The sequence below is a fragment of the Puma concolor genome, chromosome E1 (assembly GCF_028749965.1).
Source record: "Puma concolor isolate L17-30 chromosome E1, mPumCon1.1.hap2, whole genome shotgun sequence".
NCBI lineage: Eukaryota > Metazoa > Chordata > Mammalia > Carnivora > Felidae > Puma > Puma concolor.
Window position 1 is genome coordinate 57,275,774 of NC_141680.1, and position 141,104 is coordinate 57,416,877.

A 141,104-nucleotide genomic window follows, 5' to 3' on the forward strand; every position below is an offset into this window, starting at 1 on the left:
CTGCCATGGACTGCGTGTCTGTGTCCTCCCCCAAATTCATATGTCGAAGCCCTAATCAGGGGTAATGCCAAGGACCCACTCACTGAGAAGTCTTTCCAAGTGTCTAGAATAACAGTGGAGGAGATTTTGGGGGTCCTTACCTGCATTCCACAGATCAGAGAGTGCTGAGATGAAAAGCTGAGCCTAGGGTGTCTGACCCCGCCTCCACACCCATGTCCGCCCCCACCCCCACCACTCTGCCCCAGCTTCACCCCATGTGGAATTTGATGTCCTACACCCAGCCACCACCCATGGAGATGCTCTTCTCACCCCTTTTGGGTTCTGCCACCCCAGCCTGGGCTGACCCTCAGTGGGGAGGGCTTCCTCAGCCGGCTTAGACCCTGACACCCATGCCGAGTTGCCTCTCACTTGGATGCCCTCCGCACTTGCCTGGACTCCCAGCCCCCACAATACCATCTGATTTTGAACAACACATTAAAACTATCTCTGGACTCTGTGCCCTAAAAGACGAAGACTTCTGCACCTCACACATGGCCCACCGTCCTCTTCCCAGTGCTGATTTTCTCAGAATGGTGTTCTTTGCATCTATGACACTTATACTCTCTTCTGTAATCGTTCCCACCATTGCTTAGGGGTTTTACGCTTAGGGTAAAACTCTCATTGCTGACCACAGCTTCTCTTTTTTCACTATTTAACTTCACCCTTTGTTGGCAGACTTTGATCATGATGTATATTTTCTATTTTGAAAGGGCCTATGGGTGCTGTATTTCATAAGGTCTTGCATTCACGAGACAGTTGTCAGAGCATTCCGGAATATTCTGTCATTTGCTCAGAACATATAGATTCTCCTTCACTGTGTGTTGGGATGCAGTGTTGTTATGAAGCAAGAGTATTTCTGTCACACACCATGTGATCCTTCTGGTACGACCTTCTGATGTGATCATCGTTTCTGATACCAGCCCAGATGATTCTGTTTTATCCACAAGGTTCGGTAACTTCATACCATTCTGGGTGTGGATCATCTGTATCAGTTCCTTTCCTCGGTCCCCGGGTGGGCTTTCAATGACAGCCTGAAAGATCTCTTTGTTTCCACATAGTTTTTAATTCAATTCAATTATGTTTACTTTTGGCTTCTCTTTTCTCCTCCAAGTGAATAGTCGATGTACATTTGTGGCATCACCTCTCTGTCTCCTGTACCTATGTCTGCCTCTCCACACGTTATACTGTGTTCACGTAAATGTCGCTTCAGGAAATATCCACAAGGCACCACGTCTGTGTGTTTTCAGGTACGATTGTCTTTGGGTTTTGTGGTTCTTTCCCTGATTCTTTCTTTCCAGCAACATTGGCTCCTTCTCTTCCGCGCCTTCTCTTTCCCGGGGTCAGCCTGCTGACTCTCCATCGCCCTATCTTGTACTTCACTCTCTTTACTTTTCTAGAATCCTCCTGTTGTCTATCACTTCCTTGAGACTGAGTAGAACTATTTATGTGCCGATTTTTCTATGTTTCTTTGGACATATCCTTTCATGAAGTCTGTTCTTTAGTTTGCTTTGTCTTTATATTCTTTTTTTCACTTATAAGCTTTTTTTTAAATTAAAACATTTTTTAATGTTTATTTTTGAGAGAGAGAGAGGTACAGAGTGCAAACGGGGAGGGGCAGAGAGAGAGGGAGACACAGAATCTGAAGCAGGCTCCAGGCTCCAAGCTGTCAGCACAGAGCCTGATGTGGGACTTGAGCTCACGAACCACGAGATTATGACTTGAGTCGGAGTCGGCCACTTAACCAACTGAGCCACTCAGGCACCCCTCACTTATAAGCTTTTGAAGGTGCTTTTCCCCTTTTGAATAAAAGTTGGTATTTGCCAAAGTCTAGTGTGGGGAGGGAGGTGGCTGGGAGAGTCTTCAAGCTGGAGCAGGTGATGGCCTGGAACCTCCCCCTTGTGCTGAGGGCAGGTGTCCTGTTGGTTCTCAGCTCACCCAGCATCACCTACCCAGTGGCTGTCTGCTTGGCTGCCTAGAACCACTCCTTCTCCCCTGTCTCATTCACCCCCACCCCCCACATCATTCTCCACTGCCTGGGGGCCCAGGTCATGTGCAATCAATATGCCAAGTCTGCCAATCAGAGCGTAAAGATAAAAAATTGACAACACCCAATGTTGGGGGTGGGGGATGGCCGTTTATTGTCACATTCAGACAAGGGTAGAAATGTTCCCAGCCTCTTTGGTAATATCCACCAAAATTGGGAAAATGTACAAACCACTAACACAGCTATTTTTTATAGGAATGGCCCTGTAGGTATATTCATAAATGTGCATCAAGCCACATATGCAAGGAGATTTGCTACACAATTGCATGTAGTTGCAAAGTATCCAAAAAAACTGAAATGCCTGTCATGAGTGAAACAAGTTTTTTCTTTAATTTATTTGATTTTTATTTTTTGAGAGACAGAGAGAGACAGACAGAGCATGAGTGGGGAGGGGCAGAGAGAGAGACGGAGACACAGAAGCCAAAGCAGGCTCTGAGCCATCAGCACAGAGCCCAACGCGGGGCTCGAACTCATAAACTGTGATATCATGACCTAAGCCACAGTCGGATGCTTAATCGACTGAGCCACCCAGGTGCCCCTGAAGCAATTAAATAAATCATGGTATGTAGCTGTCATGGAATACTATGGAGCCATTGCAAACAAAAATCTATAGATACTGATACGGAATGATTTTCAAAATACATTCAGTGAAAATAAGCAAGATGTAGAGCAATGTGTGTGATTTTTCTTTGAAGGAGGGAAAGAATATATGCACAAATACATGCTTTAGATGCATAGGATTTCTCCAAAGGACGTGGACACACACACACACACACACACACGTTACAGTCCTTGCCTTCGGTAGGGAAGTAAGGTAGAAGTCAGAACACACAGTTTTATTCTACATTTTGTATACTTTTAAAATTTCTCTTATATGGATCCTGAGAAACTTAACAAAAGACCATGGGGAAGGGGAAAGGGAAAAAAAAAGAGAAGGAGGGAAGCAAACCATAAGAGGCTCTTAAAAACTGAGAATGCACTGAGGGTTGATGGGGAGTGGGAGAGAGGGGAAAGTGGGTGATGGGCATTGAGGAGGGCACTTGTTGGGATGAGCACTGGGTGTTGTATGGAAACCAATTTGACAATAAATTTCATATTAAAAAAATAAAATAAAATAAAATTTCTCTTTCTAAAAATCCACAATATAAAAGTTGGCCTATCTGCCTACTTTTCCACTAGCTCCCTCTTGCTGAGGAGATGCCAGTGGTCCATGAGGGAAGAATACTTCCCTGGGTCAATGGTCACTTGGACCCACGGTCATCTCCAACTCTCCTAATCCCACACCAGGCTGTGTCTGCATTGACTTGCCTGAGTTCCTCCGTGTGTATTTAGAAGCCAGAGCTGGTTCATTGAATTAAGAAGATGCAGATCACGACCCGCTGCATGAGGAGGCACAACCACCCACGTGGGTGGGCAGGTAGGTAGCTCCCTCCATAGCCACACTCCCAGTTTAGGGACATGAACCACCCAGGGATAGGGACATTTTAATGAAAGGCGCAGTTTCAGGGCGCCTGGGTGGCTCGGTCGGTTAAGCATCCGACTTCGGCTCAGGTCATGATCTCACATCCGTGAGTTCGAGCCCCGCATCGGACTCTGTGCTGACAGCTCAGAGCCTGGAGCCTGTTTCAGATTCTGTGTCTCCCTCTCTCTCTGGCCCTCCCCTGTTAATGCTCTGTCTCTGTCTGTCTCAAAAATAAATAAACGTTAAAAAAAAAAAAAGAAAAAAAAAAAGAAAGGCGCATTTTCAATACACCCACACGATGGAAGCAGAGTCACAACATTTATTGTTTACAGATCCAGGGGAGAGCCTGAGGAAGGGCAGTCCCCCATCCTGGACCACGAACAAGCAGGAGACTGAGAGCAGGAGACTGAGAGCCCCTGTGACTTACAAGGGGGTCGGGGAAGAGGTCACTGATTTTTCACAGAATGAAATCCAAGTGGTTAATTTAAAAGGTGCCCCAGAAAAAGCAAAGAAGGAACTTATGGAAGAATTCTAAGCTTGGGTCCTTCTCTGAATTTCCAGATTTCACGTGTGAACAGGGTTGCCATTCTGTAAAACGCCTGGGAGCAACTCAGAAACACAACAGGTCATTTTTCTCAAAAATTGTTTTACTCCCCCCATATGGTCATGGAGAATGTGTGCATTTTCTGATTGATGGACACAAGGTTTTTCTTCAGCTTTGATCCAGCGGTTTGAACAACGATGGTGCAGCTACTCAGATGAGCATCTGGACACCAGGACCTCACGTAGGTCTCCCACTCTGGGCTGTAGTGACACTGCATGGTCACTTGCAGAGGAAAGGAGAAGGAAGGAAATAATGAAGAAAAGAAAAAAATTAATGAAGTAGAAAGGAAATATAAAATAGAGAAGATCTGGGGCACGTGGGTGTATCAGTTGGTTAAGACTCTGACTTCAGTTCAGGTCATGATCTCACAGTTTGTGAGTTCAAGCCACATGTTGGGCTCTGTGCTGACAGCTCAGAGCCTGGAGCCTGCTTGGAATTCTGTTTCCCTCTCTCACTGACCCTCCCCTGCTCGTGCTCTGTCTCTCTATCTCTCTCAAAAATAAATAAACATTAAAAAAATAGAGAAGACCAAAAAAGCCAACATTGTTTTGTAAAAAAACCCAAAACCCTCGCAAGACGTTGGTGATAAAAGGAGAGGTCTGAATAATTGATGCCAGGCCTAAAAAGGTATATCACACAATACCCTGCACATTTTAAAAAGAAAGATAAAAATGGGATGTGATAGTAAAAAGATATCTAAACAAGTTTATGCCAATAAACTTGTTTCTAGCAAAATAAACAAATTTCTAGCAAAGGTAATGTGATATACTAAAATAGGCGCAGATAGAAATAGAAAACCTGAATCGTCTTACTATTCAAATGAACCAAATCCATTACTTTTTTTAAGTTTTTACTTATTGATTGATTTTTGAGATAGAGGGAGAACACAAACAGGGGAGGGCCAGAGAGAGAGAGAGAGAGGGAGACCCAGGATCTGAAGCAGGCTCCAGGCTCTGAGCTGTCAGCACAGAACCCAATGCAGGGCTCGAACTCACCAACTATGAGAACATGACCTGAGCCGAAGTCGGATGCTTAACTGACTGAGCCACACGGGCGTCCTGAGACTAGCATGCTCTTAATAGCAAAACGTGACAAGGGCAGTGCAAAAAAAAAAAAAGAAAAAAAAAAAAGAAATATAGGCAAAAATCACTCATGAACATAAATACCAAAGTCTGCAACAAAAAATCAAAAAGCTGAAACTAGGGATATATATGCAAGATAGTACATCATTGTCAAGTTAGCTATGACCCCAGAATACAAAATTGTTTGAACATGAGGAAATCAGTAAGTATAATATGCCACATTGACAAACTAAAGGAGAAAAGACATATGATCATCTCATAGACACAGGCAAAAATATTTGATAGATGTAAGCAGCACTTTGACCATGGAGACCATTCTGGACCTCAGGAATCCTCACAGCACCCCGACTGTGCTGGGCTCCTTCCCTCTGATACTCGATATGGAACAGGGGATGGGAACAGCCGCTATGAAGTCCTGGCCCCAAATTCCAGAAAGAGCAGGACACAAGGTACCAGAGGTCCAGGAAGGCATTGGAAGGAATTGGGGTCTTGGTCCCATGGAAGGAGGTCCCTTTAGCCTATGGGCTGAAACTGGGACCATCACCTTGATCTCTGTGGGCAATAGACTCAGACAATGAGCTGTGCAGAGAAACACGTGCCCAGACAAGCTCGATTCTGTCCTGGAGGAGAAGCCGGGAGCCATGAGAGCATCTAAGAGATGGAGAATCTTGGCTTTCTAGCACCCCATTCTCCCTGCACACCCGACAGACCCCACTCAGGCTGGGATGTGCTGACAGTGGAGGTGACCAGGAAAAGAGGAGTTGCCTTCCCTGAACAAGCCTGTCCTGGCTGAGTCTGTCCTTCTCTGCTCCCTCTGGGGAGACCAGGTGGAGACATGCGGAGTTTTGGGAGCTCACTCTTTCTTCCAATCCCTTCCAGACTCCTGGTGTTCCCTATCCATGCTCACACATGCACACACATGCTCACACAGGCACATGCATACGTGTGGTCTCAGGTGAGTTTCGAGACTCTTCTCCATCCGATCATCAGCAGAGAAACAGTTTTGACTCTTCTCGGGGTGAGTCCCAGGGGGCCAAAGCACAGGAGGGGTAGTGCCTACCTGGTTCGACAATCACTGAAAATTTGTACCCTATATCAGTGCCGGTCCACTCAATCCCACACCAGTAGGTGTCTTCATCGTCCCGCTGGAGGTTCTCCAAGGTCATGGTGAATGTGTGTCGGCTGTGATTGTCCTGGATCGACACTCTGCCCCTCTTCACCAGTTGTTCTGACCCGGTGGTTTTAACAAGGATTTTGCAGGAATCCCGGTCATTCCCACGACACAACCATTTTTTGTGAGATTCCCATCCTGGGCAATACACACAGGATGTGGTCAGTGTGCCCCCAAATGTGCCTCTCTCCGCTTCCTCCTGGCAGGTGCGGAAGTGGCCTAGAAAACAGAAAACCAACATGCACCTTGTCCTTCGTTGGCCCAGAGCTGACCTGGGCACTGCTGGAGCTTCTGGTCCTGCCCTGAAGACCAGCCAGGAGCCTCTGCTCTCTGTCTAATTGCCACATCCTGCTTGTCCCTTCATCCCCTGCAGGATTTGTTTTGCTGTCAATCCCCCTTGTGAATCCCCCCTGAGGCTCCTAACTGCCCAATACAGGGGCCTCCGCTCACTTGCTATCTTACTGACCACCGACCCCTCCTCGCCCTCAAGCAGCACCTCTTCCTGGCAGCTCAGAGCACACACTGCAGCCACAGGTGTATTTCTGAATCCCAGAGCTGGTGAGACAGTGTGGCCCCCTCCCCATCCATGCCCCCGACACTCTAACCCCCATACACCTATAAACCCTCAGCCCCTGAATCGACACATGACATGGAACTAAACACACACACTCACACACATGACAAATGCTCACTCCGTCCCACAGGTGATTGATTGATTTTTTTACCTACACACTTTGCTCTTTTGTTTCTTCATACCTTTGTACAAGCTCTTCCCTCTGCCTACAATGTGCCTTCTTCTCTGCTTGAAGAAATCAACCCTTATCTTCTCCTTCAAGCCTTGGCTCAAATGGAGTCTCTACTATGGTTTCTCCAGTTCTGCAGCCAACTCAGTCCCTCCCGGTGCCACCAGAGCACTTTGTCCCTGTCTTGGTAGTTGAGCTAATAACCTTGGATGCAGCCTGGTCTTTGGATCATCCAGAGCAGAGACCCAGGCAGGCTGATGTGTGGGGACGAGCAACTCTCCAGAGAGCCTGTCACCCTGGTTTTGCTGCCTGCCTTCCTCCCTGTTGTCTGAGCTCTTCAGAAGAGTGCTTCCTGGCTTGAGCGACAAACGAAGACCAGTTGTGCTTTTAAATGATGCAGATGCCTGAACCCCACCTTGACTGAGTGGCTCTCTGCTGGAGGTTGGGCACCTGTGCTTCTTCAGAGTTCCTCAGAACTTCATGTATTTATGTGTGTGTGCATATATATATGTGCATGTATGCATCTATCTATCATCCGTCTATGGATGAGTGAAAGTCTCTGCCGTTTCCCCAGGACAGACCCTGTCTGTGTCCTGCCCTGGCCCTGCAGGGGTTTGATCCTGAAGCCCCCATGCCACTCACCGTGGATGACGAGAAGGAGCAGAGCTGGCACATGTCCTGCCTGCCTGGCTTGTCTCCCTGGTGCTCAGCAAATGTCAGCTGCCCTCCGAGGACTTGAACTGAACTCAGAGGCAAAGTGCCTCTATTTTAAATTTTTTCCTTTTTTAGTTTCTCTCATCTACTTCCCTTAAAATTTTCCTTCCATTACTTCCTAATTTTATTAATTAGAAGAAAATCAGTGCCTTCTTTGGGAGCATGTGGCTGACGTCATCATGTGTCTTCCGTGATTTGCGGAAGCAAAGCATCCCACTGTCCAGGGTGCTATTGCAATTGTGTGTGAGGACCTGGGGAGCCAGCTGCCAGCAAACCAGGTGACCCAGTGCAGCAGGGAAGGGACACCAGAACCTCAGAGTCGGGTCCAAGGAGGAGATGGGCACACGTTGGGTTTGCACGTGGGGAAGAATCAGTGCTCAAGGCTCACACCCAGCCTCGCTGGCCATACAGCCCCATCCTGAACCTCCTTCCGGGCAGCCCACCTCAGTGCACCCCAGACCACCCTCTCCCTCCCTTGGTCCTTGTCCAGCCCAGATCCTGACCTGCTGCCCCTCCCTCTCAGAGTCCCCTGGAGGTCCTGAGTCCCTCTGAGGCAAAGGTGCCATGGGAAGATTATAAGGAAGGAGAAGTCGCCCATTCCCATCAGCCTCATTGTGCCCTAGATGCTTCCTTGGTCACCCTTGGCAGATTTCCCCTGACTGTGGGCTGTTGGTCACTTTCCAGCCCCAAACTTCTTACTAATGATTCCTATGTGACTTTCACACAAGTGTCTCCTCTTCCTTCAGGTGTCCCCTCCTCTGACTGTCCCCTGCTCCCTTTCCCTCTCCTCTCTGAATCAGTTCTTTTGTCTCCTGTTTTTCTTTTACGCTTTCCAACTTTGTGAGTTTGGTTCTACCTTTTGGGAGGTTTTTTTTTTTAATGTAATTTTGTGCTTTTATTCTCTCTTGTAATCTTTGATGAAATATTCAGTTTAAGAATTATACTTTTATTTCAAAAGCTCCTTTTTTTTGTTCTCTGCTTGGTGATGTTTTCAAAAACTCTCCTCACTCTGTGGTCATGCTTTGGTTTGGTCTGGTCTGCTCTGGTCCTTCTCTTTCATATTACACACCTGCCTCAATGTCTGATCATTGTTTGTTATCTCACTGTAATTGATAAGGAGCCAAAACATAGCTGGTTGGGGTTCTGAGTATGTGGGGACAAAACTCCATGTGAAATAGGTGTGTCGTATGGTGCCAATTTCTTTCAACCGTCTATCCCTTCTTGATATACAGGCTATGTCTTCACATGAGCAGGTAGAGGCATCTTCTACATTCCAGAGTAAAGAGTTTTGAAGGTGACTTCCAGCATCCTCTCTAACTGCCTTGGTTTCCCCAAATATTTCATGAAGTTAAAAAGCCTTCTGGGGGATGGGACTGTTTGTGTCTGGATCGCAGTGCTGGTTGCGGTGTCTGGATTTGTGTCTGGATCGCAGTGCTGGTTGCATGGGTGTGTTTTCTTTGTGCAAATGTGTTGATCTTTGCACTTCTGATGTGTGCACTTTCCATGTGTATTTTATACTCCAATAAAAAAGTTTTATGTTTTATCATGGAAATCTTTCCAAACCATCACACCTCTGCTTACTTATTCTTGAAATAGTTGTCTTAATGTTCCATTGTGTGGCTGTGGCACAGTGAACTACTCCTGTATTATCGGCCTTTGACCCTGTTTCCAGCATTTTACTCTTGAAAATCTATGCAGTAACCTTCCAGCTCAGGTAAAATGAAGTCAACAACACTCCATAGACCTCGTGTCCTGACTACAGCTAAGAACCCAGGCAGAATATCTGCAGCGACTGAGTATTCTGCAAAATGAGCCCTAGTTAAGAGATTGAGGAAGGAATCCAGACCAAGTATAAGACCAATCCAGCTGTGAGTTTTTCTGATTATTTTCTGATTATATTTCCTTTTATATCCTCCTACCTGAGCGGGAACCCTGCAGCCCACATCCCGAAAGTACACTCTCAGCAGGACCTTAAGAGCTCCAGAGGAACAGAAAAACGAAGCACTAATGGAAGGGGGCGGGAGGAATCCCATGTTTTCTTGGTGTTCGTGTTTTCTTTCCCTCCTACCAAGTCCCCAGCAAGCAAACCTCAGGACAGAAGCTGCAATTCCACCTGCAGCCGCTGGGGGCCGACAGCTGGAACTCTGAAGGGGGAAGGTCTTTGCTGCCCAGAAGAGCTTGGGCCCCAAGAAGGGGGAGAGAGAGAGGAATACCGGTGCATCTTCTCTCTCTTTGTTCTTCTGCTGCTTGGCCCTAGATGCAAACCCAATCACAAGAAGTACACAGCAGACTGGGGAGAGTAAAGCTTCAGCTCTCCAAGCTTCCTAGCCAAAGGACGAGGAAAGGAGGAGGTGGCGGTTCTGAAAGCTGGGAGGGAATGGGGGAGGATGGAGAAGAGAAACCAGCTGAAGAAAGGGACGCTTGATCTCCCGGGATCGCGCCCCAGTGGGCTCCTGATCAGACCCTGGGGAGAATACTGGAGTTTGAGACTTGGTGAAGGCCATCGCCAGTCACAGACTGGCCACTAGATGGAGCACATGGGGGCATCTGGGAGCTCCTGCAAGGCTCCAGAAAGCTGAACCAGCGCACGCAGGAACCACAGTCCACAGAAGCCACATCAGCACTTGAAGTCCTAACCTCACCAGCTGGACTGCCTGCCATTAAAGAAACGGAAGTCAGAGTGAAAGACCTGTCCCGCGAGGTGATAGCATTGCTTTGCGTGTCTGTGGTGGTGGTTCCGTGAAATGATCCGTGTGTTAAACACATAGAACCGAACAGCACCACAAAGTTGTACCGTATGTAAGATTCGAGAAGTAGCAAAAAGAACAAGAAAAACGTTTGAATCTTTTCACTCTAAGCGTATGTGGTTTATTTTATCCCAATTACACCTCAGTCGACCTTGAGAAAGGAAGGGAGGGAGGGAAAATTTGAGGAGAGGCCAATGTTCCCACTCACCACCCCTGCATAAATTCAGGGCTCACTGGGGTCCCAATCCCAGAAGAAGGCTCAGCTTCACACATGGACACAAACAGAAGTATAGGAACTTAAGGCAGGCCCCCAGGTAGGCCACCTTGATGTGAAGATTATTCGGAGGTAAAGGCACTCAAGACCCTGTGGGCTCCAGAGAAACTTTTGCCCCTCACTAACGACATAAAGAATCTCAATTGGAGGATCTTTGCAGAATAAGGGTTATTACGAAGGACAAGTGTTATCTGAGTAACGCAGCTGCATGGCAGGGCCAACATCTGTGCACCAAACACTTACTTTCTGGTTTCATCTTCCTGTGAATTGTGTTTCTTCCCTTAGAAATCTCAGACTCCTACCCCCTTCGCCTTCATTCACCATGACATTTTTACCTCTTTTTGCCTGACTGCCATGTCTGTGTGGACTCCCTGCACGTATGCTATTAGATGCGATTTTCTCTTGTTAATCTGTCTCATGTCAATTTGATTCTTAGTCCAACCAGAAGGACCTTGAAGGGGACAGGAATTCTTTTTTTTTTATTTTCATTTTTTTATGTTTATTTTTGAGAGAGAGAGAGAGACAGAGGTGAGTGGGAGAGGGGCAGAGAGAGACGGAGACACAGAATCCGAAGCAGGTTCCGGGCTCTGAGCTATCAGCAGAGAGCCTGACACAGGGCTCGAACCCACAAACTGTGAGATCATGACGTGAGCCAAAGTCGGGTGCCCAACTGACTGAGTCACCCAGGGGCCCCAGGGACAGGAATTCTTGTTCTGCATCCCCCCCACCCCCACCCTGGGCTGGCCAGCCACACCCTCTCCTACTCCTCTGGCAAAGCCCTGGGCTGCTCCAGAGCCCCCCAACCCCCACCAAGCCCCCAAACCCTGCAAGGCAATCTGAGGGTGGCAGGTGGCAGGGAGAAGACCCCATCCTCTTTGTCTATGGAAGACTAGTGTGGTGGGGGCAGGTGGAGAGGAAGCCCCAGGCCCACGGGCCACATGTTGGGACAGATTGACTTTAGGAGTGCAGATGACAAGAAATGGCATTTGGAGCACATCTGAGCCGCTAACAGGGTGGACAGCTATACAAAGGGGGCAATAACCAATGGAGGTGGGGAGCGGGGCTGGGAGATGGGGTACAGGAAGTAGGTGTGCACGGACTGGAGGTGGTGCTAGGGAGGGGAGGGGCAGAGCTCTCCCCAGAGAGAAGGTCCTCAGGGTCACCCTCCAGGGGGTGCCGAGTTGAGCAGCCAGAGCAAGGAGAGGGGACACCACATCACTTCACCCATAAGCTCCCAACGGACAGCACTACTTTGCAATTGATGAATGAAATTAGGAAGTAACTGAAGAAAAATTATTAAGAAAAGTAGATGAGAGAAACGAAAACGAATATTTTAGAGAAATAGAAGGCAGTTTGACTCTGAGCTCTGTTCCAGTCCCCAGAGGGCAGCTGGCATTTGCTGAGCACCAGGGAGACAACCAAGCAGGACATGTGGCTGCTCCCGGTTCTGTTCCTTCTTGTCATCCAGGGTGAGTGAGGCGGGGCTCTAGGATCGAGCACCTGCAGGGTGGAGGAGGGCAACACAGACAGGGTCTGCATGGGAGGAAGTGGCAGAACCTTTCATTCATCCAGACACTTATTCATTTAAAAAAATTTTTTAATGTTTTGTTACCTGACAGGTACTAAGTTAGGTGTTGGGGAAGGAAATAAAAATAAATAGCACAAATGGTGTCCGTTTTCTAGGGCACAGTTTGTCAACTTGTGGTAGATAGATCCTAAGACAGATGATGGATGGGTGGACGGATGGATGGATGGATGGATGGACAGATGAATAGATGATAGATAGTTGCATACACGCACACATATATGCACACACACATAAATGCATGAATTCCTGAGGAACTCTGAAGAAGCCAGATGCTCAGGCTCCAGCAGAAAGCCACTCAGTTAAGGTGGAGATCAGGCATCTGGATCATTTAAGCCTGTACATTTGGTCTTGAACTATAGCTTGAGCCAGGATCCTTTTTTCCGAAGACCTCAGACAACAGAGAGGAAGGCAAGCAGCAAAAACAGGGTGACAGGCTCTTTGGAGAGTTGCTCATCCCCACACACCAGCCTGCCTGGGTCTCTGCTCTGGATGATCTAAAGACAGATCATCATCTAGTGTCCTTAGCATGATACCTGAGACAGGGACTAAGTGGTCTGGTGGCGCCAGCAGCGACCAAGTTGGCTACAGAAAGGGAGAAACTGTTTGAGCTGAGCCTTGAAGGATGAATATAAGAGTTTGATTCCTTCAAGCAAAGAAGAAAGCACATTCCTGGTAGAGGGAAGAGCTTGTACAAAGGTATGAAGACACAGAAGAACAAGGTGTATACATAAAAAACAACAACAACAACAACAACAACAAAACAAGCAATCACCTGTGAGAGAGAGAGAGAGAGAGAGAGAGAGAGAGAGTGTGTGTGTGTGTATTTAGTTCCATGCCAGTTCCGTGTAATTCAGAGGCTGAGGGTTTGTTGGGGGGCGCAGGTAGAGTATCAGGGACATAGATGGGGAGGGGGTCACGCTGTCTCACCAGCTCTGGGATTCAGAAATACACCTGTGGCTGCAGCGTGCGCTCTGTGCTGCTGGGAGAGGTGCTGCTTGAGGTCGGGCAGGGGACAGTGGTCAGTAGGATGGTGAGTGTGCAGACAGCCCTGTATTGGTTAGGAGAGTTAGGAGCCTCAAGGGGGATTCACAAGAGGGGTGACAGAAAAGAAATCCTGCAGGGGATGAAGGGACAGACGGGATGTGCCAATTAGACAGAGGGCAGAGGCTCCTGGCTGGTCTTCAGGGCAGGGCCAGAAGCCCAAGCGGCACCCCGGTCAGCCCTGGGCTCAAGGAAGGATAAGATGCATGTTGGGTTTCTGTTTTCTAGGCCACTTCTGCACCTGTGAGGGAAAAAAGGTGAGAGGCACATTGGGGGGCACACTGACTGTGCGCTGTGCATACGGTCCGGGATGGGAATCCTACAAGAAGTGGTTGTGTCGCGGGAATGACTGGGATTCCTGCAACATCCTTGTGAAAACCACTGGGTCAGAGCAACTAGTGAAGAAGGGCCAAGTGTCCATCCAGGACAATCACAGCCGACGCACATTCACCATGACCTTGGAGGATCTCCAGCAGGACGACGCAGACACTTACTGGTGTGGGATCGAGCAATTTGGCACTGACGTGGGGATCGAATTTTCCGTGATTGTCAATCCAGGTAAGAACCACCCATCCTGTGCTCTGGGGTCCTGGGACCCACCCCCAGAGGAGTCAGGACTGTTTCTCTGCCTTCCCCGATGGAGGGAGAGGAGTCTCGAAACTTGCCTGAGACTACACGTGTGCACGTGTTTGTGTGGGTAGGGGACACCAAGATTCTGGGAAAGACTGGAAGAAAGTGCGAGCCCCCACAACTCCACATGTCTCCATCTGGTCTCCCCAGAGGGAGCAGAGAAGGGCAGACTCAGCCAGGACAGGCTTGTCCAGGGAAGGCAGCTCCTCTTTTCCCGGTCACGTTCACGTCAGCACATCCCAGCCTGCATGGGGTGATGTCAGGCATACAGGGAGGGGTGGGGTGCTAGAAAGCCATGATCCTGATGGTCTCAGCTACAGAACAAGTGACCTTCTCCATGCCCCTTCCCTGCTCCTCTCTCTCCTCTGGCAACATCAGCACAAGGGAGCAGGTGAGGAACCGTGAGCCCATATTTAGGAGAATGAAAAGCAGGTTCCACTATGGTGCAGACACCTTCTCTTCTGCCTCTATCCTTGGAGAGACCCTGGGCTCCCCTGCAGCTGCCCCAGAAGCACTAGGCCCTCCCTGGAGACAAGCCTGGAAAGAGAGTCAGGCCGTAGCCCCCGCCCCACAGCTCTGCCTCTGGACCCCTAAGTCTTATCTCCAACACACAGACACACAGACACTAGGGAGGTTTACATTTGCTACCGATTGCTCCATTTCTAAAGCAGAGAAAAGTCTCTTCAAACTTAGAATATGCAAATATGGTGTACAAATATGTGCAGTGGGGACGGATGCTGGTCTTAGAATGTTCTAGAAATTAAGTGAAAAGAAATTAACACCACAAAGGTGGTGGATGTGTGCAAGAGTGGAGGAGGAGTTGGTGCCAGAGAATTGGAGTCTGGACCCTTGACCCAGACGACCTTCCCCAGGCAGGCCTGGAGAAGTAAGAAAGCAAGCCCTGGGGAGGCAGGAAGGACCGCAGGGGGAAGCAGGGGCTGTGGGCACTTGGCAGTCCCAGGAGACAGGGGACCCTGGGCCTGCCAGCTCGTGGGTCACATCGCTTCAGGGCAGCTGGCACAGAGCCTGCTTCAGGCCAGGCTGAGACTCAGAAAGGAGCCTGCCTGGCTCATTTAAGGCTCCAGGGATTGGGAACATGGTTCTGACATGCTCAGCTGTGCCCAGCAGGACACTGAGATGAAACTGAATGGGAATTGCCCACATAAGCAGCAACCCCAATATCTCACATGGTGGTAAACTGGTGATTCTCTGCAAATCAGTAATCGTTTGTTTGGAATAATGCCAAAAAGATGCAAGAGAAAACCAACGTGGCTGAGCAGTGGCACTAAGACAGAAAGGTTCTGCACCCCTGGGGGTGGGGTGTGGAGACCATGGGAGCCACCTGTGACACTCACAACCATGCTCTGCTCTGTGTGTTTAGCCCCTGATCCAACAGACTCTCCCAAGCCTGTAGCGAGAACAAGGCTGCCGAGTTGGACTTCCTCTCGTCCATTTCCCCAGGGCATCAACAGCAGCCAGCCCATGGATTTGAATAGCCCGCTAACCAGGTGAGCAGAGCTGGACCCACAGACCTTTCCCACTGTTGCCTTGGGACAGCTCTCCTCGGGACACTCTCACAGGGACCCCCATTGGCCCCCCTGATGTTTCCTCTGCTGGGGAGAAACAGCGAGGTCTGCGCTGGGCCCCCTCTTTGTTCCTCTGAGTCCTTAAAGAGCTCCCCCTCCCCACAAGAAACCAAGGCAAAGTTGTTCAGCTGGGCTGCAGGAGAGAAGCTTCTGGTCTCCTTCTGACCTGCCTCCCAACCCCCAAGCAGCCAAAACAGGCACAGGTGTTTTCAGCCTCAAGTTGCCAGAAGGGAAGGGCTCTGGATTAGCTCCCTGTGGCTTCTGGAGCAAATCACCACCACCCTGGTGGCTGAAGGCAAAACGATGTTATGATCTTAAAGTTCTGGAGACAAGGTCTGGGATGAGGCTCACTGGGCTAAACTCAAGGTGCTGGCAGGGCTGGCTCCTCCTGGAGGCTCTGAGGGAGAAGGGCTTCCTTGTCTTTTCCAGCTTCTGGAGGATGCTGCACCCCTGGCTCATGTCCCTCCATCTGCACAGCCAGCAGGGGTGGTCAAGTCTTTCTCACCCTCATTACTCTGACACTGGCTCTCCTGTGTGCTTTCATTTATAAAGACACTGGCGATTCTATAGGATCCACCCAGATATCCCAGGATCACCTCCCCATCTCAAGGTCAGCTGCTGGCAAACTTAAATCCATCTGTATCATTAATTCCCCCATGCCATGTAACATAACACATTCACAGGTCTGGGGATTAGGACATCTTTGAGGGGGGTCGTTATTCTGCCCACAGACAGTCAAGCAGGTACCTGTTCCATGGATCCAGCCCTCCCTTCCCCAACTGCTAGGGAAATGCTGGGAAGGAATGGGAAGCTGACATTTCTGCTTTCTCACATTCCCAACTTGGTCAGTCGACAGGCTGGGCCATCAATCTGAAACCCACCCCCTCCACAGGCATCCAAAGAACAATCAATTAACTCTTTCTTCAAAGGGCAAACACCCTGCCCCAGTTTCACCCCATCCGAGTTCAGGGTGAAGGTGCGTTTCCTCCCAGAAGCCCCCTTCACCGCCTCCCTTCTGGTACAGTCTCTCTTCCTTCCCTTCTCAAGGATCCTACTCCTTGGAGCTGCCCTGCTGGACAGTGTGTTCAGTCATGTGTGCAGCCAGGCACTTGGTTCATGCTTCACGATCGGCCTCTGTCCTGCTCGTGACTATTTAAAGACCAGTTGTTCTGTGGAGTCAGGAGGGGAGGATGCGGAACTTTTAGGGGACTGAGGGGCCCAGGAGGAAGCCTGCAGGTGGAGAGATGGGGCGGCAGCTCCACAGGAAGTGGGGCTTGGGAAAAGAACGCAGTGGGTTCAAGGATAATCTAGGAAGTACAAAGCATCGTGTCTTCTCTCTCAAGAGAACCCCCTGTGAAATGAACATGACAAATCTTGCTCAAGGCAAGTGGAAGGAGAAAACAAGGCCGGCCTGCAGGGGGTCCTGGCACTGCTTGTAGGGGAGGGGATGAGGCAGAGGTTGAGGGGGTCAGATTCTGGATACTGATGGGGACTCCTAGGGGGACATATATGAGCAAGGGCCCAATGGTCCACTAGACCACGTGTCCACTGTCCAGGGTATATGCGATAGTGCACCTGCTATGTGCTACCAGATGGGGTTCAGAGCCAGGAGAGACCCCTCCCAGGGGAAGCTAGAACGTAAATTGCCAGATTACCAGGAAGAGGTATCTTCCTCTGCTTCAAAGAGGTGATATGAGGTCTGAGCTGGAAGTACAGGCAGAATTTATACAAGGTGGGACAGACGTAGATTCAAATAGGCAAAGGCAAATCTTTGGTCCTGGCTAGCCTGCTGCTGAGGTGGAGGGGATTTGGGGGAGGCAGCCGACAAGCAGGATGAAATCAGGGTGCAGAGGTGCTGGAGCCCAGGCTAAGGCTGCTGGGAGGCCCCTGAATGCTTCGCCTTGGGCAGCATGGCCGTGCCCTCAGAGGGGCTTTTGGGCAGGGACCAAGGCTGGCCTGTCCTCCAGGTCTGGGGGCGGGAGTGAGGGTGGACAGGAAGGGCCTGGAGCGGCCCCTGAAGAGGGACTCCACTCCTGTCAGCACGATCCCTGCTCAGGGCCCTGCTACACAACCTTCACTTTGCGCTTTTGACCTTTGTGAAGTTGCCCCTGCTTGGGTCCTGCTGTGACTGTGACGTGGGGAGTCTGGGGGACTCCAGGGGAAGATACGTCCGTCTGAGCAGGAGAAACACAGCCCTCTCCCCCACCATGGACACCCCCGCACCCTCTGAGCTCTGGTCAGGGAAAGGGCAATGATTACATTTCCGAGACAGATGGGGGTCCCTGTTAGGTGAGGACTCCCCACGTCCTGCCATCAGGAATAAACTCTGGCTCCCTCTCTGCTCTGCACAGATCGGGGACCATTGCCTCCACTGTGGAAGCAGAGAAAAGAAAGGGTGTACTCTCATTCCACCATCGGTCCTCAGCCGCACCTGTAATCTCTCCTGTGTGGATCCTCCTGGTAGCTCCTTTCCTTGCCACCCTCGAGTTGCTCTGCCAAGGATAAATGACCCTTTCATCATTCAGGACTCTGGCCAACAATGGGTTTCCAATTCCAGTAAGCATAAAACCTGGGTTAAACCAAAAAGTTCCAGAGTGTGTCCACAGGGACAAAGACCCCCTGATGGGCCAGCTGCACAGAGTTCCGCCAATTCCACCTTCTGCTGCATCAGCGCCTCCAAGAAAGAATTCCTTGAATGTAAAAGATGGAAAGCAGGGTTGGACCATCACCCGACCCACATCTGACCTGTTTGCCCTTTACATTTCCTATGAAATCTGTGGCTTTCTTTGCTCTTTTGAGATTATTTGGGGGGACAGCATTTCAATGTTTTATATGTGAGAGGACGACCCTTCCATTCTAGAGGGCGGGAAATGACTCTAAATCTAATGCTAGAATCCGAATGTGTCCGGGAAACGGGCAGTTGTGTGTGTAAATTTGTCCATAGTGGTTGAAGTTACTCTTTCCCCCTTTGTAAATAGTAAGTGTTTTGCGGCAGGGTTTTGTAACCATGTAAATATCCGCCTGTCCCTGCATCTACATCGGTGGCTCTAAGCACAGGGGACTCATGCAGTCATCACCAGAACAGTTCATTTCTGTCCCTCCAGTTGTCTCTTGGCCTCACTGGTCCTTAGGTGCAGGGGTTCCAGGGACCATTTGGACTCTTCCATCGAGATGGAACGGATCTGTCCCCTCCTCACCCATGACACTGTCCATCCCCCAGACAGCTCAGACCCACCATCACCCACTCCTGGATTTGGCCTGACCTTTGGCCTTTATGTCCCGCCCCCATGAACACTCTCACCCCCACGCCCAGCTGAGCAACACAGCCCAGGATGCCCAGCCCTTCCTTTTTAACTTCCTCTACTCAGTCATCAAAAACTAATAACACAAGCCTTTTTCTTTTTTAATTTTCAAAGTTACACATGTTTCCTCTCAATAATGATTTGGGTTTTGGGTTTTTTGTTTTTTTTTTTTCTCTTCCACTTACATTCTTCCTGGGCTCTGTCTGCTCTTTTTTTGTGTCCTTATTTTATTTTATTTTATTTTGTTTTATTTTATTTTATTTATTTATTTTTTTTATAAATTTTTTTTTCAACGTTTTATTTTATTTTTGGGACAGAGAGAGACAGAGCATGAACGGGGGAGGGGCAGAGAGAGAGGGAGACACAGAATCTGAAACAGGCTCCAGGCTCCGAGCCATCAGCCCAGAGAGCCCGACGCGGGGCTCGAACTCACGGACCGCGAGATCGTGACCTGGCTGAAGTCGGACGCTTAACCGACTGCGCCACCCAGGCGCCCCATTTTATTTTATTTTTAATCCCACAAATGCAAGGTCGGTTTTTTATTAACTTTTTATTTTTTTAATATGAAATTTATTGTCAAATTGGTTTCCATACAATACCTAGTGCTCAGATATTTTATTTTGAACGATTTTGGGGACCTCTATCTCTTTTCTGAGCTCCTTCTTTAGAGAGGTCATGTTGTCCATAATTTCTCCGAGACTGAGCTGAACTGGCCAGCTGGACTCTTCCTCTGTGTCCTGGGGCCCTGGCGCTCACAAAGCAAGTTCTCCAGCTGCATTTTGTTGGCACTGTGTCCCTCTCCTTGAGTCCATCAGTTAGGAAAGGTGCTGGTTCATTTTCTAGTAGAAGCTTCCTTTGAATGTGGTCGGGGCACTGCAGAGAGGGTGTGGGTGGGCAGCGGGCGTTCTGCAGAGGTGGGTGGCTTCTTGTGGGGAACACCTCCCACCAGTGCTGACAGCTCCAGCCCACATGGTTCTGGTTCGCGCCTCTGAAAAGGGCAAGACCTCCAGGCCCAGCAGCCCGTGCACGTTACCGCATGAGGAGTCCGGCCCCAGGTTTCCGCCGCAGGGCTGAGTCTCCCAGGGGCCTCCCCCCAGCCCTCTGTGCATCCGGCAGAGGCAGCATGTTCCTTGAACCATCCTGTCTGGGGCTGGGACATTAAGTTCTCTCTGCTTAGATCTCCCGTGGGGCACAAAACAGCGATATTTCTGTCATGTCATAGATTCTGTGGTCAAGAATTCGGACGGAGTGCAGCAGGGATGGCCTGTCTCTGCTCTAAAAAGTCTGGGCCTCAGCTGGGAAGACATAATGGCGGTGGTGGGGGAGGGATCTAAATGGCTGGGTGCTGCTGTCATCTGGAAGCTTCTTTTCTGCGTGTCTGGAACATGCGCCAAGACTGAGTTCAATCTCGATATTTGACCTGAGATCCTACAGGAGGCCTCTCCATGTGGAGCTGGGTTCTGAGAAGGAGAGTCTCCAGAGCAAGTGTTTCAAGAGACGGAGGACAGAGTTACAGGGTTCCTTTGGGCCTGGCCTCAGAAGTCACACAAGGTCACTGTCACCATACTCTATCCATGCATTGTGACAAATATTGGTTCTTGGAAGGGAAAAAATGCTACTCTTTAATATACAAAACATAGATGATCAATTGACAGATGGATCGATTGATCGATATATAGAACATAGGCATATATAGGCATATATCTTTGGTATTAAAATTTCATACCCATGGTGGGGATTCTAGTAAAAGAATGTCTAAACAGGCTCCTTAGGAAGATACTTATAGGGAAAAGTTGGGAATCTGCTCTAGGCTACTGACCTCACAGCCCCAGCCCACCCAGACTCAAGGGGAGGGGACACACCCCCAACTCTCAATAACAGGAGTGTCAAGAAATTTACAGTCCCAGTTTAGAGCTGCCACCTGGAAGAATCTTTTTTTTTTAATGTTTATTTATTATTTTTGAGGGACAGAGAGACACCATGAGCAGGGGAGGGGAGGAGCAGAGAGAGAGAGGGAGACACAGAATCTGAAGCAGGCTCCAGGCTCTAAGCTGTCAGCACAGAGCCTGACACGGGGCTTGAACTCACAAACCATGAGATCATGACCTGAGCCAAAGTCGGATGCTTAACCAACTGAGCCCCCCAGGAGTCCCAATTGCTTTTGGAAGACTCTTAACATAGTGCCTTCACATCACATTAAAGAATGAGGAGCCCAGAAGGGCTGAGGCCCCAGACCCCCAGTCATAATGCCAGGGAGCAGACTTGGACCTGCCCCAAGGAAGTCCACACAGCAATCCTGCGAGTCCATCTGTGCACTGGACAGGTCAGTTCCCAAGCCTGCTGGGGGCACCATGTGGCCCCAGTGTAAGTACTAGGCAGACACAACAATGCTCTGCACTTTCTCTGCTTTACTCACTGGTCACAGACCGCATCTGAGACTTGCATGAACTTACAAATAAGTTTTGCTTGGATCACAATATTTATTTAAGTGGAGGTTGTTGCCTATATGTACACATGAGCCATTTCACTCCTGGCTTCTCTTTTAAAAGCAGAAATGCCGGAAAACAGTGGGTCCATGATGCTACATGCTCCACAGGGTCATCAGAGTGTTTAAGACCTTCCAGGGGCTCCAAGGGTTCCAGGACACCACTAAAGCACACAGATTAGGAAGGAAAAAATAAAACTGTGCCTTTGTACAGGCAACATGATTGTGTAGAAAATCCTAAGGAATCTATCAAAAAAATTTTACCAAACTGCTAGAACTGGTAAATTAATTTAACAAGTCACAGGAATAAAGATCGATACACACGCACATACACACATATACATGCATACACACACACACACATACACACATACACTTACACACATGCACACGGAGACACATGCATACACATGGGCACTGACACATGCAGAGACACACACATGCATGCACACACATACACACATACATACACTCACACATACACACATACACTAACACATATACATACATACATAAACACATACACATAAACACACACATATACACACCTACACACACACTATCTTACTTGTAAACTAGCAATGCTAGCAATGAGCATGTAGAAAATGAAACGAAAAGCACCGTGTTGTTCACGAGTGCTCAAAAAGAAGACAAAATACCCAGGTATAAATCTAACACAACACATGCAACATCCAGATACTTAAATTTACAAAACACTGGTGATAGAAGCCAAGGAATATTTAACTAAATTGCAAGAGGTACCATGTTTATGGACTGGAAGACTCAACATAGTAAAGATGTCAATGTTCCCAGTATTGATCTATAAGTTTAATACGATTCCGATCAAAATACCAGGAAGATTGTTTTGGTAGATACACGCAAACTTACTTGAAAATTTATCTGGAAAGGCAAAGAAACGAGAATGCTTGAAATAATTTTGAAATAGAATAAAGTGCATCATAAGCTTCTTTCTTGCCCGTCATTGTGTTTCCTATACCGCCCCATCTGTGTTTTATTAGTAAGGTCTGGATGTGCCTCCTTGGTTGAATTTCTCCTTCAGCCAAGTCCTGGGCCAGTCCCAGCTCTCCTTGAGGTGTCACAAATGGCCCTGCCCTTGTGGGAGCCACACCAGGGTTCAGGTTCTGAGTGTGGTGGCCCTGCCTGCAAACTCAGTGCTCCGGAGTTTGGAGTGTTTTCTGGAAACTGGCATCACTAGCCCAGGGAAAGCTTGGGCTTGGTGGAGATGAGAGGGCTGCTCCACACACAAGGAGTTGAGTGAAGATGTTGACACGTGCTTATAACAGACTGTGCGCCTCGCTGCAAACTTCAGGGAGGGAGCCGCTGACAAGCATTCAAACCCAACAGAGCCTTCTCCGGGTGTGGGGGTGGGGGGATGTGTTAGCACCTGGGATACATAGACGGTTATATACAAGGAGGCTTATGTCATAAGTGATCATTGTATCATGAAAAAATTGATGAGCTTGGAAATAAGTCTTATAAGTAGAGCAATGACTTGGATATAGAAATATTTCTCTGAATCTTGGCTGACTTTTATGAACTGGTCTGGAGTAAAATATATGCATCTTTGCGTGTCTCGTTTCATAGGATTGCGGTAAGAATTGGGTTAGATTATGTGGAAAACCATGTAATGCAGTGATTAGCCCAATTAGTATTATTTCTCTGCTCCCCTCCCCTTTACTGGACATAAAACAATATTCCTGATTTTCAGAATGTGGTCATCAGGACTAAAGTAGCCGATTTCTTTAGGGCTCGGTACGTGCTCACCTGTGGGAAGCATCTTACCATCAACTCCTCCTCTTCTTCGGCTGGGTGAGGTTTTTCCAAGCTCACCCCCTCCTCTCTTTGTTTGTGTCCTCATCTCTTCCCTTCCCCATCACCAGCCTTGCTCCACACCATTGTCACCCAGACCTGCCCAGCCCCGCTCACCTGGGACAGAGAGCAGCAGCAGAGCCGATGGCAGCCATATGGCCCCGTCCCTCTGGTGTCTCTCCTGCTGCAGCTGGAACCCCTCACCCAGGGGCCGCTCACCCTGTCCCCCCTCTTCTGCAATTCTTGGCACTTCTCTGCTTCCTTCTTCAGCCTCTTGGTTCTGTTCTCAGGGCTGGTCAGAAAATGGGGGAAGCGAGAGGCTCAGAGCATCATGTGGCCAGTCGATTACTTGCTAAAGTTCATCCTCAGAAACATTTGAATGCACCGTTCTGCTTTCTGTTCCTGTGAAGATCATGCCCTTACTATGACTGCACCCGCAGCAGCCGACACACCCTCCTGTCACACAGTAGGGTGGTCCCAGCTGACTTCCATCTAGATTTTCCCACCCTGTCCTCCTATCTAGGAATAGCAAATGTCTTGTGGCTGGCATGTTTGAGAAATTGCATGGAGGCATGTGAAGCTGCTGAGAAGCATATGGAGGTCAGAGAACTGGAAGGCTGCTTAGTCTGCAAATGTTCAGTGCATCGATGGTGACAGGCACTCAGTTAAGAACAGTGGGCAGAACAGTGGGCAGGTGGAGGCATGGTTAGATTCTGGACATTGATATTTTGAAGAAAGAGCAGCAGGATAGCTTAAAACTTTTTTGATGTTTATTTATGTTTTGAGAGAGAGAGAGAGAGAGAGAGAGGGACAGGGTGAGAGCAGGGGAGGGGCAGACAGAGAAGGAGACACAGACCCGAAGCAGGCTCCGGGCTTCCAGCTGTCAGCACACAGAGCAACGCGGGGCTCGAAATCAGGCAACATGAGATCATGACCTGAGCCAAAGTCAGATGCCCAACCAACTGAGCCATCCAGGTACCACAGAGCAGCAGGATATCTTAACAGATTAGATATGAGCAAGAGAGGAATCAGGGGCCACTCCTAAGTTCAAGGCTGAGCACCTGGGGGTTTGGGAATGCAATGAACCAAAATGGGCAAAGCTGGGCTTGCAGGAAGAACAGATTCTGGTTTGGAATTGTTAGTCTGGTTTGGAATCTGTAAGTCACCTGCCATGGACTGCGTGTCTGTGTCCTCCCCCAAATTCATATGTCAAAGCCCTAATCAGGGGTAATGCCAAGGACCCACCCATTGAGAAGTCTTTCCAAGTGTCTAGAATAACAGTGGAGGAGATTTTGGGGGTCCTTACCTGCATTCCACAGATCAGAGAGTGCTGAGATGAAAAGCTGAGCCTAGCATGTTGTCTGACCCCGTCTCCACACCCATGTCCGCCCCCACCCCCACCACTCTGCCCCAGCTTCACCCCATGTGGAATTGATGTCCTACACCCAGCCACCACCCATGGAGATGCTCTTCTCACCCCTTTTGGGTTCTGCCACCCCAGCCTGGGCTGACCCTCGGTGGGGAGGGCTTCCTCAGCCGGCTTAGACCCTGACACCCATGCCGAGATGCCTCTCACTTGGATGCCCTCCGCACTTGCCTGGACTCCCAGCCCCCACAATACCATCTGATTTTGAACAACACATTAAAACTATCTCTGGACTCTGTGCCCTAAAAGATGAAGACTTCTGCACCTCACACATGGCCCACCGTCCTCTTCCCAGTGCTGATTTTCTCAGAATGGTGTTCTTTGCATCTATGACACTTATACTCTCTTCTGTAATCGTTCCCACCATTGCTTAGGGGTTTTATGCTTAGGGTAAAACATTCATTGCTGACCACAGCTTCTCTTTTTTCACTATTTAACTTCACCCTTTGTTGGCAGACTTTGATCATGATGTATATTTTCTATTTTGAAAGGGCCTATGGGTGCTGTATTTCATAAGGTCTTGCATTCACGAGACAGTTGTCAGAGCATTCCGGAATATTCTGTCATTTGCTCAGAACATATAGATTCTCCTTCACTGTGTGTTGGGATGCAGTGTTGTTATGAAGCAAGAGTATTTCTGTCACACACCATGTGATCCTTCTGGTACGACCTTCTGATGTGATCATCGTTTCTGATACCAGCCCAGATGATTCTGTTTATTTTATTTTATTATTTTTTATTTTTTTTAATGTTTATTTTTGAAGGAGAGAGAGACAGAGTGTGAGTGGGGGAGGGGCAGAGAGAGAGGGAGACACAGAATCGGAAGCAGGCTCCGGGCTCTGAGCTGTCAGCACAGAGCCGGACGTGGGGCTTGAACCCACGAACTGTGAGATCATGACCTGAGCCGAAGTCGGACGCTCAACCGACTGAGCCACCCAGGCACCCCAGATGATTCTGTTTATCCACAAGGTTTGGTAACTTCATACCATTCTGGGTGTGGATCATCTGTATCAGTTCCTTTCCTGGGTCCCCGGTTGGGCTTTCAATGACAGCCTGAAAGATCTCTTTGTTTCCACATAGTTTTTAATTCAATTCAATTATGTTTACTTTTGGCTTCTCTTTTCTCCTCCAAGGGAATAGTCAATGTACATTTGTGGCATCACCTCTCTGTCTCCTGTACCAATGTCTGCCTCTCCACATGTTATACTATGTTCACGTAAATGTCACTTCAGGAAATGTCTACAAGGTACCACGTCTGTGCATTTTCAGGCACGTTTATCATTGGGTTTTGTGGTTGTTTCATTCTTTCTTTTGGGCAATATTGTCTTTCTTTTCTGCTCCTTTTCATTTTTTTAATGTTTATTTACTCTGATTGAGAGGGAGAGAGAGAATCCCAAGCCTGCCTGGCACAGAGCCTGATGTGGGACTCGATCCCACAAACCGCAAGATTGTGACCTGAGGCAAAATCAAGAGCTGGATGCCTAACCAATTGAACCACCCAAGCACCCCATTGTCTCTTTCTCTTCTGCTCCTTATCTTTCCTGAGATCTGCTCTCTCACTTTCCATCACCCTATCTTGCACTCCACTCTCTTTATGTTCTAGATTCATCCTGTTGTCTATCATTTCCTTTAGACTAAATACAGCTACTTATAGGTACTGATTTTCCTATGCTTCTTGGGACATTTCCTCTCATGAAGTCTACTTTTTATTTGCTTTGTGCAAAAAAATGTTTGTTTTATTGTTTTTCACCTATCAGCTTTTGAAAGTGTTATTCCCCTTTTGAATTAAAGTTGGTGTTTGCCTAAGTCTAGTGTGGGGAGGGAGGTGGCTGGGAGGGTCTGCAAGCTAGAGCAGATGGTGGCCTGGAACCTTCCACTCGTGCTGAAGGCAGGGTCCTGTTGGTTCTCAGCTCACCCAGCATCACTTACCCAGTGGCTGTCTGCTTGGCTGCCTAGAACCACTCCTTCTCCCCTGTCTCATTCACCCCCACCCCCCACATCATTCTCCACTGCCTGGGGGCCCAGGTCATGTGTAATCAATATGCCATATCTGCCAATCAGAGTGTAAAGATAAAAAATTGACAACACCCAATGTTGGGGATGGGGGCTGGCCATTTATTAACAAATTCAGACAAGGGTAGAAATATTTACAACTTCTTTGGTTATATCCATCAAATTTGGAAAAATGCACAGACCTGTGGCAGAGCTATATTTTCATAGGAATGTACTCTGTAGGTATATCCATAAATGTGTATCAATCCACATATGCAAGGAGTTTCATTGTACAATTGCATGTAGTTGCAAAAACCCAAACAACTGAAATGTCCATCATGAGAGAAAAAAAATTCAACAAGTCATGATATGTAGATATCATGGAATACTGTGAAGCCATTACAAACAAAAATCTACACATACTAGTATGGAATGATTTTTAAAATACACCCAGTGAAGAAGACAAGGTGTAGAACAAGATGTGCAATTTTTCTATGAGGGAGGGAAAGAATATATGCTGATAAATATGTTTTAGATGCATAGGATTTCTCCAAACCACACACATGCACTGCCTATAGTCTTTACCTTTGGGTAGGGGACTAGGGTAGAAGTCAGAACACACTTTTTTTTTATTCTTCATTTTTGTACTTTAAAAACATTTCTCTTCCTAAATATTCACAAATAAATATAAAAGTTGGCGTATCTGCCCAGTGTTTCACTAGCTCCCTCCTGCTGAGGAGATGCCACATGGTGCACAAAGGAAGAGTTCTCCTCTGGGTCAATGGCCACGTTAACTTTGACCCATAGTCATGATCCCAGGGTTGTGGGATTGAGCCCTGAGTCAGACTCCATGCTGGGCATGGAGCCTCCTTAAGATTCTCTCTCTTTGTCCCTCTGCCCTCTTCTTCCTCCTCCTCTTTCTCCTCCTCCTCCTCCTTCTTCTTCTTCTTTTCCTTCTTCTCCTTCTCTTTCTTCTCCTTCTTCTCCTTCTCCTCCTCCTCCTCCTTCTCCCCCTCTTTCTTCTTCTTCTTCTTCTTCTTCTTCTTCTTCTTCTTCTTCTTCTTCTTCTCTTTCTCCTCCTTCTTCTTCCCCTCCCCTCCTCCTCTTCCTCCTCTTCCTCCTCCTTCTTCTTCTTCTTCTTCTTCTTCTTCTTCTTCTTCTTCTTCTTCTTCTCTCTCTGTCTTTCTTGCCTCTTTCTCTTAAAAAAACAAAACAATATGCAGATCACGACAAGCTGGATGAGGAGTCACAGCCACCCACATGGGTGGGCAGGTAGGTAGCTCCCTCAACAGCCACACTCCCACTTTGGGGACACGAATCACCCAGGACATTTTAATGAAAGGCCCAGTTTCAATACACCCACACAATGGAAGCAGAGTCACAAAATGCATTGTTTACAGATCCAAGGGAGAGGCATTCAGTGAGCCTGGGGAAAGGCAGTCCCACATCCCGACCACAGAGAGCAGGGGACTGACAGTGGGGTGATGGCCCCTGTGACTTACAAGGGGATTGAGGAAGAGGTCACTGATTTCCCACAGAATCAACTCCAAGTGGTTAATTTAAAGGATTCCCCAGGAAAAGTAAAACAGGAACTTATGGAGGAATTCTAAGTTTGGGTCCTGATCTAAATTTCCAGATTTTGGGTGTGAACAGGGTTGCCATTCTGTAAGATGCCTGGGAGCAACTCAGAAAAACAACAGCTCATTTTTCTCACAAGTTGTTTTACTCCCCCCTTATGGCCATGGAGAATGTGCCCTTTCTCTGATTGATGGACACAAGGTGCTTCTTCAGCTCTGATCCAGCAGTCTGAACAAAGATGGTGCAGCTACTCAAATCAGCATCTGGACACCAGGACTTCACGTAGGTCTCCCACCCTGGGCCATAGTGACATTGCATGGTCACTTGCAGACGAAAGTAGAAGGAAGGAAATAATGAAGAAAAGAAAAATATTAATGAAATAGAAAGGAAATATAAAATAGAGACCAAAAAGCCAACAGTTGTTTTCTTAAAGAAACAAAACCCTTAGCAAGATATTAGTGATAAAAGGAGAGGTCTGAATAATTGACACCAGGAATGAAAACAGGTATTTCACACAATATCCTGTGCATATTAAAAACAAGGTAAGATAATAAGGAATAGGATAATAAAGGAAATCTAAACAAGTTTATGGCAATAAGTTTGAAAATTTAGATGGAATAAACAAATTTCTAGCAAAAATAATGTGATATACTAAAATAGGTACAAAAAGCAATAGAAAATCTGAATCACCTTACAACTATTTAAATGAATCAAATCCATTGTTATTAAAGACCACTCACAGGGAGCACCCTCCAGCTCAGTGGGTACAGCATGTGACCCTTGGTCTCTGGTATGTAAATTCAAGCCCTATGTTGGGTGTAGAGCTTACTTAAAACCAACCACCACAACAAAAACATACCTTTCCTAAAGAAGCCTCCAGACCCATACAGCTTCAATGGAGCTATCCCTTAAACATTTAAGGAAGAAAGAATGCCTATCTTACGTGAAAAATTCCAGACCATATGGACACCTGGGTGGCTCAGTTGGTTGAGCGTCCGACTTCAGCTCAGGTCATGATCTCGCGGTCCGTGAGTTTGAGCCCCACATCAGGCTCACTTCTGTCAGCCTGTCAGTCTGTCAATGCAGAGCCCACTTCAGATCCTCCGTCCCCCTCTCTCTGCCCTTTTCCCGCTTGCACTCTCTCAAAAATAAATAATTTTTTTAAAATTCCAGAACATAGAAAAAGAGGATGAAATACCAAATCCATTTATGAGACTAGCATACTCTTCATGGCAAAACTTAACAAGGACAGTGCAAAAAAGAAATATAGGCAAAAATCACTCATGAACATAAATACCAAAGTCTGCAACAAAAAAAGTCAGCAAGCTGAATCCAGGGATATATAAGCCAGGAACACATCATGACCAAGTTGGGTTTATCCCAAGAATGCAAAATTGTTTAAACGTGAGGAAATCAGTAAGTATAATATGCCACATTGACAGACTAAAGGAGAAAATCATATGATCATCTCGTAGATATGGACAAAAGTATTTGATAGATTTAAGCAGCACTTTGACAATGGAGACCATTCTGGACCTCAGGAATCCTCACAGCACCCCGACTGTGCTGGGCTCCTTCCCTCTGATACTCGATATGGAACAGGGGGTGGGAACAGCTGCTATGAAGTCCTGGCCCCAAATTCCAGAAAGAGCAGGACACAAGGTACCAGAGGTCCAGGAAGGCATTGGAAGGAATTGGGGTCTTGGTCCCATGGAAGGAGGTCCCTTTGGCCTATGGGCTGAAACTGGGACCATCACCTTGATCTCTGTGGGCAATAGACTCAGACAATGAGCTATGCAGAGAAACACGTGCCCAGACAAGCTTGATCCCATCCTGGAGGAGAAGCCAGGAGCCATGAGAGCATCTAAGAGACGGAGAATCTTGGCTTTCTAGCACCCCACTCTCTCTCCACGCCCAACAGACCCCACTCAGGTTGGGATGTGCTGACGGTGGAGGCGACCGGGAAAAGAGGAGTTGCCTTCCCTGAACAAGCCTGTCCTGGCCGAGTCTATCCTTCTTTGCTCCCTCTGGGGAGAGCAGATGGAGACATGTGGAGCTGTGGGTGCTCACTCTTTCTTCCAGTCCTTTCCAGAATCTTGGTGCCCCCCATCCACGCTTGCACGTGCCATTCTGTAAAACACTCATATGTGCACACACACGCTCAAACAAGCACATGTATATGTGTAGTCTCAGGCAAGTTTCCAGACTCCTCTCCATCCATCAGGGAAGGCAGAGAAACAGTGCTGTCTCCTCTGGGGGTGGGTCCCAGGGGCCCAGAACACAGAAGCGGTAGTGCCTATCTGTGTCAAAAATCACAGCAAATTCCAACCCCAGGTCAGTGCCAAATCGCTCAATCCCACACTAGTAGATGTCTGAGTCGTCCCACTGGAGATTCTCCAAGGTCATGGTGAATGTGCGTTGGCTGTGATTATCCTGGACGGACGCTCAGCCCTTCTTCACCAGTTGCTCTGACCCAGTGGGTTTAACAAGGATTTTGCAGGAACTCCAGTCATTCCCGCGACACCACCACTTCCTGTAGGATTCCCATCCCGGATCATATGTATAGTGTGCAGTCAGTGTGCCCCCCAGTGTGCCTCTCACCATTCTTTCCAGGCAGGTGGAGAAGTGGCCTAGAAAACAGAAACCCAACATGCAGCTCGTCCTTCCTTGAGCCCAGAGCTGACCCCCATGCTGCTGGGGCTTTTGGCCCTTCCCTGAAGACCAGCCAGGAGCCCCTGCCCTCTGTCTAATCTCCACATCCCCCCTGTCCCTTCAAATCCCGCAGAAGCTTTTGTTGTCACCTCTCTCATGAAGTTCTCCTTGGGTCTTCTAATGCCCAATACAGGGGCCCTCTGCTCACTCCATCCTACTGACCACCGTCCCCTACCTGCCCTCAAGCAGAACCTCTTCCTAGCAGCACAGAGCTCACGCAGCAGCCACAGGTGTGTTTCTGAATCCCAGAGCTGGTGAGACAGCATGGTCCCCTCCCCATCCCAGCTCCTGACATTCTAACTCCCACACACCTACAAACCCTCAGCCTCTGAATTAACACATGGCACAGAACTAAACACACACACACACACACACACACACACACACACACACTCACTCGCACAGGTGATTGCTTGTTTTTGTTGTTGTTGTTATTTTCTTTCTTTCTTTTTTTTTTTTTTTTTTTACCTATACACCTTGTTCTTCTGTGTCTTCATACCTTTGTACAAGCTCTTCCCTCTACCAGAATGTGCTTTCTTCTCTCCTTGGTGGAATCAAACCCTGATATCTGTCCCTCAAGGCTCGGCTCCAACATTGTGTTTTCTGGGGGATTCTCCGGTTCTACAGCCAACTCGGTCACCCCCGAGCCACCAGAGCACTTTGTCCCTGACTCAGTTACTGAGCTTCCAACACTGGATGAAGGTCAGGTCTGTGGCTCATCCAGAGCAAAGACTCAGGCAGCCTGATGGGGGCGGGGCGGGGGAGAGGGGGTGGTGAGCAACTCAGCAGAGAGCCTGTCACACCCTGGTTTTGCTGCCTGCCTTCCTCCCTGTTGTCTGAGCTCTTGAGAAGAGAGGATCCTGGCTCAAGCTTCAAATCAAGACCATTTGTGCAGGCTTGAAAATGATGCTGATACCTGAACCCCAGCTGAACTGAGTGGGTCTCAGCTGGGGGTTAAGCTCCTTAAAAAATCCCTCAGGAATTCATGCATTTATGTATGTGTGTATATATGTGTGCATGTGTGCATTTATCCATCAACTATCTATTCATCCATCCAACCATCCATCCATCCATCTGTCCGTCCACCCACTTGTCCATCTACCATCTATTTACCGATCTATCTGCTGGGGGTGACAAACAATGCCTGAAAACAGACACTGCTTGTGCAATTTATTTTTGTTTTCTTTCCCCGACACATAACTTAGTACCTGCCAGGTAACATAACTTAAAAAAAAATTCTTTTTTGACTGAAACAGTGTCCTGATGAATGAAAGACCCTGGCATTTCCCTCGGGACGGACCTAGTCTGAGTTTCACCCAGGTCCTACAGGTAGTCTGTCCAGAAGCCCCTGCCCATGCACTCATTTTGGAGGGCGGGGAGGAACAGAGCCGGGAGCAGCCACATGTCCTGCCCGCCTGGCTTGTCTCCTGATACTCAGCTGATTGCAGCCGCCCTCCGGGGACTTGAGCTGAGCTCGAAGTCAAACTGCCTTCTATTGTAAATCATTCTTTTTTAGTTTCTCTCATCTACTTCCGTTAATTTATTTTTTCTTCACTGACTTCCTAATTTTATTAATTAGAAGAAAATCAGTGCCTTCTTTGGGAGCATGTGGCTGACGTCATCATGTGTCTTCCGTGATTTGCGGAAGCAAAGCATCCCACTGTCCAGGGTGCTATTGCAATTGTGCATGAGGACCTGGGGAGCCAGCTGCCAGCAAACCAGGTGACCCAGTGCAGCAGGGAAGGGACACCAGAACCTCAGGGCCGGGTCCAAGGGAGGGATGGGCACACGTTGGGTTTGCATGTGGGGAAGAATCAGTGCACAGGGCTCACACCCAGCCTCGCTGGCCATACAGCCCCATCCTGAACCTCCTTCCGGGCAGCCCACCTCAGTGCACCCCAGACCACCCTCCCCCTCCCTTGGTCCTGGTCCAGCCCAGATCCTGACCTGCTGCCACTCTCTCTCAGGGTCCCCCTGAGGTCCTGAGTCCTTCTGAGGCAGAGGTACTATGGGGAGATTATACTTTCCTTTCAGCCCTATTGTGTCCTAGACATTTCCTCCATCACTCTTGGGTGTATTTCCCCTGGGTGTGGGCTGTGGGCCACATCCCAGCCCCAAGCTGCTTATGCTAATGATTCCTACGTGATGTTCCCACAGGTGTCCCCTCCTCTGACTGTCCCCTGCTCCCTTTCCCTCTCCTCTCTGAATCAATTCTTTTGTCTCCTGTTTTTCTTTTATGTTTTCCGTGTTTGTGAGTTTGATTCTACTTCTTGGGAGTGTTTGGTTTGCTTTTGTGTATTTACTTTATCTTCCAATCTTTGCATGAAATATTTAGTTTAGAAATTTTATTCCCTGCTTGTGGATGTGTTCAAAACTCTCATTTGTGGTCATGTTTTGGTTTGGTCTGGTCTAGTTTGGTCCTTCCCTTTCATATTACACACCTGCCTCAAATGTCTGATCATTGTTTGTTATCTGATTGTAAGTGAGATTGAGCCAAAACGTAGCTGATTGGGGTTCTTAGTATGTGGGTGCAAAACAGCATGTGAAACAGGTGTGTGGTATTGTGCCAAGGTCTTTGAGCCTTCCAACCCTTCTTGATATACAGGCTATGCTTTCACATGAGAGGCTGAGGGATCTTCTAAATCCAGAATGAAGATCTCTAGCTGCCTTAGTTTCCCCAAATATTGTATGCAGTTAAAGAGCATCCTGGGGGATGGGACTGTTTGTTTCTGGATTGGGGTACTGGTTGCATGGGTGTGTTTTATTTGTGCAAGTGTATTGATCTTTGCACTTCTGTTGTGTGCACTCTCTCTGTGGATTTTATACTCCAATAAAAAGCTTTTAAATTTTGCTGCGGAAATATTTCCAAGCCATTACATCTGTACTTATGTAATCCTTAAATAGTTGCTTTAATGTTCCATTGTGATTGTAACATAATTACCTAGTCATGTAGGGATGGTGGCTGAGCTCATTTCCAGCTTTTTGCTCTTGAACATCTATGCTGAAGGCTTCCAGCTCAGGGAAGATGACGTCAACACACTCCACAGACCTCTCCCTAGACTACAGTAAAAGCCCAGACAGAATATGTAGAGCCACTATCTGAGTATTCTGCAGAATGAACCGTAACAGGAATTGGGGAAGGAAACCAGACCAAGTATAGGACCAATCCAGCAGTGAGTTTTCTGATTATATTTCCCACTATATCCTCCTGCCTGAGCGGGAACCTTGCAGCCCACATCCTGAAAGTGCATGCTCAGCAGGGACCCTAAGAGCCCAGGATGAGCAGAAAAAGGAAACCCTAAGGGAAGAGGGGGTCAAATTGCCAGAGTTTTCTTGGTGTTCGTGTTTTCTTTCCCTCCCACGATGTCCCCAGCAAGCAAGCCTCAGGACAGAAGCTGCAATTCCACCTGCAGCCGCTGGGGGCCGACAGCTGGAACTCTGAAGGGGGAAGGTCTTTGCTGCCCAGAAGAGCTTGGGCCCCAAGAGGGGGGAGAGAGAGAGGAATACCAGTGCATCTTCTCTCTCTTTGTTCTTCTACTGCTTGGCCCTGGATGCAAACCCAATCACAGGAAGTACACAGCAGACTGGAGAGAGAAAAACCTCAGCTCTCTAAGTTTCCTAGCCAAAGGACCAGGAAAGGAGGAGGTGGCGGTTCTGAAAGCTGGGAGGGAATGGTGGGGGGGGATGGAGAAGAGAAAACAGCTGAAGAAAGGGACGTTTGATCTCCCAGGATCGCGCCCCAGTGTGGGCTCCTGATCAGACCCTGGGGAGAATACTGGAGTTTGAGACTTGGTGAAGGCCATCGCCAGTCACAGACTGGCCACTAGATGGCGCACATGGGGCATCTGGGAGCGCCTGCAAGGCTCCAGAAAGCACCTGCAAGGCTCCAGAAAGCTGAACCAGCGCACGCAGGAACCACAGTCTACAGAAGCCACATCACCACTTGAAGTCCTAACCTCACCAGCTGGACTGCCTGCCATTAAAGAAACGGAAGTCAGAGTGAAAGACCTGTCCCGCGAGGTGATAGCATTGCTTTGCATGTCTGTGGTGGTGGTTCCGTGAAATGATCCGTGTGTTAAACACATAGAACCGAACAGCACCACAAAGTTGTACCGTATGTAAGATTTGAGAAGTAGCAAAAACAGCAAGAAAAACGTTTGAAACTCTTCACTTTAAGCGTATGTGGTTTATTTTATCTTAATTACACCTCAGTCGACCTTGAGAAAGGAAGGGAGGGAGGGAAAAGTTTGAGGAGAGGCCAATGTTCCCGCTCACCACCCCCGCATAAATTCAGGGCTCACTGGGGCCCCAGTCCCAGGAGAAGGCTCAGCCCTGCCCTCACACGTGAACACAAACAGAGCTACACAGGCTGAAGGCAGGCCGCCCCAAGATGGGCCACTTTGAGCATGAAGATTGTTCGCAGGTAATGACAGTCAAGACCCGGCTGTCTGCAGAAAAACTCTGCCCCTCCCTTTACTATATAGAAGAACCTCAATTGAGAGTCTTTGCAGAATAAGAGTTATTACCAGGAATAAATCTTATCTGAGTACCCCAACTACATAACAGGGCAAGCATTTGTGTAGCAAACACTAACTGGTTTTCATTTTCCCATGAAATCCTTTCTTTCCCTTTGAAGTCCCAGACTCCTGCCCCTTCTCCTTAATTCAGGATGACACTTACACCCCATTATGCCCGATTGCCCTGTCTGTGTGGGTTCCCCACACAAATACTATTCAGCTGGATTTTCTCCTGTTAATCTGTTTCATGTCAATTCGATTCTTGGTCCAACCAGAAGAACCTTGAAGGGGCCAGGAACACTTCCTCCCCAAGAACGGGATGGGATATTCTTGCTCCTGGACAGCTGGCGTAGTCGGCAGGACTAGCTGGACACCGCTCACCCCAGACCCTGCCACAGCTGAGACGTCCCTGGGACATCTGACAGAGAGCTGGCAGAAGGTAAGATTTCTCATCATGTCAGCCTCCTGGAATCGCCATCTATAGAGGCTGAGAAAACGAGAGTGAAAAGTCTTTTTTCTGTCTCCATTCAGATGAACAGGAGAAAATATTCATGGACATAGTTCCTTGGGCTTAGTGGCTTTGTGGTTCAACCAGTTCAATTTGGCTGAGTGTCCTTTCATTACTGATCCATTTCATCCCAGAAATGCTCTTTGTTTTCCTCTGTCTATATGATTTCTGATGTTTGTCATCTGTTGCTAAGGGACATCTTGGAAGCCAGAGCTGCAAAACTGGTGGACACAAGTCGAGCACTTAAAAGCTGTTTGAGCTCTTGTCACCTGAAGAGGATTCCCATGATAGGATGAGCTGGTCGTGGAATGGGGTAGACTGACACTAGGTCACCCACCAGCCTCAAGAAACCTCCATGCGAGCAGGTACACTGTAAACAACACACAGTCCCCAACCCCATGACACATCCCTCTTAGGTGTTATTGTGGCTCCAGGAGGCCCAAGGCTTAGATAAAGCTCTTAGATTTTCCCTTTTGCTTTGTTCTATGCCCTAAGAGTTTGGCTTTATGGCCCGTGAGAATTTTCTCTTTGGTCTTTAAAAAACATTTTTTGGGGGGTGGTTGCCTGGTTGGCTCAGTCGGTTGAGCATCCGACTTCAGCTCAGGTCATGATCTCGCACTTCACAAGTTCAAGCCCCGCGTTGGGCTCTGTGCTGACAGCTCAGAGCCTAGAGCCTACTTAGGATTCTCTCTATCTCTCTCTCTCTCTCTCTCTCTGCCCCTCCCCCACTCGTACTTTGTCTCTCTCTCAAAAATAAATAAAACATTAAAAAAATTTTTTTAAGTTCATTTACTTAGTTTTGACAGATAGCATGAGCAGGAGAGAAGGAGAGAGAAAGAGAGAGAGAGAGAGAGAGAGAGAGAGAGAATCCCAAGCAGGCTCCACACTGATAGTGCAGAGCCCGATGCAGGGCTTGAATTCATAAAACCACAAGATCGTGACCTGAGCCGAAACTGAGAGTCAGACGCTTAGCCAACTGAGATACCCAGGCACCCTTCTCTTTGGTCTTCACCATCCAGAGGGAGCACTTACTGGAGTACACCTGGTGACCAGTCAAATAGGCTGGGTGTCTGAATCTCTTTCTCTGTATCAGGCTGTGCCAGTCCTCAGGGGTCAATGTCATGAGAGGTTTCAGCCCATGAGAACCTTTATGTCCCAACCCACATTGCTTGTCAATGTTGGAAAGCCCCAATCCAGAAGCACCGATGTGATGTCACTCATTAGTGGGTCTGTGACCGGAGGCATCTCACGTTTTTGTGGGAGACTGGAGACACCATTTCCACTATCCCATCTTACCTCCTGTGCACTGAAGGCCTTGGCTTTCTTAGTTCAACGTCAGGAGTAAACTTTTGGATCATGGAGACTGCATCACCTCTGCCTTCTTTGGTCACCTCTTGTGACCTGAGTTAAGTCGCAAAAAGTCTTACTGATTTGAGTTGCTAGTAATAGATACTACACATTAATGGCCGGATGATGGAGGTTCCTTTAGGATGCGCTCTATTTTGAAAAAAAATATATAATTTATAAAGAACTTTCAATTGTCCTATTATTATCATGGCTAGCTTTAAGGACTCCCTTGACAAGACGGAAGAAGTTCTACTTTAAGACAAAATAAATGTCCACATACAGTGTAAATTCCCTTTGTTTCTTCCTTTGCTTGTTTTAAGTTCATTGAATTGTTTGCTGTCACTACAGTTATTTTTTTTTAATTCTGTACATTATTCAGTGCTCATAAGTGGACTCTAAATGCCCTTCACGTATTTCGCCCAGTCCCGCACCCACCTCCCCTCTGGGAACCATCCAATTGTTCTTTGTAGTTAAGAGTCTTTGTGATTTTCTGGTTTGTCTCTTTTTGTTGTTGTTGTTGTTGTTGTTGTTGTTCATTGGTTTCGTTTCATTTTCTTAAACTCTGGCCTCATGTGCCTGTCGTAACCTCCCTTTCCCTACTGGATTTATAGAGATCACTCTGGCCTGATCTCTAGGTCCAACGTATCCAGGATGCTCCTATAAATGCTAAAAGCCAGAACGTGAATTTAACAAAAGCACCCGAGACTGGTAATAAGATTCGCTTTGCTCCCACCTTCCAGGGCTCTGTAACAAGACTCTGTCAGACTAAGGAATTTTTTTTTTTTTACATTTATTTATTTTTGAGAGGCAGAGAGAGACAGCGTGAGCAGGGGAGGGTCAGAGAGAGAGAGGGAGACACAGAATCAGAAGCAGACCCCAGGCTCCGAGCTCACCACAGAGCCTGACGCGGGGCTCAAACCCACGAACTGTGAGATCATGACCTGAGCCGAAGTCGGACGCTTAACCAACTGAGCCACCCAGGTGCCCTCAGACTAAGGAATTCTTATACAATATGTTTGCAGGTGTATCCTAGACATGCCACAAAAAATTCATATCCCCTGGACAGCAGCAGAGCTTTTAAATTATAAAGCCCCTTACCTCTACTCTCAGAAGCTCCCACATAACTTAGAGAGGATTTACAAAGTTATTTGACTATATTTATAACCTTCCCTTCACAGAGGAAACAAATGACCAAATTTCTCCTAAGCCCTCCTACAAATGGTCAGTTGAAGGCCAATATTGAGGGGCTTATAGAAGCCCCACTTACATTTTGTATCTAGAATAAAAGGCTTTTGTTAAAATGCTTTTGACGGACTTAACAAAGGCATAGAACTATTGGTTTCCATTTTAGCTAAAATTCTCCCTCATATAGAGAAGCAAATTTAGTTAAAAAGAAGGGGCAGTTGCTTGATATTCAGGCTGTAATCCAGGTCTTGAGGAATTAGGAACAATGGTTCTTATTTTGCAAATCTCTACAAAACCAGAACTACAACTCCAGGGACAAATAAAAGCCTACTTAGCTCCATCTATCTCCAAACCTTGCCTGTTCCTTTCAGAATGCTTGTGAATATTATAAAATATCAAGATGTTGGAGGGAAAATTTTCTGTTATTTTTTTTAATTTTTTTAACGTTTATTTATTTTTGAGACAGAGACAGAGCATGAATGGGGGAGGGTCAGAGAGAGAGGAAGACACAGAATCTGAAACAGGCTCCAGGCTCTGAGCGGTCAGCACAGAGCCCAACGCGGGGCTCGAACTCACGGACCGCGAGATCGTGACCTGGCTGAAGTCGGACGCTTAACCGACTGAGCCACCCAGGCGCCCCAATGTTATTTTTTTTTAAAGGTAAATTTTAAACAGCAATTACCCTGAAATTCTAGAAAAAAATTTATATTCTTTTTAAAATATTTATTTTTGGGAAAGTGCGTGCAGAGGACAGGCAGAGAGATGGGGACAGAGGATCGGAAGCAGGCTCTGCACTGATAGTCTGACGGCAGACAGCCCCATGCCGGGCTCGAACTCACAAACCAGGAGATCATGACCTGAGCTGAAGTTGGACACTCAGCTGACTGAGCCACCCAGGTGTCCCCCAAATTTTTATATTCTTCCTATCTCCCATGAAAGTATAAATCTTACCATGTCTTTGAAATGTAAACACAGCCCACAATCTCCTGAGAATGAAGAACAAGAAAAAATAAAGAGGGAAAGTGGCCCTTTTAAAATACAAACCGTTGGCAGGACTCATGTGCCCAGACTCCAGCCCCTCTGATGACAGGCAGAGAGGCTCCAAGGAGCCTCCCCGGAGAAAAGTGAGACCCTTGCTCTGTGCTTTTGTGATATAAATTCTCTACCCCCATTTTCACTAAGATCTAAGGGCCATTTTTTGACACGTGAACTTTAGGGGAAAGTTTTTCACTAAAACAAAACAAAAAAATAGAGGGAAGTATTTAAAAATTGGGCCTGTCATGTCTTCTCCACAAGGATTAGTAGAAACAAAATTAAGATTTTGTTTGCATCTTGTCTATGTAGTGTGTGTGTGTGTGTGTCCATGTGTGTTGTAAATGTGAGATATTTTCTCTACCTCTGGGCGGTACTGTTAAAATTAATTTGCAGAAGAACTCTATTTAGTTAGTTTGAAGGCAAGCACTCGTAAGGATTGGGCATTCTAAAACTCAGAAAGGTAAAAACTCGCCCAAACGTGTTTCAAATTCACATGATCTGGGAACATATTTGGTAGTAAAGCTAATTTAAGGTTGATTTACTTAAAATAGATATGTCTGTAGATTTCTTAGTTTTAAATATAAAACTTCTATTCTGCTTGTATTTACTAAAAGTCAAGTGAGGTTGTGGTATGGCTATTGCAAACTTGATCAGGAGAAAAAGAAACCTTAGAATAATCGGTGTTTTGCCATATGCCTCATGAAGCTTAGGTGCAGTCTGAGCATAATTGTTAAAAACAAGTTAAATTATATAGCCGTAAATATGGTAAAATAAAGAACATCAGTTTATCCACTTTTGTCTTATTATAGCAAAATTAAAGATGTATTTCAGCCTGTTAGTAAATAGATTTCATGTTTTATGAAAAGATGAAAAAAATCACTTGTTTCTAAAAATTATAAAATATATTCATAAATTTGCCCATCTAAAGGATTCTTGTGTAACCAAGTTACAGTTGCTTACTACTTAGTTTTCACTAGAAATTAAGAATTCTAATAAATTCTAATAAAGAATAAAGAATTCTAATAAATGTGGGATGCCTGGGTGGCTCAGTCTGTTAAGCATTCGACTCTTGATTTCAACTCAGGTCGTGATCTCCCAGTTTTGTGACTTTGAGCCCCGCATCAGTCTCTCTCTCTCTCTCTCTCTCTCTGCCCCCTCTACTTGTGCTGTCTCTGTCTCTCTTACAGTAAAAATAAAAATCTTAAAAAAAAGAATTCTAATAAATGTAATTAAGACTACTGGACATAATAGAGGAAACAACTCTGTATATGAAGGAAGTAAGATATGTGTTTTTGGTAAGAAAAAGTATGAAGAATGAAAAGACACATTTGTTGAGGGAAAAGAAAATAATTTTGTCTACAGAGAGACCAGCTATTTCAAGAGGAAACATTTAGGGCAAAATCTGAATGCAAAAAAAAGGAAGTTCTAGAAGGTTAACGAAGACAGAATCTTTGGAAAGAACTTTTATATGCAGCCAATACTGGCTAAGATTATGATAAATTTAAAGAAGTAAATGAGTTTTAACACAAAAAGCACACGGGTGAAAAGTTTTTGTTTCCTCTTTTTAAAAGTACAGAGTTTTCTTCAGCTATTAGAACCTCTTCCTAAGAAATTGCAAGCAAAACTTTTCTTCATATTTTAAATTATCTGCCTAAAAATCCATGATTCTGCTTACCAAAATAATCCCTATGTTTATCAGTTTTCAATTACATAAGAAAACTGAGTCTTAATATTCAAGGTGTTAAATTTTGCTCAAAACTATGTAACCTTCTATATTTGCCTTGAATATTTTTTTTTCAATGTTTATTTATTTTTGGGACAGAGAGAGACAGAGCATGAACGGGGGAGGGACAGAGAGAGAGGGAGACACAGAATCGGAAACAGGCTCCAGGCTCTGAGCTATCAGCCCAGAGCCTGACGCGGGGCTCGAACTCACGGACCGCGAGATCGTGACCTGGCTGAAGTCGGACGCTTAACCGACTGCGCCACCCAGGCGCCCCTGCCTTGAATATTTTTAAAAATATTTTTTAAGTTCATTTTTACTTCTTTTGAGAGAGAAAGAGAGAGACCAAGCAGCTTAGGAGCAGAGAAAGAGGGAGACAGAATCCAAGCAGGCTCCCCACTGTCAGCGCAGAGCTTGACAACGTGGGGCTTGAACTCGTGAACCATGACATCATGACCTGAGCCAAAGTCGGACACTTAACTGACTGAGCCACCCAGGCACCCATAGCAAAGCAGGTTTTAAGGAGTCAAATGCAATTTTTGTTGTACTTATGGAAATAGGCCAAGTTTTATGGGAAATGACTTATTTTGCAAACAAGTTAGTGTTAATTTCATTATCTTTGGTCAAAGAAGTGATTATAGTGAGAAAATATGTTTCAATAACACATCTTCGTACATTTTAGATTTTATTACTATTCATTATATAATGGATTAGGTCCTGATTTCTTCTAGTGTCTTCCACCACCAGCTACAACGTTCCAAATCGACATTCTGAGGTTTCTTCCACCTTTCTGACTTGGAATCCTTTGAGAACTAAAACTGCCCTTCTCCTGAGGTTCTGCTAAATGTAAACCACTTACCTAAACCTAGAGAAATCCACAAGAACTCATAACCTACACAATCTTTGTGCCTATCACTCAGCAGGCCAAGCAGAGATCACCAGAGACATTTGAACTACAAACCCAGGGGACCTGTCTGACTGCACAGCCTGCCCTCACTCTATCTGAGATGCTTCGAGTCCAACATCTAGAAGTCTGCTCCACTGGCTGCCCTCACAACTCGGAAACTGGCTGAACGTTTGATCCAATCATGAACCATTGGGTTCCTCTTGTTTCCATAGAAAAGCCTCTTGTTTCTTACCTGATTACTTGGACCACAGGCCTAACATTGTGAATCCACCCGCATCACTGCCTTCTGGAATGAGTTTGCCTAAACTGACCTATCATCCAGATGAATAGACCAGTTCAGTTGGAAGAAACACGTACCAGCTGAACTGTTAATGTGTGCAACTGCAGAGAAGCTTACATTTAAATTTGATCTGAGTAACCCATCTCTCTGGCAGGACTGACATTTGTGCACCAAACATTTACTGGTTCCTTCCCTTTGAAATCTCAGTCCCCTACCCCCTTCTGCTTAATTCGGGATGACATTTGTATCTCTTTTGCCTGACTGCCACGTCTGTGTGGACTCCCTGCACGTATGCTATTAGATTTGATTTTCTCTTGTTAATCTGTCTCATGTCAATTTGAGTCTTAGTCCAGCCAGAAGGACCTTGAAGAGCACAGGGATTCTTGCTCCCCTTCCCTCCTGGGGCTGGGCCACCACGCCCTCTCCTACTCCTCTGGCAAAGCCCTGGACTGCTCCACCTCCAAGCCCCCCACCCCTGCAAGGCCTTCTGAGGGTGGCAGGTGGCAGGGAGAAGACCCCATGGCCTTTGTCTACGGAAGACTAGAGTGGTGGAGGCAGGTGGAGAGGGATCCCTGGGCTCAGGGACCATGTGTTGGGACAGACTGACTTTAGGGGTAAAGATGACAAGAAATGGCATTTGGAGCACATCTGAGCTGCTAACAGGGTGGACAGCTGTACAAAGGGGCCAATACCACTGAAGTGGAGAACTAGGCTGGGAGATGGGGGGGAGGGCAGGAAGTAGGTGTGCACAGAATGGATGTGGTGCTACAGAGTGGCAGGGGCAGGGACCCTCCCTGGAGAGAAGGTCTTCAGAGTCAGACTCCAGGGGATGCCGAGTTGAGGGGCTAGAGCAAGGGAGGGGACACCTCATCAGGTCAGCTATACGCTCCCAACCGACGGCACTGCTCTTTAACTACTTAACAAAATAAGGAAGTAACTGAAGAAAAAATTGAGGGGAAGTAGATGAGAGAAACTATAAAAGAATAATTTAGAAGAAGAGAAGGTAGGTTGCATCTGTGCTCAGTTCAAGTTTCTGGAAGGCAGCTGGCATTTGCTGAGCACCAGGGAGACAAGCCAGGCAAGCAGGACATGTGGCTGCTCCCGGTTCTGTTCCTTCTCGTCGTCCAAGGTGAGTGGGGCAGAGGCTTCAGGACCAAGTACCTGGAGGACCTGGGTGAGACTTAGACAGGGGCTTTCCTGGAGAAAATGGCAGGGCCTTTCATTCATCAAGATACTTTTTCATTGAAAAGATAAAAAAATTTTTTTGAAATCTAACTTCTTTTTTTTTAATGTTTATTTATTTTTGAGAAAGAGACAGAGAGAGACAGGGCATGAGCAGGGGAGGAAAAGAGAGAGAGGGAGACACAGAATCCAAAGCAGGCTCCAGGCTCTGAGCTGTCAGCACAAAGCCCCACATGGGGCTCTAACCCACGAACTGCGAGATCATGACCTGAGTCGAAGTCGGATGCTTAACTGACTGAGCCACCCAGGTGCCCCTAAAAAATTTGTTTTAAGTTTTGTTATCTGAGAGGTACTAAGTTAGGTGTTGGGGAATGAAAAGAAAAATAAATAACGTAAATGGTGTCTGTTTCTAGGGCACTGTTTGTCAACCCTGGCAGATAGTTTGATAGATGTTAGACGGATGGATGGATGGAAGGAAGGAAGGCAGGAAGGAAGCATGGATGGATGGACGCATGGATGGATAGATGACAGATACATACATGCACTCATATATGCACATATACATAAATAATTGCTGAGGAACTTTTAAGGAGCACAGATGATCAGGTTCCAGCTGAGACCCACTCAGTAAAGGTGGGATTCAGACATCAGGATCATTTAAAAGCCTAAACAACTGGTTTTAACCTGTAGCTCGAGCTGGGAACCTCTCTCCTGAAGAACTCAGACTACAGCGAGGAAGACAGGCAGCAAAACCAGGGTGTGACAGGCTCTCTGGAGAGTTCTTCAACCCCACACATCAGCCTGCCTGAGTCCCTGCTCTGGATGATCCAAAGACAAGACTGTTGGCCAGTGTCATTAGCTCAACAAGCAAGACACTCTGAGTGTGTCACCTGGGAGGGAAGATCAGAGATGAGAAGGTGACTGTTTGTGGGCTGGATGTCAAATCCTTGGATGCAGCTGGTGCTTGATGCTCAGAGAAGACAGTAGCTAGTGCAGGACCATTTGGCTGTCCCAGCTCTGTTCCTTCTCATCCTCCAGAACCACAGGGCTTGGGGTAGGATGCAGAGAGTGACTCTTCTAGGCAGGAGGTTATCATGAGAAATAAAATGACCCCATTTACTCATCCACTGATGTTATAGAAACATGGAAGTACAAGGTATGTAGGTAAAAAAAAACAAGCAATCACCTGTGCGAGTGAGTGAGTGTGTTTGGTGTGTGTGTGTGTGTGTGTGTGTGTGTGTGTGTGTGTGTGTTTAGTTCATGTCAGTTTGGAGGCTGAGGGTTTATAGGTGTGTGGGGGTTAGAGTGTCAGGGGCATGGATGGGGAGGGGGCCACGCTGTCTCACCAGCTCTGGGATTCAGAAATACACCTGTGGCTGCAGTGTGCGCTCTGTGCTACCTGGAAGAGGTGCTGCTTGAGGGAGGGCAGGGGACGGTGGTCAGTAGGATGGCAAGTGAGTGGAAGCCACTATATTGGGCAGTTAGGAGACCCAAGGAGGATGCCCAAGAGGGGTGACAGCAAAAGAAATTCTGCGGGAGATGAATGGACAGGAGGGATGTGGTGATTAGACAGAGGGCAGAGGTTCCTGGCTGGTATTCAGGGCAGGGCCAGAAGCTGCAGCAGCGCCTGGGTCAACTCTGGGCCAAGGGAGGACAAGGTGCATGTTGGTTTCTGTTTTCCAGGCCACTTCTGCACCTGCTTGGAGAGAATGGTGAGAGGCAGAGAGGGGGGCACTCTGACCACATCCTGTGAGTATAGCCCAGGATGGGAATCCTACAAGAAGTGGTGGTGTCGCGGGAAGAATTGGAATTCCTGCAAAATCCTTGTTAAGACCACTGGGTCAGAGAAACTGGTGAAGAAGGGCAGAGCGTCCATCCAGGAAAATCAGAGCCGACGCATATTCACCGTGACCTTGGAGGATCTCCGTCGGGAAGACGCAGACACCTACTGGTGTGGGATTGAGCGAACCGGCAATGACCTGGGGTACAAATTTTCTATTGTTGTCGACCCAGGTAAGTACTACCCCTCCTGTGCTCTGGGGCCCTGGGACCCACCCCCAGAGGAGTCAGGACTGTTCCTCTGACTTTCCAGGTAGATGGAGAGGAGTCTCAAAACTCTCCTGAGGCTATATGTGTGTGTGTGCTTATGCGAGCATGTGTGTGCATATGCAAGGGTATACGGGGGGCGCCAAGAGTCTGAGAAAGACTGGAAGAAAGAGTGAGCCCCCACAACTCCACATGTCTCCACCTGCTCTCCCCAGAGGGAGCAGAGAAGGACAGACTTGAACAGGACGGGCTTGTCCAGGGAAGACAGCTCCTCTTTTCCTGGTCACATCCCATCCTGCGTGGGGCATTATCAGGCATACAGAGAGGAGTGGGGAGCCAGAAAGCCATGATCCTGAAGGTATTACCTACAGGACAAGAGACCCTCCCCCTGTGCCCTCTTTCTCCCCCTCCCCCTTCTGGCAACGTCAGCACAAAGGAGTAAGCACGGGACTGTGCACCCAGTTCTGGGAGAAGGGAAGGTAGGTTCCACCATGGTGCGGGCACCCTCTCTTCTGGCTGCTTCTATCCTTGGAGGGGACCCTGGGCTCCCCTGCAGCTGCCCCAGAAGCACTATGGCCTCCCTGGAGACAGGCCTGGAAGGAGAGTCAGGCTATAGCCCCCACCCCACTGCTCCACCTCTGGACCCCTGCATCTTGTCTCCAACACACAGACATACAGGCACTAGGTAGGTAATGCATCTGCTACTCAACACTCCATTTCTAGAGAGACAAAAGTCTCTTAAAACTTAGCATATGCACATATGGTATGCGAATGTGTGGAGTGTGGAGGTATGCTTGTGTAGAATGTTCCAGAAATTAACTGAAAAAGACAAAAGTAGGGAGATGTGTGCATGAGTGGAGGAGGAGTTGGTGCCAGAGAATTGGAGTCTGGACCCTTGACCCAGATGACCTTCCCCGGGCAGGCCTGGAGAAATAAGAAAGCAAGCCCTGGGGAGGCAGGAAGGACCGCAGGGGGGAAGCAGGGGCTGCGGGCACTCGGCAGTCCCAGGAGACAGGGGACCCTGGGCCTGCCAGCTCGTGGGTCACATCGCTTCAGGGCAGCTGGCACAGAGCCTGCTTCAGGCCAGGCTGAGACTCAGAAAGGAGCCTGCCTGGCTCATTTAAGGCTCCAGGGATTGGGAACATGGTTCTGACATGCTCAGCTGTGCCCAGCAGGACACTGAGATGAAACTGAATGGGAATTGCCCACATAAGCAGCAACCTCAATATCTCACATGGTGGTAAACTGGTGATTCTCTGCAAATCAGTAATCGTTTGTTTGGAATAATGCCAAAAAGATGCAAGAGAAAACCAACGTGGCTGAGCAGTGGCACTAAGACAGAAAGGTTCTGCACCCCTGGGGGTGGGGTGTGGAGACCATGGGAGCCACCTGTGACACTCACAACCATGCTCTGCTCTGTGTGTTTAGCCCCTGATCCAACAGACTCTCCCAAGCCTGTAGCGAGAACAAGGCTGCCGAGTTGGACTTCCTCTCGTCCATTTCCCCAGGGCATCAACAGCAGCCAGCCCATGGATTTGAATAGCCCGCTAACCAGGTGAGCAGAGCTGGACCCACAGACCTTTCCCACTGTTGCCTTGGGACAGCTCTCCTCGGGACACTCTCACAGGGACCCCCATTGGCCCCCCTGATGTTTCCTCTGCTGGGGAGAAACAGCGAGGTCTGCGCTGGGCCCCCTCTTTGTTCCTCTGAGTCCTTAAAGAGCTCCCCCTCCCCACAAGAAACCTAGGCAAAGTTGTTCAGCTGGGCTGTAGGAGAGAAGCTTCTGGTCTCCTTCTGACCTGCCTCCCAACCCCCAAGCAGCCAAAACAGGCACAGGTGTTTTCAGCCTCAAGTTGCCAGAAGGGAAGGGCTCTGGATTAGCTCCCTGTGGCTTCTGGAGCAAATCACCACCACCCTGGTGGCTGAAGGCAAAACGATGTTATGATCTTAAAGTTCTGGAGACAAGATCTGGGATGAGGCTCACTGGGCTAAACTCAAGGTGCTGGCAGGGCTGGCTCCTCCTGGAGGCTCTAAGGGAGAAGTGCTTCCTTGTCTTTTCCAGCTTCTGGAGGATGCTGCACCCCTGGCTCATGTCCCTCCATCTGCACAGCCAGCAGGGGTGGTCAAGTCTTTCTCACCCTCATTACTCTGACACTGGCTCTCCTGTGTGCTTTCATTTATAAAGACACTGGCGATTCTATAGGATCCACCCAGATATCCCAGGATCACCTCCCCATCTCAAGGTCAGCTGCTGGCAAACTTAAATCCATCTGTATCATTAATTCCCCCATGCCATGTAACATAACACATTCACAGGTCTGGGGATTAGGACATCTTTGAGGGGGGTCGTTATTCTGCCCACAGACAGTCAAGCAGGTACCTGTTCCATGGATCCAGCCCTCCCTTCCCCAACTGCTAGGGAAATGCTGGGAAGGAATGGGAAGCTGACATTTCTGCTTTCTCACATTCCCAACTTGGTCAGTCAACAGGCTGGGCCATCAATCTGAAACCCACCCCTTCCACAGGCATCCAAAGAACAATCAATTAACTCTTTCTTCAAAGGGCAAACACCCTGCCCCAGTTTCACCCCATCCGAGTTCAGGGTGAAGGTGCGTTTCCTCCCAGAAGCCCCCTTCACCACCTCCCTTCTGGTACAGTCTCTCTTCCTTCCCTTCTCAAGGATCCTACTCCTTGGAGCTGCCCTGCTGGACAGTGTGTTCAGTCATGTGTGCAGCCAGGCACTTGGTTCATGCTTCACGATCGGCCTCTGTCCTGCTCGTGACTATTTAAAGACCAGTTGTTCTGTGGAGTCAGAAGGGGAGGATGCGGAACTTTTAGGGGACTGAGGGGCCCAGGAGGAAGCCTGCAGGTGGAGAGATGGGGCGGCAGCTCCACAGGAAGTGGGGCATGGGAAAAGAGCACAGTGGGTTCAAGGATAATTTAAGAAGTACAAAACATCGTGTCTTCTCTCTCAAGAGAACCCCCTGTGAAATGAACATGACAAATCTTGCTCAAGGCAAGTGGAAGGAGAAAACAAGGCCGGCCTGCAGGGGGTCCTGGCACTGCTTGTAGGGGAGGGGATGAGGCAGAGGTTGAGGGGGTCAGATTCTGGATACTGATGGGCACTACCAGGGGGACATATGTGAGCAAGGGCCCAATGGTGCATAGACCATGTGTCCATGTACAGGGTGCATGTGATAGTGCACCTGCTATGCTCTACCACGTGGGGGTCAGAGTGGGGAGAGATCCCTCCCAGGAGAAGCCAGAAGGTTAACAGTTAGGTTATATGGGTGGGGTATAGGTGAAAGTGGAGAGGTAGGGCCTAGGGCAGCTCCTGAAGAAGAGAGGTTCACTCCTGTCACCATATTCTCTGCTCAGGGCCCTGCTACACAATCTTCACTTTGTGCTCTCTTTTTTTAAAAAAATTTTTAATGTTTATTTTTGAGAGAGAGAGAGAGAGAGGCAGAGCATGAATGGGGAGGGGCAAAAAGAGAGGGAGACACAGAACCCGAAGCAAACTCCAGGCTCTGAGCTGTCAGCACGGACCCCGATACAGGGCTCAAACCCACAGACTGCGAGATCATGACCTGAGCCGAAGTCGGATAATTAACCAACTGAGCCACCAAGGTGCCCCTTCACTTTGTGCTCTTGAACTTGGTGAAGGTTCCCCTGCTTGGAGACCTGCTGTTACTATGATGTGGTTGAGCAGGAGTCAGGGGGACTCAGGGGGAGATAAGTCACCCTGTGCAGGAGAACCACAGCTTCCGCCCCATGGACATCCCTACACCCTCTGGCATCTGATCAGGGAAGGGACAGTGATTGCAGTTCCAAGAGAGATGAGGGTTCCTGTTAGGTGAGGACTCCTCTTGTCCTTAGGAATAAACTCTATTTCCCTCACTGCCCTGCACAGATCAGCGACCCTGGCCATCAATGGAGCAGCAGAGAATCTTCCTGTGTGGATCCTCCTGGTACCTCCTTTCCTTGCCACCCTTGAGTGGCTCTGCCAAGGATAAATAACTATTACATCGTTCAGGACTCTGGCCAATGATGGGTTTTCCAATTCCAGACCAACAAGTAAGCATAAAACCTCAATTAAACCAAAAGCTTGAGATTGTGTCCACGTGGACAAATACCCCTGATGGTCCGCCAATTCCACCTTCTGCTGCATCAGTACCTCCCAGATAAAGAATTGCCTGAGCATAAAAGATTGAAGGTAGGGTTGGACCATCACCCAACCCACATCTCAACTGTTTGCACTATATATTTCCTATTAAAATCTATGGCTTGCTGAGCTCTTTTGAGATTTTTTTTGTTGTTGGGAAACGATTTCAATGTTTTATATGTGAGAGGATGACCCTTTCATTCTAGGCAGTGTGAATTTAGATTACTCTAAATCCAATGTAGATTTAGATTGTTTCCAGCAACAGGGAGGTGGGAGATTAGAAAGTGAGAGGGCTGGATAAGCCCTTTTATCCCCTCAAAGAGGTCCCAACGTGGTTCCTTGTATGCAGATGCAAAATTTCACTGATGGCCAAGAGAGGTAAAGAAAAGTATAGGGATCTATGTCAGGAAATTATTTTCTGTAATTTTAAAAAGTGTATTGTGGTATATGTATACCTCAAACTTTACAGAGTCTTCACATGCTAAGTGTACAGTCTAATCAGCTTTTTTTAAAGCATGGAATACCTGGGTTACTGTCATCTCAAACAAGATCTTAATAGGGGTAGGGATGTATGACTATAAATTTGACAAAACTCATTGAAGTTTCTCTTTTTCCCTCTGTAAGTAATAAGTGTTTTGTGGGGAAGGGCTTTGTAACCATGTAAATACTCACCTGTCCCTTTATCTACATCAGTGTCCTCTGGGCCCAGGGGACTCGCCCAATGGTCACAAGAAACAGTTCATTTCTATCCCTTCATTTGTGCCTTGGCCCCACTGGTCTTTAGGTGCATGGGATCCAGGGGCCATTTGGACTTTTCCATATAGAGGGGACAGTCTAAGAGGCTCAGATCTGTCCCCATCACAGCTGTGATGCTGTCCATCCTCCAGGCACCTCAGACTCACCATCACCCACTCCCAGGTTTGGCCTGACCTTTGGCCTTTCCACCTCCCTACCCGCCCCTGTCACTTACCCCTCCCCCAAGCTGAGTAATGGCAAACCCAGAATGTGCAGTTCTTTGTGTTTAACTTTGTCTACCTCACTCATCAAAAACAACATAAGCCATTTTCTTTGATAATTTTCAAAGGTATACATGTTTCCTCTCAATAGGGGTGCAGGGGTTTTTGGGTTTTCTCTTTTCTACTTACATTCTTCCTGGGCTCTGTCTACTCTTTTTTTGTGTATCCATATTTAATACTGGACCATTTTTATTGTAACTATAAGTCCATGTTGCCCCCAAATTAATATGTTGAAGTCTTAATCAGGGAAGATATCAAGGACCCACCAGTTGAGAAGTCTTTCCAAGTGTCTAGAGTAATGGCAGAGGAGATTTTAGAGGCTACTTACCTGGATTCCTACAGATCAGAGAGTGCTAAGATGAAATGTTTAGACTAGCTAGCATGGTGTCTGTGCCCATTCTTTATAAGGTAGTCTCATATGGAATAGGAACCATATGTAAAGTGGGTACCCCAAAACATAACTGTTTACTAGACAGAAGCAACCTTGCACATCCTGGGGGGTATAGAAACTACACCAGACTTGGGATCAAAGGCTTTGTTTCCAGTTCTGGCTCAGGTGCCACTGGTTCTGTGGCACCGGGCAAGTGTCTTCTGTCTGGCCTCAGTTTCCCCATGGGTAAAGTGAGGTGGTTAATGACCCATATGGTTTCTTGAGCCCCATTTGTCTAGAATCAGGGAGATACTCAGAGGACTTGTGTGTCTGCCTCACATGCAATGTTTGTCAATGAAAGTTTTGAAACAATGTAAATCACCAGTTCCTCATCAAATTTCAATTTAGTCCTTTATATGCTTATACTAATATACGCTAAAATGGCTTTTATTTTGCTCCAAGGGTTTACACTCCATTACTACCATTATGTGTTTTGATGTTCAAATTGTCCCAGATTTGGCCACTGGGAGCCCCTTTGAGCAGCTTCCTGTCCTTTTGATGTGTCTCTCTAGCCTTTGAGCTCTCGCTCTTATCTGGCATAATAAGATACCCAAGGTTCAACTTGCAGGTTTGGTGTCCCAGACCTGGAATCAGCCACTTCTCAAAGAACTCTACTTCCTTTTAGTGGAGAATTATTTTCAAGAAGCCAAAGGCCCAGGAGCTGGGTGCTCTCTAGTTATTAGGGTGTCCCTTTTCCTAGGTCCTCTCCAGATACACCTACATATACAGATAAATGATGGAGACATACTCCCTGTTGTATTCACATCTATGGGCTTTCAGGGACAGCCTGAAACTATCAGTTCCCTGCAATGCTCCCAATTCCCAGTCAGAAGCACAGGGCTCATTCTAGTTTTCTGGTTTTCTCTATTTGTGACTCTCCTTTTACACTGTGAGAAACTTGACTTCTGGAAGCTTCCGTATATTCACTTATGGGTCAATACCACTACGTGTAACCAATCTCCCTTGGAAGGTGCATCAACACCCATGCCCAGCTCTTAGGCATTTCCTCTTGTGAAGTATGCTTTTTATTTGATTTGAACTTCTTTTCTTTTCTTTTCACCCATAAGCTTTTGAAGGTGCTACTCCCTCTACAAATAAAAGTTGATATTTGCCAAAGTCTAGTGTAAGGAGGGACGCTGTTGGGAAGGTCTGCAAGCTGGAGCAGGTGGCAGCCTGGAACCTCTCTCTGTCGATGAGGGCAGGTGTCCTGTTGGTTCTCAGCTCACCCACCATCACCAACCTGGTAGCTCTCTGCTTGGCAGCCTTTTGCCACTCCTTCTCCCCTCTCATCCACTCCCATCTGCTACAGCATTCTCCACTGCCTGGGGGCCCAGGTCATGTGCATCAATATGCCAAGTCTGCCACTCAGAGCATAAAGATAAAGAATTGACCACATCCAATGGTGGGGATGTGGGGTGGTTGTTTATTAACACATTGAAAGAAGGGTAGAAATTTATAACCTTTTTGGTAATATGCACCAAATTGGAAAATGCACTGACCAGTAACACAGCTATTTTTTTAAATTGGAATGTACTTTACAAGTATATCTATAAATGTGTATCAAGTCATACATGCAAGGAGAGTCATTACAGAATTGGATGTAGTTGCAAAAAAAAAAAAAAAAAAAAAAAACCAAAACAACGGAAATGTCCAACACAAGCAAAAACAAGTCATGATACATAAATATCATGGAATACTATGAAGCCATTAAAAACAAAAATCTATAGATATTGTTATAGAATGATTTTTAAAATACATTAAGTGAGAGAACAATATATGCTATTTTTTGGTGACAAAAGGAAAGATATACACACATATATATACTTTGGATGCATAGAGTTTTTTCAGTGGACACACACACATGCTCTTTATCTCTTACACACTCAGAGACACACACACACACATGCTGGTTACAGTCCTTACCTTTGGGTAGGGTTGTACTATAGAAGACAGAACATACTTTTCTACCTCACATTTTGTGTATTTTTAAAATTTCTCTTTCTAAAAATCCACATTAAATATAAAAATTGGCATATAGCCCAATTTTTCACTAGCTCCCTCTTGCTGAGGAGATGCCAGCGGTGCATGAGGGAAGAGTACTTCCGGGTCAATGGTCACTTGGACCCACGGTCATCTCCAACTCTCCTAATCCCACACCAGGCTGTGTCTGCATTGACTTGCCTGAGTTCCTCCGTGTGTATTTAGAAGCCAGAGCTGGTTCATTGAATTAAGAAGATGCAGATCACGACCCACTGCATGAGGAGGCACAACCACCCACGTGGGTGGGCAGGTAGGTAGCTCCCTCCATAGCCACACTCCCACTTTAGGGATATGAACCACCCAGGGACAGGGACATTTTAATGAAAGGCGCAGTTTCAATACACCCACACGATGGAAGCAGAGTCACAACATTTATTGTTTACAGATCCAGAGGAGAGCCTGAGGAAGGGCAGTCCCCATCCTGGACCACGAACAAGCAGGAGACTGAGAGCAGGAGACTGAGAGCCCCTGTGACTTACAAGGTGGTCGGGGAAGAGGTCACTGATTTTTCACAGAATGAAATCCAAGTGGTTAATTTAAAAGGTGCCCCAGAAAAAGCAAAGAAGGAACTTATGGAAGAATTCTAAGCTTGGGTCCTTATCTAAATTTCCAGATTTCAGGAGTGAACAGGGATGTCATTTTGTAAAACGCCTGGGAGCAACTCAGAAAAACACCAGCTCATTTTTTTCAAAAGTTGTTTTACTTCCCCCATATGAGCATGGAGAATGTGCACTTTTTCTGATTGATGGACACATGGTTCTTCTTCAACTCTGATCCAGTGGTTTGAACAACGATGTTGCAGCTACTCAAATCAGCATCTTGACACCAGGACCTCACGTAGGTCTCCCACTCTGGGCCATAGTGACATTCCATGGTCACTTGCAGAGGAAAGGAGAAGGAAGGAAATATATGAAGAAAAGAAAAACATTAATTTGAAGTAGGAAGGAAATATAAAACAGAGAAGACCAAAAAGCCAACAATTGCTTTTTTTTACAAAAACAAAACCTAGAAAGATATTCATGATAAAAGGAGAGATCTGAATAATTGATACCAGGGATGAAAAAGGTATTCACACAATATCCTGTGCATATATAAGAAGGTAAGATAATTAGGGAATAGGATAATAAAAGGATATCTAACCAAGTTTAAGCCAATAAATTTGAAACTCAGGGTGAAATAAAAAATCTCTAGCAAAAATTATGTAATGTGCTAAAATAGGAACAAAGAGAAATGGAAACCGGAATCATCTTACAACTATTTAAATGAATCATATTCATTATTAAAAAACTCTCCAACAGGCACCTGGCTCACTCAGTCCTTAGAAAATGCTACTCTTGATCTCAGCATTGGGAATTCAAGCCTCCTGTTGGGTGTAGAGCTTACATACAAAAAAGTAAAACACCTCTCCAAAGGGAAACTCCAGACACATAGAGCTTCAATGGAGATTTCCACTAAACATTTAAGGAAGAAATAATGTCTATCTTACACAAAAAATTCCAGGACATAGGAAAAGAGGATGCAATCCCAAATCCATTTATGAATCTAGCATAATCTTGATTTCAAAACCTGACAAGGACAGTGCAATAAGAAATATTATAGGCAAATCCACTCATGAACATAAATGCAACCAAAAATCAGCAAGCTGAATCCAGGGATATATAAGCAAGATAATACATCCTCACCAAGTTGGGTTTATCCCAAGAATGCAAAATTGTGTGAACATGAGAATATTAAGAAGTATAATATGCCACATTAACAGACTAAAGGAGACAAATCATATGATCATCTCATAGATACGGACAAAAAGTATTTGATAGATTTAAACAGCGCTTTGACTATGGAGACCATTCTGGACCTCAGAAATCAACTACACCACCACAACTATGCTGGGGCCCTTTCCCTCTGACACTGGATATGGAGCAGAGGGTGGGAATAGCTACTATGAAGTCCCAGCCCCAAACTCCAGAAAGAGCAGGAACACAGGGCACCAGAAGCCCAGGAAAGCATTGGCAGGAATTGGAGTCTCTGGGTCCCATGGAAGGAGGTCCCTTCGGCCTATGGGCTGAAACTGGGACCATCACCTTGATCTCTGTGGGCAATAGACTCAGACACTGAGCTGTGCAGAGAAACACATGCCCAGAAAGGCTTGATCCAGTCCTGGAGGAGGTGTTGGGAGCCGTGAGAGCATCTAAGGGGTCATTCGGGTTCTAGGAGAACTCAGGACTCAACCACCCTGTGTGACAGTTCACTCTGAGTGACACTGAAGTCACTGGAGAGGAACCTCAGGGCCCAGGACAGAGCAGGCTCTAAAGACACACAGCCACACTTACACATACTCTTACCTGGGTCAATGGTCACTTTGACTTTGACCCCAAGGTCAGTTCCAGATTTCTCAATCCCACACCAATAGGTGTCTGCATCGTTCCACCTGAGCTCCTCCATGGTCACGGTGAACGTGTGCATTTTCTGATTGTCCTGGATGGACACTTGGTTACCCTTTGCTTTCTCCCCTGATCCATTGGTTTTCACAAGGATATGGCAGTTCTCCCAATTAGCTCCTCGACACCACCACTTCTTGTAGGTCTCCCACCCGGGTTCATAGCGACACTGCACGGTCAGCGAGCCCCGCACGGGGCCACTCACTGCATTTGACACTGCCATGAGGGGATATGAGCCTGAAAAACACAAGTCCACGTGCCTGTCACCACCACACCCCATTGCCTGAGGAAGAGCCACAGCCTCCTGTATCACAAATGATTCCAATAAACCCAAGTACCTGATGAGTTGAATAACAGTCAAAGAAGTAGTAGACCTTCCACAAGACAGATCTTTGTCCTTCAAAACTCCAGTGTGTCAAATCCACCACAGAAATCACCTAAGAGCACAACTACAGATCTCCAAGAATCAAAAACACCCATACTGAGCAATGGCAACATCCTATAACCCACTCCTCCCCCTCCCCGTGGCCAATGTCATCTGGAGAGCAAATGACCCAAGGAAAGGCAAGACCCCAGTACACTTTGGCCCACTGCCCTCATGCAGGATGTTGGCTCTGTGGTTTCAGATATTTTCATTTTTCGAGAGTAGCCAGGAATCTGGATTTTGTGTGGACCTCTCTATGTTCAAACACTGGTGGTCACTTAAAGTCCTCCCATAAGTGAAGTCATCTGATTTTTGTCTTTCTCTGACTAATTTCACTTAGCATAATACCCTCTAGTTCCATCCACATAGTTGCAAATGGCAAGATTTCATTCTTTTTGATTGCCAAGTAATACTCCATTGTGTGTGTGCGTGTGTGTGTGTGTGTGTGTGTGTGTGTGTGTGTGTGTATGAAGGGAAACAAAAATAATATAAAAACAGGGAGGGAAACAAAACAGAAGAGACTCACAAATAGGAAGAACAAACTGTGGATTACTGAGGGGTTGTGAGAGGGGGGATGGGCTAAATGGGTAAGGGGCACTAAGGAATCTACTCCTGAAACATCATTGCACTATATGCTAACTAATTTGGATGTAAATTTTAAAAAATAAAAAATAAAATTTAAAAAAACACTGGTGGTCAGCACATAAATAGAGCAAAGGAATTTCTGTGTCTTTAAGTATTAAGAAATTATCTTCAAAACTATGTGACAAATTCACTATTGGGGCAAATTCTTTGATTCCTGGAAATTGTTTTCCCAAGAATATTGAATATTCAAGTTCTTTCATGGTTCTTGAGTTGGTTCTATTCTTTTGGTTTGTTTTTCCAAGAAAGTTACCTATTTCATGGAGTATGTATTAGCATAAAGTCCTGTAATTACAAGTTACTTTTCATGGGGCACCTGGGTGGCTCAGTTCGTTGAGTGTCTGAGTCTTCATTTCAGCCCAGGTTATGATCTCACAGTCATGGGACTGAGTCCTGCATCAGGCTTTGCACTAACAGTGCAGAGCCTGCTTGGGATTCTCATTCTCCTTCCCTCTCCCCTGCCCCTGATCATGCTCTCTTTCTCAAAATAAATAAATATTAAAAAAAAGAAACAAAGTCTTTCATAATCAAAATGTTCATATCTTGGGGCACCTGGGTGTCTCAGTCAGGCTTTTGGTTTTTGCTCAGGTCATGATAAAACAGTTCCTGATATAGAGCCCTACGTTGGGCTCTGTGCTGACAGAGCAGAGTCTGCTTGAGATTCTCTCCCACTCTCTGCCCCCCCCCCCTTTCTGTCTATCTGTCTCTCTCTGTCAAAATAAAGAAACTTTAAAAAATAATTCAAACGTTCATATCTATTATAATCACACATTCTGACTACATGGCACTGCTTGATTTTTGTTGATTACACATGCTGCAAAATATCTTCCTTTCCGTTTCTCCTTCCCTCCTCTTTGTCTTTTGCACATTAACCAAGTTTGAGATTAGTTTGTAAATATTACTGTTTTTATTTCCTAAGTTGTTAATTTCTCATATATATAATTTGTTCCTCTTACTTCCTCAACATTACCATTGTGCTCTTTTTCCAGTTTGCTAAGTTAAGGACAGTGATAATTTTGTTTTTTTCTAAAATGAGAAAATACTGTTTAAGGCTAAGGATTTATTTTTGTCCAATTTAAAAAGTGAAGTATATGGGGCGCCTGGGTGGCTTAGTCGGTTGAGCGGCCGACTTCGGCTCAGGTCATGATCTCGCGGTCCGTGAGTTCGAGCCCCGCGTCGGGCTCTGTGCTGACAGCTTGGAGCTTGGAGCCTGTTTCAGATTCTGTGTCTCCCTCTCTCTCTGACCCTCCCCTGTTCATGCTCTGTCTCTCTCTGTCTCAAAAATAAATAAACGTTAAAAAAAATTTTTTTTAAATAAAAAATAAAATAAATAAAAATAAAAAGTGAAGTATAATGCACATAGCATAAATTATAAAGTGGTTTTCAGATATTCATGAAGTTATGCAACATCACCTCTAATTCCAGAACATTTTTGTCACCTCAGAAAGAAATCCTACACCCAATCTCTCCTCACTTCCCTCTTGCCTGAAGCTTTTGAAATCACTAATCTACATTCTGTCTATAACTTTCTCCCTTCTGGATATTTCATATGAACGGAATCTTACAATTAATGGCCTTTTTTTCTAGCTTCATTCATTTAACATAATAATTGTTCAGGTTTATCCACCAAGTAGGTATGTGGGCACTTCAGTCCTTGGTAGGGATTGGCCACATTTAGTTTCTCATTCATCAGTTGACGATATATGGGTTGTTTTCACCTTTTGGCCAAGTGAATAATATTGCTGTGAGCAGTTATGTCTTCGTCTTTGCACTGACTCATGAGAAGGGAAGCTGATACTGTGCTCACAGCCAGAAGCTCCAGGATGGGTTTGTTCAAGAGCCCATAAGAAGCTGCTACGATTCTGAAAAGTCTCTGAGAAACTCCCACCAATGATCTCAGTCTCCACCAACAGAGTGAGGGATCCCAAGAGCTTGACAAGAAGTCACTCTGAATCTCTCACCCACCCATGGGCCCTTCAGCTGCCTCCAGAGTGTAAGGCTGCTTTCCCACCCTCCAAATCTCTGGCAAGTACTTCCATTGACAAACTCCAACCCACAGAAGGAAGGCGATTGGGGGAGACAGGATTCCAGGATTTTGCTTAGTGAAGCGGAAGAAGGCTTAGATGGGTTGGTAGTGATGTCAATGTGACAACAGATGAGCTAGGCTTGCTTGCCCCTTGATCAATTCTGTCTCTATGTTGTCAAAGACTAATGTTTGTGTTGCTCCAGAATTCATATGTTGAAGTCCTAACCTCCCCTGTGATGTTGTTTAAAGATGATGCCTTTCTTTCTCTCTGTCTCTGTCTCTGTCTCTCTCTCTTTCTCTCCTTGCTTATGCACAAAAAGGAGGTCACCATGAGAATGTGGTGCCTGAAAACCAGAAGGAGAGCTTTTATCACAAACTGAATCAGCCCACACCTTGGTCTTTGACTCCCCAGCCTTCAGAATGTGAGAAAATAAATTTCTATAGTTTAAGCCACTCAGTCTGTGGTATGTTGCTATTATGACTAATACATATTTGTAACCCTTTTATCCCCACATGAACTTCCACATTAAGAACATAATAATATGCAAGTTTTCCCAAAATTGTCTGCCTGGAGATCTCCCTATCAGAGTTTTTCTCTTCCACACATATGATGACAAAGTCAATGGATGAATAAATGAGGTTATTTTATTGCCCCTGATAACCTCCTTCCAAGAAGAAACACTATCTGCATCCAGCCCCAAACCCTGTGGTTCTTTCCAATGACAGGGAGCAGAGCTGGAGCAGCCAAATGGTCCGATAGTAGTTCCTATCCCTTCTGAGCATCAAGCACTAGCTACCTCCAAGGATGTAACATCCAGTCCACAAATAAACTCCTTCTAATCCTTGGTCTTCCTTCCCCAGTGACACCACTCAAAGTGTCTCAGTTGTTGTGCTGGAAGACAGGTCTTTGGATCATCCAGAGCAGAGACTCAGGCTGACTGATACGTGGGGATGAGCAACTCTCCAGAGATCCTGTAACACCCAGGTTTTGCTGGCATCTTGCTACCTATACTCTAGCTCTTCAGAAGAGAGGTTCCCTGCTTGAGGGACAAATCAAGACCAATTGTGCATACTTTCAAATGATCCAGATGTCTGAACCCCACCTTGACTGAGTGGGTCTCAGCTGGAGGTTGGACTCCTTAAATATTCCTCAGGAATTCATGCATTTAACTACCATCTATCCATCGTCCATCCATCCATGCATCCATCCATCCATTCATGTATCTGTCATCTGTCTATTGATTTATCTGCCTGGAACAACAAACAGTGCCCTAGAAAACAGGCATAGTTTGTGTTATTTATTTTTATTTTCCTTCCCCAACACCTAACTTAGTACCTGTCTGGTAACAAAGCTTTTAAAATACTTTTTAAATGAATGAGTGTCTGGATCAATGAAAGGCTCTGTGATTTCCATGTGGGACAGATGCTGTCATCGTTCTGCCCCGATCCTTAAGGTGCTCAGTCTTGAAGGCCCCACGCTACTCACCTTGGACGATGGGAAGGAACAGAACCAGGAACAGCCACATGTCCTGCCTGCCTGGGTTGTCTCTCTGATGCTCAGCTAATGCCAGTTGCCCTCTGGGGACTTGAACTGAACTCAGAGGCAAAGTGCTTGCTTTTCTCTAAATCATTTTTTTTTAGTTTCTCTCACCTACTTCCCTTATTTTTTTTTCTTCACTGACTTCCTAATTTCATTCATTAGAAGAAAAGTAGTGCCGTCCTTTGGGAGCCTATGGCTGATGTTATCATGTGTCTTCAATGATTTGGGGAAGCAAAGCATCCCACTGGCCAGGGTGCTACTTGCAATTGTGTGTGGGGAGCCAGCTGCCAGCAAACCAGGTGACCCAGTGCAGCAGGACAGGGACACAGAACCTCAGAGTCGGGTCCAAGGGAGGGATGGGCACATGTTGGGTTTGCACCTGAGGAAGAATCAGTGCTCAGGGCTCACACCCAGCCTCGCTGGACATACAGCCCCATCCCGGACCCCCTTCCAGGCAGCCCATGTCAGTGCATACCAGACCACCTCTCCTACCCTGGGCCCTGGTGCAGCCCAGATCCTGAACCACTGCCCCTCCATCTCAGGCTTCTTGATGAGGTCTTGAGTCCTTCTGAGGCAGAGGTGCCATGGGGCGATTATAAGGAAGGAGAAGTCGCCTTTTCCCGTCAGTCTCATTGTACCCTAGATGCTTCCTCTGTCAACCCTTGGCAGATTTCCCCTGGGTGTGGGCTGTTGGCCACTTCCCAGCTCCAAACTGCTTATGTTAATGATTCCTAAGTGACTTTCACACAGGTGTCCACTTTCCCTTCAGGTGTCCCCTCCTGACGGTCCCCTGTTCCCTTTCCCTCTCCTCTCTGAATCAATTCTTTTGTCTCCTTTTTCCATCTATGTTTACCATGTTCGTGAGTTTGGTTGTACTTTTTGAGGGTGGGGTTGTTGTGTTTTGTGCTTTTATTTGCTCTTCTAATCTTTAGATGAAATATTTAGTTTGGGAATCACATTATTTTGAAATCATTACTTATTTTGGGAGAGAGATAGATGCTTAACTAACTGAGCCATGCATAGGCCCAAGGAATTATATTATTATTTCAAAAGCTCCTAGTCTGTTCTCTCTTTGCAGATGTTTTAGAAAACTCTCCTCATTTGTGGTCATGTTTTGGTTTGGCTGGTCTTGTTTGGCCCTTCTTTTTCATATCACATGTTTGACTCAAATGTCTGATCATTGTTGGTTATCTGATTGTAACTGAGGTTGAGCCAAAACATAGCCTACTGGGGCTCTGAGCATGTGGGTGCAAAACACCATGTGAAATAGTTGTGTCGTATTGTGCCTAATTATTTACCCTTCCTTCCCTTCTTGACCTACAGGCTATGCTTTCCCATAAGCCGCCGAGGAGTATTCTAAATACCACAGTGAAGAGGCTTAAAGGTGGCCTCCAGCATCCTCTTTAGTTCCCTTGGTTTCCACATGTATTTTATTAAGTTAAAGAGCCTCCTGGGAGCTGGAAATGTTTCTCTCTTGATTTAGGAACTGGTTCCATGGAGTGTTTATTTCTGCAGATGTATTGAACTGTGCACTTCTGATGTGTGTGCTTCCTATGTGTATTTTATACTCCAATAAAAAGGTTTTAAATTTTATCATGGAAATCCTTTCCAAGCCATCACATATGTGCTTATCAACCCTTTAAATAGCAGCCTTAATGTTTCATTGTGTGACGGTAGCATAATTAACTATTCCTGTATGGATGACGGTTGACCCTGTTTCTAGCTTTTTACTCTTGCAAACCTATGCTGCAGGCTTCTAGTTCAGGTAAGATGAAGTCAACACACTCCAAAGACCTCCCCCCGCTGCCCTGACTACAGCTGAGAACTCAGGCAGAATACATGGACCTGCTATCTGAGTATTTTGCAAACTGAACCCTAGTAAGAGATTGGGGAAGGAAACTGGACCAATCCAGCTGTGTGTTTTCTGGTTATGGTTCCTTCTATAGCCTCCCGCCTGGGTGTGAACCCTGCAGCCCACATCCTGAAAGTGCACTCTCAGCAGGGATCTTAAGTGCTCCAGAAGAGGGGGAAAGGGAAGCCCTAATGGGAGATGGGGTCAGATGCCCAGAGTGTTCTTGGTGTTTGTGTTTTCTTTCCCTCCCACCAGGTCCCCAGCAAGCCACAGGACAGAAGCTGCAACTCCATCTGAAGCCGCTGGGGGCCAACAGTTGGAACTCTGAAGGAGAAGAGTCCTCCCAGCCCAGAAGAGCTAGGGTCCCAAACCTGGGGTTAGAAATACCAGTGCATCTTCTCCCTCTTTGTTCTCCTTCTGCTTGCACCTAAAAGCAAACCCAATGACAGGAAATACAAAGCAGATTGGGGAGAAAAAAGCGTCCACTCTCCAAGCTTCCCAACAAAAGGACCAGGAAGGGAAGGGGTGGAGGCTCTGAAAGCTGGGCGGGGAATTGGGGGATGGAGAAGAGGAAGCAGCTGAAAAAAGGGATCCTAGGCCTACCAGGCTCGCGCCCCAGCTGTGTGCGGCTCCTGATCAGACGCTGCAGAAATACTCCACGTTGAGAACTTGGTAAAGACCTCCACTGGAGGGCGCCCAAGTGGCACATCTGAGGAGCACCTGCCAGGCTCCAGAGAGCTCCACCAGAGGACACGGAACCGCAGTCCACAGAAGCCACATCACCACTTGAGGCCCTAGCCTCACCAGCTGGACTGCCTGCCAAGAATGAAACCAAAGTCAGAGTTAAAGACCTTTCCAGCGAGGTGATTACCATTGTTTTGCAGTTCGTGGTGGTTAGTTCCGTGAAATGATGCATGCGTTAAACACATAGAACCAAACACCATCACAAAGTTGTACTGTATGTAAGCTTTGAGAAGTAGTAAAAACAACAAGAAAAACGTTTGAAACAGTGCACTTTGTGTATATGTGGTTTATTTATCCCAATTACACCTCAATGAAACTTGAGAAGAAAGGGAGGGAAGGAAAAGTTTGAGGGGAGGCCAATATTCCTGCCCACTATCCCTTCATAGTTCTCAGTTGTAGGCAGAAGCCCCAGGGTTTATTGGGACCCCACCCCAGAAGGAGCGGCTATCACATGCCAACACAAACAGAGGCAAAAGGGCTGTGGGCAGGCTGTCCCAAGATGGGCCACTTTGGCAAGAAGATTATTTTGAGCTAAAGGCAGTCAAGACCCTGTGGGCTCCAGAGAAACCTTTGACCCTCCCTTAATTACATACAAGAATCTCAATTGGAGGGTCTTTACAGATAAGGGTTATTACGAGGGATAAATGTTATCTGAGTAACCCAACTGCATGGCGGGGCAAACATTTGTTTACACACATTTACTGGTTTTCATCTTCCTGTGAGTTGCTTTTTTTCCCCTTTGAGTTCCCAGACCACTACCCCCTTTTCCTTAATTCAAATTGACATTTATACCCTTTATGTCTGACTGCCATGTCAGTGTGAGTTCTCCACATACATACTATTAAATTTTAATTTCTCCTATTAATCTATCTCATATGAATTTGATTCTTAGCCCAGCTAGAAGGACCTTGAAGGACCCAGGAACTCTTTCTCCCTGAGAAGGGGATGGGACATTCTTGCTCCCCAAGAGTTGGTGTAGTCGGCAGGACTAGCTGGACACCGCTCACTGAGACTCTGCCACAGCTGAGATGCCCCCAGGACATATGACATATAGCCAGCAGAAGGTAAGATTTCTTACCATGCCAGGCTCTTGGAATGGCTATTTGCTGAGGCCAAGGAAATAGCATGATGAGAGTCCCTATCTCTCTCAATTTTGATGAGCAGGAGACAATATTCGTGGACCTAGTTCCTTGGGCTTAGTGGCTTTGTGGTTCAACCAGTTCAATTTGGCTGAGTGTCCTTTCATTACTGATCCATTTCATCCCAGAAGTGCTCTTTGTTTTCCTCTGTCTATATGATTTCTGATGTTTGTCATCTGTTGCTAAGGGACATCTTGGAAGCCAGAGCTTCAAAATTGGTGGACACAAGTCGAGCACTTAAAAGCTGTTTGAGCTCTTGTCACCTGAAGAGGATTCCCATGATAGGATGAGCTGGTCATGGAATGGGGTAGACTGACACTAGGTCACCCACCAGCCTCAAGAAACCTCCATGCGAGCAGGTACACTGTAAACAACACACAGTCCCCAACCCCATGACACATCCCTCCTAGGTGTTATTGTGGCTCCCAAAGAACCAAGGCTTTGATAAAGCTGTTAGATTTATTCTTTTGTTTAGTTTTATTTTCTCAGAGTTTGGCTTTATGACCAGTGAGAGTTTTTCCTTTTGGTCTCCACCATCTGGAGGGTGGACTTACTGGGGTACAACTTGGTGGTGAAATAGACTGGGAATCCAAGTCTCTTTCACTCTGTCATGTTGTGCCAGCTCTCAGGAGTGTTTGTCCTGAGAGGTTCCAGACATTGGAAACCTTTGTATCTCAACCCTCATTGCTTGTCAGTGTTGGAAAGTATGATTCCAGAAGTACTGATATGATGTCACTCATTAGTGGGTCTGTGACCGGAGGTGTCTCACATTTCTGTGGGAGACTGGAGACATCATTTCCACAATACCACCTTACCACCTGTGCACTTGCTTTCTTAGTCCAATGTCAGGAGTAAACGTTTGGATCATGGAAGCTGCATCACCTCTGCCCTCTCTGGTCACCTCTTGTGACATGAGTTAAGTCACAAAAAGTCTTACTGGTTTGAGTTGCTAGTGATATGCTACCCATCAACGGCCAGAGGATGGATCCTTTAAATATTTTTAAATAGATATATTTCATAAAAAGCTCTCAATTATCTTATTAGCATAATGGCTAGGCTTAAGGATTCCCTTTGCAAAATGGAAGAAGGTCGAATTTAAGACAAAAATAAGTTTCCACGTCCAGTGTAAATCTCCCTTTGTTTCTTCCTTCTTTACGTTTCATTGACTTTTTCACTGGCATTGTAGTTGTTTTGTAGTTGCATACGTTACTCAGTGTTCATCACATAAATGGACTCTTAAACTTCTTCCCCTGTTTCAACGAATCCCCACCAACCTCCGTCCGGGGAACCATCCCTTTGTTCTCTACAGGTGTGAGCCTATTTTCTGGTTTGTCTCCCTTTTTTTGCTGTAGTTGTTCATTTATTTTGTTTTGTCTTCTTAAACTCTGGCCACATATGCCTAGTTTAACATCCCTTTGCCGACAAGATTTACAGAGATCACTCTGGCTTGATCCTAGGTCCAATGTATCCAGGATGCGCCTATAAATGCTAAAAGCAGGAACGTGAATTTAGCAAAAGCACCTGACACTGGTAATAAGATTCGCTTTGCTCCCACCTTCCAGGGCTCTGTAACCAGGCTCTGCCAGACTAAGGAATTCTTATACAATGTGTTTGCAGGTGTATCCTAGACCTCTCACCACCACAAAAAATTCATGTCCCCTGGACAGCAGCAGAGTTTTTAAATTATAAAGACCTTACTTCTAGTTTCAGAAGCTCTTGCCATATTTAGAGATTTACAAAGATTATTTGACTACATATGCAACCTTCCCTTCACAGAGGAAACAAAAGACCAAAATTTCTTCTAAGCCCTCCTACAAATGACCAGTTGAAGGCCAATATTTAGGGGCTTATAGAAGCCAAACTTACATTTTGTATCTAGAAAAAAGGGTTTTTGTTAAAATGTTTTATATAGACTTTACAAAGGCATTAAACTATTGGTTTCCATTTTAGTTAAAAGTCTCTCTTATGTAAAGAAGCAATTTTTGTTTAAAAGATGGGGCAATAGTTGATATTCAGGCTATAATCCAGGTCTTCAGGAATTAGGAACAACGGTTCTTATTTTGCAAACCTCTACAAAACCAGAACCACAACTCCAGAGACCAGTAGAAGCCCACTTAGCTCTATTGATCTCCAAACCTTGCCTGTTCCTCTTAAAATGTTTGTGAATATTAGAAAAGTTCAGGACATTGGAAGAAAATATTTTTGTTCTTTAAAAAAAAAGGTGAGGGGCGCCTGGGTGGCGCAGTCGGTTAAGCGTCCGACTTCAGCCAGGTCACGATCTCGCGGTCCGTGAGTTCGAGCCCCGCGTCAGGCTCTGGGCTGATGGCTCAGAGCCTGGAGCCTGTTTCCGATTCTGTGTCTCCCTCTCTCTCTGCTCCTCCCCCGTTCATGCTCTGTCTCTCTCTGTCCCAAAAATAAATAAAAAAAACGTTGAAAAAAAAATTAAAAAAAAAAAAATAAATAAAATAAAATAAAATAAAATAAAATAAAAAAAAAGGTGAATTTTAAATGGCAATTACCCTGAAAACCTTAGAAAAAAAATTTTTTTATACTCTTTCCATGTCCCTTAAAACTAAATCTTACCACGTCTTTGAAATGTAAACACAGCCCACGATCTCCTGAGAATGAAGAACAAGAAAAAATAAAGAGGGAAAGAGGCCTTTTAAAAATACAAACCATTGGCAGAACTCATGTGCCCAAACTCCAGCCCTCTGAGGACAGGCAGAGAAGATCCAAGGATTCCTCCCTGGAGAAAAGTGAAACGCTTCCTCTGTGCTTTTGTGATATAAATTCTCTACCCCCCATCTTCACTAAGACCTAAGGGCCTTTTTACAACATGTAAACCCTAGGGGAAAGCTTTTTGTTAAAACAAATAAATAAACACAACAATAGAGGGAAGTATTTAAAAATCGGGCCTGTCATGTCCTCTCCACAAATAGTAGTACAAACAAAATTAAGATTTTGTTTGTGTCTTGTCTGTGTATTGTGTGTGTGTGTGTGTGTGTCCATGTATGTTGTACATGTGAGATATTTTCCCTATCTCTGGGCAGTACTGCTAAAACTAATTTGCAAAAGAGCTCTATTGAGTTAGTTTGAAGGCAAGTACTCGTAAGGACTGGGCATTCTAAAACTCAAAAAGGTAAAAACTCACCCAAACGTGTTTCAAGTTCACACGACCTGGGAACATATTCAGTAGTAAAGCGAATTTAAGGTTGCTGGTTTACTTACAAGGGGTATGGCTGAAGAGTTGCCAGCTTTAAATAGAAAACTTTTATTCTGCTTGCATTTACTAAAAACCAAATAAGGTCACAGTATCACTGTTGCACTTGACTAGGAGAAAAAGAAACCTTAGAATAATTGTTAATTTTACCTAATGCCTCATGAAGTTTTGGGGGTAGTCTGAGTATAATTAAGACAAGTTAAAAACAAGTAAATTAAACTGATGTAACTACGATAAAATAATAAGCAGAGATTTATCTGGTTTTGTCTTATTATAGAGACACTAAAGATACATTTGGGCCTGTTAATAAACAGATTTCATGCTTGTATTATGATGGTATTATGAAAAAAGCACATGTTTCTAAAAATTCCAAAATATATTCATTAATTTGCAAATATAAAGAATTCTGGTGTAACAGAGATCAAAGTTGCTTACTTCTTAGTTTTTACTGAAAATTAGGGTTTCTAGCATTAAGAATTCTAATAAATGTAATTAAGACTACTGGAAATAACAAGGGAAACTCCACATATGAAGAAAATAACACATTTGGTTTTGGTAAAAGAAAATATGAAGAATAAAAAGACATATTTGTTGAGGGAACAGAAATTAATTCTGTCCTAAAGTGAAACCACTTATTTCAAGAGGAAACATTTAAGACAAAAATTGAAGGTAAAAAAGAAAGTTCTGACAGTTTATGAAGAAAGAATATTTGGAAAGAAATGTTATGTGTGGCCAATCTGGCTAAGATTATGATAAATTCAAAGAAATAAATGAGTTTTAACATCAAAAGTGCACTGGTGCAAGTTTTTGTTCCCTCTCTATAAAAAGTACAGAGTTGGCTTGAACTAATGGTCTGCTCTCCATAAGAAATTGTAAGCAGGGGCGCCTGGGTGGTGCAGTCGGTTAAGCGTCCGACTTCGGCCAGGTCATGATCTCGCGGTCCGTGAGTTCGAGCCCCGCGTCAGGCTCTGGGCTGATGGCTCAGAGCCTGGAGCCTGTTTCCGATTCTGTGTCTCCCTCTCTCTCTGCCCCTCCCCCGTTCATGTTCTGTCTCTCTCTGTCCCAAAAAAAAAAATAAATAAATAAACGTTGAAAAAAAAATTAAAAAAAAAAAAAGAAAGAAATTGTAAGCAAACCTTTATCTTTTTAAATTATCTGCCTGAAACCCATGATTCTGGCGACCAAAATAATTTCCTGTATTTATCACATCTTGGATACCTAAGAAAACCGAGTGAGTCTGAATATCTAAGGAGTTACATTTTGCTCTCACAGCTACGTAACCTTCTATATTTGCCTTGAATATCTCCTACTGCCACGTTAGTTGAAAGGATAATTAAATATTGTTTCTTAATAATTTGTTATCCTATTCAAACATTCAAACCTTTTCAAATTTCTTGACATTTGAACATTTCAGAGATTTTTGTGAGCAATTAAACTAATGAGGCTACTTGGTACACTTACTTACATGGGAAGCATTGCCAAATAAGTGATATGAAACCCTCTTAGATTATGTTTATATAGATATGTTATTAAAATACATGTTCTAAAAGTTATATGAAACTCCTACAAATCTGAGGTCCTGGTATGATATTATCTGGAAGTGTTGTGTGTCACAGATCCAGATTTCCGTGTAGGCTGCAGTGACAGGAGCTCCAAGCAGATCTCGAAGAATGCACATTTTTAAGTCTTTCCTTATTTACAGACAGTTGTATGTGTATTAGATGCCTCATTACACTAGCAAATGTGCTTCATTTTCAAGGAGATTCAGGGAAAAACTGCGAGTACAGGTTTCTAATACCTCAAGACCCTAAATCTGAACGAAGTAAAAATTTCCAGAACGAGTGGAAAAACTGGATTCAAGCAGAACCAAAATTAATAGCATGACTCTGAACGACTGAGAAAGATAATTACACTCTTTATGACTTTTTGAAGTATTGCTACTTTCCACAAAATGTTTTAATTGGGCAGATTTAGGGAAACGTTGTCTCTTCAGCTGACTGACTACAACATTTTGATAAAATATACCTTTGTGAACAAATTCGAGTATTTATCTTTTCTCCTTACCTGAACGCTCGAGAATCAGAAACTCTCAGGGAATATTTTCTTTTTTTATGGAAACTGTTTATTTGCTTCAGTTCAATAAGAATTTGTTCTACCTATGACAGGACACAATGGGAAACACTGCGTATATTACCACGCTGGGACTGGAAGGTCATATTTGGGAATGACGTGCTCAGATGTGACCTTACCACGCTGGGACTGGAAGGTCATATTTCGGAATGACGTGCTCAGATGTGACCTGACAGCCTTAAAGAACTCAGGTTGATTTCATGGAGCCAATAAAGCCCCTTGGAGATACCAGACTGATAGCTTGCTTACAGAGTTCCCAGCAGCCTTACCAGGTGAGTAAAGAAGGTCACTTCCTCACAGGTACAGGAACCCCGGGATGTTTGGGGGGCCTTGAGAAGAGAGGAATTCACCCAAATCTATACGTATTACAGGCAAAGTCTGATGGCAAGTAATTGGTTTGGCTCCTGGCCTCAAGAGGCTGTTAAACTTCATCTGGAGACTTTTTATGAAAACTTCTAGCAAAGCAGGTTGAAAGAGTCAACTGCAATTCTTGTACTTATGGAAATAGGCCAAGTTTTATGGAAAATGACTTATTTTGCAAACAAATTAGTATTAATTTCATTATCTTTGGTCAAAGAAGTGATTATAGAGAGAAAATATGTTTCAATAACACATCTTTGTACATTTTAGATTTTATTACTATTCATTATATAACGGATTAGGTCCTGATTTCTTCTAGTGTCTTCCACCACCAGCTACAACGTTCCAAATAGACATTCTGAGGTTTCTCCCACCTTTCTGACTTGGAATCCTTTGAGAACTAAAATTGCCCTTCTCCTGAGGTTCTGCTAAATGTAAACCACTTACCTAAACCTAGAGAAATCCACAAGAACTCATAACCTACACAATCTTTGTGCCTATCGCTCAGCAAGTCAAGCAGAGATCACCAGAGACATTTGAACTACAAACCCAGGGGACCTGTCTTGACTGCACAGCCTGCCTTCACTCTATCTGAGATGCTTCGAGTCCAACATCTAGAAGTCTGCTCCACTGGCTGCCCTCACAACTCGGAAACTAGCTTAACATTTGATCCAGTCATGAACCATTGGGTTCCTCTTGTTTCCATAGAAAAGCCTCTTGTTTCTTACCTGATTACTTGGACCACAGACCTAACGTTGTGAAACCACCCGCATCACTGCCTTCTGGAATGAGTTTGCCTAAACTGACCTATCATCCAGATGAATAGACCAGTTCAGTTGGAAGAAACACGTACCAGCTGAACTGTTAATGTGTGCAACTGCAGAGAAGCTTACATTTAAATTTGATCTGAGTAACCCATCTCTCTGGCAGGACTGACATTTGTGCACCAAACATTTACTGGTTCCTTCCCTTTGAAATCTCAGTCCCCTACCCCCTTCTGCTTAATTCGGGATGACATTTGTATCTCTTTTGCCTGACTGCCATGTCTGTGTGGACGCCTTGCACGTATGCTATTAGATTTGATTTTCTCTTGTTAATCTGTCTCATGTCAGTTTGAGTCTTAGTCCAGCCAGAAGGACCTTGAAGGGGACAGGGATTCTTGCTCCCCTTCCCTCCTGGGGCTGGCCCGCCACGCCCTCTCCTACTCCTCTGGCAAAGCCCTGGACTGCTCCACCTCCAAGCCCCCCACCCCTGCAAGGCCTTCTGAGGGTGGCAGGTGGCAGGGAGAAGACCCCATGGCCTTTGTCTACGGAAGACTAGAGTGGTGGAGGCAGGTGGAGAGGGAGCCTTGGGCCCAGGGACCAGGTGTTGGGACAGATTGACTTTAGGGATGAAGATGACAAGAAATGGCATTTGGAGCACATCTGAGCTGCTAACAAGGTGGACAGCTGTACAAGGCTCCAACAGCCATTAAAGTGGAGAACTACGCTGGAAGATGGGTAGGGGGCAGGAAGTAGGTGCGCACAGACTGGAGGTGGTGCTAGAGTGGGGGGTGGGGGGAACAAGCAGGGACCCTCCCCGGAAAGCAGATCATCAGAGTCAGACTCTAGGGGATGCTGAGTTGAGGGGCCAGAGCAAGGAGTGGGGCCACCTCACCACGTCAGCCATAAGCTCCGAACCATTGCCGCTGCTTTGCACCAAATTAATGAAATTAGGAAGTAACTGAAGAAAAAATTGAGGGGAAGTAGATGAGAGAAACTATAAAAGAACAATTTAGAAGAAAGAGAAGGTAGGTTGCCTCTATTCTCAGTTCAGTCCCTGGAGGGCAGCTGGCATTTGCTGAGCACCAGGGAGATAAGCCAAGCAGGCAGGATATGTGGCTGCTCCCAGTTCTGTTCCTTCTCGTCATCCAAGGTGAGTGAGGTGGGGGTTTCAGGATGGCACACCTGCAGGTCTGGGGCAGGACATGGATGGGTCTGTCCTGGGGGAAATGGCGGGGACTTCATTCAGCCAGATGCTTATTTATTTATTTATTTATTTATTTAAAAACATTTGTTTTAAGTACTGTTACCTGATAAGTACTAAGTTAGGTGTTGGACAAGGAAATAGAATAAATAATACAAACAGTGTCTGTGTCTAGGACAGTTTGTCAACCCTGGCAGAGAGAAGGATAGACAGATGATGGATGGATGGATGGTGGATGCATGGATAAATAGAGGGCACGGAGAGGCATACACGCACACATATATACACTCATACATAAATGCATGAATTCCTGAGGAAGTTTTAAAGAGCGCAGATACTCAGTCTCCAGCTAAGACCCATTCAGCCAAGGTGGGGTTCAGACATCTGGATCATTTAAAAGCCTGCACAACTAGTCTTAACTTGTAGCTTGAGCAGGGAACCTCTCTTCTGAAGAGCTCAGACAACAGGGAGGAAGGCAGGCAGCAAAACCAGGGTGACAGGCTCTCTGGAGAGTTGCTCGTCCCCACACATCAGCCTGCCTGGGTCTCTGCTCTGGATTATCCAAAGACCAGATGCAATCCAATGTCCTAGACAAAACACCCGAGATGGGGGCAAAGTGCCCTGGAGGCACCAGAGTGACCAAGTTGTTGCAGAACCGGGGAAACCAGAGAAGAGACACTGTTGGAGCTGAGCCTTGAGGGATGAATTAAGGGTTTTTTCCCTCAAATGGAGAATAAAGCATATTCCTGGTAGAGGGAACAACATGTACAAAGGTATGAAAACACAGAAGAGCACGATATGTAGGTAAAAATACAAGCAATCACGTGTCCGAGAGTGAGTGTGTTTGGTGTGTGTGTGTGTGTGTGTGTGTGTGTGTGTGTGTGTGTTTAGTTCACGTAAGTTTGGAGGCTGAGGGTTTGTAGGTGTGTGGGGTTAGATTGTCAGGGGCTGGGATGAGGAGGGGACCACGCTGTCTCACCAGTCTGGGATTCAGAAATATACCTGTGGCTGCAGTGTGCCCTCTGTGCTGCCAGGAAAAGGTGCTGCTTGAGGGCAGGCAGGGGAGGGTGGTCAGTAGGATGGAGTGAGCAGATGCCCCTGTTTTGGGCAGTTAGAAGACCCAAGGAGGGTTCACAAGATGGGTGACAGCAAAAGAAATCCTGTGGGGGATGAAGGGACAGGTGGGATGTGGCGATTAGACAGAGGGCAGAGGTTCCTGGTTGGTCTCAGTGCAGGGTCAGAAGCCCAAGTGGCACCCGGGTCATCCCTGGGCTCAAGGATGTTGGGTTTCTGTTTTCTAGGCCACTTCTCCACCTGCCAGGAGAGTATGGTGAGAGGCACAGCAATTGGCACATTGACCGTGTCCTGTGAGTACAGTCCAGGATGGGAATTCTACAAGAAATGGTTGTGTCGCGGGAAGAACTGGAGTTCCTGCAAAATCCTTGTTAAAACCACCGGGTCAGAGCAACTGGTGAAGAAGGGCCGAGTGTCCATCCAGGACAATCACAGCCGACACATGTTCACTGTGACCTTGGAGGATCTCTGGTATGACGACGAAGACACCTACTGGTGTGGGATTGAGCAGACCGGCACTGACATAGGATTCAAATTTTCCGTGATTGTCGACCCAGGTAGGCACTACCCTCCTGTGTTCTGGGCCCCTGGGACCCACCCCCAGAGGAGTCAGGACTGTTTCTCTGTCTTCCCCCGATGGATGGAGAGAAGTCTGGAATCTTGCCTGAGGCCACACATGTGCATGTGCTTGTGTGAGCGTGTATGTGCATGTGAGATCATGGATGGGGGCACTAAGATTCTGGAAAGGACTGGAATAAAGAGTGAGCCCCCACAATGCCGCATGAGTCCATCTGGTCTCCCCAGAGGGTTAGAGAAGGACACACTTGGCCAGGACAGGCTTGTCCAGGGGAGGCAGCTCCTTTTTTCCCGGTCACATTCACCCTCAGCACATCCCAGCCTGTGTGGGGTGATGTCAGGCCTGCATGGAGGAGTGGGGTGCCATAAGGACATGATGGTGATGGTCTCAGCTATAGGTCAAGACACCCTCTCCCTGCCTCCTCCTTCTTCTTCCTCCCCTCTACCCCTGGCAACATCAGCACAAAGGAGCAGGTGAGGGACTATGAACTCATTTTTAGGAGAAGGAAAGACAGACTCCACTGTGGCGCAGGCACCTTCTCTTCTGGCTGCCTCTATCCTTGGAGGGGACCCTGGGCTCCCCTGAAGCTTCCCCAGAAGCACTAAGTCCTCCTAAGAGAAGAGCCTGGAAAGAGAGTCAGGCTATAGCCCCCACCCAACAGCTCCATGTCTGGACCCCTGCGTCGTGTCTCCAACACACAGACACACAGACACTAGGTAGGTAATGCACCTGTTACTCAACACTCCATTTCTAGAGCAGAGAAAAGTCTCTTCAAACTTAGAATATGCAAATGTGTGCAAATGTGTGCAGTGGGAAGGATGCTGGTCTTAGAATGTTCTAGAAATTCACTGAAAAGGACATCAAATGTGGTAGATGTGTGCAAGAGTAGAGGAGGAGTTGGTGCAAGAGAATTGGAGTCTGGACCCTTAACCCAGATGACCTTCCCTTGGCAGACCTGGAGAAGTAAGAAAGCAAGCCCCAGGTAGGCAGAAAGGGCCCCAAGGGGAAGCAGAAGCTGCGGGCACTTGGCAGCCCCAGCATACAGGGAACCCTGGACTTGCCAGCTCGTGGGTCACATCGCTTCAGGGCAGGTGGCACAGAGCCTGCTTCAGGCAAGCCTGAACACAGAAACGAGCTGGCCTGGCTGATTTAAGGCCTCAGGGATTGGGAACACGGTTCTGACATACTGAGCTGTGTCTAATAGGACACGGAGATGAAACTGAATGTGAATTCCTACATAACCAGTAACCCTAAATCCCTCACAAGGTAGTAAACTGGTATTTATCCGCAAATAAGAAATCGTATGTTTTGAATAAGAAAGCAAAAAGATGCCAGAGAAAGCTAACATGGCTGAGCAGTGGCACTAAGACAGAAAGGTTCTGCACCCCTGGGGGTGGGGTGTGGAGACCATGGGAGCCACCTGTGACACTCACAACCATGCTCTGCTCTCTGTGTTTAGCTCCTGATCCAACAGACTCTCCCAAGCCTGTAGCAAGAACACCAGCCGGTCCAGCTTCCTCTCCTCCTTTTACCCAGGGCATCAACAGCAGCCAGCCTATTGTTCTGATCAACCCCCACAGCAGGTGAGCACAGCTGAACCCACAGACTTTCCCACTGCTGCCCTGGGACAGCTCTCCCCTGGGGCACTCTGACAGGGGCCCCCATTGGCCCTTCTGATGTTTCCTCTGCTGGGGAGAAACAGGTCTGCACTGGGCCCCCTCTTTGTACCTCTGAGTCCTTGAAGAGCTCCCCTCCCCACAAGAAACCTAAGCTAAGTTGTTCAGCTGGGCTGTAGGAGAGAAGCTTCTGGTCTCCTTCTGACCTGCCTCCCAACCCCCAAGCAGCCAAAACAGGCACAGGTGTTTTCAGCCTCAAGTTGCCAGAAGGGAAGGGCTCTGGATTAGCTCCCTGTGGCTGCTCGAGCAAATCACCACCACCCTGGTGGCTGAAGGCAAAACGATGTTATGATCTTGAAGTTCTAGACATCAAGGTCTGGGATGAGTCTCACTGGGCTAAACTCAAGGTGCTGGCAGGGCTGGCTCCTCCTGGAGGCTCTGAGGGAGAAGTGCTTCCTTGTCTTTTCCAGCTTCTGGAGGCCACTGCACCCCTGGCTTGTGGTCTCTTCCATCAACCAGCAGGGGTGGTCGAGTCTTTCTCACCCTCATTACTCTGACACTGGCTTTCCTGTGTGCTTTCATTTATATAAAGACACTGGCGATTCCATAGGGTCCACCCAGATACCCCAGGATCACCTCCCCATCTCAGGGCCAGCTGGTTGGCAATCTTAAATCCATCTGCATCATTAATTCTCTTGCGCCAAGGAATCTAACACATTCAGAGGTCTGGGGATTAAGACATCTTTGAGGGGGAGTCATTCTGCCCACTGTCAAGGGCAGGTACCTGTTCCATGGATCCAGCTCTCTCCTCCCAAGTGCTTGGGAAATGCTGGGAAAGAGTGGGAAGCTGGCATTCCTGCTTTCTCACATTCCCAACACGGTAGAGAGGTTGGGCCATCAACCTAAAGCCCAATCCCCTCAACAGGCATCCAAAGAACAATTAACTCCTTCATCAAAGGGCACACACCCTGCCCTGCTTCACCCCATCCCAGGCCATGGTGATGGTGCATTTCCTGCCAGAAATGCCCTCCACCACCTCCCCTCGAGCTCCAGTCTGTCTTTCTTCCCTTCTGAAGGTCCCTGTTCCTTGGAGCCTGGCCCGCTGGATAGTGTGTTCACTCGTGTGCAAATGAGGCCAGGCACTTGGCTTATGCATCACAACCAGCTTCTGTCCTACTCATGACTATTTGGAGACTAGTTCTGTTGAGTGGGAAGGGAGGATGCAGAACTTTTAGGGGACTGAAGGGCAGAAAAGGAAGCCTGTGGGAGGGCAGAAGGGCAGCAGCCTCACAGAGAGTGGAACATGGGAAAAGAGCACAGTGGGTTCAAAGATAATTTTGGAAAATGCAAGGCAGCATGTCCTCTCCCTCAAGAAAAGTCCTTTGTGAAATGGACATGACAAATCCTGCTCGAGGCAGGTAAAAAGAAAGAACAGAATGGCCTCCAGGGGGGTCCTGGCACTGCTTGTGGGGGAGGGGATGAGGCAGAGGGTGAGGACATGAGGCTCTTGGATACTGATGGGGACTGCCAGGGGGACATATGTGAGCAAGAGCCCAACTGTCCAATAGACCGCGTGCCCACTGTCCAGGGTGCATGAGATAGTGCACCTTCTATGTGCTACCAGGTGGGGGTCACAGCTGGAAGAGACTCCTCCCAGGAGAAGCTGAAAGGTAAGCATCCAGATTGAAAGGAGAGTGGAAATTTTCCTCTATTGTATTAGGTAATATTATATCCTAGCTTGAAAGATGGACAGAATTTGGGATCTGCACTTCAGATTTTGTCTCCATCTCTCTCTGCTCCTCCCCTGCTCAGGCTCTCTCTCTCTCTCTCTCTCAAATATAAAAATAAATGAAAGAAAGAAAGAAAGAGAGAAAGAGAGGAAGGAAGGAAGGAAGGAAGGAAGGAAGGAAGGAAGGAAGGAAGGAAGGAAGATGGGCAGAATTTACATAAGGTGGGACAGACGTAGAACCAAAAGAGTCAGGCAAGGGGAAATCCTTGATCCTGGGTGGCCTACTGGTGACGTGGAGAGGATGTGGGGGGATGCAGCAACAAAAGGTGCCCCTGCTTGGAGACCTGCTGTTACTGTGCTTTGGGGAGTCAGGGGGGCTCCAGCAGGAGAATAAGTCAGCCTGAGCAGGAAAACCACAGCCCCTGTGTCACCAACTCTCCCGCATCCTCTGACCTCTGATCAGGGAATGGGCAGTGACTGCAGTTCCAAGGGAGATGAGGGTCCCTGTTAGGTGAGGACTCCCCTCATCCTGATCTTAGTATTAAACTCTGGCTCCCTGACTGCTCTGCACAGGTCAGGGACCCTGGCCATCAATGGAGCAGCAGAGAATCTTCCTGTGTGGATCCTCCTGGTACCTCCTCTCCTTGCAACCCTGGAGTGGCTCTGCCAAGGATAAATGACTATTACATCGTTCAAGACTCTGGCCAATGATGGGTTTTCAAGTTCCATACCAACCAGTAAGTAGAAAACCTCAACTAAACCAAAAAGTTCCAGAATGTGTCCACATGGACAAAGATCCCTGATGGGCCAGCTGTACAGAGGTCCACCGATTCCACCTTCTGCTGCATCAGTGCCTCCTGGGAAAGAATTGTCTGATCACAAAAGGTTGAAGGCAGGGTTGGACCATCACCTGACCCACATCCTATCTGTTTGCGCCATAAATTTCCTATTAAAATCTATTTCCTATTAAATACATTTGCATCCTATAAAATACATTTCCTATTAAAATCTTTCCTGCACTCTTTGGAGATTTTTTTTGGAGGGGACACTGTTTCAATGTTTTATATGTAAGAGTATGAGCCATCCATTCTAGAGGTTGTGAAGTGACTCTAAGTCCAATTGTAGATTTAGATTGTTTCCAGCAACAGAGTGGTGGGAGAGTAGAAGGGAGAGGCCCGGATAAGCCTTTTTATCCCCTCAAAGAGGTCCTGACAAGGGTTCCCTCTATGTAGATGCAAAATTTCACTGATGGTCAAGAGAGTTAAAGGAAAGTATAGGGATCTACGTCTGCAATTATTTTCTGTATTTAAAAAAATGTATCATGGTATATGTATACCTCAAATATTATAATCTTCTCATGCTAAGTGCACAGTCTAATCACCTTTGTTAAGCCTGGAATACCTGGGTTACTTTCATCTCAAACAAGATGTTAATACAGGTATACAGATATATCATTATAAATTTGACAAAGCTCATTGAAGGTACTCTTTTTTCCTCTGTGAAGTATAAGTGTTTTGTGGGAGGGGCTTTGAAACAATGCAAATATCCACCTATCCCTGTATCTATGTCAGTAGCCTCCAAACACAGGACTTACCCAGTGGTCACAAGAAACAATACATTTCTGCCCCTCCGTTTGTACCTTGACCCCACTGGTCCTTAGGTGCAGGGGCTCCAGGGACCATTTGGACTTTTCCATCTAGATGGGACAGTCTAAGAGGCTCAGATCTCCCCGTAACAGCTGTGATACTGTCCATGTTCCAGGCAGTTCAGACCAACAATCATCCATTCCTGGGTTTGGCCTGGCCTTTGGCCTTTCCACCATCCCTCCTTCCTACCCCACCCCCTCCCTCAGGTGAGCAACTGCAAGCCCAGAATACTGGGTTCTTCATGTTCAACATCTTCTTACTCACTCATCAAAAAATAACAAATAAGCAATTTTCTTTTTTAATTTTCAAGAGAATACATGTTTCCTCTCAATAAAGATTTGGGGGGTTCTCCTCCACTTACATTCTTCCTGGGCTCTGTCTATTCTTTTTTTGCATCCATATTTTATTTCGAACCATTTTATTAGAACTATAAGCCCATGTTTCCCCCAAATTCATATGTTGAAGCCCTAATCAGGGAAAATACCAAGGACTCATTAGTTAAGAAGTCTTTCCAAGTGTCTAGAATAATGGTGGAGGAGATTTTGGGGGGTCCTTTCCTACATTTTAATAGATCAGAGAGTGCTAAGATGAAAAGCTTAGACTAGCATGGTGTCTGTGCCCTATTTGTTATGCTGGATCTTTGTATGGTGGTCTCATTTGGAATAGGAACCAACATAGAGTGGGCACACCAAAACAGAAGTAACCTTGTACATCCTGGGGGTTGAGGGTAGAAACTACGCCAGGCTTGTGATCAAAGGCTTTGTTTCCAGTTTTGGCACAGGTGTCATTGGCTCTGTGGCACTGGGCAAGTGTCTTCAGTCTGGCTTGAGTTTCCTCACGTGTAAAGTGAAGTGATTAATGTCCCCTATACTGCCTAGAGCCCAGTTTGTCTAGACTCAGGAGATGCTCAGAGGAGATGTGACTGTGCCTGCCTCAGACACAGTGGCTGTCAATGAAAGTTTCATGTCACTTATAGAGACAATGATCAATGGCAGGGAGCATTGGATACTCATGGAATTGTTCAGTAATACCTGCTTTATCATCAGAGTGGGAGGTGACTCCCAGGGAACTGACTAGGACCCTGTCCCTTGTGTGTGTAAGGAGAAGGATATCAGTCTGTGTTTTCTAGACTCCCTGCTTCTGAGGGGTCAAAAGAAGGTATAGACACCATGGTGGGGGGACTCTGAGCATGTCATTTCCATCTTAGGAGAAATGAAAGATGAACACTAATTTCTGGTGCCACAAACAGTACCTCCTTGCCTATAAGAGACTTGTGGAAGCCACCACATTGGTGACAGAGTGGAGGAGAGGCCCTGTGTCCCTCATAGACCATCTGGAGACCCTCATTTTCACGGTCACCATGAGGGAACCTCCGTACAGATGATGCACAGCTCACTGGTGTGGGACTGAGATGGACTGGGCGATGGAAGGTCTAGGTGGGCTCAAGCCTGATCCTGTGGTCCAGGTGGTGGTGTCTGTCTCCTCAAGAGATACCTTCTCACTCAGGCTCTGGGGCTCTACCCAGAAGCTCTCAGGGAAAAACAGCAAGTCCGGCTATGCATTCAGGTGACTAGAGAGTCTGTGGGGGTGTATTTACTTGTCTACATGTGTCTCTTTGTTGAATTGGGTCTCAGATAACACAGAGAGCTGGGGCCAGAGGGGTCCTGGCAGGAACAAGAGGGAGGCAGCTGAGTCTTGGGATCTGTGACATGGAGGCCCCTTCCACAAACTCAGGGTCCCCAAAGGGCTGCTATGGCTTGCCAGCACCACTGTTGTCTCTGGTGGGCATGAGGACAGCCTGAGAAGCCAAGTGGCCCCCTTGGCCACACAGCCCTGGCCCTTCTTTTTCCTGAGGCCTCTAACATAGTAGAAAATGCCTTCCCATGGGGCCCCGATTCCTTGGAAAACATATTTCATCTCAAGTTTGTGAGCCACCTGCAACCATCATGGACTTTCTTCTGTGTCCCATGGACATTAGGGCTCCAGCCAAAAAGGGGTTTCAAAATTCTAGACCCCATCACGATCGAAAGCAGAACCAAGCCTTGAGTATGTGCCAACCATGAGGGAAGACCTGAACCCACAAGTGAACAGAAGACTCTGGGGTCGCAGCCCTGCTGTATTTTTGTCACTTGTGGGGTAGGGGCTCTGGCACCGGCTTCCTGCCTCGACTTCAGGACGTGCATCTTGCCAGGTGGCACACGTGATTTCAATTTGTTCCATTACCAATGGGGTCCACTTGGTCACTTGCTGAAGGTTGTGGCCAGAGGACTTCTTCATTACAAAGTTGCCCTGTTACTTATAATCAGTAAGTATTGCATAGAAGTTCTTTGAAACAATGTAAATCACCAGTTCTGCATCAAATTTCAATTTAGTCCTTTATATGCTTATACCAATATATGCTAAAATGGCTTTTATTTTGCTCCGAGGGTTTACACTCCATTACTACCATTATGTGTTTTGATGTTCAAATTGTCCCAGATTTGGCCAGTGGGAGCCCCTTCAAGCAGCTTCCTGTCCTTTTGATGTGTCTCTCTGGCCCTTGACCTCTTCCTCTTTTGCAACACAAGATGTCCAAGACTCAACTTGTCAGTTCTGTGTCCCAGCCCTGGAATCAGCCACTTCTCAAAGAACTCTACTTCCTTTTAGTGGAGAATGATTTTCAAGAAGCCAAAGGCCCAGGAGCTGGGTGCTCTCTAGTTATTAGGATGTCCCTTTTCCTAGGTCCTCTGCAGATACACCTACATATACAGGTAACTGATGGAAACATACTCCCTGTTGTATTCACATCTATGGGCTTTCAGGGACAGCCTGAAACTATCAGTTCCCTGCAATGCTCCCAATTCCCAGTCAGAAGCACAGGGCTCATTCTAGTTTTCTGGTTTTCTCTATTTGTGACTCTCCTCTTGCACTGTGAGAAACTTGACTTCTGGAAGCTTTCCTATATTTACTTATGGGTCAATAATGCCACTTGTAACCAATCTCACCTGGAAGAGACAGGCTTTGCCTCAACACCCATGCACAGCCCTACACCACCCTACCTCCAGCCCCACCCTATGAGGGCTTTGATATCCTACACACAAATTCCTTCCATGTGGATGCCCTTCTCACACTCTTGTGTTCTGTCACCCCTGAATGAGCTGACCCTCAGTGGGGAGGGCTTCCTCACCCTGCTGAGGCCCTGACACTCATGCCAAGCTGCCCCTCACTTGGACACCCTCTGCACTTTGCTTGAACTCTAAGCCTCCACATTACCATCTTATATCCTTTATAAGTTTCTCTATTTTTGTGACAGAGTGATCAGGGGAGGGGAAGAGAGAGAGGGAGAGAGAGAATCCCAAGTAGGATCTGAGCTGATAGTGGGACTTGAGCTCACGAACCATGAGATCATGACATGAGCCAAAATCGAGTCAGACGCTTAACCAGCTGAGCCAGCCAGGCACCCCTACCATTTTATTTTTAATGACACACTTAAACTATCTACGGATTTTATGCCTTAAAAGATGAAGACGTTTGCATCTCACCCCTTACCACCCTCCTCTACCCAGTGCTGATACTGTCAGCATAGTATTCTTGGAATCTATGATATTTACCATTCTGTCCTGTAATAGTCCCCACCATTGCTTATGGTTTTTTGTATATTTTAAAATATATTCATTGCTAACCATAGCTTCTCTTTTTTCACTATTTAACTTATCTGTTTGTTGGCGATACTTCATCATGATGTAGATTTTCTGCTTTTTAAAAAAAAAATTTTTTTAACGTTTATTTATTTTTGAGACAGACAGAGACAGAGCATGAACGGGGGAGGGGCAGAGAGAGAGGGAGACACAGAATCGGAAGCAGGCTCCAGGCTCTGAGCCATCAGCCCAGAGCCCGACGCGGGGCTTGAACTCACGGACCACGAGATTGTGACCTGAGCTGAAGTCGGATGCTTAACCGACTGAGCTACCCAGGCGCCCCTAGATTTTCTGCTTTTAAAGGACTCAGGGTGCTATATTTCATGCATGAGATTGTTACCAGAATATTCCCAGACTATTCTGCCATTTGCTCAGAACATATAGATTCTCCTCCCTGTCTTCTGGGATGCAGTGTTGTTATGAGGCTAGCCTATTTCTGTCACAGGCAACACGATCCTTCTGGTATGACCTTCTGATTTGATCATCGTTTCTGATACCAGCTCATATGATTCTGTTTCATCCACATGGTTTGGTAATTTCATACTGTTCTAGGTGTGGATCATCTGTATCAGTTCCTTTCCTGGGTCACCAGGTGGGCTTTCAGTAACAGTCTGAAAGATCCTTTTGTTCCTGGATAGTTTTTAATTCGATTCAATTATGTTTCCTTTGCCTTCTCTTTTCTCCCCCAAGGGAATAGCCGACGTACGTTTGTGGCATCACCTCTCTGTCTTCTATACCAATGTCTGCCTCTCCACATGTTTTATACTGGTTCACTTAAACTTCACTCCATGAAATTTCCACAGGGCACCACGTCTGTGTGTTTTCAGGCACACTTATCATTGGGTTTTGTGGTTCTTTCCCTATTCTTTCTTCTGGGCAACGTTGGCTCTTTCTCTTCTGCTCCTTCTCTTTTCTGAGGTCAGCCTGCTTGCTTTCCATCACCCTATCTTGTGCCTCATTCTCTTTACATTTCTAGAATCCTCCTGTTGTCTATCATTTCCTGGAGAATGAGTAGAACTATTTATATGAGCTGCCTTGCTTATGTTTCCTTGGGCATTGCCTTTTGTGAAGTATGCTTTTTTTTTTTTCCTTTGATTTGTTGAGTTCTTTTCTTTTCACCCATAAACTTTTGAAGGTGCTACTCCCTCTACAAATAAAAGTTGATATTTGCCAAAGTCTAGTGTAAGGAGGGACGCTGTTGGGAAGGTCTGCAAGCTGGAGCAGGTGGCAGCCTGGAACCTCTCTCTGTCGATGAGGGCAGGTGTCCTGTTGGTTCTCAGCTCACCCACCATCACCAACCTGGTAGCTCTCTGCTTGGCAGCCTTTTGCCACTCCTTCTCCCCTCTCATCCACTCCCATCTGCTACAGCATTCTCCACTGCCTGGGGGCCCAGGTCATGTGCATCAATATGCCAAGTCTGCCACTCAGAGTATAAAGATAAAGAATTGACCACATCCAAGGTGGGGTGGGCATTTATTAACACATTCAGCAAGGATAGAAATGTTATAACCTTTTTTGGTAATATGCACCAAATTGAAAACTGCACAGACCAGTAACAGAGCTATTTTTTTTACAGGAATGTGCCTACGTGTATATCCATAAATGTGTATCAAGCCCCATATGCAAGGAGAATTGTTACACAATTGCAGGTAGTTGCAAAAAAATCACAACAACTGAAATGTCCATCATGAACAAAAAAATTAAACAAATCATGATATACAGATACCATGAAATACTATGAAACCATGAAAAACAAAAGTCTATAGATATTGCTATGGAATGATTTTTAAAATACATTAACTGAAAATAGGCAGGCTGTAGAACAATATAGCTATTTTTCTTTGAGGGAGGGAAAGAATATACACACACATATGCTTCAACACATAGAATTTCTCCTAAGCACACATACACACATGCACACACACGCAGTCACACACATGCGCACACACACACACACACACACACACACACACACACTGGTTATAGTCCTACCTGTGGGTAGGGGAGTAGGGTAGAAGACAGAACATACTTTTCTACTTTACATTTTGTGTATTTTTAAAATTTCTCTTTCTAAAAATCCACAAATAATTATAAAAGTTGGCCTATCTGCTCACTTTTCCACTAGCTCCCTCTTGCTGAGGAGATGCCAGCGGTGCATGAGGGAAGAGTACTTCCGGGTCAATGGTCACTTAGACCCACGGTCATCTCCAACTCTCCTAATCCCACACCAGGCTGTGTCTGCATTGACTTGCCTGAGTTCCTCCGTGTGTATTTAGAAGCCAGAGCTGGTTCATTTAATTAAGAAGATGCAGATCACGACCCGCTGCATGAGGAGGCACAACCACCCACGTGGGTGGGCAGGTAGGTAGCTCCCTCCATAGCCACACTCCCAGTTTAGGGACATGAACCACCCAGGGATAGGGACATTTTAATGAAAGGCGCAGTTTCAATACACCCACACAATGGAAGCAGAGTCACAACATTTATTGGTTACAGATCCAGGGGAGAGCTTGAGGAAGGGAAGTCCCCCATCCTGGACCACAAACAAGCAGGAGACTGAGAGCCCCTGTGACTTACAAGGGGGTCGGGGAAGAGGTCACTGATTTTTCACAGAATGAAATCCAAGTGGTTAATTTAAAAGGTGCCCCAGAAAAAGCAAAGAAGGAACTTATGGAAGAATTCTAAGCTTGGGTCCTTCTCTGAATTTCCAAATTTCGGGTGTGAACAGGGATGCCATTCTGTAAAACGTCTGGGAGCAACTCAGAAACACAACAGGTCATTTTTTTCAAAAGTTGTTTTACTCTCCCCATATGGTCATGGAGAATGTGTGCATTTTCTGATTGATGGACACAAGGTTCTTCTTCAGCTCTGATCCAGCGGTTTGAACAACGATGGTGCAGCTACTCAGATCAGCATCTGGACACCAGGACCTCACGTAGGTCTCCCACTCTGGGCTGTAGTGACACTGCATGGTCACTTGTAGAGGAAAGGAGAAGGAAGGAAAGATATGAAGAAAAAAAATTAATGAAGTAAAAAGAAAATATAAAATAGAGAAGACAAAAAAGGCAACAGTTATTAAAAAAAAAAAAAACCACCCTAGCAAGATATTAGTGATGATAGGAGAGGTCTGAATAACTGATACCAGAAATGAAAAAAGGTATATCAGATAATATTCTGTGCATATTATAATAAGGTAAGATACTAAGGGAACAGGATAATAAGGGGACATCTAACCAAGTTTATGCCAATAAATTTGAAACTTCTGGTGGAATGGAACTGGACGGTATTATGCTAAGTGAAATTAGTCAGTCAGAGAAAGACAAAAATAATATGACTTCACTCATATGAGGACTTTAAGAGACAAAACAGATGAACATAAGGGAAGGGAAACAAAAATAATATAAAAACAGGGAGGGGGACAAAACAGAAGAGACTCATAATTATGGAGAACAAACTGAGGGTTATGGGAGGGGTTGTGGGATGGGGATGGGCTAAATGGGTAAGGGGCACTAAGGAATCTACTCCTGAAATCATTGTTGCACTATATACTAACTAATTTGGATGTAAATTTAAAAAAATAAAAAATAAAACAAGTTAATTAAAAAATACTCTACAGAAAATGTATTATACTAAAACAGGCACAAAGAGAAATAGAAAACCTGAATCATCTTACAATTATTTGAATGAGTCATATCCATCATTAAAAAGCTCCCCATGGGTTCCTGGCTGGCTCAGTGTGTAGAATGTGCTACCCTTGATCTCAGCATCGGGAATTCAAGTCCCACATTTGGTGTAGAGCTTACTTAAAAAAAGTAATAAAACACCTCTCCAAAAGGAAACTCCAGACACTTAGAGCTTCAATGGACGTATCTGCTAAACATTTAAAGAAGAAATAATGTCTATCTTACACAGAAAATTCCAGAACATAGGAAAGAGGATGCAATCCCATATCCATTTAATTAGATTAACATAATCTTGATTTCAAAACCTGACAAGGACAGTGCAATAAGAAATATTATAGGCAAATCCACTCATGAACATAAATGCAACCAAAAATCAGCAAGCTGAATCCAGGGATATATAAGCAAGATAATACATCCTCACCAAGTTGGGTTTATCCCAAGAATGCAAAATTGTGTGAACATGAGAATATTAAGAAGTATAATATGCCACATTAACGGACTAAAGGAGACAAATCATATGATCATCTCATAGATACGGACAAAAAGTATTTGATAGATTTAAACAGCGCTTTGACTATGGAGACCATTCTGGACCTCAGAAATCAACTACACCACCACAACTATGCTGGGGCCCTTTCCCTCTGACACTGGATATGGAGCAGAGGGTGGGAATAGCTACTATGAAGTCCCAGCCCCAAACTCCAGAAAGAGCAGGAACACAGGGCACCAGAAGCCCAAGAAAGCATTGGCAGGAATTGGAGTCTCTGGGTCCCATGGAAGGAGGTCCCTTTGGCCTATGGGCTGAAACTGGGACCATCACCTTGATCTCTGTGGGCAATAGACTCAGACACTGAGCTGTGCAGAGAAACACATGCCCAGAAAGGCTTGATCCAGTCCTGGAGGAGGTGTTGGGAGCCGTGAGAGCATCTAAGGGGTCATTCGGGTTCTAGGAGAACTCAGGACTCAACCACCCTGTGTGACAGTTCACTCTGAGTGACACTGAAGTCACTGGAGAGGAACCTCAGGGCCCAGGACAGAGCAGGCTCTAAAGACACACAGCCACACTTACACATACTCTTACCTGGGTCAATGGTCACTTTGACTTTGACCCCAAGGTCAGTTCCAGATTTCTCAATCCCACACCAATAGGTGTCTGCATCGTTCCACCTGAGCTCCTCCATGGTCACGGTGAACGTGTGCATTTTCTGATTGTCCTGGATGGACACTTGGTTACCCTTTGCTTTCTCCCCTGATCCATTGGTTTTCACAAGGATACGGCAGTTGTCCCAATTGGCTCCTCGACACCACCATTTCTTGTAGGTCTCCCACCCGGGTTCATAGCGACACTGCACGGTCAGCGAGCCCCGCACGGGGCCACTCACTGCATTTGACACTGCCATGAGGGGATATGAGCCTGAAAAATACAAGTCCATGTGCCTGTCACCACCACACCCCATTGCCTGAGGAAGAGCCACAGCCTCCTGTATCACAAATGATTCCAATAAACCCAAGTACCTGATGAGTTGAATAACAGTCAAAGAAGTAGTAGACCTTCCACAAGACAGATCTTTGTCCTTCAAAATTCCAGTGGGTCAAATCCACCACAGAAATCACCTAAGAGCACAACTACAGATCTCCAAGAATCAAAAACACCCACACTGAGCAATGGCAGCATCCTATATCCCACCCCTCCCCCTCCCTGTGGCCAATGTCATCTGGAGAGCAAATGACCCAAGGAAAGGCAAGACCCCAGTACACTTTGGCCCACTGCCCTCATGCAAGATGTTGGCTCTGTGGTTTCAGATCTTTTCATTTTTCTTTTTTTTTAATTTTTTTTTCAACCTTTATTTATTTATGGGACAGAGAGAGACAGAGCATGAACGGGGGAGGGGCAGAGAGAGAGGGAGACACAGGATCGGAAACAGGTTCCAGGCTCTGAGCCATCAGCCCAGAGCCTGACGCAGGGCTCGAACTCACGGACCGCGAGATCGTTACCTGGCTGAAGTCGGACGCTTAACCGACTGCGCCACCCAGGCGCCCCGATCTTTTCATTTTTCGAGAGTAACCAGGAATCTGGATTTTGTGGGGACATCCCTATGTTAAAACACTGGCCATCAGCACATAAACAGAACAAAGGAATTTCTGTGTCTTTAAGTGTTAAGAAATTATCTACAAAACTACGTGACAAATTCATTATTGGGACAAATTCTTCGAACTTGGAAATTGTTTTCCCATGAATGTTGAAGATTCAAATTCTTCCATGGTTCTTGAATCTGTTCTATTGTTTTGGTTAGTTTTTTTCCAGGAAGTTACCTATTTCACGGAATATGTATTAGCATAAAGTCCTGCAATTAGAATGTACCTTTTTTAAAAAAATTTTTTTTAACGTTTATTTATTTTTGATACAGAGAGAGACAGAGCATGAACAGGGGAGGGGCAGAGAGAGAGGGAGACACAGAATCTGAAACAGGCTCCAGGCTCTGAGCGGTCAGCACAGAGTCCGACGCAGAGCTCAAACTCACAGACCGTGAGATCATGACCTGAGCCGAAGTCGGATGCTTAACTGACCAAGCCACCCAGGCGCCCCTAGAATGTACCTTTAATAATTAAAGCGTTCATATCTGTTATAATCACATGTTCTGACTACACACGTTCTTTGATTTTGTTGATTACACATGCCACAAGATGTCCTTCCTGTTTTTCTTCCCCTCCTTATTTTTTGCATCACTAAAGCAGTTTTGAGATTACTTTGTAGATGTTACTGTTTTTATTTCCTGTTATTAAGTTTTCATATGTATAATTTTATTCCTCTTATTTCCTCAAAATTGCCATTGTGCTCTTTTTCCAATTAGCTAAGTTAAGACAGTGATCATTTTCTTCCTTTCTAAAATGAAGAAATACTGTTTAAGACTAAGGATTTATTTTTGTCCAATTTAAAAATTGAGGTATAATTCACATGTCATAAATTTTAAAGTCTGTACTTCAGTGGTTTTTAGGGTATTCACAAAGCTGTGCAACCATCACCTCTAATTCCAGAACATTTTCGTCACCTTAGAAAGAAACCCTACATCCAATCTCTCCTCATTTCCCTTTGCCTGAAGCCTTTGGCAACCACTAATGACTTCTCCCTTCTGGATATTTCATATGAACTGAATCATACAATCAATGGCCATTTTTTCTGGCTTCAGTCACTTAACATAATAATTGTTCAGGTTCATCCACGTGGTAGCGTATATGGGCACTCAGTCCTTGGTAGGGATAAGTCACATACAGTTTCTCATTCATCAGTTGATGACATACAGGATTTTTCTACATTTTGGCCAAGTGAATAATGTTGCTGTGAGCAGTTATGTCCTAGTCTTTCCACTGATTCAAGTGAAAGGAAGCTAACCCTGTGTTCACAGCCAAAAGCTCCAGAATGAGTTTGCTCAAGAGTCCACAAGAAGCTGCTGAGATCCTAAAAATTCTCTGAGAAACTCCCACCAATCATCTCAGTCTTCACCAACAGAGTAAGGGTTCCCAAGACCCTGACAAGAAGTCACTCCAAATCTCTAACCCACCCATGGGCCCTTCAGCTGCCTCCAGAGTGTAAGGCTGCTCTCCCACCTTCCAAATCTCTGACAAGTACTTCCATTGACAAACTCCAACCCATAGAAGGAAGGTGATTAAGGGAAATGTGATTCCCATATTTTGCTCTGTGAAGCAGAAGACGAGTTAGAGGGATGGTGGTAGGGCACCTCCGTGGCTCAATCGGTTACGTGTCTGACTTCGGCTCAGGTCACGATCTCAGGATTTGTGAGTTTGAGCCCCACATCAGGCTCTGAGCTGATAGCTCAGAGTCTGGAGACTGCTTCAGACTCTGTGCCTCCCTCTTTCTCTGTCTCTCCCCCACTCACACTCTGTGTCTCTCTCTCTCACACAAATGAATAAACATCAAAATTTTTTTTTAATTTTAAAATGGGTAGTGGTGATGTCAAAATGACAACAGATGAGCTATCCCTGTTTGCCGCTTGATCAGTTCTGTCTCTATGTTGTGGAGGACTGAATGCTTGCATTGCCCCAGAATTCATATGTTGGAGTCTTAACCTTCCATGTGATGGTGTTTGAAGATGGGGCCTTTGGCAAGACATTAGGGTTAGAGGAGATCGTGATGGAGACCTCAGGACGGGATTAGTGCTCTTACAAGTAAAGACATCAGAGAGTTTCTCTCTCTTCCTTATTCTCTGTCTCTGTCTCTGTCTCTCCCTCTCTCCCTCCCTCCTTGCTTGTGAACAAAGAGGAGATGACCGTGAGAAGGTGACTGCTGAAAACCAGAAAGAGAGCTTTCATCACAAACTGAATCAGCCTGCACCTTGATCTTTGACCCCCCAGCCTTCAGAATGCGAGAAAATAAATTTCTATAGCTTAAGTCACTCAGTCTGTGGTATGTTGCAATTATGACTAATACACATTTGTAACCCTTTTATCCCCGCATGAACTTCCACATTAAGAACATAATAATATGCAAGTTTTCCCAAAATTGTCTGCCTGGAAATCTCCCTATCGGAGTTTTTCTCTTCCACACATATGATGACGAAGTCAATGGATGAATAAATTAAGTCATTTTATTTCCTCTGATAACCTCCTTCCCGGAAGAAACACTATCTGCATCCAGTCGCAAACCCTGTGGTTCTGTTCAATGACAGGGAGCAGAGCTGGGTCAGCCAAATGGTCCTGTAGTAACTCCTATCCTCTGGGAGCATCAAGCACTAGCTGTCTTCAAGATATGAAATCCATCCCCAAAATACACACCTTCTAATCTCTGGCCTTCCCTCTCTGATGTCTCAGTTGTTACCCTAACCACTCTGGACAACTGTCTGGTCTTTGGTTCATGCAGAGCAGAGACTCAGGCTATTCTGTGGGGGTGAACAACTCTCCAGAGAGCCTGTCACACCCAGGTTTCACTGCCTGTCTTTCTACCTGTACTCTGAGCAATTCAGAAGAGACGTTCCCTGCTCGAGGGACAAGTCAACACCAGTTGTGCAGGTTTTTAAGTGATCCAGATGTCTGAACCCCACCTTGACTGAGTGGGTCTCAGCTGGAGGTTGAGCTCCTTAAAAATTCTTCAGGAATTCATGCATTTAACTATCATCTATCTATCTATCCATCCATCCATCCATCCATCATCTGTCTATCAACCTATCTGCCAGGGAGGACAAATAGTGCCCTAGAAAACAGACACCATTTATGTTATTTATTTTTATTTTCTTTCCGCAACACCTAACTTAGTACCTGTCAGGTAACAAAAAAATATTTTTAAGCTTTTTTCTTGTAATTTTTAAAAGTTTATTGATTTATTTTGAGAGAGAGAGTGTGACAGCTAGTGTGCAAGCAGGGGTGGGGCAGAGAGAGCAGGAGAAGGAGAATCCCAAGCAAGCTGAGCACGTTAAGTGCAGAGTCTGATGCAGGGCTCAAACTCACAAACCAAGAGATCATGACATGAGCTGAAATCAAGAGTCTGGTGCTTAACCAGCTGAGCCACCCATGTGCCCTGAAAAAGCTCTTTTTGTTTGTTTGTTTGTTTGTTTGTTTGTTTGTTTGTTTGTTTCCAAAAAAGTTTTTAAAGAGTAAGTGTCTGGATGAATGAAAGGTCCTACGATTTCCCTGTGGGACAGATCCTGTCTGTGTTCTGCCCCAATCCTGCAGGTGCTCAGTCCTGAAGGGCCCATGCCACTCACCTTGGACGATGGGAAGGAACAGAACCGGGAGCAGCCACATGTCCTCCTGCCTTGGATGTCTCCCTGGTGCTCAGCTAATGCTAGCTGCCCGCCGGGGACTGAACTGAGCTCAGAAGCAAAGTGCTTGCTCTTTCTCTAAATCTTTTTTTTTTTTTTTTTTTTTTAGTTTCTCTCATCTACTTCCCTTATTTTTTTCTTCAGTTACTTCCTAATTCCATTAATTAGAAGAAAATCAGTGCCTTCTTTGGGAGCATATGGCTGATGTCATCATGTCTTCCGTGATTTGCGGAAGCAAAGCATCCCACTGTTCAGGGTGCTATTGCAATTGTGCGTGAGGACCTGGGGAGCCAGCTGCCAGCAAACCAGGTGACCCAGTGCAGCAGGGAAGGGACACCAGAACCTCAGGGTCGGGTCCTAGGGAGGGATGGGCACACGTTGGGTTTGCACGTGGGGAAGAATCAATCCTCAGGGCTCACACCCAGCCTTGCTGGACATACAGCCCCATCCTGAACCTCCTTCCAGGCAGCCCACCTCTCCCAGACCACCTCTCCTGCCCTGGGTCCTGTCCAGCCCAGATCCTGACCCGCTGCCCCTTCCTCTTGGGGTACCCCTGAAGTCCTGAGTTCCTCTGAGGCAGAAGTGCCATGGGGAGATTATAAGGTAGGGGAAATCACCTGTTCCCATCACCCTTATCGTGCCCTAGACCCTCCTTCTGTCACCCTTGGCAGATTTCCCCTGACTGTGGGCTGTTGGCCTCTTCCCAGCCCCAAAACTGCTTATGCTAATGATTCCTAAGTGACTTTCACAAAGGCATCCCCTCTTCCTTCAGGTGTCCCCTTCTCTGACTGTTCCCTGCTCCCTTTCCCTCTCCTCTCTGAATCAATTCTTTTGTCTCCTTTTTTCTTTTATGTTTCCCACATTTTTGTTCTACTGCTTGGAAAGGTTTTGTTTTCTTTAGTGCTTTATCTTCTCTTCCAACCATTGGATGAAATATTTACTTTGGGAATTATATTTTTATGTCAAAAGCTAGTTTTTTGTTTCTGCTTGCTAAGGTTTTCGAAACTCTCCTCACTGTGGTCATGTTTGGTTTGGTCTGGTCTGCTTTGATCCTTCTCTTTCATGTAACATGCCTGCCTCAAATGTCTGATCGTTGTTGGTTATCTGATTGTAATTGAGATTGAGCCAAAACATAGCTGACTGGGGCTGAGTATGTGTGTGCAAAACACCATGTGAATTAGGTGTGTTGTATTGTGCCTAATTCTTTACCCTTCCATCTCTTCCTTGACCTACAGGCTATGCTTTCCCACATGCAGGCAGAAGCATCTTCCAAATTCCAGAGTAATGATGTTTGAAGGTGGCCTCCAGCATTGTCTCTAGCTGCCTTAGTTTCCCCAAATGTTTTGTGAAGTGGAAGAGCCCTTTGGAGAATGGAAATCTTTATTTCTTGATTTAGGTGCTGGTTGCACGAGTGTGTTTTATTTGTGCAAATACATTGAGCTGTGCACTTCTGATGTGTGCACCCTCTGTGTGTACATTATACTGTAATAAAAAGGTTTTAAATTTTACCGTGAACCTTTTTGAAATCGTTACACATGTGTTTACTTAATCCTTTCAATAGCTGCCTTAATGTTCCATTGTGTGCCTGTAGCATAATTAACTCTTCCTGTATTGTTAGCTGTTGATTGCTTTCCAAGTTCTTGCCCTTGCAAATCTATGCTGCAGGGTCCATTTTGGGTAAGATGAAGTCAACACACTCCACAGACTTCTCCTCATGACTACAACTAGGAACCCAAACAGAATACGTGGAGTGACTCTCTGAGCTTCCTGTAAAATGAACCTTAGCAAATAATTGGAGAAGGAAACCAGACCAAGTTTGGACCAATCCAGCTGTAAGTTTCCTGATTATGTTTCCTTCTATATCCTTCTATATTCTCCTGTCTGAGGATGAACCCTATATCCCACATCCTGAAAGTTCAGGCTCAGCAGGGATCTTAAGAGCTCCGGAGGAGGAGTAAAACGAAGCATTAATGGAAGATGGGGCTTATATTCCCAGAGTTTCCTCAGTGTTTGTGTTTTTCCCTCCACCAGGTCCCCAGCAAGCCTCAGGACAGAAGCTGCAATTCCACCTGCAGCCAGTGGGGGGTCGACTGCTAGAACTCTGAAGGAGGAAGGTCCTTGCTGCCCAAAAGACCTTGGACTCCAAGAGCGGGGAGGGGGGGATACCAGTGCATCTTCTCTCTCTTGGTTCTTCGGCTGCTTGGCCTGGATGCAAACCCAATCATAGGAAGTACACAGCAGACTGGGGAGAGAAAAGCCTCAGCTCTCCAAACTTCCTAGCCAAAGGACCAGGAAAGAAGAAGGTGGAGGTTCTGAAAGCTGGGAGGGAATGGCGGGGGCCGGGGGTGGGGGGATGGAGAGGAGAAAGCAGATGAAGAAAGAGACCCTTGGTCTCTCAGGATCGCGCCCCAGTGTGCGCTCCTGTTCAGACCCTGGAGAGAATACCCCAGCTTTGAGAATTTGGTGACGACCTTCACCAGTCATGGACTGGCCATTGGATGGCGCCCATGGGGGCACATCAGAGGAGCACCTGCAAGGCTCCAGAAAGCTGGACCAGTGCATGTGGGAACCACAGTCCACAAAAACCACATCAGCACTTGAAGTTCTAACCTCACCAGCTGGACTGCCTGCAAAGAAAGAAACAGGAGTCAGAGTGAAAGACCTTTCCGGCGAGGTGATAGCATTGCTTTGCATGTTTGTGGTGGTGGTTCCGTGAAATTATCCGTGTGTTAAACACATAGAACTGAACACCACCACAAAGTTGTACCATATGTAAGATTTAAGAAGTAGTAAAACCAACAAGAAAAATGTGTGAAACTGTGCACTTTAAGTGTATTGTTTTATTTTATCCCAATTACACCTCAATCAAACCTGAGAAAGAAAGGGAGGGGGGAAAAGTTTGAGAGGCCAATATTCCTTCTATCATCCCTTCATAGTTTCTGGGCTGTGGGCAGAAGCCCAAGGGTTCACTGGAGCCCCAATCCAGGAGAAGTCTCAGTTTTCACACGCCAACACAGAGGTATAGGGGCTGTGGGCAGGACGCTCCAAGATGGGCCATTTGACAGGAAGATTATTCTGAATTAAAGGCAGTTGAGACCCTGTGGGCTCCAGAGAAACTTTTACCCCTTCCTTATTATGTACAAGAATCTCAACTGGAGGGTCTTTGCAGGATAAGGGTTATTACGAGGGATAAATGTTATCTGAGTAACCCAACTGCATGGCAGGGCAAACATTTGTTTACACACATTTACTGGTTTTCATCTTCCTGTGAGTTGCTTTTTTTCCCCTTTGAGTTCCCAGACCACTACCCCCTTTTCCTTAATTCAAATTGACATTTATACCCTTTATGCCTGACTGCCATGTCAGTGTGAGTTCTCCACATACATGCTATTAAATTTTAATTTCTCCTGTTAATTTATCTCATATGAATTTGATTCTTAGCCCAGCTAGAAGGACCTTGAAGGACCCAGGAACTCTTTCTCCCTGAGAAGGGGATGGGACATTCTTGCTCCCCAAGAGTTGGTGTAGTCGGCAGGACTAGCTGGACACCGCTCACTGAGACTCTGCCACAGCTGAGATGCCCCCAGGACATATGACATATAGCCAGCAGAAGGTAAGATTTCTTACCATGCCAGGCTCTTGGAATGGCTATTTGCTGAGGCCAAGGAAATAGCATGATGAGAGTCCCTATCTCTCTCAATTTTGATGAGCAGGAGACAATATTCGTGGACCTAGTTCCTTGGGCTTAGTGGCTTTGTGGTTCAACCAGTTCAATTTGGCTGAGTGTCCTTTCATTACTGATCCATTTCATCCCAGAAGTGCTCTTTGTTTTCCTCTGTCTATATGATTTCTGATGTTTGTCATCTGTTGCTAAGGGACATCTTGGAAGCCAGAGCTTCAAAATTGGTGGACACAAGTCGAGCACTTAAAAGCTGTTTGAGCTCTTGTCACCTGAAGACGATTCCCATGATAGGATGAGCTGGTCATGGAATGGGGTAGACTGACACTAGGTCACCCACCAGCCTCAAGAAACCTCCATGCGAGCAGGTACACTGTAAACAACACACAGTCCCCAACCCCATGACACATCCCTCCTAGGTGTTATTGTGGCTCCCAAAGAACCAAGGCTTCAATAAAGCTGTTCGATTTTTCCTTTTATGTTGTTTTATGTCTAAAGTGTTTGGCTTTATGACCAGTGAGAATTTTCTCTGTGGTCTCCACCTTCCAGAGCGTGCACTTACTGGGGTCAAATGGTAGCCATCAAATAAACTAGGAATCCAAATTTCTTTCTCTCCTTCTGATTGTGCCAGCTCTCAGGGGTGTTTGTTTTGAGAGGTTCCAGACCATGGACACCTTTGTATCTCAACCCTCATTGTTTGTCAGTGCTGGAAAGTCGCATTCCGGAAGAACCCTATGTGATGTTAGTCATTAGTGGGTCTGACCCTGGATATGTATCATATTTTCGTGGGGGATTGGAAACACCAATTACACTAAACCATCTTTACCACCTGTGCACTGAAGGCCTTTGCTTTCTTAGTCCAATGTTAGGAGTAAATTTTGGGGTCATGGGAGGCTGCATCACCTCTGCCTTCTCTGGTCACCTCTTCTGACTTGAGTCAAGCCACAAAAAGGCTGTTGCTTTGAGTTGCTATTAGGAGGTGATAACCACCAATGGCCAGAGGATGTATCCTTTAAACTGGGTACATTTTAAAATATATATTTCATATAGAGCTCTCAATTATCTTATTAGTATCATGGTTAGCCTTCACGACTCCCTTGACAAGATTGATGAAGTTCAACTTTAGACAAAACTAAGTGTCCATGTCCAGTGTAAATTCCCCTTTGTTTGAATCCCATTGATTTTTTTTCACTGCCATTATAGTTGGGTTTTTTTTAGTTCTATACATTACTGAATGCTCATCACAATAAGTGGACTCTAAATAGTCTTTTTCACTATTTCACCAAACCCAACTCCCTCCCCTCTGGGAAACATCCATTTGTTCTCTGTAGTTAAGAGTCTGTTTTCTGGTTTGTTTCTTTTTTTCTTTGTTCCTTGGTTTTGTTTTGTCTTCTTAAATTCTGCTTTCATGGGCCTGTCTTTTTTTTTAAACTTATTTATTTATTTTGAGAGAGAAAGAGAATGTGAGCAAGGGACGGGCAGAGAGAGAGGAAGAGAAAGAATCCCAAACAGGCTCTGCATTGTCAGCGCAGAGCCCGATGTGGAGCTTGAACCCATGAACCGTGAGATCATGACCTGAACCAAAATCAAGAGTCGGACTCTTAACTGACTGAGTCACCCAGGTGCCCCCAGGTGCCTGTCTTAACTTCTCTTTTGCTACAGGATTGACAGAGATCATTCTGGCCTGATTTCTAGGCTCAAAGTATCCAGGTTGCTCCTACAAATGCTAAAACGCATAAAGTGAATTTAACAAAAGCACTTGACACTGGCAATAAGGCTCAATTTGCTCCCGACTTCCAGGGCTTTGTAACCAGGCTCTGCCAGACTGAGGGATTCTTATAGAATGTGTTTGCAGGTGTATCCTAGACCCCTCACCACCACAAAAAAGTCATGTCCCCTGGACAGCAGCAGAGCTTTTAAATTAAAAAGGCTCTTACCTCTACTTTCAGAAGCTCCTACCAAATTTAGAGAGGATTTACAAAGATTATTTGACTACACACGCAACCTTCTCTTTACAGAGGAAACAAAAGACCAAAATTTCTCCTAAGCTCTCCTACAAATGGTCAGTTGAAGGCCGATATTTAGGGGCTTATAGAAGCCCAATTTATATTTTGTATTTAGAAAAAAGGTTTTGGTTAAGATGCTTTAGACAAACATTACAAAGGCATATAACTATTGGTTTCCATTTTAGTTAAAATTCTCCTTGTTATAAAGAAACAAAATTAGTTGAAAAGAAGGGGCAGTCACTTGATATTCAGGCCATAATCCAGGTCTTGAGGAATTAAGAATAATGGTCCTTATTTTACAGAACTCTACAAAACCAGGGGCGTCTGGGTGGTTCAGTCGGTTAAGCCTCCAACTTTGGCTCAGGTCATGATCTTGCAATTCATGGGTTTGAGCCTTGCATCGGGCTCTGTGATGACAGCTCAGAGCCTGGAGCCTGCTTCAGATTTTGTGTCTCCCTCTCTGTCTACCCCTCCCCTGCTCATGCTCTCTGTCTCTCTCTCTGTCTCTCTCTCTGTGTCTTTTTAATAAATAAATAAATAAATAAATAATAAATAAATAAACATTTAAAAAAAACCCCAAATCTCTACAAAACCAGAACTACAACTCCAAAAATGAGTGAAAGTCCACCTAATTCTACGGATCTCCAAACCTTGCTTATTCCTCTCATAATGTTGGTGAATATTAGGAAAGATTACAATATTGGAAGAAAAATGTTCTGTTCTTTAAAAAGAAAAAAGAGGTAAAATTTAAATAGCAATTACCCTGAAATCCTAGGAAAAAACTATTTTTATATTCTTTCTATCCCTTGAAATTATAAATCTTACCATGTCTTTGAAATGTAAACACAACCCACAATCTCCTGAGAATGAAGAACAAGAAAAAATAAAGAGGGAAAGTGGCCCTTTTAAAATACAAACTGTTGGGGCGCCTGGGTGGCGCAGTCGGTTAAGCGTCCGACTTCAGCCAGGTCACGATCTCGCGGTCCGGGAGTTCGAGCCCCGCGTCGGGCTCTGGGCTGATGGCTCAGAGCCTGGAACCTGTTTCTGATTCTGTGTCTCCCTCTCTCTCTGCCCCTCGCCCGTTCATGCTCTGTCTCTCTCTGTCCCAAAAATAAATAAATGTTGAAAAAAAAATTAAAAAAATAAATAAATAAAATACAAACTGTTGGCAGGACTCATGTGCCCAGACTCCAGCCCCTCTGATGACAGGCAGAGAAGATCCAAGGATCCTCCCTGGAGAAAAGTGAGACCCTTGCTCTGTGCTTTTGTGATACAAATTCTCTACCCCCCATCTTCACTAAGACCTAAGGGCCTTTTTACAACATGTAAACTCTAGGGGAAAGTTTATGTTAAAACAAATAAATAAACAAAACAATAGAGGGAAGTATTTAAAAATTGGGCCTGTCATGTCCTCTCCACAAATAGTAGTACAAACAAAATTAAGATTTTGTTTGTGTCTTGTCTGTGTAGTGTGTGTGTGTGTGTGTGTGTGTGTGTGTGTGTGTGTCCATGTTGTACATGTGAGATATTTTCCCTATCTCTGGACAGTACTGCTAAGACTAATTTGCAAAAGAGCTCTATTGAGTTAGTTTGAAGGCAAGTACTCGTAAGGACTGGGCATTCTAAAACTCAGAAAGGTAAAAACTCACCCAAACGTGTTTCAAGTTCACACGATCTGGGAACATATTCAGTAGTAAAGCGAATTTAAGGTTGCTGGTTTACTTATAAGGGGTATGGTTGTAGAGTTATCAGCTTTAAATAGAAAACTTTTATTCTGCTTGCGTTTACTAAAAACCAAATAAGATCACAGTATCACTGTTGCACGTGACCAGGAGAAAAAGAAACCTTAGAATAATTATTAATTTTTACCTAATGCCTCATGAAGTTTTAAGGTCAGTCTGAGTATAATTGTTTAAAACAAGTAAGTTAAACTGACCTAACTACGATAAACTAATGAGCAGAGATTTATCTGCTTTGTCTAAAGATATATTTCGGTCTTTAATAAACAGATTTCATGCTTTACAGAAAGATTGTATTATGAAAAAGCACATGTTTTTAAAAATTCCAAAATATATTCACTAATGTGCAAATCTAAAGAGTTTTGGTGTAACAGAGTTCAGAACTGCTTACTAGTTTTTACTGGAAATTAAGGTTTCTAAGCATTAAATATTCTAATAAATGCAATTAAGACTATTAATAAGGGAAACAACTCTGTATATGAAGACAATAAAACATATGTTTTTGTGAAGAGAAGGTATGAAGAATAAAAAGACATATTTGTTGAGGGAACAGAAACTTTTTTTTCCTAAAGTGAAACCATTTATTTCAAGACGAAACATTTAAAACAAAATCTGAGTATTAAAAAGAAAGTTCTGGGAAGTTTATAAAGAAAGAATCTTTGGGAAAAAAATTCTATGTGTGGCCAATACTGGCTAAGATTATGATAAATTTAAAGAAGTAAATGAGTTTTAACATCAAAAGTGCACTTTTGTAAAGGTTTTGTTTTCTCTATAAAAAGTACAGAGTTGGCTTGAACTAATGGTCTGCTCCCCATAAGAAATTGTAATCAAAACTTGATCTTCTTATCTGCCTAAAAACCCATGATTCTGGATGCCGAAATAATTTCCTGTGTTTATCAATCTTGGATACCTAAGAAAACTGAGTGGGTCTGAATATCCAAGGAGTTACATTTTGGTCTCATAGCTATGTAGCCTTCTATATTTGCCTTGAATACCTTTTATTGTCAGGTTGGTGAAAAGGATATTTAAACATTGTTTCTTAATGATTTATGATCCTATTCAAACATTCAAACCTTTTCAAATTTTTGACACTTGAACATCTCAGAGATTTTGTGAGCAATTGAACTAATGAGGCTACTTGGTACATTTACTTACATGGGAAGCATTCATTGCCAAATAAGTGATATGAAAACCTCTTAGATTATGTTTATGTAGATATGTTACTAAAATTGTGTCATAAAATTATATGAAACTCCTACAAATCTTATATCTTCATATGATATTATCTGGAAGTTCTGTGTGTCACAGAAAGATCCAGATTTCCATGCCGGCTGCATTGGCAGGAACTCCGCAGATCTCTAAGCATGGCCATTTTTACCTCTTTTTTTAGACAGTGATACTTGCACTCAGATGCCTCGTTACATGAGGCATGTGCTTCACTTTCAAGGAGATTCAGGGAAAAACTGCGAAGACAGGTTTCTAATAACTTCTAGACCTGAAATCTGAATGAAGTAAAGGTTTCCAGAACTAGTGGAAAAACCAGATTCAAACAGAACCAAAATTAATAACGACTTGCAAAAGATCATTATACTCTTTATGGCTTTTTGTATGAAACATTAGTGCTTTTTTTTAAATGTTGTGTTTTTGCAGATTCAAGGAAACTTTGTCTCTTAAGCTAACTGACTGACAGCGATTTGATAAAATATACCTTTGTGAACAAATTCAAGTATTTATCTTTTCTCCTTATCTGAACCCTCCAGAGTTCAGAAACTCTCAGTCAGTATTCATATATTTTCTAGCAATCTATTTGAATCTATTGAATCTATTTTTCAATAAGAATCTGTTCTCTTTATGACAGGACACAATGGGAAACACTGCGTATATTACCACGCTCGGACTGGAAGGTCATATTTGGGAATGACGTGCTCAGATGTGACCCGACAGCCTTAAAGAACTCAGGGTGATTTCATGGACACAATAAAGCCCCTTGGAAATACCAGACTGATAGCTTGCTTACAGAGTTCCCAGCAGCCTTACCAGGTGAGTAAAGAAGGTCACTTCCTCACAGGTGCAGGAACCCCGGGATGTTTGGGGGGCCTTGAGAAGAGAGGAATTCACCCAAATCTATACGTATTACAGGCAAAGTCTAAAGGCAAGTAATTGGTTTGGCTCCTGGCCTCAAGAGGCTGTTAAACTTCATCTGGAGACTTTTTATGAAAACTTCTAGCAAAGCAGGTTGAAAGAGTCAACTGCAATTCTTGTTGTACTTATGGAAATAGTCAGGCCAAGTTTTATGGGAAATGACTTATTTTGCAAACAAGTTAGTGTTAATTTCATTATCTTTGGTCAAAGAAGTGATTATAGTGAGAAAATATGTTTCAATAACACATCTTCGTACATTTTAGATTTTATTACTATTCATTATATAACAGATTAGGTCCTGATTTCTTCTAGTGTCTTCCACCACCAGCTACAACGTTCCAAATCGACATTCTGAGGTTTCTCCCACCTTTCTGACTTGGAATCCTTTGAGAACTAAAACTGCCCTTCCCCTGAAGTTCTGCTGAATGTAAACCACTTACCTAAACCTAGAGAAATCCACAAGAACTCACAACCTACACAATCTTTGTGCCTATCGCTCAGCAGGCCAAGCAGAGATCACCAGAGACATTTGAACTACAAACCCAGGGGACCTGTCTGACTGCACAGCCTGCCTTCACTCTATCTGAGATGCTTCGAGTCCAACATCTAAAAGTCTGCTCCACTGGCTGCCCTCACAACTTGGAAACTGGCTGAACGTTTGATCCAATCATGAACCATTGGGTTCCTCTTGTTTCCATAGAAAAGCTTCTTGTTTCTTACCTGATTACTTGGACCACAGACCTAACGTTGTGAAACCACCCGCATCACTGCCTTCTGGAATGAGTTTGCCTAAGCTGACCTATCATCCGGATGAATAGACCAGTTCAGTTGGAAGAAACACGTACCAGCTGAACTGTTAATGTGTGCAACTGCAGAGAAGCTTACATTTAAATTTGATCTGAGTAACCCATCTCTCTGGCAGGACTGACATTTGTGCACCAAACATTTACTGGTTCCTTCCCTTTGAAGTCTCAGTCCCCTACCCCCTTCTGCTTAATTCGGGATGACATTTGTATCTCTTTTGCCTGACTGACACGTCTGTGTGGACTCCTTGCACGTATGCTATTAGATTTGATTTTCTCTTGTTAATCTGTCTCATGTCAGTTTGAGTCTTAGTCCAGCCAGAAGGACCTTGAAGGGGACAGGGATTCTTGCTCCCCTTCCCTCCTGGGGCTGGCCCGCCACGCCCTCTCCTACTCCTCTGGCAAAGCCCTGGACTGCTCCACCTCCAAGCCCCCCACCCCTGCAAGGCCTTCTGAGGGTGGCAGGTGGCAGGGAGAAGACCCCATGGCCTTTGTCTACGGAAGACTAGAGTGGTGGAGGCAGGTGGAGAGGGATCCCTGGGCTCAGGGACCATGTGTTGGGACAGATTGACTTTAGGGGTAAAGATGACAAGAAATGGCATTTGGAGCACATCTGAGGTGCTAACAGGGTGGACAGTTCTACAAGGCTCCAACAGCCATTAAAGTGGAGAACTGGGCTGGAAGATGGGGGGGGAGGCAGGAAGTAGGTGCGCACAGACTGGAGGTGGTGCTAGAGTGGGGGGTGGGGGGGACAGGCAGGGACCCTCCCCAGAGAGCAGATCATCAGAGTCAGACTCTAGGGGATGCTGAGTTGAGGGGCCAGAGCAAGGAGTGGGGCCACCTCATCACGTCAGCCATAAGCTCCGAACCGTTGCCGCTGCTTTGCACCAAATTAATGAAATTAGGAAGTAACTGAAGAAAAAATTGAGGGGAAGTAGATGAGAGAAAACAAAAAAGGATAATTTAGAAGAAGAGAAGGTAGGTTGCCTCTGTGCTCAGTTCAAGTCTCTGGAAGGCAGCTGGCATTTGCTGAGCACCAGGGAGACAAGCCAGGCAGGCAGGACATGCGGCTGCTCCCGGTTGTGATCCTTCTCGTCGTCCAAGGTGAGTAAGGCAGGGGCTTACTAAGTACCTGCAGGATCAGGATGGGACACAGATAGGGTCTGTCCTGAGAGAGATGGCAGGGCCTTTCATATCCAGACACTTACGTATTTATAAAACTTTTTAAGTTTTGTTACTTGAAAGGTACAGAGTTAAATGTTAGGGGAAGGAAATAACGCGTACAGTGTCTGCTTTCTAGGCACAGTTTCCCAATCCTGGCAGAGAGAAGGATAGACAGATGACAGATGGATGGATAGACACATGATACACACACACATACACACACACACACACACACACACACACGCACGCACACATACCTAAATGCATGCGTTCCTGAGGAACTTTAAAGAAGCACAGATGCTCAAGCCCCAGTTGAGACCCACTCAGTCAAGGTGAACTTCAGGCAACTGGATCATTTAAAAACTTACACATCTGGTCTTGACTTGAAGCTTGAGCCAGAATCCTCTTCTGAAGACCTCAGACAACAGGGAGGAAGGCAGGCAGCAAAACCAGGGTGACAGGCTCTCTGGAGAGTTGCTCATCCCCACACACCAGCCTGGCTGGGTCTCTTCTCTGGATGATCTAAAGACAGATCATCATCTAGTGTCATTAGCACAACACCTGTGACAGGGACAAATGGCTCTGGTTGTACCAGGAGCGACGAGATGGTCTGCAGAACCAGACAAACCATAGAAAAGACACTGTTGGAGATGAGACTTAAGGGATGAATACAAGGGTTTGCTTCCTTCAAACAGAGAAGAAAGCACATTCTAGGCAGAGGGAACAGCTTGCATTAAATTATAGAGACACAGAAGAACAAGGTGTATAGGTAAAAAAAAAAAAAACACACACACACAAGCAATCACCTGTCGAGTGAGTGTGTTTGGTATGTGTGTGTGTGTGCGTGTGTGTTTACTTCTGTGCCATTGTGTCGATTCAGAGGCTGAGGGTTTGTAGGTGTGCGGAGTTTACAGTATCGAGGCATAGATGGGGAGGGGGCCACACTGTCTCACCAGCTCTGGGATTCAGAAATACACCTGTGGCTGCAGTGTGCGCTCTGTGCTGCTGGGAGAGGTGCTGCTTGAGGTCGGGCAGGGGACGGTGGTCAGTAGGATGGTGAGTGTGCAGAGAGCCCTGTATTGGTTAGGAGAGTTAGGAGCCTCAAGGGGGATTCACAAGAGGGGTGACAGAAAAGAAATCCTGCAGGGGATGAAGGGACAGGAGGGATGTGGCAATTAGACAGAGGGCAGAGGCTCCTGGCTGGTCTTCAGGGCAGGGCCAGAAGCCCCAGCGGCGCCCGGGTCAGCTCTGGGCTCAAGGAAGGATAAGATGCATGTTGGGTTTCTGTTTTCTAGGCCACTTCTCCACCTGCGTGCAGAGAATGGTGAGAGGCACGGCAATGGGCACACTGACCGTGCACTGTACATATGGGCGGGGTTGGGAATCCTACAAGAAATGGTGGTGTCGTGGGTACGAGTGGGATTCCTGCAAAATCCTTGTTAAAAGCACCGGGTCAGAGCAACTGGTGAAGAAGGGCCGAGCATCCATCCAGGACAATCATAGCCAGCGCATATTCACCGTGACATTGGAGGATCTCTGGTATGACGATGCAGACACCTACTGGTGTGGGATTGAGAAAGCTGGCAATGACCTGGGGTACAAAGTATACGTGGATGTTGACCCAGGTAGGTACTACCCTTCCTGTGCTCTGGGACCCTGAGTCCCACCCCCAAAGGAGTCAGGACTATTTCTCTGTCTTCCCCGATGGATGAAGGGGAGTCTCGAAACTCACCTACGACTATGCCTGCCGCTGAAAATTTCTCACGCGGTGGCAAACTCGTGTTCCTCTGGAAATATGTATTCATATTTGGGATAAGAAACCAAAGAGATGCAAGAGAAAGCCAACTTGGCTGAGCAGTGGCACTAAGACAGAAAGGTTCTGCACCCCTGGGGGTGGGGTGTGGAGACCATGGGAGCCACCTGTGACACTCACAACCATGCTCTGCTCTCTGTGTTTAGCTCCTGATCCAACAGACTCTCCCAAGCCTGTAGCAAGAACACCAGCCGGTCCAGCTTCCTCTCCTCCTTTTACCCAGGGCATCAACAGCAGCCAGCCTATTGTTCTGATCAACCCCCACAGCAGGTGAGCACAGCTGAACCCACAGACTTTCCCACTGCTGCCCTGGGACAGCTCTCCCCTGGGGCACTCTGACAGGGGCCCCCATTGGCCCTTCTGATGTTTCCTCTGCTGGGGAGAAACAGGTCTGCACTAGGCCCCCTCTTTGTACCTCTGAGTCCTTAAAGAGCTCCCCTCCCCACAAGAAACCTAAGCTAAGTTGTTCAGCTGGGCTGTAGGAGAGAAGCTTCTGGTCTCCTTCTGACCTGCCTCCCAACCCCCAAGCAGCCAAAACAGGCACAGGTGTTTTCAGCCTCAAGTTGCCAGAAGGGAAGGGCTCTGGATTAGCTCCCTGTGGCTGCTCGAGCAAATCACCACCACCCTGGTGGCTGAAGGCAAAACGATGTTATGATCTTAAAGTTCTAGACATCAAGGTCTGGGATGAGTCTCACTGGGCTAAACTCAAGGTGCTGGCAGGGCTGGCTCCTCCTGGAGGCTCTGAGGGAGAAGGGCTTCCTTGTCTTTTCCAGCTTCTGGAGGCCGCTGCACCCCTGGCTCGTGGTCTCTTCCATCAACCAGCAGGGGTGGTTGAGTCTTTCTCACCCTCATTACTCTGACACTGGCTCTCCTGTGTGCTTTCATTTATATAAAGACACTGGCGATTCCATAGGGTCCACCCAGATATCCCAGGATCACCTCCCCATCTCAGGGTCAGCTGGTTGGCAATCTTAAATCCATCTGCATCATTAATTCTCTTGCGCCAAGGAATCTAACACATTCAGAGGTCTGGGGATTAAGACATCTTTGAGGGGGAGTCATTCTGCCCACTGTCAAGGGCAGGTACCTGTTCCATGGATCCAGCTCTCTCCTCCCAAGTGCTTGGGAAATGCTGGGAAAGAGTGGGAAGCTGGCATTCCTGCTTTCTCACATTCCCAACATGGTAGAGAGGTTGGGCCATCAACCTGAAGCCTACCCCCTCAAAAGCATCCAAAGAACAATGAATTAACTCTTTCCTCAAAGGGCACATCCCTGACCCAGTTTCACTCCATCGGAGTTCAGGGTGAAGGTGCATTTTCTCCCAGATGCCCCTTCTATGGTCTACCTTCCAGTCCACTCCTTCTTCCCTCCCTTCTCAAGGACCAATTCCTTGTAGCTTTGTCCTGCTGGACAATGTGTATGAATGAGGTCAGGCACTTGTCTCATGCTTCACAACTGGCTTTTGTCCTGCTCATGACTATTTGGAGACCAGTTGTTCTGTGGAGTCAGGAGGGGAGGATGAGGGACTTTTAGGAGACTGAAGGGCACAGGTGGAAGCCTGTAGGTGGAGCGATGGGGCCGCAGCCACACAGGGATTGGAACTTGGGAACAGAGCACAGTGAGTTCAAGGATAATTTCAGGAAGTGCAAGGGAGCATGTCTTCTCTCTCAAGAAAACCCCCTGTGAAATGCACATGACAAATCTTGCTCAAGGCAGGCAGAAGGAGAGAACAAAGCCAGCCTGCATGGGGGCCCTGACACTGCTTGTGGGGGAGGGGATGAGGCAGAGGGTGAGGGCATCAGACTCTTGGATACTGATGGGGACTGCCAGGGGGACATATGTGAGCAAGGGCCCAATGGTCCACTAGACCATGTGTCCACTGTTCAGGGTGTATGAGATAGTGCACCTCCTATGTGCTACCAGATGGGGTTCAGAGTTGGGAGAGACCCCTCCCAAGAGAAGCCAGAAGGTATTCAGCCAGGCTGAATGGTAATATGAAATGTTATATGAGATGAGCTTGAGAGAGGGCAGAATTTATACAAGGTGGGACAGAAGTAGAATCAAATAGGCAAAGGGAAACCTTTGGTCCTGGCTGGCCTGCTGCTGAGGTGGAGGGGATTTGGGGGAGGCAGCCGACAAGCAGGATGAAATCAGGGTGCAGAGGTGCTGGAGCCCAGGCTAAGGCTGCTGGGAGGCCCCTGAATGCTTCGCCTTGGACAGCATGGCCGTGCCCTCAGAGGGGCTTTTGGGCAGGGACCGGGGCTGGCCTGTCCTCCAGGTCTGGGAGCGGGAGTGAGGGTGGACAGGAAGGGCCTGGAGCGGCCCCTGAAGAGGGACCCCACTCCTGTCAGCACGATCCCTACTCAGGGCCCTGCTACACAACCTTCACTTTGTGCTTTTGACCTTTGTGAAGTTGCCCCTGCTTGGGTCCTGCTGTGACTGTGATGTGGGGAGTCCGGGGGACTCCAGGGGAAGATACATCAGTCTGAACAGGAGAAACACAGCCCCCGCCCCCACCATGGACACCCCCGCACCCTCTGAGCTCTGGTCAGGGAAAGGGCAATGATTACATTTCCGAGACAGATGGGGGTCCCTGTTAGGTGAGGACTCCCCGCGTCCTGCTGTCAGAATTAAAGTCTGGCTCCCTCCCTGCTCTGAACAGGTCGGGAATCTTGGCCTTCAATGTAGCAGCAGAGAATCCTCCTGTGTGGATCCTCCTGGTACCTCCTTTCCTTGCCACCCTCAAGTGGCTCTGCCAAGGATAAATAACTATTACATCGCTCAGGACTCTGGCCAATGATGGGTTTTCCAATTCCAGACCAACCAGTAAGCATAAAACCTGGATTAAATCAACAAGTTCCAGAGTGTGTCCACAAGGACAAAGCCCCCGATGGGCCAGCTGCACAGAGGTCTGCCGATTCCACCTTCTGCTGCATCAGTGCCTCCAAGAAAGAATTCCTTGAACGTAAAAGATGGAAAACAGGGTTGGACCATCGCCCGACCCGCATCTGATCTGTTTGCCCTGTATATTCCCTATTAAAATCTTTGGCTTTCTTGCGCTCCCTGGAAATTATTTTGTTTGGACATTCTTTCAATATTTTATATGTGAGAGGACAACCCTTCCATTCTAGAGGGCGGGAAGTGACTCTAAATCCAATGCTAGAATCCGAATGTGTCTTAGAACTGGGTGGTTGTGAGTATAAATTTGTTGAAACTCATTGAAGTCACTCTTTCTCCCTCTGTAAGGAATCAATGTTTTGCAGGGAGGGGCTTTGAAACAATGCAAATATTCCTGTCCCCTTATCTACATCGGTGGCCTCCAAGCACAGGGGATTCACCCAGTCGTCACCAGAACAGTTCATTTCTGTTCCCCCATTTGTCCCTTGGCCTCACTGGTCCTTACGTGCAGGGGCTCCATGGACTGTTTGGACTTTTTCATCGAGATGGACAGATCTGTCCCCTTCTTGCCTGTGACGCTGCCCATCCCCCAGGCAGCTCACACCCACCATCACCCACTCCTGGGTTTGGCCTGATCTTTGGCCTTTCCATGCTCCCACACCCCTAACCTCCACCCCCCATCTCACCCCAGCTGAACAACGCAAACCCAGGATGCTGGGCTCTTTGTGTTTAACTTCCTCCCACTTACTCATCAAAAACTAACAACACAAAAACAGCCCTTTTCTTTTTAAATTTCAAAGTTATACATTTTCCTCTCAACCGTTTGGTTTTTCAGGGGTGTTTTTTTTTCTCTTTTACTTACATTTTTCCTGGGTTCTGTTCTTTTTTGTCTCTATATTTTGTTTTGAACCATTTTGGGGACTTATATCTCTTTTCTGAGCTCCTTCCTTGGAGAGGTCATGTTGTCTGTAATTTCTCTTAGACTGAGCCAAACTGGCCATCTGGACTCCTCCTCTGTGTCCTGGGGCCGTGGTGCTCATGAAGCAAGTTCTCCAGCTGCATTTTTTTTTAAATAATGTATTGTCAAGTTAGCTAACATACAGTGTATACAGTGTAGTCTTGGCTTCAGGAGTAGATTCCCATGATTCATCACTTACATACAACACTCAGTGTTCATCCCAACAAGTGCCCTCCTCAATGCCCATCTCCCATTTGCCCCAACCTCTAACCCTCACCCCCGTCAATCCTCAGTTTGTTCTCTGTATTTAAGAGTCTCCTAGGGTTTGCCTCCCTCTCTGTTTGTAATTGATTTTTCCTTCAATCCCCTATGGTCTTCTGTTAAGTTTCTCAAATTCCACATATGAGTGAAAACATGATATCTGTCTTTTTCTGACTGACTTATTTCACTCAGCATAATACCCTCCAGTTCCATCCACATTGTTGCAAATGGCAATATTTCATTCTTTTTCATTGCCGAGTCATATTCCATTGTATATACATACTACATCTTTATCTATCTATCAGTTAATGGATATTTTGGCTCTTTCCATAATTTGACTATTGCTGATAGTGCTGCTATAATAATTGTGGTACATATGCCCCTATGAATCAGTACTCCTGTATCCTTTGGATAAATTCCTAGTAGTGCTATTGCTGGGTCATAAAGTAATTCTATTTGTAATTTTTTGAGGAACGTCCACACTGCTTTCCAGAGTGGCTGCACCAGTTTGCATTCCCACCAACAGTGCAAAAAGTTTCCATTTCTCCACATCCTCGCCAACATCTGCTGTTTCCTGAATTGTTAATTTTAGCCACTCTGACCAGTGCGAGGTTGTATCTCATTGTGGTTTTGATTTGTATCAAAACATCATCACTGATGATGAGTGATGTTGAGCATCTTTTCATGTGTCTGTTGGCCAGCTGGATATCTTCTTTTTTTTTTTTTCCAATATATGAAATTTATTGTCAGATTGGTTTCCATACAACACCCAGTGCTTATCCCAAAAAGTGCCCTCCTCAATACCCATCACCCACCCTCCCCTCCCTCCCACCCCCCATCAACCCTCAGTTTGTTCTCAGTTTTTAAGAGTCTCTTATGCTTTGGCTCTCTCCCACTTTAACCTCCTTTTTTTTTTTTTCCTTCCCCTCCCCCATGGGTTTCTGTTAAGTTTCTCAGGATCCACATAAGAGTGAAAACCTATGGTATCTGTCTTTCTCAGTATGGCTTATTTCACTTAGCATAACACTCTCCAGTTCCATCCACATTGTGAATATCTTCTTTAGAAAAGTGTTTGTTCATGTCTTCCGCCCATTTCCTCACTGGATTATTTGTTTTTCATGTGTTGAGTTTGATAAGTTCTTTATAGATTTTTGATACTAACCCTTTATCTGATATGTTATTTGCAAATATCTTCTCCCATTCCACTGTTTGACTTTTAGTTTTGTTGATTGTTTCCTTTGCTGTGCAGAAGTTTTTATCTTGATGAGGTTCCAAAAGTTCATTTTTGCTTTTATTTCCCTTGCTGCTGGAGACATGTCCTGACATGTTTCCAGCTGCATTTTGCTGGTGCTGTGTTCCTCTCCTTGAGTCTGTCAGTGAGGAAAGGTGCTGGTCCATTTTCAACTAGAAGCTTCCTTTGAATGTGGTCAGGGCACTGCAGAGAGGGTTGGGTGGGCAGGGGGGTGTTCTACAGCAGCAGGTGACTTCTTGTGGGGAACACCTCCCACCAGTGCTGACAGCTCCAGCCCACATGATTCTGATTCACACCTCTGAAAAGGGCAATACCTCCAGGCCTAGGAGCCCATGCATGTTACCACGTGGGGAGTTGGCCCCAGGTTCCCACCATAGGGCTGTGTCTCCTAGGGCTGTATCTCCCAGGGGCCTCCCCCCAGCCCACTGTGCATCTGGCAGAGGCAGCATGTTCCTCTGAACTGTCCTGCCTGGGACTGGAACGTCCAGTTCTCTCTGCTTAGATCTTCTCTGGGGCACAAAACAGCAATCTGCCTGTCATGTCACAGATTCTGTGGTCAAGAATTCGGACAGAGTGCAGCAGGGATGGCCTGTCTCTGCTCCAAAAAGTCTGGGGCCTCAGCTGGGAAGACATAATGGCAGTGGAAGGGGGGGGGGACCTAAATGGCTGGGTGCTACTGTCATCTGGAAGCTTCTTTTCTGCGTGTCTAGAGCATGTGCCAGGTTGATCTCAATCTTGATAGTTGACCTGAGATCCTACAGGAGGCTTCTCCATGTGGACCTGGGTTCTGAGAAGGAGAGTGTCCAAAACAAACATTTCAAGAAATGGAGGATGGAGCTACAGGGTTCCTTTGGGCCTGGCCTCAGAAGTCACACAAGGTCACTGTCACCATACTCTATCCATGCATTCTGATGTCCGATGGCGATGAACGCTGTTTTTGGGGGGGTGAAAAAATGCTGTTTTTATACCAAAAAATTATTTTTATATACAAAACATAGATGATCAGTTGATAGATGGATCGACTGATCGATATATAGAACATAGGCGTATAGTATATCTTTGGTATTAAAATTTCATACCCGTGGCGGGGGGGGCGGGTTCTAATAAAAGAAAATTACTAAACAACCTCCTTAAGAGGATATCCTTAGGAGGATAATTACGCAACCCAACAGAAGCCCTTTCCAGGGCTGGTGTGCCCCGTGGTGGCTGTGGCATCATGTCAACCTGATGTGGGGAGGTACTCCTCACCTCTGTGTCCTTGTCTTTAGAAAACTGTCTGCTTCTCCTATGGAAAGCACCAACTGTTGACAGGTGGCTTCAGCCACACTTCTGCTACAGTGGACTGTCCACCAGCCCTGTGTGCAGGAGGCCCACCAAGGTGGAGAATTCTGGGAGTGATATTGGGGGCACCCACTGCAGCTCCAACCAGATCCAGGGCTTTAACCGAAAGCTCTTCAGTCATGGCCGGCCCAGGCAGAGATGTTTGAGCACAGCGTACATTCCCTGATCACAGGGACACAAGTGAGGTTGAAGCCCTGTTGAGCCCAAAGACTGAGACTATGAGGGGTAAGTCCTCAGGGAGCCTCCTGGCTATGGGGAGGAGGTGGTTATTACCCTGGGAGACACTGAGCTGAGGAGCTTTTGTGGCAATGAAAAGAGTAAAGGGCTGGACTTTCCAGTAACCTCCAGAGAATTCTTGCCCTTGAGAGGTAGGCATAAAAGCAAGGGGCCAAGGGATCTGGGATAGAGAGAGGAGGACCCCAAACACTGGCCCAGGAGACTCATCCTTCCTGCACCTGAGCACTTGCAGCAGGTGTCATCCAAGACCCAGGATTCTCCCTTGAGACACAGGAACAATATCTCCAGAAGACTTAGGTGCCTCCAGAATCCAGGGACTGCTGCCCCCCTGCCCTGGAGTCCAGAGTCTGAAGGTCTCTTCTATCTGGTCTGAAGGGCTGTATTCCTGGACAAGGCTTTCCTGGGGACGGTGCACTACGTGATGGCTTCTCTTTGTCAGGCTGACTTCCTCCAGGGCCCTTCAGAGGCCTGTTCACCCAGAGGACAGCACCCACCAATGTCAAGAACAGGGGCAGCTTCAGGAAGACCAGGAGTAGCAAGTGGACGCTGCTGGACGAGGACCTGTCCGGGGAAATAGGGACAGAAAGTGAGCTGCCTCTTCAAGGGAGTGGGGCCAGGACCCTTCTCTCCCCAACTGTCCCTGCAACCTGAGCCCAAATCACTTAGGATCAAACCTGGAAAGGACACGTATCAGGGCAGCACTTCTCTGGGCCCTCTCCCCTCCCTTGATCGTGAAAGCCACCCCCACCCTCACTTTAAAGTCCTGACCCTTGTCCTCTGTCCTGCAGGACCTTACAGAAACATCATGGCCTTTTCTGGGTATCTTTGGGAGGAGAAAAACAGCCTGGAGCCAGTCCATCTCCCTGCCCTGGACCCCACAAGCGGCTCCTGGTATAGGATCTATGATACAGCCAAGACCTCTGGAGGCAAGCCTGGGTTGGGAGGACAGAACCAGAACCTGGAGTCCAGAACCAGGTGGAGAAGTAGAGGGGGTGGGGTGGGGTGGGGTGGGAGAGGCTGCACATCCACCTGAACCAGCCTCCTGGTTCCCTGTAGCTGCCCCATGTGGGAGAGGGTTCACAGAACAAGTGGTATTTTCTGTGAGGAATCCCCATGCAGCCATGGAGAATGTAAAAATCAGGACCAGAACTGGAAGAAAACCCAGCAGACAGTGAGGTAAAAAGAGCATGGTGTGTTGTAAGCCCCCACCCAAAGGTCCCATAAGGCTTCTGAACCCCTTCTTCTGTGATCTGTAGGTTGTGATCCCTTACCCTGAGCAGTGGATCAACACTTCCTCAGCACTGAAGTTCTGCTTGGTACTCAGCCCCAGAAAGATGTCAGATGCAGCTTGACATGTGGTCTCCTCTGCGGTTTTACTTGGTGCTAGAGACAAGTCACACATCAGGTGCTGCCCTCTCCCTAGCCATGCATAAAGTGCCCATTTGGACCCAATGTTGCACATCATCACCCACTCACAAAAGGGACTCTGAAGCTAGACCCAGGCCACCTCCTGGATGGAGTGAGCCCCTCAGGGACCAAGTGAGACTTTTTCAGAACTGGTCGTAAAAGCCACCTCTAGTAAGTGCCAGGTCTTTCTTTCCATCCCAAGTCTGACTCTGCCTGGGGTGACAGCAGGGGTCTCTCAGGGGCTTCCCCAGCTGACGAGGAGCCCCAGAGGGAGGAGGGACAGGGATGAGTCTAAATAGATGGAGTCAGGTCAATAGAAAGTGAGTACAGGGGCAGACTCCATCAGGTGCAGCAGGAGCACAAAGGAGGACATGGACCTCAGCTACTTTCCAGGCAAAGGAAAGACATGAGGGATGGTGACGCCTAGCGGAGGCCGCAGGGATTACAAGATAGTTTTAGGACTCCAGCCTGTTTCCAGGTTGAGGTAAAGAGTGTGGATAATCGATGGAAGAAGGATACAGATGCGCAAAGAGAGAATTTGGCTCAAGGGAATGGAGAGGCAAGGAGCTACAGGGTGAGAAGCCAGCTTCAGGATGACTGTTATTGAACAGAAGGAAACTTCCTTCCACCTAGAAGGGAAAGACGGAAGAATGAGTTAAGCAGCACAGAAGTGTGTAAGCGCAGAAGAAAAGAAATTGAGAGAGTTCACGTCTGGTATCCCGTACTCCCTTAGTAAGGTAGAAGAACAGGAGGGTCATATTAGAAACCATGAATTTGTATTGACACCCATAGGTGCCTTCTGTGACTATTCTTCAGCAGTACTGGAGCAAATAGATTTTAGGTAGGGGATCAATTTGCCCTAGCTTGCCTGGGACTTTTCCAGTTGTAGCACTGAAAGTCCTGCATCCCAAGGAACTTGCCAGTCCTGGGCAACCCCCAATGGTTGCTCACCCTAATTTTAAGATGGATCCAGGGATGAAGTTTTCGAGAAGTAGGTAGGGAAATGGTGCACAAGAGTGGAGGGTACTGGTGAGAGAAGAAAATGTAGTCTTCCATGAGGGTTGAGGAAGGAAGTGAGATCAGGGCAGGAGCAGGATGGGTAATAAATGGGGAGAGAATGGAGAGAGGCATCAAAGGATTGGAGGCATATGTGAGGTTGAGAGTAGAAGGGCCAGTGGGGGTGAGGGTGTGGGAAAGCTGATGCACAGAAAGCTGTCCAAAAGTACAATGTCTGAGTGTAGGGTTCTGAACATGGACCAGTTTAGGGTGACAGCAAGCTGTGCAACGTTGCCATGGAGTGGAATTCTGGAAAGTGGAAATGTGGGCCACTGCAGTCAAGAAGGCCATGGAACCCAAGAAAAGGATGTTGGACTAGTTATTCATTAAAAACTCCCAAGACAATGGCAGGGATTAGGGAGTAAACTAGAAACTAATGGAAGGCCATGCAAAGGAGAGGTAGAGGGGTGTGGCCATGTGACAAAAGTGTTAAAGGAGGCAGATAGGACAGTAATAGGTTGGAAGCTGTAATGAAGGGGTGGGAGAATTTGGACACAGCTTCACAGCCCTATAGCACATCGAGGTAAGAGAAGGAGCAGCTTCCACTCAAGAAGCTTATTTTTTGAAATGAGAGGAGTGAGGTTAATTTCAGGACAGTAGAGTAGAGGGAATGTTCTGTGAGCAAGCTGAAGATGTATATACAAAGAGTTTATTTCCTTTAGTGCAGGTTTCCAAAGGGCATGGTGGAAATAGCCTTCGTCCAGCAGGGAGGGGCCTCCCAGGCAATGGAGTGAGAGAGTAAGGGCACCTTGGGCTATGCACCCCCACCCATGCCAAGGCTAAAGGGTCAGTCACCTCTCTCTCTGCCCTCATCATAGGATCTTCCCAACACCACTGGGACTAAGGACTAGACAAGGCCTAAAGACATTCTTCAGTATGGCACCCATCCTCATCCCCATGTTCAGTCATGTCCCATAAGCTCCGCTGATGGAGTGAGAAGATCTCTTACCTGGGGAAACAGACACCTTAACCTGGACTGAAGTGCCAGATGACCAGAAGCCCAGGTACCATGTTTTCCGAACTCTACACCAGTAGGATCCAGCATCGTCTGCAGTGAGGTTCTCCATGGTCACGATGAAGGTGAGGCGATCAGCATGGTCTCTGATAGACACGCGACCATTCTTTTCTTTCGCTTCTCCCTGGGTCTCCACAATATTGTCACATGTGCCCTCATTCTGCCCTCGGCACCAGTATTTTTTATAACTCTGGTACTCTTCCTCATACTGACACTGCACACTCAGAGAGCCACCCAAGGTGCCTGTCACAGAGCTGGGGCCCGTCAGGGACAAAGAGCCTGGAAAACACAAGCCATGTCCCAGGACTCTATCTCAATGGGTCCCCTCAGTAGCTGTATGCCTGAAGCCCAAGGGGAAACTTGCCAAGGAAGTATAGGTGGTTCCAGGCTCAGGTATGGGGACCTGGAGGGACATCTGAACTTAGGACCTAAGCCAGAGGGTTTGGAGACTACAGCCAGAAAGATGAGTAGAGACCTGTGCTCTCTAAGCCCAGAAACACTGAGTAACCACATAGGGATGCCAGCCCTTGGGGACAGGGAGAATTGGAACAAAGCTAGTTCTCAGCAGAGTGAGCTGTCTTGCCCTGTCCTTAGACTGGCAGCCTTTGCCAGACGTGAAATTCAGTCACACACAAAAATATTTCCCTTTGGAGAGAAGCTCTGCATTCTAGGTTTTCTGCAATTCAAACTTGTTCTGCAAGAGTACAACTTCTTGTTTACTCTGCTCTCCACATGTTCTCAAGAGAGGAAAAGTAAACCCCTGGCTCTCATCCAGACTACACTTGAGGGAGGAGTGACGCATTGCTGAGAAGGGCTCAGTCCCAAGGAGACCCTATTAGGCTTCTCGACAGAGGTTTGGGGCATGAGCTGACTCCCTCCCATTGACCCCCCATCACAGTACCCGGAGCCTCACCATCTTTCTTTACAACTTTCTCCCCTTCCTCTCTCAGGCTAGCCATACAACTCTTTGGGGTGCCCCCTATAAAAATGTAAAGTGGTCACACATTTCCAAATGGTGTTTATAACCCCAGTGTGTGGTGGGTGGGAGAAAGTAGGGACAAGCAGGAAGGAGCTGAGCCAGGAGCTGGGATGGAAAAAAAAAGAACCAAAATTCATAAGTGACTCCAAAGTTTCAACCTGGACCCAGGAGGAATCCTAAGGTCAGCCCACGTGCGTCTGGAGAGGTCAGCCAGTCCACATGAAGGAGTGGGAAGAGGTTTCCAGTCCAGTTTAATTGCACCCAGGCTAGGGCACTTAAACAATTATATCAGATTTAAGCAAGCAGATGTGAGCAAGCTGTGATAGGCCGGTAAACTGACTCTGGGTAAGGAACAAGGCGGGGTGAGGGGAGTCGAGGAGTAGCCATTGTTTATACCGTTTGCCAATTTCTGTGGTGTAAATGCTCTCACCACGACTGATTTCAGGCCAACAACATGCTGTCACTGGACACGGGGTTGGGAAGTTAAGCCCATAATCAGTTCTTATGAGCCGATGCAAGCTGGCTTCAGCCACTACTGCTTTGGATGCCCATTTCATTAATTACGGTAACTCAGAAAACATCTATTATCATCGTCACCCTCATTCAAGACATTTTGAGCACCTCCCACGTGTAACGAGATGCATCTCTTTTAAACGTCTTTCTGAGTCTAAGATCTCGGGGCTATGAGGGCTCTGGGGGGCCTTGAAGATCATCCTGTCTACTCTACCGTGTTACTGAAAAGAAAATTATGTTTTGGCCAGTTGCACCCAGCTGGTATTCTTCCTTTAAACCTTTGCCTTTTCCACTCACTATTCTGGAACAGTCCATGATTATGTTGGGCAGGTTCCATGTCGTAAAAATTATTCTACAAACATGAAGAATACCGTCTGATTTTTACCCTAAACTTACTTCCTGTAGAGAATGCGCTCTCGTCCATGTTGAATGCCTATTTTTAACAGTTTCTATTCTGAAACTCCAACCTTCAATGGACAATTTTATTTACTTGCCTGAACTACATCTTGTTCCAGAAAGGGTCTGAGGTGGGTGCGGAGGATGCCATTTTAGATCCTTCATTAATTCCTACTAACAAACCTTTCCAACCCCTTTAAACTAAGCTCTGACAAAATAGAACTATTGCTAATTTTTGAAATCTCCATGATCTTTAATATCTCTACACTTTTTCATAAGCTATTCCCACTTTCCACTGAGCCAATTTATTCATCTTTCAAGACCAATGTCCAGTGGAGCATCGGTGAAGAATTGCACCTGGTCAAGAGCAGTGTTTGGGGCCCTTGTTGTGCACCCCCACACCATATAAATAAATCTCTTTCTACAACAAGTTCAACACTGTATCATACTGGCTTGACTCCCTCATTCAACTATGAGTTTCTGACTGCAGAAGTTGCTCTTAAACACAGCACCCAGAATGCTCCTGGCACACATCTGGTGCTCAATAAGTGTATGTAGGATCTGTAGGTGAATGTCTGAGTAGATAGAAGGATACACAGATGGATGAATGGATGTGTCCTTCTTGTGTCTGCTGAGACTTCACCTCTGGCTTGAACCCAGGATAGACCTTCTGCCCACTGTTCCACCCCCTGAAATGCCAGGTACCCAAAGCCCCAGCCTCACTCACCTGAGAGGCAGAGAAGGAGCAGAGCTGGGGACAGCCACATGGTCCCGTCTCTCTGGCTAGTGTCCCCAGCAAATCCAAGTCCCAGCTGGAATCCAGGTGTTTATGACAGAGCCTAGGGCATCCACCTTCTACTTGTTCAAGTTTCCTTTGTGTTTCTCTCTCATTTACTTCCTTTTTCTTCTCCTAGACACTTCCTAATTTGAAGCCCTACTTAGAAACAGGAGAAGAATGACAAGAGATACTTCAGAGAATGGACTAAGAACAACATGGGAAATCTGCTGATTTGTGCTTCATCTAATGGCAATACAATGTTTGGATCATACCCCAAGCCTCCATGAAAGCCAATCCCAACATATGAAACCTCCAACAGAGGTGAGCCTTTGAACCTGCCTCCCATTCTTCTTCCCATCTGGGTTTGCTTGCTTGACATAACCAGCTGCTCCTGCTCTCTGGCTGCCTACTTTGGGGTCATAGAACATGCCCACTTAAAGATCAGGGGTGAGGACTCCCCATAACTCTCTCAACCATAACCTCCAGGCAGTTGACCTCATACCCTTTCTTCTAACCTAGTCTCTCTCTTGGCTCCAGACCCAACTTTCTGATTTCCTGTGGGGATGCTCAACCTGCTTGTACATTATCAACCTAATTTAGTATAAGGGTTTTGGTTAAGGGTCTAGATTCTGGAGTTATGCAGATTCAAATCCCACCTCCATTGTGTACTACCCATGTGCCCTTGGGCATGTTGCTAAATCACTCTCTTCCCTAGTTTCTTCATGTATAAGGTAGAGTAGTTGGTAACCATTCTTGCATCATAGGAAATAAATGAGTGAACAAACATAAAGCATTTGGTACAGTGCCTGGAACATAGTAGTAACCACTCAGTAAAAATGTTAAATATCTTTAGAATAGTCCTGGAACAGGACTAGCTTCTCATCTGGTCTATCAACCAGCTGTACATTCCCTCCAATTCAACTTACACGCCAGAGGCATATTCTTCTCTAAGACACAGGTATCTAAACATGTAATTCCAGTGATAAATAACCCCCATCATTTTCTTCTCTTTCCCAGTGGTTGATACCCATAGCCTATAACCTTCACTATCTTTTGAAACTCTCTACCAGATTATCTGTCACTTCAAACTTGCTGTAAGGGCACAATTTCTTATTTTCCTTCTTTCACCATATCTAATGAAATATGGTATACATGTTGAGCTCCAGAGGGAAAAAGCCACATGGCTCCTGCTTGCATGTATGTGACTAGTCACTCAACTGGGGGACCCAGAATGAGTGGAACTGATGGTAGGCACAACTCTGTGTACCCTGTTCTTCAGCACAGACAACAGTTGGAGGTTTCCATTCTCCCATCAAGAGCATCAAACAGATCTTCAGTCACCTAGGTCCTGCTTTTACATTGTTTTCTTCTGCTTTCTTTTTTCCCCCCAATCTGATCCTTGAAATTTTTTTTTTTATAAAATAAAGGAAATTGGAATGAGCAAAGGCAAGCAATAATGGTTTAAAATTTATAAAATATGTCTAATGTGGTCACATTTCATTATCCAATAAGAAAGGACAAATTCCATGCAATATGGTAGACTGAGCCAATACACAGACTGTCTTCTAGCTCCAAACATGGAAACCCTATCTAAAACGCAACCCAAGGGGCATCTGGATAGCTCAGTCAGTTGAGCATCCAACTCTTCATTTTGGCTCAGGTCATGATCCCAGGGTAGTAGGATGGAGCTCTACATCAGGCTTTGTGCTAGGCATGGAGCCTACTTTAGATTTTCTTCTCTCTCTCCCTCTCTTTCTCTTTCCCTCCCTCTGTCTCCCCTCTCTAAAATTTTTTAAAAAGAAAAACTAATATAAGTAAAATAAATAAAATGCAACTCCAAAGGTTCTGATACTTAAGTGAATTCAAAATCAAGCAAAGGAGGAGATCCTGGGTGGCTCAGTCAGTTAAGCGTCAAACTTCAGCTTAGTTCATGATCTCATGGTTCGTGAGTTCAAACCCCGCATCAGGCTCTGTGCTGACAGCTCGGAGCCCGGGGCCTGCTTGGGATTCTGTGTCTCCCTCTCCCTCTGCCCCTCCCCCACTCATGCGCGCCCGCTCTCTCTCTCTCTCTCTCTCTCTCTCAAATAAATAAATAAATAAACAAATAAACCAAAGCAAAGCAAAGGAAATCCCAAAGTGCCAGAAATGTAAAGGGAACTCAAAGCCAAGACCATGAACAGGATCTGATACCAGATGGCTGATGGGAACTATCAGAATGGATACGGGCTTTAGGAGGAAAGGGCTGGCATTTCAACAACCACAAGGGGACAGGAGCTTATGCTTTAGGTCCATACCAGATGGGTAACTGGAGCAGAGCTCCCTGCCCAAAACTGGGATCCATGAAGGGTCACCACAGCCCCAGAATGGAGCGAGGACATACTTCACTGATAGCCTCAGGGGAGCACCAATGTATCTTGGCCCCCTGGAGCCACAGGAGTTACAGAGTCTTCCATAAGAATTGGCACCCAAACAGTACTACACTGAGGTGTGACAGCCAAAGTCACTGTTTCCCATAGCATGGGAGGCTTGGGTAAAGTAATTAATATAAAACCAGGTTGACAAATGACGAGGCTTGCAGGGCTTTGGGAGACATGGATGCAAAACCACAACCATGCCTCCTGGCCACCCTCTGGTTTTCTATAGTCCATGAGCTAAGGACACTTTTACATATAAAAAAAATTTTTTTTAGTGTTTATTATTGGGAGAGAGAGAGAGAGCATGAGCATGGGAGGAGCAGAGAGAGGGGAAGACACAGAATCTGAAGCAGGTTCCAGGCTCCGAGCTGGCAGCACAGAGCCTGACCCGGGGCTTGAACCCACGAACCGCTGATCATGACCTGAGCAGAAGTCAGATGCTTCACCAACTGAGCCACCCAGGCACTCCTCAAACGCTTTTACATTTTTAAACAGTTGAAAAAATCAGAAGAAAAATATTTCATGACACATGAAAATTGCACAACACTACCATTTCAGAGTGTATAAGCAAGTCTTACGGGAACACAACCACACTTGCTCCTTCCTATATTGTCTGAGGCAGCTTTTCTGTTACAAGGGCAGAACTGAGTAGCTGGCCCACAAAACCCATGATGTCCCCTATCTGGCCCTGATGAGAAGAGTTTGCCACCCTCTTGTCTGGAGGACAGGCCCCTCACCAGAGATCATTCCTGCTAGTAATTGGAAGCAGAATCCTGAGGCAATGGCAGCTACTTTAGATGTATGATCATTTTTTCAGGGTCCAAACAACCTACAGAGTGACTTTAGGCCAGTCTTGGTTCAGGCTGAGTCCAACCTGGCCCAGTTAGAGACCCGGATGCTTCTGCTTGGTCCTCATCAGCCTCATTTGGTGTGGCCTGAGAAGCTGGCTCTCTCTTCTAGGCCCTCCCTGCCTCTCCGCTTGGTACAGCCCCATGTCACCTCAAGGGGAAGCAGCAGTTCCCACTTGCTCCTCCACCAGCACCTCAGATTCCTTGCCCAGTGTCTCCAGCCCCAATTCCCCATGGCCCTGCTGTGCCCTTGGGACTGGCTGCTCTGGCACCTCACATGACCAAAGTCTACTCTCTCGCTGGTCCTCTATCCCACCACTACTTTATACAATCCCCTCCCACCCACCTATCAGCCTACAGACTCACTGGTTCCCTTCCTTTTCTTTGAATACATCAAATGCTTTCTCATTTCAGGGCCTTTGCATGTGCTGTTCCCTCTACCTGAAATGCTTTTCCTTTCACTAAGGGTTTCTCAATGCCTGTTAGATGTCCAAGTGGAGATGCTTAGTGAGGAGCTGAGTGTACAACCTGTGGTCCAGGTGAGAGACACACATTTAGAAGTTCACAGGGTTACCTGAGAGCACCAGGACCCAGGTTCCCAAGTTCAGCAACATGTGTGGACTGAGGAAGAAAGGTGGCAAAAAAAGTAAGGAGGAGGAAAGTGAAGCAAGAGGAAAACCAGGAGAGTCTGAAAGCAGGGAAAGGAACACATTTCCAGAAGGAAGAGCCATTGGCTGAACCAAACACTACAGAGAAGTAAAGTAAGATGCAGAAAGACAAGATGCTTCTGGACAGGATTAGAAGGAGGGATGTGGTCCTTGTCAAGACAGATTGGGAGAGACTGGGGGGAAAGGGAGGGAAGAGGAAACGGAGCCAGCCAGTGTAGACAGTGTTTCACAAGAAGCTCTGGGAAGAAAAGCAGAGAGAAAAGAGGCAGTGGCTGGAAAGGGCTAGGAGCAAAGGGGAGGAGCTGGCCAGTGTGGCGTCCAGGAGTGTGAACGGGCAGACTGCAAGGTCATGTCCTGTGATAGGCAGTCTCCAGGGTGTCATCATGCTGCTCACAGAACTTGAAATACAAGCACAAAGCTAGATTTAATTACATAAAATTTAAATCATTTCTGTGGTTAAAAAAAAAAGGCAAATAATAAAATAGGGGGGAAAATGCCAAAAACATTAAGAGCTTGTACAAATCAAAATGAGAAATACTAAAGCCTTAAAAGAAAAATTGGCAAAGACCATGGACCCGCAAGTCTCAAAAGAAGAAAGAAAGGCAAAGGACTAATATTCAGAAAAAATAAGTGTTTATCCTCACTGGCAAGCAAATTCATGGATATATGAAAACAACTAAATTATAAATTTTCCCAAATTAGTCAAGATGGCTTTTTTTCATGTTTATTTATTTATTTTTGTGAGAGGGAGCGAGCACATGCACAGAAGCGGCAGAGAGAAAGGGAAGGAGAGAGAGAATTCCCAAGCATGCTCTGCACTGTCAGTGCAGAGCCCAACTTGGGGCTTGATCCCACAAACTGTGAGATCATGACCTGAGCCAAAATCAAGAGTCAAATGCTTACCTGCCTGAGCCACCCAGGGACCCGTTAGTCAAGATGTTTTTAAGGTAGTAGTAAAGGCAGACAACGGTGTGGTGCTATAGGAACTCATATATTCCTTGTGGGTGACACACTGCTCTGGTTCTACAATGTAATTTAGCAATAGGTGTAAAGAATTATAAAAGTGGCCTTTTTCTGTGCCCCATATTTCTGCTTTGCATAATCTAGGCTAAGAAAAAAATTGGAAATGAGAACACATATTAGTGAAAAATTGAAAAGACCCTAATTACCTAACAATAATTACCTAACAATAGACGCTAATTACCTAACAATAAGAGACTATATACTATTGTGAATAGGTATGTAGATACATAATAGCTAGATAGATTGAGAGATAGATAAGATAGAGCTAGAGAGATAGATGATGGATGGATAGAGATGATAGATAGATAGATAGATAGATAGATAGATAGATGATAGATAGATGCCAATGAGTAGATCTAAGAGCGAACAGACAAGTGACTAATACACTGTCCTTATTTTCTTATGCATGAATTGAATGTAGAATGTAGTCCTGATCATAACTGCAAAATCTGACAACGAAATGTTCATCGACAATAGAATGGATAAATACATGTGGTGTAATCACACAGTGGAATCTTATTCAGCAGCGAAAATGGGCACACTACAGCTGCAACATGATGAATCTCAAGCATAATATTAAGTGAAAGAAGCAAGTCATGAACATATTTACAATATTATCCCATCTATATGAAGTCCCAAAGTAGGTAAGACTAAACTATATGAAATTCATATAGAGGTGATAGAAATCAGATCAATAGTTGCCTGTAGCAGGGTTAGGGATGGTCTATAAAGGGGCACAAGGGAACTTTCTGCGGTAATTGATAATGTCCTATATCTTGATTGTGGTGTTGGTCACAGGGAAGGAGATGGTCAAAACTCATTGAACTGTACATATAAAATGGGTGCATTTTCTTATATGTAAAATGTACTACAATTGGTTGATGTTTAAAAATCAAGGAAATGAATGTCACAACTATCAGAGTAATGCATATATCTAGTGGAGAAGGCAGAGGGTATGAACAGAAAGCAGATATCTGGGGTACTGGCAATGTTCTATTTCTTGACCTCATTGGTAGCTATATAAAAATTGCTTTATGATTATTATGTAAATGGTACATATGTTTTATGTAGTCTTTTCCATGTGTATCTTACAATTAAATGCATGTGTGTGTGTGTACAATTAAATATATATGCAGTGGAGTAATGTCTATGGAATTTCAAGACAGAAAATCAATGTCCAAGAATGCTCTACCTTGTAGACAAAAACAGAAAGATATTTAAAAAATGCAAGGACTCCAAATGTGCATTATCCATTTATACTATGTTAAAAAAAAAAAAGTCTCAAAGTACTCCACCCAACCGAGAAGTCAATCCAAAGAATTGAAATTTGAAAAAGATGTGGGTATAAAGGAAATAACAGTAGAAAACCTGTTAAACTTTAGAATCTATGTCTAAATCATCATTATTAATATGGTTATTACATTTATTGAAAATGCTAAAGTTTAATATTTGGAAGAAGACACACGTAATTTTTTTTAATTAATAAACGTAAGCTTCTGGGTCTCAAAGCCCAAAGCATCACAGATATTTCTCACTTCCTGTGGAGAAAGGGAAGGGAATGGTGGCCAGATCCGTGAGTTCTGTTCAACCATCAAAAGGTTTGGGCCTTTCTTCCTGGCAGGATTCTGCCTGTAAGTGGAAAATCAAATATTCCAGTCGGAAGCTGAGTGAGAAATTGGCAGTGCAGGGATAAGATCTGAAGTTTCTGAGAAAAGTGTGGGCTGGGCAGACCTACAGCATCTCAGGGAGACAGGAAACTGTAGAACTGCAACACCCAGGAGGGGCTAGGCAGGGGTCCCGATTATAACAATAACTGCTTCTCTTCCCCGAGCACAGTGCTAATGGGTTCTCCAAAATTATTTCTGAAGTTCACAGCAAGGCTGTAAGGCAGGTACCATTATTCTTAGTTTATAGATAAGAAGACAGAGGCAGAAGGAGGTCCTGATACCAGACTTCATCAAATCAAATTCACAAACTCCAATCTGGTTTGTTATCCTTTGGGATTTGAGGGGAAAGCCAGTAGAGGAAGCAGCAAACTGACCAAGAGCTTAGTGACCAAGAAGTAGGGAGATCACTTTCCCAAAAGGAAGCACAGCCTCTTCCCCACCTCCATCACCCCAATGTCTTACCAATGCTTTGCAGTTGGGGGCCACAGGCTGCACAATCCACAGCGTGGCTTCTATGACATGGGAACTATCATCCAGTGTCTACCCACTGCCCAGAGCCATTCTGCCAGGGGAGGGCAGGAGGCCCTTAGGGCTGGGGCCTGCCCATCTCCACCAAAAACTGAAACACATGCATTTGGGGGAAGCTGCCATAGGGGAAGAGGCTTAGTTTCTAGAAGACAAGACTCCCCTTATTACTATCTGCTCCACCACACTAGGGAGGAGGTAGAAAGCTGGGGCAGTCCAAAGAGGAGCACAGACAACATCATTAGGGAAATGCTAGCCATCAAGGAATGCAAATCAAAACCGCGGTGAGACACTGCTTTATACCCACTAGAGTGGCTAGCATCAAAAAGTCTGAGAGTGAGTCTTGACAAGGATGTCGAGAAGTCAGAACACCCATATACCTGTTCATGGGAATGGAAAGTGGTGGAAAACAGTCTACAAATTCCTCAAAGGATTCGAAGGAAGTGAAAGGACCGGGGCAGGGAGCTGGAGCCACACAAGAGAGCTGCCTCCCAAAGACAGGTGTCTGGACCTCTCCTCCACTTTCAGCAATTGTACAGTAATAAGTTATTACCATAGAAATAGTGTCTCCAAAGTGGAGAGGTATGGTGTCCTCAAACCAGTCTCGAATCCAGACACCAGAGTGTGGACAATGCAGACGTTGCTGGTGGTTTTGAAAGAAAATGAGGAAACTTTTGAAGTCTGATTCGTTGGCTTCCTTGCTGTCAAATTTTCACCAAAGCAGGATTTCCGGGTTCCAGGTTCTGGGGTAAACATACATTTAACCTGACAGGTTGCTGTGCAAAATGACTGCACTGGGCTATTGAGTCTCATCCTTGCAGCCAGGGTCTACCACCAGAAACTGTTTCACTAAGCAGAGCAAAGTTTTCACAAACTGGGTGATGGGACTTCCCCCTTTGATTCTGGCCAGCAAATCCCAGACTTTAGCCTCTACTACAAAGCTGTAATCATCAAGACAGCATGGTATTGGCACAAAAACAGACACATAGACCAATGGAATAGAATAGAGACTCCAGAATTGGCCCCACAAATGTATGGCCAACTAATCTTTGACCAAGCAGGAAAGAATATCCCGTGGAAAAAAGACAGTCTTTCTAACAAATGGTGCTGGGAGAACTAGACAGCAACATGCAGAAGATTCTGGCCAGCGGTTTGGCATGGATTTGTTCAGTCCGGTAAAAAAAAAAAAAAAAAAAAAAAAAAAAGTAATTCCTCAAATCTTACTGAAATCCCTCTGTCTAGACTCTCCAGTGCAGCTCAAGGCCAATTCAGGATCCTTTGTTTGGATCCTCAAGGGCAACAACTGGGGCTGCCTACGGGACCTTCTGATGCGTGATCAACAATCACTTGCTGCCTGCACACGTCCCAGTGGATCCTGGATGCCTGGTGGCTGCACACCCAAGTCGTTGCTAATTCTGCCTTACAGTGGCTCATTCACCTGACCACTCACATTACTGCTGCCCCAGTCACCATCCCCGGCCCCAAGACAGGTTGTGCCACTCCACTAGGCCTCTTGAGAATTGGGGTCTACTCCTGTGAGGCCCTGCACACCCAAACACCAGGCCTCTGGCTTGTCCTTACTTTGTTTCTCATGGGAAGCTTGGCTGTTGTCCCCCTTAACCACTGGCCTCCCACTGCTGAGGAGAGTACACCTCTCCCTCCCTGGCACCTCTGTAGCCCCCAGTTTCTTCATAAGGATGGTGGTATCCACCTCCTAAGGACTGTTGTTAGGAATAAATGAGATCAATGATGTCAAGTGCTAGGCACAGACCCTGGTGTCATGCTAGCAACTGCTATCACAAGTGCACACACACACACCTGTGGGCTGACAAAATGCCCCACCCCAGCCTGTGCCGTGCAGTGATAGCCATGGTCTCGATATCCTCCCGCCCATCTGCTTAGGTGGTGGTGATCTCATGGGACCTGTGTGTGCCTGAACTTCCTTCATTGTTTTCTCCACCTCCTCCTCCCAGGGAAGATTCAGTAAGTGACAAGTCCCAGCCCCAGTCACCTGAAGGCAGAGAGGGGGCCGAGCTACAAATAGACCGGTGGTCCTGTCTCCCTGGCCCCAGAACATCCAAATCCTTCTCGTCTGACATCTGGCCTAAGAGTTCCAGCCCTGGACACTGTCACTTCCTGTCCATATTTTGTTATCTGCTTCCTTCCTCTGCTACTTCTTCATTTTAAGCTGCAAAGTTATCAGGAAAGGGGAAGGACCTGCTGAAATAGAGAGTGGCCCAAAACCACAGCCACAAGGGGAGTTTGATGGCACCATGTTCCCTCACCTGCTGAGGCCCCACCCAGACACGGCAGAGCACACCCATCCCTGGGAGGCCAGTTACCCCTCCATCCCAGGCTGTCCTCTGCTTTCAACCCTATAGCTTTTCCACAACTCCAGCCCTGCCCTGTGGGAAATGCCTGTCCACTGTGGTCACACACAGGTCCTCTTGGGGGATGGTTTCTGGTCCAGCTATAACCAAGGTTTACATCCCTCCACAGTTCAAATCTTAACCTAGATGCCCTTTTTGGTGTCACAAAGAGGAGGGGGGATGTATACCAGTCTTAAAGTTCTAGAGGTTGGAAGTCTGAAATTAGTTTTGCAGGATCAAAGTCACAGTGTCAGCAGAGCTTCATTCCTTCCGGAAGCTCCAGGGCAGAATCCACTTCCTTGACTTCTTCCACCTGCATGTGGCTCATGGCCCCACATCACTCCACCCTTGGCTCCCATTATCATATCTCTTTCTGTGACTCTGACCCTCCAGCTTCTGTTTCATAGGAACCCTTACAATAATATTGGGCCCACTGGATAATCCAGGATAATCTCTCCATCTCAGGATCTTTAACTTAATCACATCTGTAAAGTATTTTTTTGCCATAAAAAGTAAAATATTCGCAAGTTCTTTTGGGGGTTACAATGGGGACATCTTTGGGGGTGCCACTGTTCTGCCAAATAATGGAGTTAAGGGAGGGATGAAGAGAGTCCGTTCCCTTCCTTTCATAATAACAAGCTCCTCTTTTGCCCCCTAAGCACCTTTTCATTCTGCACAAGGGGTCTCATGATCTCCCACTAGTTTGGTGATTCACTGGAAGGACTCAAACAACTTAACAAGTTATGGTCATGGCAAAGGCTTCTTAAAGCAAAAGATACAGTAAAGGAGTATCAGGAATCTTATCCATGAGCAAACACTAGAGGTGGGGTTGGAGGCTTCTCTGCAAGGGCCATGGGAATGGGCACTTCTCTCTGGTTGCCAACTAAAGGTATGTGGGAGATGTCTCCACCCAGGGAAGCCCACTTCCGTTTTGAGGCAAGAGTTCTTAAAGAGAGTTGATAAAGTACCTACAATCCAGGCACCAGCATCTTCATGATGACATGGAACAATGTTGACCACCCGCTCCATCCTGACCCACTGTCTCGGGTTTACAGAATAATTTCACTCATTGGTGACAATGTGAGCATTCCAGGAGTTAAGTCATTAAACCTAAACCTAACCCTAACCCTAACTCTAACCTGGCCAAGAGTCACTGACATGGCCCTGGGCATTCCTGGAGATAAGTAAGAGCTGAATGAAAGAGACACACTGCATTAAACCTTTCTTTGCACACTCCTCAAATGGAGCATGTGCATTGACCTGTCTCTGCCTCCTGCCCTGATGGGGTAATCCTGGATTCACCAGTGACTTCCCATCACTGCAACCAACGTTTCTGTGCATGTTCTGTGTGTCAACACTGTGCTAGAGTCTGAGAAGGCAGAAAGATAAACCTTCATTCCTGGTCCTACTCTTAGGCAACTCATGGGATCAAAGTTACCTACTGCTGCATAACAAATTACCCCAAAACTTAGCTTAAAACAATAATATATACTATTCCACAGAAATTGTGCATGACTTTGTTTACAGGGTTTGCAGAAGGCTGCAGTGTTGAATGGGACCACATTCTCATCTGAAGGCTCAACTGAGGATGGGTCAGTTGCTAAGTTCATTCATGTAGTTGCTGGCAGGATTCAGTTGCTCACAGACCATGGAACTCAAGGCTTTTATGGATATTGGTGAGAAGCCCCCTCAGTTCCTTGCCATATGGTCCTCCCAACATGCTCGCAACATGGCATCTGGCTTCCATCATAGCAAGTAAGTGAAAGCCAGTGAGACAGAAACCAGAGACTTTTTTTTTTGAGAGAGAGGGTGTGTGCATGAGAGTGAGTAGGGGAGGTGCAGAGGGAGAGGGAGAGAGAGAATCACAAGCAGGCTCCACACCCAGCACAGAGCCTGATGCAGGGTTCAACCTCACAACAGCGAGATCATGACCTGAGCAGAAATCAAGAGTCAGATGCCTAGCTGACTGAGCCATCCAGGCACCCCCGAGTCTTTTTGTAACCAAATAGCAGAGTGGCATCCTGTTAATTTGCCATATCCTATTCATTAGAAGCAAGTGGGTTCATCCCACACTCATTTCCCCTTAGCTCTGACTAGGCCTCTTTGTAAGACCTTCGGTACAGAGAAAGCCGCTTACTTAGGGTGCTAGGAGTTAAAGGGCCTATTGTCTTGCTAATTAACTCATGAAAAAGTGTGAGGATATATTTATTCAACTAGAAGTGAGGCAGTAACCAACTGATAGCCTGTTGTCACACCTGTCTAGAAGGACAGTGTCAGGGTGCCTACCACATTCCTCATCCTGCAGGAAAGAAGCCAAGACACCTACAGTCAGATGACCAAAGGTTCTACCTGGGAGGTCACCTGTTCAGTATTTTTTTTTTAATTTTTTTTAACGTTTATTTTATTTTTGAGACAGAGAGAGACAGAGCATGAACGGGGGAGGGTCAGAGAGAGAGGGAGACACAGAATCTGAAAGAGGCTCCAGGCTCTGAGCTGTCAGCACAGAGCCCGACGCGGGGCTTGAACTCACGGACTGGGAGATCATGACCTGAGCCAAAGTCGGACGCTCAACCGACTGAGCCACCCAGGCGCCCCACCTGTTCAGTATTTTTAGCAACACCTTGGATGAAGGCATAGAAGGCATGTGGGATTCTTCTGTAGATCACACAAATCCAGGGGAGAGGAGTATCAAAAAGAATAGCAGATAAGATGTGATTTCTGTACCCTGGGCATAAGGGCTGAACCTTAAGGAAAGAGAAAGGAACTCCTCCTCAGGACAGAGGCCACTGAGGATGGAGGACAGAGGGACAAAGAGAGAGAGGGAGCGGGGAGGGGTTCAGGCTAGAGCCAGGTCAGGCCCCCTCGTGCCTGGACACTCACTGCCCCAAAGCAGCTCTGTTTGCAGCTTGTCACAAGAAAATCCTCTTCCTAGAACCTGCTGCACATAGGGATGGTGCTTTCAGCTGCCATTTAAAGCAAGACCCACATTCTTCATCCCCTTCTCCCATTTGCTGAATGCATATTTGGCACAGACAGATGTGGGTGAGACCTCTGGGGGCTAACCACCTGCCCACATTGTGCCCAGAGTCAAGCAGAAGTCGCAGGAGGCCTGGCTTGCTCCTCCCAGGTCCCTTAACTGCTTACCCTCCTCCCTGTGCCCTGGACCCAAACCAGCAATTGCCATGGCAGCTCCATGTGGAAGCTCCTACACAGCCAATGTCCTCCATGTATTATCTCAATGATATACAAATCCAAGAAACAGATGATGAGAGCCATCAAAAACCTCTACTGGGTCATGTTGTAAGCACTGAAGTTTGAACACACATCCATCTCAGTCCACAGCCCATGTCCTCACATGGAGTCCTGGTGTCTGCTGTCAGACCAGCCCGGGAAAGGATCCGGCAAAGATGACTCAATGCCCAGGCACAAAAGTCTCTGCTGGGGCTGATTCATTTCTGGCTTCACATCCCAGGGATGGGTCCAGGCTGAGTTTGGAGCAGAGAGGCCAGGAACTGTGTCACCAGACAGGGAGTCACTGGGGAGTGAGCTGCAGTTACACTGGGCTGGGCAGACCATCATCCTCAGAGGTGACGCTGAAGCCAGGCCAACCAAATGGCAGCATAACTGAAGCTCAGGAAGAGGCTGACTTTCAGCAAGACCAGGAATAGGAAGCTGGCAAAGAACAGGAAGGGCCTGGTGGAGGAAATAGGGTCAGAACAAAGTGACTACAGTGCATTAGTGAGAGGCCACTCTGCACCCCACCTTTGGACTCTGAACCCAGCACAAGTCATGGACCATCATCAGCGCCCCCCCTGCCACGCTGGTTCTGATAAATTGTTCCCCAGGACCGAGAGACAGAAGAGAGAAAAGGGAGAATGGCTCACTATGTGGGGAGCCCTGGCTCCATGCTTCACCCTATTCCCTTAATGTATTCTTCACAGGGACTCTGTAAGGCTGTTCTGTTATCATGTCTGTGGCAGGTTGTATTTTCCAAAAATGGTCACAGCAATATTTCTAGTCCCACATGCTCTTCCAGAAGCCTGACTCTTCTCTATCAAGAGGTGGAATCTATTTCTCATCCCTTTGAAGCTGGATGGACTGGTGATTGCTTTGACTACAGAACATAGAAGCAATGCATGATTTCTGAGAATAGGTCAGGAGAAGGAGACAGGGCCCACCTGGCTGTCTTGGAACACTTGCTCATGGACCCAGCCACCATATTGTAAGGAAGCCCAGACCACATGCAGAGGCCACATATGGGATTCCAGCTGAGGTTCCAGACATCTTGGGGCAGAGACAAATTTCCATGTTGTATCCTGTCCAAATGCTTGACTCACAGAATCCATGAACATCATAAATGATTATATTTTTTTACTAGTTTTTGGCATAAAACAACCACAAATAACAAGAACAACCATAGTCGCTAGAATCACCCTCATTTTATTTTTTTTTCATGTTTATTTGGTTATTTTAAGAGAGAGAGAGAGAGAGCAGGGAAGGGGCGGAGAGAGAAGGAGAGAGAGAATCCCAAGCAAGTTCCACAATGTCAGCGCAGAGCCTGACAAGGGGCTCGATCTCATGAACTGTGAGATCATGACCTGAGCCGAAGTCAAAAGTCAGACACTTAACCAACTAAGCCACCCAGGTGCCCCAAATCATCCTCATTTTACAGATGGGGCAACTGAGACATGCAGAGGTTAAGTGACTTGCCCAGTGTCATCACCCTGTTAATAAAAAGTAGAGCTGGAATGGGAACCCAAACACTGGCTACTAACACCCTCACACTTAGAGACGGGGAAGGAGACAGAGCAGAGAACCAAAGCAGAGGCCAGGTACAGGGGCCCTGGCTCTCCTTGGGACCTGCAGCAAGTACTAAGGTGTCACACCAAAGCCAGGGGAACCCCAAGCTTGCATCCCCACCAGGAAACTATAAAGCCAGGATAGTGGGACCCTCCTGCAGGGACATGGCTTTTCTTACCAAGCAGGAAGGCCAGGGCTGGCCATGTAACTGGTCAGAGCTGGGGCTCCCATGCTGGCCAATGTCTCAGTGGTCATCACTGATACTGTCGATGAGCCTATAGAGCAGGTCACAAGTCACTCTCTGCCCCAACCTCCCAATGGCTCAAAGTCTTCAGTCATCATAACACTGCACATCTCCCCATCTTCAAGGGACGCTGTGGTTACACAGAGAGAAGTGTCTTGGGGGAGGTGCCAAGACCAGGCAGGAGAATCCCATATTACTTCTCGGGGGGGGGGGGTCCCCAGCCCCATCTCACACCAAGACATCCCAGGCACAGGCAGGGGATGCTGGAAGGAGGGGTCTTTCAGGGGCCTCAGCCAGCCCTCCAAGAAACCCCACAAGAGGACTTCCGGTGAAGCTCCAGCACATTCTCATCACTGTGGGGACTCTGAAAACTCCAGAGGGCAGGACCCAGACCCTCCCTCTTTCCCTCACCCCCGCACACAGATCAGGTATATGGCATAAAATAAAAGCATGGAAAAAATGCTGGTGTAGATTTTCATGTGCCCCCTTCTGAGTGGGGACCCGAGTGAGGGAGCTGTAAATACATAGTTGTGTTCATGCTGGGCTAAGAAGAAGCAGGACACCAGGGCTGGGGTCCCCAGCAGAGCCATAGGGCAGGGGGGCCATGACCCAGTTCACGTGCTACCTCCTTGGGAGGGAGCCCTCCTGGGGGTCTTGTACCCAAGGTAGCCCCTCCCCACTCAAACACCATTTAATCCCTATCTCACTAGCCCCCACACACACTTACATTGCACCTGTCACCATCTGTATAGTGAGAGGCTGCATGTCCATAAAGGATGGGCTTCCCCTGCCCCACCAGTGTTCCCAAGCTCCCCTGTTCTCTGTCCCTGTCCTTCCTCATCTCCACTCCAAGGTCAACATCTACAACTCCCTGCAAGCCCACCGGGTTGTGAAGACTGAATCTGTCTGCTTTCCCCGTCTCCCCCCGACATCGCCAGACTAGGTCCATAATAGGCAGATAATAATGTTTCAATAACTGAGGGAGAGAAACAAAGGGACCCCCTAAAGCCCATAAATAAAGCCACTTTTCCCTGCCAGAACCTGGAGATGTGAGTGTTGCAGCTTTGGTTTGGCCTGGATGATAGTACCAATGGCTACCATCTTGTAAGTCCTAACTAACTACCAGCCACTGTGATCAGCGCTTCACCCCTACCAACTCATTTAATGCTCTCAATCAGTGTACAGCAACACTATTGTTCTCCAGTTTTACTAATGGGGAAACTGAGGCACAAACCAGTTAAGTAACTTGCCCAAGTCACACAGCCCACAAGTGGCACAGCTGAGACTTGAACACAGCTTTCTGACTCCAGGGCTCAAGATGCAACCCGACTTATTTCACCAGTCACACTTACATGTAGGCACAGACGCAGGCTTTTACAGATGCCTGTGCCTACACATAGGTGCATTCCTGTCCCCCTGGGTAGCCAGTCATGGGCCTTGGCTGGAGCCTCCTTTCACTCCTCAGCAAAAGAGACTGGGCACCCATGACCTCAACCTATGCAGGCAAAGGGTGTGGGAAGGGATTACCTGGAAAAATAGTCACGGCCACCGGGGCCTGGGGGACACTTGTGGCACTGTCCACCCCGCACCAGTAAGTGTCTGCATCTCCTTCCTCCAGGTCCTCCGTGATCACATGGAAAAGGTGCTCTCTGGGGTTGTCTCGAAGGGTTACTCGGCCACGCCTCACCTCTTGCCCTGCCATCTGTTCCGTTTCAATGACTCGGACACAGTCTGTCCAGTTGGGCCCTCGGCACCAGAACTTCCTGTGACCCTCCTCTCCCACATTGTACCGGCACTCCATCACCAATGTTCCTCCCGTTGTGCCTTTTAAGATCCTGGGAATGCTCAGAGTGAAATAGCCTGAAAAACACAAACCCCCACACCTTATCCAGTGCATCCTGTAGCTCCTGGCCCCTGTTCACCAACTTGCAGTGACCTTCGATGAACAGAGACACCATTCCCCATCCCTGGGTGCCCCCCACATCCTCCCATGCTCACCCCTCTACAGGAAACATGCCTAGCTGCACACACACGTGCCTACACGGGCAGCTGTGTTCCCCTCAGATCTGTGAGCAAGATGAATTTTCTCCTGCTTTTCTAGCAGACCAGAAAAAATCTTTCCTCTATGGCAAATCAACTTCCCTCCACACAACACACATACTCATCTCTCAAATCCTCCTTCCACACTCATCTCTCCCCTCCCCCAGCCCCCACCAAGCCATTTTGACCTTCTTGAGTCTCTGGAGGTGATGTTAGTCTGAATCATTTCTCTTGGGTGATTTTTCACTCTGTTATAGGCCCAACCTGGCTCTCCTCCGTTAAGAGGGGGAGTGAGAGAAAATTGAGCAAGGATCCAGCACTGTCCTCATTATAATAGCAAGTATTGATTCAGAGTTTAGGAAGGAGCGGGCACTGTTCCATGCTCTTACATGTGTTAATGGGTTAATGGGTTTAATCCTCGAAGCCGCCTTTGGCAGGACTCATCTCTGACTATCCCATGTCGTGTTCGGGCTTCAATAATCCTCATGTTAACACAGCATTACAAAGAGTGGGATTTGGAATCTGAACACAGAGGACAGAAGGGAGAGAGAGGGAGTTTCTCTCAAGTTACAGGACTAAAGCTGGAACACTCTGCTTCTGAGTGAGGACCCCACAGTGGGTAATCTGGTGTTCCCCAGGTTGTGGGGGGACGAGGGGTACAGGATGCTTCCCCTCCACCCCAGGAGTTAAGTGGGAGCAGAGACACAGAGGAAAGTCAATAAGAGCTGGGAGAGGCTGAAGCCATGTGCTGACTAGCCTTAAGTCAACCCCTTTCTCTCCCTGACAAGGGCAACACATGATTCTCCACATAGAAGAATCACTGGCAAATAGGGGTCATGCCCCAAGTCAGGAAAAGTCAAGTGGGTGATTATCCAGAGGATAATATTTCCCTTCTCCATTCTCAAGGGAGGATAGGTGGGAGAATCAAGTAAGTAGAACAAAACTTTGAATCTTCCAGGAAGATTTTCCCAGCCTTCCACACCTCCTATATGGATCTGTCTCTGTAGATTCTCTTCCTCCCCGTCATCTCCAGCTCCACAGAGTAGACATGCCCCTGCCCCAAGGCGCACTCACCCGGAAGGCAGAGGAGCAGGAAGGCACTGGAAAGACACATCTTCTGGCCTCAGTGGATCACTCCTCTGCCGTATCTACAGGAGGAAAGGTGCACTGGACCCCACAGTCCTCCAGAAACTCAGTGCCAAGTACTTGCTTCTCTTTGTTTGTTCCGCCTTCCACTCCTACCCTTGCGATCACATCTCTTTTTAATTTCTCAAAATGAAAAATAAGGAAGATCCCTGGAAAAATCTGTGTGTGTGTGTGTGTGTGTGTGTGTGTGTGTGCACAGATGAGGAGAAAAGTTGTTTAAAAATATTATGTACTTGGGGTATTTCATAACTAACCTAGAAATACAAAAATGTGGTTGCTGAAAAGGAACTTCATCTACCTCTCCGGTGCTCTTAAAAGTTTTCACCTGAGGGCACCTGGGTGGCTCAGTCAGTTGAGCATCAGACTCAATACTGGCTCAGATTGTGATCTCATAATTCATGAGATTGAGTCCCCTCTGCACTGACAGTGTTGAGCCTGCTTTGGATTCTTTCTCTCCCTCTCTCTGGCCCTCCCCCATTTGCACGTGCGCACTCTCTCTTTCTCTCAAAATAAATAAACATTTAAAAAAAGTTTTCACCTAAAACCCACAATAAGAAATAAGTGTTACATTTCAGCCCAGAATTACCACCCATATTTATGTCTGAAACAAAAGTCTCAAAAAATAATACTGTGCACTAAGATGTTTTCTATTCTATTCCAATTTTTAAAGGTTTATTTATTTTAAGAAAGAGAGTGTGGAGGAGGTGTTCAATTCTATGCACTGTGAAATCATGACCTGAGCCGAAATCAAGAGTTGGATGCTTAACCTGCTGGGCCACCCAGGCGCCCCTGATGTTTTAACCTAGTAATTCATCATAGCCTACTGACTGATGTAGGCCAATCCTTTCAAGTTAGGGTTGAAGAAACCAAAGCCCAAAAGTTAAGGGATTTGAACAAGGCCAGCCCGTGTGATCAGATGTAAAGCCAACCCAGAACCCAGAACCCTACAACTCTGATCAGGTGCTCTTTCTCACCTTGTGTTACCTCAGTGATGCAAAGCACATACTGAGTTTGTTGAAGGAACGACCACTTCATTCAGCTGGACTCTTGACTTACCCCTTACCCCTGGCTGAACTGAATCACTCATTCCTACAAGCTCCTCACTCCCCTGCCAGTCAACTCAAGGTAGATCTTAGTGTTGTCCAAAGTAAGTGCTGCTACCTCACCCACTCCCTGGAGTTCAGGAAAACTCTCAGCTCAGTTAGAGCAAGTGAGAGTGACAGGGAACCTCCCTTAGAATGCAAAATTATCATTACTCACAAAGACAGAAGAGCCAGCAAGCAGGCTGCCTTACCTCCTTTCTTCCTCACTTCTTCTCCCTTCCCTCCCTCCACTCTGCTCTTCCTCTCTCTCAGGCTTCAGCAGGTGGTTCTGTCTTCATCCTTCTCAAGTCTACATTCTGTCTTCTAAACAAGGCCCCAGGGCTGTTGGCCCCATTGCTGTACCTCACCCTTGAGTCACCAACTTTCACTGTCAGCTCTGTCCACTCCAGGGACACCTGGAGGGTGGGGTGCTGTGGCAGTGGCATTTTCATCATAGCCCCCACCCACACCCACGCTCAGCTAGGATTACCCAACTAGCACACTTAGGAAGGGCCCCGTGTTCCAGCAAAGCTGCAGCAAAAAAAAAAAAAAAAAAAAAAAAAGAGAGAGAGAGAGAGAAAGAGAGAGAGACACACACACACACACACACAAAAACCCAAAATATTTGCAAATCATATGTCTCAAAGGGATTAATATCTAGAATATAGAGAAAACACCTACAACTCAACAACAAGAAGCAAACAACCTAATTCAAAACAAAAACAAAAACAGAAAAACAGAGGACTTGAATAGACATTTCTCCAAAGATATTTAATTGACCAGTAGCACATAAAAAGGTGCTCAACATCACAATCATTAGGGAAATGCAAATCGAAGCCACAAGACACCACCTCACACCCATTAGGATGGCTACTATCTAAAAAAACAGAAAACAAGCATTGATGAGGATGTGGAAAAAGTGGAACCCTGGTGCACTGTTGGTGGAGATGTCAAATGACACAATCACTGTGGAAAACAGTTTGGTGATTCCTCAAAAAATCAAAAATTGAATTACCATATGATTCAGTGATTCCAGTTCTGGGCATATACCCAAAAGAACTGAAAGCAGAGTTTCAAAGAGTAGCATGTCCACAGTAGCATTAGTCACAACAGACAAAATGTGGAAGGAACCCAGTGTCCATTGACAGATGAATGGATAAACAAAACGTGGCATATATATACAATGGAATTATCCGGCCTTGGAAAGGAAAGAAATGCTATACTATGTTACACATGGATGAACCCCAAAGACATTACACTGCATGAAATAAGCCAGTCACGAAAAGGCAAATACTGTATGATTCCACTTACATGTGGTACTTAGAATAGTCACAATCATAGAGACAGAAAGCAGAATGGTGGGTGCCAGGGGCTGGGACGGGGGGGAGGAGAACAGGGAGATAAGTTTAATAGAGACAGAGTTCCAGTTTCACAAGATGAAAGAATTCTGGAGGTGGACGGTGGTGAGGGCTGCACAACCATGTGGATATTTTTTTTAATGTTTATTTTTGAGAGAGAGAGAGCAGGGGAGGGGCAGAGAGAGAGGGAGATACAGAATCCGAAGCAGGCTCCAGGCTCTGAGCTGTCAGCACAGCACCCGACGTGGGGCTCAAAGCCACGAACCGTGAGATCATGACTTGAACTGAAGTCAGACACTCAACCAACTGAGCCGCCCAGGCGCCCCATGTGAATATATTTAATGCCACTGAACTGTACACTTAAAACGGTAAAGATGATAGATATTATGTGTATATTTTATCACAACAAACACACACACAAAAGAACTGTACATCAAAAAAAGCAAGAGCTGCGTCTGGAAAGGAGGGCATGGAGGAAGGAGTAGAAATCCATAAAAGTGGAAGCAGGAAAACTGTTGGGATTCCTTGCAACTTCCTAAGCAGATCATGACTATCCCTGGTGTGGCATAGAGAACACAGCTGGCAGAGATGTGGCAGAATCCCCAGTATTTGATGGCTGGGCACTTCACAAATGCAATTGATAATATTTTTCTGTCTTTGGCAGAGGCTGGTACAATTCATTAGGCTACAGACACAGATGGAGAAGCAAGTGTTGGAGAAAAGAGCTGAGGGCAAATCTGAACCCCAAGATGAATCCAGGGAGAACACCACATGAAGACAAAGCAGAGATCAGGAATGCCAAAGATTGCCAGCAAACCACCAGAAACCCTCAGAAAGAGCCAACTCTGATGACACCTGGATCTTGGACTTTTGTCCTCCAGTACTGTGAGCCAATAGATTTCTACTGTTTAAGCCACTCAGTTCAAGGTACTTCATTACAACAGCTCTAGGAAACTCACATACTTCAAGAGATAGAAGGTAATGTCTCTCCGGACTAGAGGAAAGAAGGGGAAATTGGGTTATAGAAAATAAAGGAAGCAATCCCTATCAAAATAATACCAGCATTCTTCACAGAACTAGAATAAACAATCCTAAAATTTATATGGAACCAGAAAAGACCCCAAATAGCCAAAGCAATCTTGAAAAAGAAAACCAAAGCTGGAGGCATCACAATCCTGGACTTCAAGATGTATTACAAAGCTGTAATCATCAAGACAGTATGGTACTGGCACAAAAGCAGACACTCAGACCAATGGAACAGATAGAGAACCCAGAAATGGACCCACAAATGTATGGCCAACTGATCTTTGACAAAGCAGGAAAGAATATCCAATGGAATAAAGACAGTCTCTTCAGTAAATAGTGCTGGGAAAACTGGACGGCAACATGCAGAAAAATGAACCTGGACCACTTTCTTACACCATCCACAAAAATAAACTCAAAATGGATGAAAGACACAACATAAGACAGGAAGCCATCAAAATCCTAGAGGGGAAAGCAGGAAAAAACCTTTTTGACCCCAACCACAGCAACTTTTTACTCAACATGTCTCCAGAGGCAAGGGAAACAAAAGCAAAAAATGAACCATTGGGACCTCATCAAAATAAAAATCTTCTGCACAGCGAAGGAAACAATCAGCAAAACTAAAAGGCAACCAACAGAATGGGAGAAAATATTTGCAAATGACATATCTGGTAAATGGTTAGTTTCCAAAATCTATATAGAACTTATCAAACTCAACGCCAAAAAAAAAAGTCAAATAAAAAACCCAAATAATCCAGTGAAGAAACAGGCAAAAGACCTGAATAGATACTTCTCCAAAGAAGACATCCAGATGGCGAACCGACACATGAAAAAATGCTCAATGTCATTCATCATCAGGGAAATACAAACCAAAACCACAATGAGATACCACCTTACACCTGCCAGAATGGCTAACAATAACCACTCAGGCAATGATAGCGTTGGCAAGGATGCAGGGAAAGAGGATCTCTTTTGCACTGCTGGTGGGAATGCAAACTGGGTGTAGCCACTCTGGGAAACAGTATGGAAGTTCCTCAAAAAATTAAAAATATGGGGCGCCTGGGTGGCGCAGTCGGTTAAGCGTCCGACTTCAGCCAGGTCACGATCTCGCGGTCCCGGAGTTCGAGCCCCGCGTCAGGCTCTGGGCTGATGGCTCAGAGCCTGGAGCCTGTTTCCGATTCTGTGTCTCCCTCTCTCTCTGCCCCTCCCCCGTTCATGCTCTGTCTCTCTGTGTCCCAAGAAATAAATAAATAAACGTTGAAAAAAAAATTTTTTTTTTAAAAATAAAAAAAAATAAAAATAAAATAAAAATAAAAAAAATTAAAAATAGAACTATCCTATGACCCAGCAATTGCACTATTAGGTATTTATCCAAGGGATACAGGTGTGCTACTTCGAAGAGGCACGTGCACCCCAATGTTTATAGCAGCACTATCAACAATAGCCAAAGTATGGAAAGAGCCCAAATGTCCATCGACAGATTAATGGATAAAGAAGATATGGTATATATACTATGGAGTATTACTAGGCAATCAAAAAGAATGAAATCTTACCATTTGCAATTATGTGGACTGAACCAGAGGGTATTATGCTAAGCGAAATTAACCAGTCAGAGAAAGACAAATATCATATGACTTCACTCATATGAGGACTTTAAGATACAAAACAGATGAACATAAGAGAAGGGAAGCAAAAATAATATTAAAACAGGGAGGGGGACAAAACATAAGAGACTCTTAAATATAGAGAACAAACAGAGGGTTACTGGAAGGGTTG

General features: G+C 46.1%; 7 protein-coding genes and 1 long non-coding RNA gene across 11 annotated transcripts; 4 read left to right on the forward strand and 4 right to left on the reverse strand.

The window, feature by feature from the left end:
- Positions 1–3,849: 3,849 nt before the first annotated feature.
- LOC147574522 (CMRF35-like molecule 5) lies at positions 3,850–60,579 on the reverse strand. 2 transcript variants are annotated; one of them, XM_086687979.1, is made up of 3 exons: positions 60,445–60,579; positions 55,771–56,103; positions 3,850–4,371 (listed from the first exon to the last, which is right to left on the reverse strand). In XM_086687979.1, exons 1-3 carry the CDS (start codon positions 60,482–60,484, stop codon positions 4,193–4,195), a joined length of 552 nt encoding a protein of 183 aa, XP_086544105.1. In that variant the 5' UTR covers positions 60,485–60,579; the 3' UTR covers positions 3,850–4,192. The 2 variants fall into 2 exon arrangements, with proteins under 2 accessions (XP_086544105.1, XP_086544104.1); XM_086687978.1 differs by lacking the exon at positions 3,850–4,371 and adding an exon at positions 53,786–54,306.
- LOC112864488 (CMRF35-like molecule 5) lies at positions 12,032–18,638 on the forward strand. Its single transcript, XM_086687971.1, has 4 exons — positions 12,032–12,349; positions 13,738–14,067; positions 15,521–15,647; positions 18,077–18,638. Exons 1-4 carry the CDS (start codon positions 12,310–12,312, stop codon positions 18,228–18,230), a joined length of 651 nt encoding a protein of 216 aa, XP_086544097.1. The 5' UTR covers positions 12,032–12,309; the 3' UTR covers positions 18,231–18,638.
- Positions 19,525–23,839, reverse strand: LOC147574523 (uncharacterized). The gene is made up of 2 exons (XR_015244294.1): positions 23,460–23,839; positions 19,525–21,676 (listed from the first exon to the last, which is right to left on the reverse strand). It is a non-coding gene; the product is annotated as an uncharacterized LOC147574523 (long non-coding RNA).
- LOC147574524 (CMRF35-like molecule 5) lies at positions 43,324–50,081 on the forward strand. 2 transcript variants are annotated; one of them, XM_086687975.1, is made up of 4 exons: positions 43,324–43,681; positions 45,418–45,747; positions 47,209–47,335; positions 49,691–50,081. In XM_086687975.1, exons 1-4 carry the CDS (start codon positions 43,642–43,644, stop codon positions 49,791–49,793), a joined length of 600 nt encoding a protein of 199 aa, XP_086544101.1. In that variant the 5' UTR covers positions 43,324–43,641; the 3' UTR covers positions 49,794–50,081. The 2 variants fall into 2 exon arrangements, with proteins under 2 accessions (XP_086544101.1, XP_086544102.1); XM_086687976.1 differs by having other exon boundaries at positions 47,224–47,335.
- Positions 60,580–73,213: 12,634 nt separating the features above from the next.
- On the forward strand, positions 73,214–77,930 carry LOC112864489 (CMRF35-like molecule 1). The gene is made up of 3 exons (XM_025927512.2): positions 73,214–73,539; positions 75,019–75,142; positions 77,478–77,930. Exons 1-3 carry the CDS (start codon positions 73,236–73,238, stop codon positions 77,578–77,580), a joined length of 531 nt encoding a protein of 176 aa, XP_025783297.2. The 5' UTR covers positions 73,214–73,235; the 3' UTR covers positions 77,581–77,930.
- Positions 77,931–85,003: 7,073 nt separating this feature from the next.
- LOC147574525 (CMRF35-like molecule 7) lies at positions 85,004–91,785 on the reverse strand. Its single transcript, XM_086687977.1, has 3 exons — positions 91,628–91,785; positions 86,992–87,324; positions 85,004–85,203 (listed from the first exon to the last, which is right to left on the reverse strand). Exons 1-3 carry the CDS (start codon positions 91,665–91,667, stop codon positions 85,025–85,027), a joined length of 552 nt encoding a protein of 183 aa, XP_086544103.1. The 5' UTR covers positions 91,668–91,785; the 3' UTR covers positions 85,004–85,024.
- An 11,011-nt stretch (positions 91,786–102,796) lies between these two features.
- Positions 102,797–108,088, forward strand: LOC112864693 (CMRF35-like molecule 1). Of its 2 annotated transcripts, none has more exons than XM_086687956.1 (4): positions 102,797–103,157; positions 104,513–104,842; positions 105,177–105,300; positions 107,849–108,088. In XM_086687956.1, the coding sequence occupies exons 1-4, from the start codon at positions 103,118–103,120 to the stop codon at positions 107,991–107,993; spliced, it is 639 nt and encodes a 212-aa protein (XP_086544082.1). In that variant the 5' UTR covers positions 102,797–103,117; the 3' UTR covers positions 107,994–108,088. The 2 variants fall into 2 exon arrangements, with proteins under 2 accessions (XP_086544082.1, XP_025783520.2); XM_025927735.2 differs by having other exon boundaries at positions 102,808–103,157; positions 107,693–108,088.
- Positions 108,089–111,585: 3,497 nt separating this feature from the next.
- On the reverse strand, positions 111,586–134,331 carry CD300E (CD300e molecule). The gene is made up of 5 exons (XM_086687964.1): positions 134,207–134,331; positions 118,071–118,277; positions 115,390–115,734; positions 113,249–113,360; positions 111,586–112,538 (listed from the first exon to the last, which is right to left on the reverse strand). Exons 2-5 carry the CDS (start codon positions 118,108–118,110, stop codon positions 112,271–112,273), a joined length of 765 nt encoding a protein of 254 aa, XP_086544090.1. The 5' UTR covers positions 118,111–118,277; positions 134,207–134,331; the 3' UTR covers positions 111,586–112,270.
- Between the last annotated feature and the right edge of the window lie 6,773 nt (positions 134,332–141,104).

What these genes read in the sequence shown, in the direction of transcription:
- LOC112864488 (XM_086687971.1), top strand. Translation starts at nt 12,310, where the DNA reads ATGTGGCTGCTCCCGGTTCTGTTCCTTCTTGTCATCCAGG. An exon ending in GTTCCTTCTTGTCATCCAGG is followed by an intron (nt 12,350 to 13,737) that starts GTGAGTGAGGCG and finishes TCTGTTTTCTAG; the next exon opens with GCCACTTCTGCACCTGTGAG. An exon ending in TTGAATAGCCCGCTAACCAG is followed by an intron (nt 15,648 to 18,076) that starts GTGAGCAGAGCT and finishes TGCTCTGCACAG; the next exon opens with ATCGGGGACCATTGCCTCCA.
- LOC147574524 (XM_086687975.1), top strand. Translation starts at nt 43,642, where the DNA reads ATGTGGCTGCTCCCGGTTCTGTTCCTTCTCGTCGTCCAAG. An exon ending in TTCTATTGTTGTCGACCCAG is followed by an intron (nt 45,748 to 47,208) that starts GTAAGTACTACC and finishes CTGTGTGTTTAG; the next exon opens with CCCCTGATCCAACAGACTCT. An exon ending in TTGAATAGCCCGCTAACCAG is followed by an intron (nt 47,336 to 49,690) that starts GTGAGCAGAGCT and finishes TGCCCTGCACAG; the next exon opens with ATCAGCGACCCTGGCCATCA.
- LOC147574522 (XM_086687979.1), bottom strand. Translation starts at nt 60,484, where the DNA reads ATGTGGCTGTTCCTGGTTCTGTTCCTTCCCATCGTCCAAG. An exon ending in GTTCCTTCCCATCGTCCAAG is followed by an intron (nt 56,104 to 60,444) that starts GTGAGTAGCGTG and finishes TGTGTTTTTCAG; the next exon opens with GCTCATATCCCCTCATGGCA. An exon ending in CAAAGTGACCATTGACCCAG is followed by an intron (nt 4,372 to 55,770) that starts GTAAGAGTATGT and finishes TTCCTCTGCAAG; the next exon opens with TGACCATGCAGTGTCACTAC.
- LOC112864489 (XM_025927512.2), top strand. Translation starts at nt 73,236, where the DNA reads ATGGTGAGAGGCACAGCAATTGGCACATTGACCGTGTCCTGTGAGTAC. An exon ending in TTCCGTGATTGTCGACCCAG is followed by an intron (nt 73,540 to 75,018) that starts GTAGGCACTACC and finishes CTCTGTGTTTAG; the next exon opens with CTCCTGATCCAACAGACTCT. An exon ending in CTGATCAACCCCCACAGCAG is followed by an intron (nt 75,143 to 77,477) that starts GTGAGCACAGCT and finishes TGCTCTGCACAG; the next exon opens with GTCAGGGACCCTGGCCATCA.
- LOC147574525 (XM_086687977.1), bottom strand. Translation starts at nt 91,667, where the DNA reads ATGTGGCTGCTCCCGGTTCTGTTCCTTCCCATCGTCCAAG. An exon ending in GTTCCTTCCCATCGTCCAAG is followed by an intron (nt 87,325 to 91,627) that starts GTGAGTGGCATG and finishes TGTATTTTTCAG; the next exon opens with GCTCATATCCCCTCATGGCA. An exon ending in CAAAGTGACCATTGACCCAG is followed by an intron (nt 85,204 to 86,991) that starts GTAAGAGTATGT and finishes TTCCTCTACAAG; the next exon opens with TGACCATGCAGTGTCACTAC.
- LOC112864693 (XM_086687956.1), top strand. Translation starts at nt 103,118, where the DNA reads ATGCGGCTGCTCCCGGTTGTGATCCTTCTCGTCGTCCAAG. An exon ending in ATACGTGGATGTTGACCCAG is followed by an intron (nt 104,843 to 105,176) that starts GTAGGTACTACC and finishes CTCTGTGTTTAG; the next exon opens with CTCCTGATCCAACAGACTCT. An exon ending in CTGATCAACCCCCACAGCAG is followed by an intron (nt 105,301 to 107,848) that starts GTGAGCACAGCT and finishes TTCCAATTCCAG; the next exon opens with ACCAACCAGTAAGCATAAAA.
- CD300E (XM_086687964.1), bottom strand. Translation starts at nt 118,110, where the DNA reads ATGTGGCTGTCCCCAGCTCTGCTCCTTCTCTGCCTCTCAG. An exon ending in GCTCCTTCTCTGCCTCTCAG is followed by an intron (nt 115,735 to 118,070) that starts GTGAGTGAGGCT and finishes TGTGTTTTCCAG; the next exon opens with GCTCTTTGTCCCTGACGGGC. An exon ending in TAAGGTGTCTGTTTCCCCAG is followed by an intron (nt 113,361 to 115,389) that starts GTAAGAGATCTT and finishes ACTTGTCTCTAG; the next exon opens with CACCAAGTAAAACCGCAGAG.